This window comes from Sebastes umbrosus, chromosome 6, assembly GCF_015220745.1.
Source record: "Sebastes umbrosus isolate fSebUmb1 chromosome 6, fSebUmb1.pri, whole genome shotgun sequence".
NCBI lineage: Eukaryota > Metazoa > Chordata > Actinopteri > Perciformes > Sebastidae > Sebastes > Sebastes umbrosus.
In genome coordinates, this window is record NC_051274.1 from 12,348,592 (window position 1) to 12,466,189 (window position 117,598).

Genomic DNA, 117,598 nt, shown 5'->3' on the forward strand with positions numbered 1-117,598 from the left:
ATATTATTTCATTTTATTATATTTATTTATTTACCAGATCATCTAGGAACAAACATATGATTTATTTATATATTATTTATGTATTTATTTGAAGTAGACCGAGGCTATAAAAAGGACTAATAAAAAATAAGTTATCACAAAGATGATCTAATTAAAAGATTGACTAGTCGTTAATTATGTGCAAAAAAACATGAGAATGAAATTAAACCATTTGAAACGGCAGTGTTATGACAGTGGCCGGTCATTCTTTTACAACATGTTCTAGGTCCTATAAGTTGTTGATGATATGAGTGTGTACAAGTCGTCCACCGATGACAGGAGCCAGAGGGTTGTCATCCGTCTCCAGCACCACTTCTTGTTGCCTCAGAATGGGGGTTCTCTTTTTAACACAAATGTTGTGCAGCACCGCATTGGCAGCAATGATGACACAAACGCATTCAGGATACATTCACATTTCACTGTGGAGGACAAAATAGACTAGTCAATACCATTTCACAATATCGGTGTAGTTTAATTTGACTTATAAGTCAAGTTTATTTCAATTACCCTTTATCACAAGTATGTCTCAAAGGACTTTACCATATATATATACTTTATTTTTGTTAGAAGTGTTTATGCCCATAAACTAGTTACTACCTACGTTGGAGCACTCCAATGCAGCGCTCAACACTTTTCCTCGTTGTTGCATGCTTTTTGTTGTAGTTGACTTCTTGTGCAGTTCTCTCTGCGATGACAGGTGTCCTTACCCACTGCTTCAGTATCCACTGTTTCCAAGCAGAAGATCACTCCACTCTCCTTGCCTCAAATTCCCGATAAAGTGCACTCTCTCTGAGAATGCGAGCATCATGGGTCGACCCAGGCGGCCATCTTGCATCAAGGTCGACAATGGCCATGTCCGAGTTGCAGACAATTTATACATTAAAGACGCTTTTGATTGACATACAAGTATTAATAGCCAGAGGGGGCTTGGAGACAAACATGGGTACCGTCAATGCACCCGGCAATACCAGGTAGTCTTGATTTTAATAGAAGTCCTGCTTGGTCTTTACAGCTTCTTCTTGGAGAGCCAAGGACACTGTTCTAATAACCTAGCAAATGGTTGTCCAATGTACATTTATCATATCTCCCAGTGCTTTGAAATGCCCCATTTACATAAAATCTGAGCGTAATCAGCACCTGCAGGGCGGGGGACAGCACGGCGTTTCTGTCCGATACATGCTGTAGTTGAGGGGAGAGCTCTTCAATTAACTCAAACAGGGCTCGCCTGCCAAAGCAAAAACCTCTCAATCAGCTCACTGTCTGAATAGATGTCCAGTGGGTTTGCCCGATCACGGACGACCCTTTCCCGTGTTAATGCCCTTTTGTTATTCATTCTACATCATGACGTATTGCCATCGTTGTTTCTCTTTTCTGGTATGGTGATCATTATTTTTTCCGATATTATTACCATGAATATAGTCTGATTTTCCAACTTAATGCCTGCTCCATACTAGGCGTAAGAGTTACACCCAGGCATCTTATCATCAACTTAAAATATGAAAGTGTTTTGTACACAACTTGTTCCTGCTGTCAAATATTTATGGAACTGTGTCAGTGAGACAGAAGATACTAAAAGTGTGTCACTTTGTATCATTTGCCATCGAGACTTACTTACAAAGTTTCAACAGTTTGTTTCTATTCATGTTAAGTACCTTTTTATGTACCACTAATGTAAAACAGGAAATGGAAAAATGTATGTCTCAATACAACAAATTTATGTATATAAGGAACCATTTAGAAATGAAAAACGAATGCACCTCATTGACAATCCAATATCCAAACACTCCTGTTTATCTGATCACTCATCAGATATTTGCCTTTACAATACACACAACCATAGACTGTATATAAGAAGTGGATGTAGTCACCGTAATGTCACCCATTGGTTTGTAGACTGCTGTTTTGAAATCTTGGTTTCAGAATTTTGGCCGCTGCCATTTTGGCTATTTGCAACCAGAAGTGACACGAGAGAGTGGAGAAGAGTACAACCGAATGCTGAATAAGACGTTTTTAGGTGACCAAAATGTTACAATTAACTTAAATTAATAAACTTTCATGAACTGAAAATACATTGAAAGGATTGAAGACAAAAACACGGACAGCACCCCGACCGGACAACGCCGTGGAAGTGACCTGTCAATCACAAGGTAACCACATCCTAAAGCATCCCCTGCTTTATGGTCTATTTTATTCTAAATGGGACCATAATTTACTAAATGAACATCATGCTGTATTGAAGAAGACTTGAAACTAGCAATTGAGACCATAAACTCATGTTTACAATGTTTACTGAGGTAATAAATCAAATGAGAAGTAGGCTCATTTTCTCATAGACTTCTATACAATCAGACTTCTTCTTGCAACCAGAGAAGTCGCCCCCTGCTGGCTATTAGGAAGATTGCAAGTTTAAGGCACTTCAGCATTGGCTTCACTTTTCAGACCTGGAGGTTGCCCACTGCACGCAACACATCTTTTTGCACAAAACATCTTTTGGATCATTCAAAGATATTTGATAGATTTGACTGGTGTGTGAAAGCAACAAGAAATGCAAAAAATTAGCTATACATTTGAGAATCACGCACAGTGTTTTGAGAATCCTGATTTTCATCAGAATGGCAGGGGTTGTTTCCTGCGATATCTGACTGAAACAGGTGTTTGAATAGTAATCACACCGTACCAAGACAAACAAATCATATCACCACCTGTTCACTAAAAGCTCCACTGACATGTTGAAATACAATCTCCACCTGGCTGTGAATGATCCCATGTCATGTTTCCCCACAATGCCTACGTGGCGTGGCTCGGGCGAGCACCCCGCTACCCTTGGACTCAAACATCAACCAACAGGATCTCCCCTTGATCCCCTCTACTCTCCTCTTGCTTTAGTAAACACGATAATAGCAGGGCTGTGTTCGTGTGGGCTCCATGTTAACACTGTGGCTGTCAAAGGCCATCATGCCCCTTCAAAGGATGATGGCTCTCTAAAGTGGGCTCTCTCGGTAGCAGCCATTTTCCACTTGACTGGCCCCACACACGAGGGGGACTGGTAGCCCCTAGCAGCTGGGCGAGACTGGTCACTGGGGGTGGGGAGAAGGAGATGAATGGGTTGGATGTAAGGGGAGGGGGCTAATAGCAAGAAAGGAAGGGCGTCTATATGCATCAAGAGGTGTGTTTGCTATTAGGTCCTAAAATATACCCTTTATTTTACCCTCCAAAACACTCCTGCTAATGCACTTACTGCTCAGGTGTGTTTACACATTTAGGTCGACCTCCTCATCTTTACATTTCATCAAATACTTACATGTCCGCTCACTGGCATCAGGATAAAGCATCCTTTTGCACGTCAGCCGGAAATTTTGTTGCTCGGCGAAAACCTGGCAGATCTCTTGCACTCCTTGATGAGAAACAGACTGCCAACATCTCATCAGGAACTGGGAACAAAAGCCCATTGAGATGTTATGATATGAATGATAATTCGGCGAGCGCGCGTTTGCTCGGCCATATGGGCTTTGTGTCAACACTCCGGGTCCAGCCAGGTCCCGCTCGGGACTGGCGGAGCGGGATGCATTTTCATAAATCATTTCTTGACACCACATCAAGGTTATGTGGTTGGCAGCCTGTAGCCTGTAAATTGCCTTTGCATTGACAATGCAAAGGAGTTCCGCTGGGATTTAAGTAGTTCAGTAGCTATTTATGGCCTGAAAATTAGGATGACCTTTTCTCAAACGATGATAATGGTGCCTTTAATATAAACCAATTCACCGAAGTGAAATGTCTTATCATATACTGGGAAATGTGAACCATTTATGTAGAAGCTGTATGCATACAGACAAGCTGGCTTTTGTTCCCCATCCATGATGCACTGGCTGCATGCTACCCACAGTGTGGAGGTAATAATTAGCTCACTACAGCGGGGTAACAAGTTAGCACCCCCGTCCTGCTGTGCAGCTCTGTAATTGGTCCCCTCATGTGGCACAGTCGGGCCCCAGAACAAAGGGTTCCCAGAGGGGGAATCTATGCTGACCCATGCTGAACCCTCCACAACAATGACAGGCAGGAAGCATTTACATATGCTGACAGACTTGTCTCTTCCTAGGGTGGAGTGCTAGGCACTTCATTAAAGCAACATCAATACCTGCTGATAGAAAACGAGGAGTGGGCCCGCGCGCATCGCTGTCGGCTCCGAGACACTATAGTGAAATGACATAGGGCTGTCACATCCAATTTCAAATAAATGGACGGCGTTTATTAGATGTGGTGTGTGTGGAAATTGATGGGAGGGATGCTGTCTGAGCTGCGCCTGTCTGTGAATTGTCTGCATGCATCAGCAATTGGTTTACCCACAAGCTGTTCACCTGAACATCAGCTGCCAAAATCTGTCGGCCTGCGGGTTCACCCGAGCAGATTTCCACACTTTCCGAGCGTTGTTTTTGTCAACAACAACAACAAAAACGACCTTCCTTTTGTGTGGCCGGCATGCTACTCAGCTGCATTTGTGCGTCAGAACGAGAAGACCGCGCAAAGTCAGACACAGGTGACATATCTGTCGATTCAGCAGGAGTGCAGGTGGGTTCGCTCATTCATTGCATCACGGTGCTGTGAATTCATTCTCTTATCCCGTTAAAGGAAGGGTAAATCCTCCTTCCATTTGACACGCTGCTCATTTAGCTGAGAGGCACAGTGGCTGGCCAGAGGGAGGGGAGCTGTGGGGGAGCAGCGGTGATGGGGGTGGTGGTGGTGGTGTGGGGGGGGGGGGCTCTTTGGGAGGTGTCGTCCTGAGCAGATGGACCTCTCAGTGGCGTAGTAAGTGGAGTCTTCACATGGCGGAGGAGACTGCAGGATCTCACAGGACCGGGACACAGCATCCAGGTGGCCTCAGCCCCTCCTGACCAGCTGGAGGAGCGATGGGACCATCTGACACTCGCAGGGAAAACGATACACTTTTCTTTGCTGCTTTGTTTTGTCTCGACACAAAAGCCCAGAGCCAATCAAGGAATTTAGCTAATGAAGCTTAGAGAAAATCCTTTTGATTACATAAAAGCATTCATGGTAACAACAGGAGAACAGCGTTTACATGCAATCCTCAGGTGAACACTCTCCGTTGCATGACGAAAATCACCTTTTTTATTTCAAAAATAAGAAATCTAATGTATTGTTTGAGGTGATTTCATTCAAACCCATCTTTCAAATCTGCATCAACACCCGACTGCAGCGATGTCTCTGCAGCTTACACATGCTGCAATGTAGATTCAACAAATCCAAGTGAGAAAGTCCCATCTGTGCTTCTCCTCCACTGATCCTGGGCCCTGGAGGCTACACCGGGCTAATTGTGGCCCCATTTTCCTTTCCTTATCTTTTTTGTTTTTACTCAGTGTCGGGGTCAGGGAAGCTCCCAAGTGACCAGCGGCAGGAGCAACAGCCATCAGCCCCCGCTGAGCATCAGTAATTAGAGCCCTCCTCCTCCTCCCGACCAGGGAACCTCTCACTGTTCTTCTGAAGGGCAAGGGGGCAGAGAGGAGGAACAGCTGCTGATGGGAAACCACTCTGCGGTTCCCATGGATGACCAGCGTCCTTTCGTCCTCCTCAGAGGATGTGCAGCAGCATCTTTGATCCGGATGATGGGGGCTAGGACCAGACAGATTATAGGAGCTGTCTGGTTTGTCATGGCTGTTTATCTTTCCTCTTTCTTTTCTTTTTGTTATCACCATTTCCATGACTAATGAGTTGGTGATTTATTAATCTTTTGGTGGTTTAATACAGACAGCATTTCAGTCTGTTTTTGAACGGCATCATAGCAAGACTCACACATGCATCACATGAGCAATAAATTAAAATAAGTGGACAATAAGCTTATAACTTTGATTAAAAATGAAAGTGTCTACTGGTCTATAAAATGGTCCATTTTCAGAGGTGGTGACAAAATGTTAGGTACACCCAGAGATGGAAGAAGTACTCAGATCCTTTACTTAAAGCAGTTTTGGAGTTGGAGGAAGTAGGATTAAAAAAAGGTATTTTTATAAAACGGTCACTATGTCCTGACAGTAGTGCATGAGACAGGTAATCTGAAAAAAATCATGTCCCTCTGTGTCCTCCGGTGCTCCTAACGGCATCTGCAATATTTCACAGACCGGAGGAAAACAACCAATCAGAGCCGAGCTGGAGCCTGCCGTCTCTAAGCAGCTGTCAATCACTCGCAAACTCCGATCAAACGGTCAAACTAGGCAGCGCTGATCAAATATGAATCAATATTCTGTTACTGTAATGCCTATTGCTCACATGAAATGTTTTCAGAAACATCTTGTAGTGTACTGTTTAGCTGTAAAATGAGAGTTTATGACCCGACACCCATGTTGAGATCAGTTGAGGAAACACCAAGCACCACCCACCAGCCGGAGCAAACTTTTGCTCAATGATGCCAAAAATATTCTGCTTACTGCAGCTTTAAGTACCAATACAGCAATGTAAAAAATAATACATTACAAGAATAAGTCCTGCATTCAAAATCATCAAAGTATTAGTAGAAAAATATACTAAAAGTATCAAAAGTAAAAATACTCGCTCTTCAGAAAAATGTCACCTGTGACTGATATATTAATAGATTGCTTTTAAAACTGATGCAACAATGTGTGAGCAGCTTTTTATTGCTGTAGCTGGTCGTGGTGGAGTTTTTTTTATCATGTTTTTTATTTTTTTTAATGTAAAATCTTAATCTGTAGAAACCATTAACTATATTTGTCAGATAAATATAGTGGAGTTAAAAAAGTACAGTATTTACCACTGAAATGTCATGGAGTAGAAGTGAAAATGGAAAGTACAAGTACCTCAAAGTTGTACTTAAGTTCAGTTCTTGACAAAAATCTACTTAGGTGCGTTCCACCACTGGGTAAACCAATCCATACAATAACTACAGTCCAAAATAACAATTTAACATGAACTAAAGTATTTACACTGTTAATATTTACTGTAGGACTTACAGTATGTTGTGCTGTGTTATGTTGTCCAATCCTTGTATATTATATGCACAAATATATAGCTACAGTATACATCCCACTGATGGCTCCTGACCTGGAACTGGTAGTGTAATACTATATGTAGCTGACTATGTCCTGACAATCTCTCTGTCATATACACAGTAATAAAATGCATCAACAACCTGTTTTTATTAGCTGCATGCATGTTTAAATTTAAAGGGAATCCCCCCATTTAATAGGTGAATAAATGTCAGCATTAAATCTTTAGCTTACACGTGTAACATCAATTTTATCTCCTTTAATTTTTCATATGCAGAGTATAAATGTATTTCATGGGCAGTGATAGGTTTTGATATACAGTATATAGAAGTGTGCTTGCGCCATCTAGTGGGGAAACAAGTTGACAGTTTCATGATTGGTGCAATGCACTTATTGGCCTGAAACTGCTGTAGCAGAATAAATAAAAGAACTGCATCCCAGTGTTGAACTTATTATATGAAATATTTATACAAATTAATAACTTTTCCCATCATTAAATTACTTTAATATAAACATTGATAAAGTTAAGTGCAAACATGACGTAAAAATCACAAAGATGCAAAATAAAGAAAGTAAATGCAAAAACATCTTTAACAAACAGCGGAAAGATGGCAGACTAGAAGAATCTCAAATGAGTTTTTTGACATTACGCTTATTTGTTTTCTTGCGGAGAGTTAGATGAGACGATTGATGCTACTCTCATGTTTGTATGCTAAATATGAAGCTAGAGCCAGCATCTGGTTAGCTTAGCATAAAGTCTAGAAACAGAGGGAAACAGCTAACCTGGTTCTGTTCAAAGTTTAAGAAAAATCTGCTTACCAGCACCTCTAAAGTACAATAAACGATACTCCAACTGGGGTGGTCGCCAAGAAATAGTAAGAGACAGAGAACATTTTTACGTTTGATTGTGCATGAACAATATGAATGAATATATTAAGAGAACTGGATACAGCGTTGGAGGCAGGCTCCCGTTCATTCCTATGAGAGTTGCTCAGTGTTGCATGAAGCCAAAAAGGCTCGACTGCCGAGCGATAAAGTACCCGGATTTTCCGGCGATCTTCCACATCTATTGGGCCCTTTGAGCAAGCGCAGTAGTGTTTCCTTTAACTCCGCCGCCCAGCTCTCACTCCAACCTCGGTCTGGGTCTCATTTACATGAACGGAGGAAGGGAAATAACTCTGGATTCGGCTTTTAGTGCATTTTACAACTTTTAGGACCTAATGATTTAAATACGGGCTATTCAAGTGTTCATACTGGGAAGTTGATTCACCTAAAAAAAAAATGAGCCGCTGAGTTACAGATGTCTCTTTCCCAATGTAAGTGTATGGGAAAAAGTATGGCACCATGTGCCGGACACGGACATTGTAGTACCACCGTTTGGCCACTACGAAAATTTGCTTCACAGCCCGGCACTCTTCCTGGGGGCTTGACCATTAGCTGCGATCTACCAGCACAGACGTTGCAAAATTGAGAGCCGTGCAGAGGCAATAGAAATGCTCTCAATCTCGTATTTAGCACCTTTAATTAGTGATCTTTAAAAGGTGCTCGTAGGTAGATGTTGTACCTTTGAATAAAGCCAGACTAGCGGTTTCCCCTTGCTTCCAGTCTTTATGTTAAGTAAGGGATAATTTGCAGCGAGCTGGTCATTGTTGTGAAATAAAACCCCGACGGGGCAATGCAGGTGGACCCCGACGTGAAGCCCTGAAGGGGTTTATTTAACAACAACGACCCGCTAGCTGTACATTATTCCACTTATTACACGGCTACTTACTTCAATAATCGTACAGGAAAGGGGGAAAAAAATCAATAAATTGACACAAAAATGGTCCGCCACAGTCCGAGTTCACGCTGTAATTGACCAATCAGAATCGAGTATTCAACAAAGCCGTGTAATAAGCTAAGCTAAGTGACTCCCACCTCTAGCGGCGTACTTAACATACAGATACGAGAGTGGTTTTGATCTTTTCATCGAACTCTCTGCCAGAAATTGAATCAGCACAAACTGTTCCTTTAACTGAGAGCATCTCCAGCCTCCTCAGTACTGCCGTTCTCAGATTTACTGTCACAAAGGACATTTGGTGTTGCAGAAGTCTCCTGACTTAAACAGCCCGTAGACGTTAACCAGCGGGAACATGGTGACCGAGCCGACTAGTGAGCCGATCTGTACCGCGGCGCCGCACCACACCAGGGCGCTGTGGCTCCGGTCCCTCAGGATGACACCCACCATTACTTTGACATAAGACAGCGTTCCAGTGAAGAGGAGCCATGAGAGCACCTGGTGAGGGCGAAAGAACAAAGTGGATTCATCTGAATGATAATCTGGGAAATGTTTAACATCATTTGTGTCTGAAAAAACAAATCAGGATTTCACACTAACAGCCCAAATATGTTATACGTCATCAGTTATGAGAGAGTTGCTCAATGCTCTGGGCTTCTGTAAAGGAGGGGTTGAACTTTGCCACAGCTATTTCCCTGATAAAACCGCTGAGAAATATTTCCTGGGCCGATTGTTTCTACGTCATACGTCTCTCTCACAGCATGTTTGTGTTTCACTTACAATGATTATCTCTCCCCACACAGTCCCTTGAAGCAAAGGACACGGACTCATAGCTGCCATGGCCATGTTATAGCTGCCAAATCCTGTCCCGAGCACCGTCAGCATGCCGAGACACACCAGTGATCTGAAAACAGCAGAGGTTTGTTATCAGTTATATCAAAGATTCCCGTTAGAGATAAAAGATAAGTTATCTTTCAAAAGGATAGTTTGATTGACTTTTATTATCCCACATAAACAAGGTGCTCAAGACATTCCTTTGAGTTGCCTCTACTCTACTAGCTTCTGCTACTCAATACAATCTCTCATTCGCAATTTCTTTCATGCATTTCTGAAAAAAAATAAGCGTGTTCGTGGAGGTTGTAGCAGGCTCAGTTTTAGAGCTAGAGTGAAGAGAAGACATGCGGTCACATGAAACTAGAAACTCTATTGGTACTAACCATGTCATGTTAGCTTGTCAGGAAGGAGGCTAAACAACACTCCGAAGTTAGGCTAATTTTTGGCGAGGGAAGACTGGCAATTTTCAAAGGGGTCCCTTGACCTCAGACCTCGAGATATGTGATTGAAAATAGGTTCTATGGGTACCCACAAGTCTCCCCTTTACAGACATGTAACACTTTATGATAATCACATGCAGTTTGGGGCAAAAACAATGCCACATTTTGCATGGAGTATAAATGTTATTTTCACCTATTTTAAAAATGGTTTCTGCATACGGGGGTCCCTAAACAGTCTTGGAATTACATAAATTGGGTATCACTGTAAAGCTGAGACTCTTGCGGATCCAATGAACCCAACTGTATTCATGTGTGATGATGTTAGTCCCCAAAGTAGCCATTTCATTGTAGTGAGACTATTTTTTTAAACTTGACCTCACTGTATAAAATGACCTTTGGTGACCTCTAGGATAATCACAGCCTCATGAAACTTTAAAAACAAAAACTAGAGACATGGGGCATTCAGAGGATGGATGGCTTTCCTAGGTAGATTAAAATTAAGGGAGTTTCTGAGCAGTTTCGAGAACAGAAGTGATGATGTACACCACCTCTATGTCACATATACTGCTGCCCAGCGATCTCCTCTTAAAGACCTCCTGTCCCCCCCTAAGAAAGACAGAAATGGGTCTATGAAAAAGAGGGTTGGAGTGGAAGAGGTTAAGGCAGACAGTTGTGAACCTGTCCTTTTAATGAAAAGACTATATCTGTATAACAATAATTTGTACCTGTTTTGGAAGAACATTGCAATGGTGCAAGCCACTGGGTTAGCCACTGATGCCAGAGAAGCAGAGAGGTGATAGGCCAGGTTCCCGTAGGGCTTACAGGAGAACGTCTGCACCGAGGGCAGCAGCCCGTTGGCTGCACAATTAACCCACACCACCATAAAGTAGATGAAGGTCAGCTCGTACACAGAGTGTTTTGGGCCTGCCAGCAGAAGCGTGCTCTGGGCTGCCCCCTCATCCTGTCTTTTTACAGCCTCTCCATCAGTGTCTGCTCCGGGGTTCTCCAGGCCGGAGCCGACAGATGCCGCGGTGTCTGGCACCAGGTTTTCGGTGGACAGCTCGAATGTCCGAGGAAGCCTGTTCAGCGCAACAAAAGCAGCCAGGCTAAAGCACATCATGACAGCTAGGAGGACGAGAAACACCTCTATGGAAAAGTTGGGAGGAAGATATTCTGTATGCGATGACCAGCCTGTGAGGTTTCCTGCAGTCTGAGACGAGTTGACACATTTGGCGATGCCTACACTTTGTCCCAGAGCGACTACCCCAGGAAGGAAACCACTCAGCCCCTCTCCAATAAAGAATGTGGTGATGTATTTTGCTGGAAGCTGCATCATGAAAGGCAGGAAGGTAACTGAGGAGGTGCAGTCCACCAGAGAGAGGAAGAAGGTGAGGATGAAGAAGGCGGTGCTACGTGACGCCCCGGCCACTACCGTAGTCCTGTCCCAGAAGAAGACGAGCAGGATGCAGGAGAGGATGCCGATGGAGAGGATGGAGAAAATGACAACGTTTTCTTTGAGACGACCCGGGAACAGTTTGTGCATGATGGTGACCAGCAGAGGTCCCAGGTTGGCCAGCTGGATGATGACCGTCAGATAGGAGGGGAGCTCCCAGCCCTCTGGGAGAGTGTTGACGATGAGTGGCAGTTCCACCCACAGACCGTTCACCGCCACCCAAGAGCCCAGGCCGAAGGCACAGGCCAGTATGTGGACGAGCAGAGCCATGGTGCAGCCGGATCAGTGTGAGGAAAGTTTGAAGAAGAAGAGGCTGCCTCCTCTAAATGGTTCAACCTCTGTTGTGTGTCATACCTAGAACAAAAGGTCAGAAGCATTAGCTTTAGACATTATATGTTGTTCCAAAATAAGAACTGTTAGGCTTAAATGTTCAAGAAATATCTTGTAAAATAGTTTAAAGGGTTAATTCACCAAAACAACATGCAGAAAAGTTTGGTTTTGATTTTGGCAGCCAGATTTTTAACCACAATGCAATGTAATGAAATGTATTGGGCATGTCTGTAAAGGGGAGACTCGTGGGTACCCATAGAACCCATTTTCATTCACATATCTGGAGGTCAGAGGTCAAGGGACCCCTCTGAAAATGGCCATGACAGTTTTTTCTCACCTCCACACAGCACACATAGGGTGCTGTGTGGAGGTGTTGAAGTTTGAAGCAAAAGCAAAAGAAAGTGGTGCAATGTGGATGTCAGCTGTAGGAAGGGAGAGGCAGGAGGAACCGCATTGGCCACCTTATATAGCCCAAGGGCCCAGGAGAGCTTAATCACCTGATGGCCCGGCCTCTACTGTCAGCCAAATGTCTACTGAGGTTGGCCAGAACAACTACGAACAAATCAAATATCAACCAATGTTAAATGAGAGTAGTTACGTAGAAAAAGTATAAGGTAGCATTAAATGGAAATGTTCAAGTGTCGCAAAATCCCTGGCTGTTGACAGGCAGTAATATCCCTGATAATTCATGAGGACAAATGTCAGTTGAGGCCAGCTGAGTTACTATCAGTAAACTCTAACAACCTCATGTGCATAAATAAAACAAAGCAAGTTAAGGACAAGTGTCTTTCTTCATAGATAAAGCCGGTGGGAAATCAAGTGTCTCCTCACAGAAAGTAACAGCAATATCATTTTAGTTCACACCCACAGTACGCTCCTCGTGTCTCAAGCAGCTGATACTATTTTCACATCCCTTTTCACACGCTTCCTGTGGAGGAATCTGACAAACCATATGGGCCTCCACGCTCCGTCTCTTGGCACGCTTGTAGCTTTCACACTGATCTCATGATGATGTACAAAAACAAGTCAGAAAATGTGTAAATGATCCATGATGATGACGTGATATATTTTCCATTTTTGGTTCAAACTGTCTCAGAGGCTTCTGAGAAAAACAATAGACTATTATGCCTTTAAATAATGTAATCAGTAGATAGCATGAACAGAAACTACAGTGTTAAGAAGACACTCACTGTTGATCCCAAAAGCAAATAAGCTTCCCTTTAGACATGGAAATGTACTTACAAGTTTCTTCAGTCCCTGGAGGCGTTGAATACGACTTGCTGTCATCTTATATAGAGGTCTAGCGACAGACCTCCTTTGGCTGTTGTTACATGCACACACTGATGAGAATCACATGGGGCTTCTGGGTAGGTCAGAGTCCACTCTAGCCGTTGATCAGCTCCACTGGATAACAGAGGGCAGTGTCTATAAAAGCTGAGCTTTCCTTACTGCACTCACCTCTTAATTAGGTCAAGTCAGTGCTGAAACACTTTGAGGTGCCCTTGACATTTTAGCTGTATTCTTTGCCTGGCCCAGCAGGAAAATGAAATGTGCTGGAGTAGTTGTTTTTGACTGCCCAAGCCTGCAGCTCCCCCTACTGGCCTCAGGTGGAAGATACTAAAGATACTACTTTAGTTTCAAGGTCCTGGTAGAGTGCATGTTGGCTCACTGTCAAAGTGCTCCCTATTGCATAATACCTACCGAATCCAAGCAGGTTTTGAGTATTGTTTTCACACTGGAACGGGACAAAATAAAGTATAATATATAATCACACAAGACTAAGAGTATGCAGCCATGCTAGTGGCTATGTGAGGCTGTACTTAGGCACATTTCAATGTCAGCATGCTCACAGTGACAATGGCATCACGTTTATTTTTTACCAGGTAATGTTTATCATGTTAACCATATTACTTTAGCTTGTTAAAATGCAGCTGAGGCTGATAGGATTGTCATTAGTTTTGCATGTATTTGGTCATAAAACAAAGTGTTGGACAAATTACAATTTTGACCTGATGATGGCGCTAGATGGAAAGTTAAGAGCAGTGGGTAACCTCTGGGTCGGAAAAGTGAAGCCAATGCTGAAGTGCCTTAATCTTGCATTCTTTCTGATAGCCAGCAGGGGGCGACTCCTCTGGTTGCAAAAAGAAGTCTGATTGTACAGAAGTCTATGAGAAAATGAGCCTATTTCTCACTTGATTTATTACCTCAGTAAACATTGTAAACATGAGTTTATGGTCTCAATCTCTAGTTTCAAGTCTTCTTCAATACAGCATGATGTTCATTTAGTAAATTATGGTCCCATTTAGAGTCAAATAGACCATAAAGCAGGGTATGCTTTAGGGCGTGGCTGCCTTGTGATTGACAGATCGCTACCACTAGTTGTCCGGAGTTGTCCGTGTTTTCGTTTTACAACTTTAACCCTTTCACAGTGTGTTTTTAGTTCATGAAAGTTAATTATAACCTTTTTGGTCGGCCAAAAATGTCTTATTCAGCGTTCAGATGTATTTAGCTCCACCCTCTCGTGTCACTTCTGGTTGCAAAAAAACAACATGACGACGGCAAAAATGCCGAACGCAAGGCTTCAAAACAGCAGTCCCATAACCAATGATGTCACGGTGACTACGTCCACTTCTTACATACAGTCTATTGTTAAGAGATCACCAAAGTGAAAGTGTATACCAAATTCCACTGCAATCCATCTAATACTTGTGGAGACATTTCACTTAAAAACACAAATGTCAACGTCATGGTGGTGCAACAGGAAAAGTCAGGAGATCACCACAGTCAGTAGGATTCGCGTCCTCTGCTGAACACGGATGTCTGAAAAACAATTATGGCAATTCATCCAGTAGTTGTTGAGATTTTTCTGTCTGGGACAAGGAGCCATGTTAATGTTATTAGTAACACATGCTTTTCCAGAAAAATATCTAATTCTATATGTTTATATACAGTGCCTGAATTGGACCAAAAAAGGTGCCAGTACCCTAATTCAGCAGTTGCATGACATGATCATTGCATGTGTCTTGGATAGATTTATATGTATATCTTGGTAATATATCCGACTTCAAATGTATTTTTGTATGTATTTCATTACATATATTAGACCTACATACGACATACATTTCCACAGTTTGTATATACAGACATATATTTGGTTAAAGGTGCTCTACACAAGATTGGGAGCATTTCCATTGCCTCCGCGCAGCTTTCAACATGGCGACGGCTGAGCCGGCGGCACGCAGCTAACGGTGCTGAAAGAGCTAACATTGTTAACCTGGGCGGCACCGGAGGGTGGGTGCCACGCTTCAGCGATGACGCCGTCGTTAAGCTAGCTATATGTTTACATAGAGACACGCAGTTACGCAGATGTTTAAGGGTGTGCACCTAAACTCTCCAGGAGGTGGCAGTATGCAATAAGAAGTAAGGATACTCATGTGGACAAAATTCAGAAGTGCCAGTACTCAGCACTGGTGAGCCTTTGGCAGCGGCCCATTTCAGGCACTGTTTATATTATTTATATACCAATTATTTTGACTTGAGAACAGGTATAATTAATACCATTAACGATGCCTCTGTATCCCAGTAAGTGTCCCAGTAAACCAGCATGAACACGAGTCCATAACAGGCTCACCTAAATGGAACGCCATTATTCAATGGTCATTATTCATGTTAATAGTTACACCTGGGATGTGTGGAAATGTCATGAGATCAAACATTGGTGTCAACCGTTTGCATGACATGGTGTTTTCTTTGTGCTCATTATCTGGTCAGGCAGAACGGTGTTACAGTCTACCTGCTCTTTGCCTCACATGTTCGCAGCTCTGCTTTCCACTGTCATTTTGCTTCAGGCTTCTGCGTTTTATTTAAACACTTGCTGTATTTTCCTGACTCCACCTAACTAGTTTTCTTGCCTGTGGACTTTCACAACTTTAGCTAAACATCAAATAAGACTGAAGTTGGGTGTATCTACAAAAGTTATAATGTCAGCACAGCCTGACATTTAGCCCTGCAATAATATACTAATAAAGTTTATTTGGATAGCACTTATCAAAATCCAGATTCCAAAGTGCTTTTCAAAGGGCAGACATGAGGCAATAAAATTATTAAAAATGCCAAGTACACATATACATACTGTTTATGTACTGTATATGTTATATATACAGTATGCATATGGTATTGGAGATTTTATTTAGGCCCTTTTGATTATTTTATTGCCTGATGCCATCCAACATCTGTCACTGACTGGGGAAAACAACAGCTCATCCTCCACCGCAACCATTTAATCTCGGCTGACTAGAACAATCATGAGAAGCAGGACAACCTGTCTCTGTTAAAATCATACAATCTGTTTTTGTTTTTTGTAGATAATGAAATCATTCAAAATAATAGTCTTTGTTGTTGGAAAGACCCAATTTTGCTACAACACTCTGAGGAACAGTGGACTGATATGTGATAGTCTTAATGTAAATAAAGCCACTGACCTTTTGATTAATAGCAGAAAACAGGCTTTGAGTGGCATTTTCTCTGGGCTAGATTGTTTAAAGCATAAAAGTATAAAGTAGCATAAAAAAGGAAATACTCAAGTAAAGTACAAGTACCTCAGTTATATTCCACCACTGCTCTAAATAGCCACGCCAACGAAACGATCGATGAAATTTCACTTCTTCCTTGCCCTTCTTTTCATTGGCAGGTCTCTGTTGTGGTGGAGCAGGCAGAAGTGTAAAGCCAGGCTGTAGCAGGCAGCTGTTTTCAGCAAAAAAGCTCTTAAAAATCCACCTGCTCAGCACAAAACAGCAGAACACAGTGGAGCATTTAGCAGCTAAAGAGACAGATATTCCCCTCAGGAGTTGGTAGAGACCCAAATCACAGTAAGAAGAGGGTGAATATTGGACTTACATTCATCAGGTGGACACAAACACGACTCCAAATGAATGATCATGTTGCTCCTGTAACTGCTGGATGTGTAAATAAGCAGCTGTTTGCTAACAAGCAACAGCTTAGTTGTTTCAGCTGCCCCCAAGTGGCCCAAAACAAATCAATAATTCAATCAATTACTGTAGGTTAAAGCTTTTTCTGTTGGTTTATGTCAAAGTAATCCATAGATGTAAAATGAAACATAATAAAGACACTGTATACACGCAGCAGATAGTAAATGATTGAGTATTGAAAATTTAAGTTAATTATATTATATTTAGGTGATTAAAATGTATCTTGTTTCCACACAAACCTGCAGTGATGGAACATAACAAAGTACATTTACTGAAGTTTTGTACTTAAGTACAATTGTGAGGTACTTGTACTTAACTTGAGTGTTTCCATTTTATACTTAATAATTCTACTTCAATACATTTTTGAAGCCAATATGGTATTTATATGACTTTATTTACTAGTTACTTTGCAGATTCAGATAACTAATACAAAATAGTAGTAGTATAGTTTACACCGATCAGCCATAACATTAGGCCACTGACAGGTGAAGTTAATAACATTGACTATCTTGTTACAATGGTACCTGGCAGTGGGTGGGATATATTAGACAGCAAGTGAACATTTTGAACTTCGCACTTTGTGTTGGAAGCAGAAAAAATGGGCAAGCGTAAAGATGTGAGCAACTTTGACAAGGGCCAAATATGTAAATAATTGTGATGGCTAGACGACTGTGATCAGAGCATCTCCAGAACTGCAGCTCTTGTGGGATGTTCCCGGTCTGCAGTGGTCAGGACCTACCAAAAGTGGTCCAAGGAAGGAAAACCAGTGAATCGGCGACAAGGTCAGACCCGAGGCTCATTGATGCCCGTGGAAAGCGAAGGCTGGCCCGTGTTGTCCGATCCAATAGAAGAGCTACTGTAGCTCAAATTGCTGAAAAAGTGAATGCTGGTTCCGATAGAAAGGTGTCAGAGCACACAGTGTATCGCAGTTTGTTGCGTATGGGACTGCGTAGCCAGACCGGTCAGGGTGCCCATGCTGTCCTAATGTTATGGCTGATCGGTATATAGTAGTAGTAGTAGTAGTATTATATAATGAATATTAAAAATAAGCCTGACCTTTACCTGCTGCAACATTAGTGATGTACACATTAATGCATCACTAATTATACTCCAGTGATATAATATGTATTTTTCTGAAATGTGCCTTTCTGCATAAGAAGTACTTTCACTTTTAGAATTTTAAGTATATTTACATGTTAATATAAGAGTAACACTTTGACTAAAATAAGATTTTGAATGCAGGACTTAATGTATTTTTTACACAGTGGTATTGCCACTTTTACTTAAAGATCTGAGTACTTCTTTCACCACAGCAAACCTGACTAACATTTCACAAATGATGTTGTTTTACCAGCAAGCAGAAACCATGCTGTTGAGCCAGTAAGAACCTGAGACATCTATTTCTTGGCTGTGTACGATTAAACAAGATACAACAAGCTCATTATTGAGCTTTTGGGGGTGTTAGGTTGATTTTATTTACCTTTAGGCAGAGCAAGGCTAGCTGTTTCTCTTTATTTCCAGTATTTCTGCTATACTAAGCTAAGCTAAGCTTGCTTGATATCAATCTTCTCATTTAACTCCAGAGAAGAAAGTGAATAAACATAGTGGTTTCTAAGCACTTCTGTTGAATCTGTGAGAATAATTAAAGAGCAGAAGTTCTGTAAATAAACACTACATAAGTAATTATGTATGAATGCTCCATATAAACTTTCATGACTAACACGTATAGTGATCTACAACGACACAAATGCATGAAAAGCATGAATTAAGATTTATGAAAGAAGTGGAGAAAAAGTAAAACAAATTGTCACAGAAAGTAGCAAAGACAGTTTCACAAGTCAGATGAACTCCGACGTTACACAGGACCAAAAGAGGTAGCTGATTTCACTTCTAGTTTCAAGCATGGTTTAAAACTGGGACTTCTGCAGACCTACAGTAGATGTGCATACTATGCTACTATGCATACGATCAGATATAGTGGTATAGATACACAATGTTCACTTTGGACAATTCTTACATAGAAGAGAAGAAAAAAAAAGCCATGTGTGATGAAAGGTGATCACTTCCAGGCACCTTGCCGAGCTGCAGTCATGCTTTTTTTACAACAGGACTGCGTGATTATTCTGTGCAAGCCCATGTCAACACACATTGAGGAGAATATTTCATTAGACATCTGGCCACATCACAATATATCTTTAACATTATTTGCCAGGTTGAATGTGTTTGGGGGGGGGGGGCCTTCATTCATACACCTTGAAAGATTATCTCATAACTAACAGCACGTTTAATGTGCAATAATGTTAAGTGGCCGTTTTTTTTTTTTACTGTTACAAAAAGGCAACACACAAAAGAGGTACACTCAATAAGATTATTTATGTTATTGTACAATCTGCATTTTTTTTAACAAATAATAATAAAAAAAAAGATTAGTAACATGTACAGTATTTGAATGATCGTATATCTGGTGTGGACCGAGGTACTCCGCCTGCCTCGTCGCATCGAGTCCACCCAGAGCTCCAGTGATGGGAGAGGGAGGGCCTGGAATGACTTTCATGAACGCTCAATAAGTGTGTGTTTACACATATATATGTATGTATATTTGCATGTACCTGTTGCTGTGGATTGTATAGGTCTTCTGCTGTGTGTACGTGTGTGTATCCAGATAAATGTGCATGTGCAAAAATGTGTACGTATGTTTGCATGCATCTGTTACTGTGTACTTCAGTCTTCTGTGTATACAGATGTGTGTGTTTGTGTGTGTGTGTGTATGTTTGCATGTATCTGTTACAGTGTACTTAAGTCTTATACTGTGTACTTCAGTCTTCTGCTGTGTGAGCGTGTGTGTGATCAATCTTCTGCTATGTGTGTGTTCATTCTGCTGTGTGTGTGTGTGTGTGTGTGTGTGTTCAATCTTCTGCTATGTGTGTGTGAGCGTGTGTGTTTTCAATCTTCTGCTATGTGTGTGTTGAATCTTCTGCTGTGTCTGTGTGTGTGTGTTTGTGTGTGTGTGCTCAGTCAAGGTGTTGGCAGGAGGTGGAATGTCACATGGCGGAGAGGATGGGGATAAAGGGATGAAAGCAAAACAGACGAGTTGGGCAAGGGGAGGGAGGGAGAGGGAGAAAAAGATGGAGGCAAACGTAGCAGTGGGCTCAGTTGCTGTAGATCTGGCCCTCCGGTGGCTGAGGAAGCTTCATGTTCTCCTTGCAGGTCATGAGCCGTCGCAGCTCCAGCAGCACCATCCGGATACTGTAGGAGTTCTGCCACTTGGCCAGTGCAGTCACCGCGTGCATGTCCACCTGCAGGACAAGAGAACAAGTAAGGAATGGGTGGATGGATTCTACACATCACAAAACACAACATAAATAGTCTACTGTCTTAAATTTTGCATTTCCAAATTACCAAAATGTTAAGATATGTTATGTCATCACAGGTGACTTCCTGTATGTTCAGTTAAGTTTTGAAATTATCCTTTTTTTTTTTTTATTCCAAACCTATATATATGATTATCCTCGATCCGTAGTAAGCCCATTTTGACATACATTAGGAAAATGGAGAACAATGACTAGCCGGGCGTTGCCGCATTTGAAAAATTGAAGGGAGCACAACCACTCGCAAAGAAGTGAAAAAACAATTGCACATTGTCCACTGCCCTCCTGGGGAAAACAGAGCCGTGTCTAGAAAGTAACTATCAATTTCGGAAACTCTCGCAAGATGTCTATGGTTAGGCATTGACCTTGAATAGATAAGATTAGGCATTGACCTAGAATAGTTAAGGTTAGGATAGTTAAGGTTAGGCATTGACCTTGAATAGTTAAGATTAGGCTTTGACCTCGAATAGTTAAGATTAGGCACTGACCACGAATAGTTAAGGTTAGGCATTATCCTAAAATGGTTAAGGTTAGGATAGGTTGTCGGGCAGCGAGTCTCACAAGGATTTTTGCATTTTTTGTTCTCCTACATCGAGAATAATTGACATACTACAGTTTGAGTGAAATCAATCTAAGATCACCTCCTTCGGGTGGATCCTATACGGTTTCTTGGTCATGTCATATTAACAAGTTTTTAGGTGAACAGCAATCAGATTTGGACCAAACCGCTGGTGAGAAAGCACCCTGAAGCGTCTAAATGAAGACGTAGATGACTTACTGTACACCACATATCTTATTGTCTTGTGCCAGAATTAATGCAATGGTTGCATTAGCTGTCTGAGGATTCAAGCATGCACTTACAACAGGAACTAGCTTATCTGCACTGACCAGTCTGCAGAGCAGGCATGACAGTCTTCCTTTAATTGCGTGCAACTTTACTTTTTTTTATACATGCCACTTTATGTGTTAAGCATTTGTGCTGCATGCACATACTCTTTGATATTACAAAATATACATGATTACTAATCATTGTAGCAAGAACAAGACCATTATCTATTTCAAAAGAGACTGCTGACAGCTGAGGCATCCAAAGTTGAGTAATAAAGCCGGAATAAGAACTAGAAGATTTACATACCACACCGTTGGAGGTGTGCACGCCATTCAAGTTTATCTTCGTCACAAATCTGACAAACGGTGGTGACTCTGGGTATTCTGGCCCACATTCAACCTTCAGATTGTACATCCTGTTTTCATAGCTTGTCTGTTGACAGAGACGGGTAGAGAGAGGGAAGTGAACACAAGAACACAAGAACACAATGTTCAAATTTATTCAACCATTAATGTGAAATCTATGGGAGAAATCCTGGTTATGACAGTTAAAAATGTATCTATATTTTTGTACCCAGTTCCATAGCAACAGTAAATATGTTGGCTGAGCCAGATTAATGTCCACAGTCCTCTGATAAAGGTCCTTGAGGTACTGTGGTGTCTTCTAGTTTTATACTTTACAGATGCATATTGAGCTCCAAAGACAGTCAACCAAAACTAAAGAAAACTATAAACAGTTTCAATGAGAACCATACCAGCATGCATAAAAGCCATTCCTACATTTAGCATTTAAAGAATCAATGCTAAAATGCTGATTTTCACTCTGAGGGCCGTGCTTTACGGTGTGCTACTTGTCGCTTCCTGTCATTTTGTGATATTATTATTTGATACTACGGTGTTTTATTGCTCCACTGTCTCAAATTCACTTTCATTATTCATCACACTCAATCCCTTTAGACATAGATCCTGATATGTACACTATGTCAGTCATGCTTATTGCACAGTCCTCATTATAAGAGTTAAAAAAGTGTCACCCCACTCACCCTTGGAGGGCCAAGGATCACCCCTCTCCACCGTGTTAAGGTCATGTCCTCATCATCCTCCAGACCCCAGCTCACTGTCCCATCTCCCACACCTTTCTGGCCTTCCTCCAGCTCTTCCAGGAGCCGGAAATTGCGAGGAACTTTAACGCCTGTTTGTGGACAAAACACACCTTATTAGTATTAGTCAGACTGTTATGCACACGAAAGGGGATTTAGGTACCACCACACTAAAACTGTAAATTTCACAATAGCTTCTGCCGAGGAGAGCAATGACTTGCAGTTCTGAGCAGGTGACTCATGCAGTCACACACACACACAACGTGACAGGAAGATAAGAAACGCCTTAAAGCTGACCGGCTTTCATCTGCCTTTCTTTCCATAATGGTAGACTCAGGAGCTTCAAATGTAGCATGTGGCGATGCTGCTGCATCATCTGGCCTCTGCAGTGAGATCTGATGCTGCTGTAGCGTTAAACTGAGCCATGCAAACACACACAGTCACGCTAACCAGACGGTGCATCACTTCATCATCACATCACCTCAGCATCTCCAGACTCATCACTTCCTCTGAAGCTCAACATGCATCATGTTTTAGTGGTTAGCTGCAGAAAAACGTCCCGTCATTGTTGACGTGAAACATGCACGCAGGCTGAATGATGATGCACTCGCATCTATTAATAGCATTTAAATGTTTTGACACAGTGAAACATCCTTTTTGAGAGTAACTATAATGTTACATCGCATATAAGACAACATTAGCAGGACCGTTATGGTAGCATTAGCGCTGCACGAGCATCGACGCTACACTATTAATGCTACATTACGTCATTAAACGGAAGCCAACACGTCACACATCATTATACACGCATTTGACTGGTGTTAAATGGCTTTTAAACGACATAACAATGACATTATCTGCAGAAAGAGCGCAGCCCGTCGCGCTTTTCTCTAACTTCAGTTCCGTTAGCTTAGCTGTTAGCTACTAGCTTCCTATTCATTCAGCTCAGCAGCGCCGGCTCGGCGTTAGTTTGCTGCTTTTCAACACAACAGGCGCGATCTGTAGATATTCAGCCTCGTTACGACACTGCACAGCTACATCGTGACATTTGATTCAGCCGATGATTCAGCTTGGGATGGATTTCTTTTCGTACATTTACCTAATCCGGCGGCGACCGCCATCTTGTCGCTGCACACTGCGGGAGCGCGCACGTACATTTTGCCATTGTGGCCACAGCGCTGCGTGCGCGTGGACGAGAAACGCAGAGCGTCGCTTCCTTTGTTGTCCCCCTCTGGCGATGGTTAGTTAGAAGCAAGGCAATGTAATGCTGTACAAGGATTTAACTGTTCAGTAGTGTCATAAAACATCTCAAAGGGTGAGAAGAAAGGAGGGCAAGGCAGCTTTATTTGTATAGCACATTTCAGCAACAGGGCAATTCAAAGTGCTTCACATAAACATTCAAGAACATTGAGACAAAGTGCAAAAGAACATTAAGACATAATTAAAATAGTTATAAAAACATAAAAACATTAAGGATTAGAAAATAAAAACAAGCTAAAAATAAAAGCTAGGATAGAAGCTAAAATAGAATATAACACACAAGAGTTAAAGGGACTATTTGTAACTTTCAGAAATGCTTGTTAACAGCGACACCTGTGGCCGTGAAATCAACGAAAGTCAGCGTCGGGCTCGCGCTTGCTAAATATACCTGAACGAGCATCGCTCAAAACAGTGAGGCGACACACGTCAGCTAAAACCACAATATCACTCTATATTTCAGCTGCTTGGCAGTAATGTTAGCTGACCAGACGAAGGTCTCTCCATGAACATGATTTAGATCTGATCCTAGTGTTGGCTTTTACTGCCTCAGCGCAGGCTGATGCAGCGGGGCTCTGCAGCGTGTCTCCCTGCTCTCTCCGCCCGCAGCCGGAGAGAGCAGGGAGACACCGGCATCCGGTCGGTAACGAGACGATAATGTTACTAGCTGAGGAACTCCGTCACTTCACAAGACACGGGAAACCTCTGTTGGTCTGGAGGAGCTGCAGCATTTTTTTCTGCACAAACGTCCACTCTACATTCACTAGATATTCTCAGAGCTAAACTAACTCTTTCGCAGTGTGGAGTGAGCGCGCGTTCACGTCTAGAGGTGGAGCGAGCTGAGAATGCGCGCGCTCTCTGAGTGAAGGCAGGCAGGCAGAGGAGGAGAGGCAGCAGCCACACGCGAACGAGCATATGGAGCGCGCATGTGTGGCGACCCGCTACATTTATACACTTAAAAAGTTACAAATAGTCCCTTTAATGTTGTATTTGAAATACAAAAAACATAACTACTACTTAGATAAAGTAAAAACAAACCTGGCTGGCTATAATAGCCCTGAAAGATGAAGGCCTCCCAACAGGTGTCAGCACATTAATTCATAATTTATAGGCCTTTCCTGTAGCAGACAATTTGATTTGTCATAGAAGGAAAACGATACGATACGATAATACTTTGTCAGACAAGTCTGAAATTTGTTTTGCATCACAGCAGCTACATTTGCAACATCACAGAAAGGACAAAGACAAGAAACAAGGATATTTACATTTAAACATTACAATCACAGAAGACGATATTCAGGGCCCTTCAACGTACATTTGATCTGGGATTAGGCTCCATATTTAGTTTTAGGATTGACTGGTGTACAAAAGAGTGCTTCAGTCTAACCTTATTAAATCGTGGAACCCTGTATCTCTGATTTGATGGTAACAATTCATATTCACTGTTCAAAACATGGTTGGGGTGAGAGACCTTAAGATGTTATTATAATAGGCTGATTCATAGACTTTCTCAAGGGGGTTGACCTACAATCTTTGAGCAGATTTTCATTTGGTGGAGCAGTTTTGACTTTAAAGTAGTGGACAAGAGCATGTGTTACCAATAACATTTATGATCTTGTATTACTTACCTGTGCTTTTCTTACTGTGACGTGCCAAAATGTCTTGCTTGAAAAACACCTTTGACTCTGCTTTTACTGTAGGCTGTAAAACTAACACAGGGATTATAAAGGCAGAGAAAGAGGAAAGTAACAATATAAAGAACATTATATAAGATCAGATAAAACTGTATTTAACATCATTAAACATCTCAAAGTGTGCGAAGAAAGGAGGGAAATCCAAGTTCAAGTGTTAATGTTGTATTTGAAATACAAAAAAAGCTTAACTACTACTTAGATAAAGTAAAAACAAACCATACATAGGGCTATAATAGCCCTGAAAGATGACCTCCCAACAGGTGTCAGCACATTAATTCATAACTTATAGGCCTTTTCTGTAGCAGACTATTTGACTTGTCATAGAAGGAAAAGAGCATGTGTTACCAATAACATTTATGATCTTGTATTACTTACCTGTGCTTTTCTTACTGTGACGTGCCAAAATGTCTTGCTTGAAAAACACCTTTGACTCTGCTCTGACTGTAGGCTCCTAAACTAACACAGGGATTATACAGGCAGAGAAAGAGGAAAGCAACAATATAAAGAATGTTATATAAGATCAGATAAAACTGTATTTGTCTTGAGGGAAATTGCTGTGCAGCATTTGCAATACAAAGTGAGAAGAGTGCAAATATAGAGAGCATAAAATATAATCAGGTCAACAGTAAAGATCAGGTGCGTGTATGTAGTCTTTATTAAGGTAACTGTAAGAGTGCATGGTTAATAAAGAATGTTCATGCTTATGCCATGATATTGCACATTATGTCCAATAAATCAGTTGTAATAATAAAACTATTCAATGTAATCCAGAGAGAATATATAGCTACAACATATTTAATCTAAAGCCAGGAAAGAAATTAATCAGAGAAAACAGGTAGCAGTAATTATCAATTGTTTATTTAGCTTATTTATAAATACAGTTTAACATATACATTGTAAGTCTCCCAAATGGAAGACAACAAAAAGGCATCAAGGCATTATTCTGATATCTAAAACTCCATCACCACCAGCATACATAACCAACTACGACATCCAAATGGGGCTTGCCTCAGAAGAAGTGAGAAGCAAGTGAAGGGGAATTTAAAGTCAGTCAATAAACCGTTTTCCCATATCGCTGGCAAGATTTACAGTAAATCAGTCAGGGAGAGGATAAGGCAATTCAATAAAAAGTCACTTTGCTTTCACAATTTCCAGTATTGGAAAATATTTCTGTTAACCATACATTGTCACGAAATACCCCTCAAATCCACTGATGTCTGTCTCTAAAACGGAAAAACCAAACACAGCTTAATCACAAATTCTCCCTCAAGAACAAGAGGCCAAGTTAACTGTACCTATATATGGCTACAATAGAACCTATAATGCATTTAAAAATCATTAGGCTACTTTGGCCAACAGAATCTGATGGAAACGAGTGACTTACACAACTTTTATCTATTAAATAACGGCCTTAACTTAATAACCATAATAACCTACTTAACCACAATCCTGAGATCATCTGGAGAATAAGAATGTAGAATAAGTTAATGCATGTTAGATCTATACTCACAACCAGACTCCAAACTATGACAAATTATCTCCCAACTATGACAAAACTATGACAGCAAGTCTTTCTCAGAGTTAAGATTGAGTTCCTGCTGAGCTCGCCATATATTTTTATTGCAATGTTGTCAGTTTTGGCAATCTCAAAACTAATTATGGCATGTCTTGTATTTTAAAACCATTATCCTTTGATATTGTTACAAAACACGAAGCATCCTTAAAATTGTCATTACTTTTATATTATCACAAAAAGCAATTTGCTGAAGCGCCAAAACATCCAGTAGAGCCGAAACGCCGAAACTCCTATTTATAAAATAAGTTGTCTGCAAACGTTCAAATGAGTCTACTTTACTGCAGTGCCCAAACTATATTTTGCCTAGTACTGATCAAAAAGAGCTACAGAAGTAGAACTTCTACACCGGCCTTAAACTTTGATCCAGTGACATAAAGGCATTTACCAGCTTGTATTACACTCCTCAGCACACACAAAACTGCTTCTCACAATACTCTACAAGCACTATGCAATCTGCTGTGTACTTCTGCTGTTGACCTATGGTGAATAATTGTATATAATCAAGTATGAAGGATTCAAAAAGTGGAATATTACATCATATAATGCATCAATTTGGCTTAAAAAATAACTATTTACTATTATTAAATTGTCTACTTTGAGTACAACATCAGAAGCTCACTAATTCAGCCTTTAACCTGGTCAACCCAACTGAACAGAAAGGTTAGCTCCTCCAATTTCAACCTAAATTTATTAGATAACATTTTGATAGTTCAAACTTGGGACCATTTGGTCAAAATTTGGGGTCATCTTTTGAAAGCAGCACAATTAATTTCATCTGGAGCTACAGTATAGCACAATCCTCCCTAGTCAGTGTCTGCCTTACAGTAACTAAAAAGAAAGCTGGTGTATCGCTTGCACAAGCCCACATGTTGTATACATGCACGCATTTTCACGTCTGTGCAAGTGACATCTTAATCAGTACAAGTAATTTTGTCATGCTGTTTAAGTTGCTAATTTTCTAAGCTCCAGTTTTCCAACTTAAATAGCAAATATGTGTAAACTAGTAGAAAAAGAAAGGCATTTTTAACCTAATCAGATGAGTTAAGACGTATGGTTTAGGGCTTCTTATTACAATGCATAGTTATTCGCTGTACAATACATTTACATTTACTGGCTAAAGCATTAAAAAAAACTTTCAATCAATCAATTAACTATATAATCTCATCTAGAAGAGTGAAGAAATTCCTGGATCGTAAGCCGTCACCGAATCCCTTGTAACGTCACAGAGTCAGCTTGTCACAGTTACCAAGACGGTACGCGGTGGTGGCATTACTCACGGGGAATGTTACGCTCAGACTAGTTCCTTCCCACGATACAAAAGAAAAGCAAGAAGTGAGGAGCGAAAACAATGTTACACACTGTTGTTGGCACATAACTTTGGAGTATCTGTGTCTGATTGAGTGAGGCACAAATCCCAGAAAGACAGAATAACCGTTGCAACAACACAAAAAAGTGAAGCAAATGAAACAAAACAGAAAAAGACAAGTACTGCATCTGCGGTATGTAAGGCAGCTCGACAAAACTGAGTCTGCCTCTTTCCTGCCAACCTGTCTGTTTATCAGGAGTTAAATAAAAACTAAAAAAGGCTTTTCACGGAGAACACATGATCATCTGCAAAGACTAGTTAGTCGGGCCAGACTGACTCGGCAGAACAGCATGATATGTGTATTTGTCCAGATTTTCTAATGGCCAAGCATCAACACTGACTACAGTTACACATATTTCAATTTGACTTTTTCAGATCAAATTACTCATCTTCTGTTTCTACTACCATCAAAGATGCAAGTTAGAGCTGCAACTATTAATCGATTAGTCGTCAACTATTAAATTAATCGCCAACTATTTTCGATTTATCGATTTGAGTAATTCTTTAAGAAAAATAAGCCAGAATTCTCTGATTCCAGCTTCTTAAATGTGAATATTTTCTGGTTTCTTTACTCCTCTATGACAGTAAACTGAATATCTTTGAGTTGTGGACAAAACAAGACATTTGAGGACGTCATCTTGGGATTTTGGAAACACATATCGACCTTTTTCACCATTTTCTGACATTTTATAGACCAAACAACTAATCAATTATTCAAGAAAATAATCAATAATGAAAATAATCATTAGTTGCAGCCCTAATATTAATACAAACTGTTTCAATGGCCAGATAACAGATTCCAATCAATATGCCAGCTTAGGATCTGACAGCAATGTGAGGAATTTGGTTGTTTGTTTTTGGTTTGTTTAGATTAAAACCCGTTTTCTGAGCTGTCAGATCGGTCATTTAGCATCCTGGGGGATGATTTTGGCTTTAGAGTAGCATTGACTCTTCCACTGCAACTGTAGTCGCTATCTCAGTTTGACAAATCCATGACGAAACTCTTGAATATTGTCATCACCTCTCTTTAAAAATAGTTCCCAAACGTGTGCAGCTAGACCCAAATGTGCAAGAAATCCAGAAATGTAACAGTAATTTACCCCATTTGTTCTTTAGCTATCAACATTGGTAAAGCATTCTTCATCACCCCAGCCCTACTACTTGCCATGGCCTAAATCCAATTGTATTACTTGCACATTAAGTAGACCCTTGCTGAGGTGGAGATGCAAAGACTTATCCAGAGAAAATAAAAAGCTGTGCTAAATATAACGTGATTTATCCACTCTGTAAATGAACAGCTGTGTCTCTGGAGAAGAAAAACAGTGAGTGTTCACTCTTTCAAGTATTCTTTCTTGGGATTGTTTGAACTTTCTGACGTGAGGGAAATCTTTTAATCTCCTTGGAAAGCGATTTCAAATCGTCCGTGTCTGGCTATAAAGTATCTGAATATACCTTCTTAGCAAAAGCATTTGTAAATCGCCTGAAGAAAGCGATGAGTTGTTTTAGACGTACGAAGAGTTTAGGATATATTGCGATTTGAAATGATCTCCACGAGCGATGAAGAATTCCATCAACAGAGCCCTCCTCTTGAAAAACAGACAAAATGTGCAAGACTTAAAGCTATGGCATCAGAAAAAAAGTGTTTGTTAGTTTTTCTTCCTATGGATTATAGTTTGTGTGAGGCAAAAAAGGGGGATGAGAAGCCTGGACGGAGCCAGCGTCTTCTGAGGTAGGGGTGCCGTTAGCCTGCAGGCGTTACTTCACTTTTTGAGCCCATCTCAGGTCGTCCGACCTGGGCTTCTCTCCCGTCACTCTCTGGATGAGATCTTCCAGGTTCTTCCAGAAACCCAGCTTCTCCAGAGGGTAGTTCAGCCAACCTGGAGACAAAGCTCAATGACAGATCTGCCTCACTCTCATCCCATTAACTGAGAGATTTCATCTTCAAAACACTATTTACAGGCTGATTTCATTCTATAATCTCTATTAGGGCTGTGTACTGGCAAGAATCTGGCGATACGATACCTATCATGATTAGTGTTCTATGGTATACCGATACTAGAAAGGTATTGCAATACCCTGCCGTTAACAACGGTACAATACCCCATTTTATTACCTCCGCCAAGGCCAAAGGACTAGGAAGGAGGTTATGTTAACACCGGCGTTGGTTTGTTGGTTTGTTGGTTTGTCCAGTTGGAGGATTACTCCAAAAGTCTGCGATGGATTTGAATGGAATTGTTTGGAGGGGTATGGTGTGGCACAATGAACAATCCATTAGATTTTGGTGGCGATGCGGATCATGGTCCGGATTCAGGACTTTTTTTAAGAATTCCGATCAGCAAGAACATTAAGACCTCTGGATATAACACATGCGCAGTGTAACTGATGACGCGATGATGACGCGTGACCTTCAGAGAAAGAGACAGAGAGAGAGACAGAGAGAGAGCGGGGGGTGGGGAGGAACAGCTGTAGAATCAGCGTTTTTTCACATTAAACTCGGTGAAATACAGTTGAGTTCGACCAAAGCACACTTGGTGATTGTTGGAAAGAGTAACGACGGCGGTTTAGGTGAGCTTTATTTCGTTTTTGTCCAGTTTGAATGAAGTGTTTTACGATGCTCCGCTACGTACAGCTGATCTCAACAGAAACAAAAATACACGTGGATGATGGCGCAAGCTGAACGGAGAGGGGGGCGGAGATCTGCGCTCTCCGAGTGCCATTCTAGTTAGTACTGATATTGAGTTGTGTCAATGTGCGACAGCGGGCTGTGTGTGTGCAGCGCTCTACTTTAGAGGACGCCATTAGGATTGGGATCCCGGGGGAGCAGGCAGTTATAACTTTGCTGCTGGTGGGCAAAAGCGGTCAATAAATAAACTATAGTGATAACCAGAAGGATGGAGTCAATAAATGAAGTTAAAGCAGGTCATGAATCTCTCGCCGGCTGAACAGTCCTGCTCTGAGCTGGTGTCTTTATCAGCAGATCTCCCTTAAAAAAAATAAGGAAATAACAGCGCGGCTCTAATTACCGATCAAATGTACCGTAACATTAGCTTCACCATCTTATCTGAATCTGTCCAAGCATCTCCTGTAATTCAGTACACACTTAAATCCACCAAAGAGCACGTGTTAAAGTATTATTTTACCGTGTTTCTCTGTAACGCGAAATGGACAGAGAGGAAAAGCAGTGAGAGTGACTCTTCACACCACTTTGACACAACACAGCTCTTTCTACAGGTATTGTGGTGTCTTTCTAATTTTAGCAGCTTTTCTCTCATCAACTTCTCGCAGAACGTCTTGTGGGTTTTTGTTTTGGAAGCCTCTCGTCGTCTTTCGTGTTGCAGTACCACTCTCCGGTGATTTAATTTAATTTAACTTAATACATTTAAACATTTTTAATTAATAAAAAAACATTTTAAGTTCCATGTTCTGTCATCTATTATTCCATTACTTTTCCTAATATTTTTTGCTGTGGTATCGTTTCAGTGTCGATATCAAGATATTTAGGCAGGGTATCGTATCGAAGTCAGAACTTTGGTATTGTGACAACACTAATCATGATACAGTGGGTAAGACTCAATATATTGCGATATACAGTGGAAACCGCTTACAGTGATCAAAAAGCTTGGGACAGAATCATTCCTATACAAATGCTGTTTAAATAGTTTGCTTGTAGTAATCAAGAAGTCCACTTACAGTGTTCATTTAGGGTCTTTTCATACATGACAACATATGGAAATACATTTTAAAACTATGTTATACATTAATTGAATTTTGGCCAAAAATGGTAATGCCTCTCCCTCGGTGAGGGAAAAGGCAGTAAATAGCAAAGCGGTCCATTTTATTACTTTTTTATTTATGTCAGAAATATACAAATATCAATTGGATGGTAATGTGCATTAGAAATGATGCACCACAACAAAATTTGGTTATAATAATCATCCGCTTGTAGTGATCAATTTGACCCAGACAGATGTGATCACTATAAGCGGTTTCCACTGTATTGCGATACTGTAAGCAAGACGATATATTACAATTTTTGAAATCTAATTTTAGGAAAACTGTCATAGTATAAAGAACACATCACCGTATGCATAAAATCTGAGTAAAAAAGTGTACTTTTTATGCAATCAGAACAGTCGGATCTGCATTTGCATTTATCAGTCCCTGTAACATCCAGTATCATAGCACTACTTTGAGAGGGCACATACACTGAGATGGTACATCTAATTGCAAATGAAATAAAGTATTGACTGAGTTAATCTTTGCAAGTAAACTAATAATTAAAAATCAATGGGGTTTTTGAGAATTGATACAGTATCACAAACATAATATTGCGATACTCGATATTTTCAATATTTTCTTACACCCTTAATCCCTATAATAAAGACAAACCTGTAGTGATGCAGAAGTACGTCTCGTGAGGCGAGACGTGATGGACGCGGTGGTGCTTGCGGGGGAGGATGATGTGGCAGTCCTGTAGGAGCACGACCCAACGAGGCAGGCCGAAGTACGTGTGCGACCACTTGTGAATCTGGTTGGTTAGGGTCACAAAGATGGCTAGGGCGAACAAGTAGCAGTACCACGGGTAGATATGGTAAATCTCCGCTGTGAAAAGGAGACAGAAACTTGTTTGTTTGGAGTCTTTTTTCCTTTTGAAGTAATAGTTTAGAAAAGCAGACAGAAGAAAATGTCAGAGTCGGTTTGTTGATGCAAAACTCACCGGGGGAGAGGGTGAGGAAGCTGAAGGCCATGTTGGCTAGAGGGATTAGGGTCAGCATGCAGTTGTCACCATTGGTCTCAATGAAGTCGTGACGGGTAATGGCTGTGGGGTCGATGTGGTGCTCTCTAAATGGTCGTATAAAGGCCTGAAAAACACCAAATATGCACTGTGAATGCAGGAAAATGTCCTTTTTTAAAAACAGATTATTTAGAGTACAAAACAACGGATACCTTACCTTTCCAAAGATGGGTAGATCTACTGATCCCCATGTATCAGCCCCCCAGTGAACAAGTCCTGACGCAAAGTCCGCAGTGAGTATTCCTGCCACTGAAAAGGAAGTTTGAGGAGGAGAGAGGCACAGAAACAAAAAGGATGAGAGGACCACTCAAATAAAGAGAGAACAACCAACACTTTGTTTGGACTGCGGCTCTAAAAAACAAACACAGAACTCACCAATCAGCGACAATACGACATTATACTGTATAATGTTTCAGTCAGCACTTACCAATACTCAACAGGATGGGCCACAGATGTCCCGGGTTGAAATTGGCAAGAAGGTGAATGAAATTGAAGGCCATGAGAGAGAAGCAGAGGACGACACTGAACCATTCTTGACATCTTTTGCCTTAAAGGAAAAGCAGAGTAGGATTCAACACAAGGCACACTCCTGATAAGATTATCAGTCACATTATGTCTCAGCTGAACATGGTGTGATATGATGTACAGTGCAAAACGTCCTATTACGTAAACTATTAGCAACATGATTAACTATCAAATGCTTCTTTACATCAGTGAGACTACATTCCTCTGCAATTTGCTTGTTACATGACTGATGAGCAGCTGGGCCTGAAATACCTGTCCTCATCTCACAGTTCGAAGGAGGCTACAGTCTTAGTGGCTATAAAAAAGTCTGATCTCCTTATAGGCAAAGCTGTCGAAATCCAAGATATGAGGAGCCCAAAAGGCATGAAGTATTTGTACAATGGGCGTGAAGGCTTTTCAATGCTATCAATGATAGTGGGAGAACTGGCACAAGTGGAATGGCCAAGATCTCAAAACTGTCCAGACAAGTAGTTTTTGGTTACATATGCATTGCTCTGTGAGTTGGTCTATGGGCTGACTGTTATGAAAGGTCACAGCAGCTCCATGGACAAATGGGGCTTTCTGAGCCCAAAGTAGAGGCACTAGATTCTTCCAGCCTGCATGCTCGAAATGTCAGAGGAAAACAAGCTTATCAAACACAAATCCAACCTCATCCTCACATGATTCCTGTTGTGTAACAACAAAAGTGTGACTGTGACAAACAGCCAGCTGTCTCTCACTGCTCGGTGTCATTTCACTGCAGCAGCTGAAGATAAACTGCTTTGTGGTTTTACTAGTTTCTTTGGTTACTTGGTAACTACGCTATGTAACGCCTGTCGGTTATATCACACCACTCGTGGACACTTGAACGAGCCAATGAAAGACGGATCAGCTGAGAGGATCCACTCACCTGGTGAGTATAAATCAGCCAGTTCTCGGGCTCCGGCGTGTTGTGGACCCCATCTGGCCGAACCCCGGCCCGGTCCCTGCGGCTCCGGCTGCGGGCTCTGTGTTTCCACTCCACACCCGTTCTCGTTAACCATTCTCGCCATTTCTTTCCACACTGTATGGGCCCAGCCCCTTCAATCTCTCGCTCTACTCTACTCACACAGTCAGGAACCAACGGAATCATCAAGTTCTCAGCCCACAACACAACGGAGCGGTTTCAACCAATCAGATGCGAAGTCGTTGAGCGCTGCAGCCAATCACAGCACGGGAAAATGTTACTGAGACAGCCGAGTGACCAATGGGTGTTAGCGAGGGGAAAGACCGCATTTCCTGACCCCACCCGTCCTGTCTGGTGCCTCTCTGCTTCAGCCCTCTGCTGGATGGACTGGAGATGGAGCTCTCTCTCAATTACATTCAATATGCTTTATTGATCATGACTGTCAGGTGAACAATATTGCCAAAGCCTCAATTCAATAATAAATAAATAAAAAAAAGAACGAAACCAAAACATATAGATAGATAGATAGATAGATAGATAGATAGATAGATAGATAGATAGATAGATGGATAGTAACTTTCTTGATCCTGAGGGAAATTCAAGTTTCCAGCATCACAGTTCCATAGTGCGGAGCATGTTAGTAAAAAGGCAGTACAAAAGTTAGTAGTGCAAAGTACAAAAAAATATACCAGATATAAAAATACAAGGAGATGAAGGAAACTGTTAAAACTGAATATAGTGCATGGTAACAGATGTGATACACAACTATTAAAAAAATGAATATAGTGCAGGGTAAGTCCAGTAGATTAGTCTATGAAAGTGCACTGTATGCATTATTATCTGTCCAGCATATATACAGACGTAGGCAAAATTGTTGGTACTCTTCCGTTAAAGAAAGAAAAACCCACAAAGGTCACTGAAATAACTTGAAACTGAGAAAAGTAATAATAAATAAAAATGTATTGAAAATTAACTAATGAAAATGAGACATTGCTTTTGAATTTTGGTTCAACAGAATCATTTTAAAAAACAAACTAATGAAACTGGCCTAGACAAAAATGATGGTACTCTTAACTTAATATTTAGTTGCACAACCTTTTGAGGCAATCACTGCAAACAAGCGATTTCTGTAACTCTCAATGAGACTTCTGCACCTGTCGACAGGTATGTTGGCCCACTCCTCGTGAGCAAACTGCTCCAGCTGTCTCAGGTTTGAAGGGTGCCTTCTCCAGATTGCATGTTTCAGCTCCTTCCACAGATGTTCAATAGGATTTAGATCCGGGCTCATAGAAGGCCACTTCAGAATAGTCCAATGTTTTGTTCTTAGCCATTCTTGGGTGTTTTTAGCTGTGTTTTGGGTCATTATCCTGTTGGAGGACCCATGACCTGCAACTGAGACCAAGCTTTCTGACACTGGGCAGCACATTTCGCTCCAGAATGCCTTGATAGTCTTGAGATTTCATTGCACCCGGCACAGATTCAAGACACCCTGTGCCAGATGCAGCAAAGCAGCCCCAGAACATAACCGAGCCTCCTTCATGTTTCACATTAGGTACAGTGTTCTTTTCTTTGTATGCTTCATTTTTGCGTCTGTGAACATAGAGCTGATTTGACTTGCCAAAAAACTCCAGTTTTGTCTCATCTGTCCAAAGGACATTCTCCCAGAAGCTTTGTGGCTTGTCAATATGCATTTTGGCATATTCCAGTCTCGCTTTTTTATGATTTGCTTTCAACAGTGGTGTCCTCCTCGGTCGTCTTCCATTAAGTCCACTTTGGCTCAAACAGTGACGGATGGTGCGATCTGACACTGATGTACCTTGACCTTGGAGTTCACCTCTAATCTCTTTGGAAGTTGTTCTGGGCTCTTTGGTTACCATTCGTATTATCCGTCTCTTCAATTTGTCATCAATTTTCCTCTTGCGGCCACGTCCAGGGAGGTTGGCTACAGTCCCATGGACCTTAAACTTCTGAATAATATGTGCAACTGTAGTCACAGGAACGTCAAGCTGCTTGGAGATGGTCCTATAGCCTTTACCTTTAACATGCTTGTCAATAATTTTCTTTCTCATCTCCTGAGACAATTCTCTCCTTAGCTTTCTGTGGTCCATGTTCAGTGTGGTACACACCATGATACCAAACAGCACAGTGACTACTTTTCACCCTTTAAATAGGCAGACTGACTGATTACAAGTTTGAAGACACCTGTGATGCTAATTACAGGACACACCTTAGTTTAATATGTCCCTATGGTCAAATTATTTTCAATCTTTTCTAGGGCTACCATCATTTTTGTCTAGGCCAGTTTCATCAGTTTGTTTTTTAAAATGATTCTGTTGAACCACAATTCAAAAGCAACAGCTGATTTTCATTAGTTAATTTTCAGTAAATTTTTATTTATTATTACTTTTGTCAGTTTCAAGTTATTTCAGTGACCATTGTGGGGTTTTCTTTCTTTAACGGAAGAGTACCAACAATTTTGCCTACGTCTGTATATACATGTATACAATTCATTAAGCAAATTACAATATATAGATATTTAAAAAGAACATGCATGTAAATGGAAGAAAACAATAAATAAGTAATCAATGTTTGTTGTGTCAATAAAACAAACAAACAAATAAAAAACAATTAATAACAATATATTGCAATATCAAAGGATAAATGTAAAAAAATATATATATATATGAAGTAGAGGAGTAAATAAAAGGCAGAGTGTGAGTTACATCTATTATGTGTTGTTGTGGTTGTCTCTGTGACATGCACTGACATATCCTGCAGCTTCTATGGCAATGACACTATTTTATCCAAGTATATGTTGTATTTTATTTTGGACAAACAAAATCTTGGAGTTTACATTTCAAGATTCAAGATTCACTTTATTGTCATTTCACTGAGTATTTGTATACACAGAAGGAAACGAAATATTGTTTCTCCCAGCTCCCCGTCAGTGCATTAAAAATGATAGAATAAATAAGTGTTAAAAATAACAATAAAAGAATAAAATAAGTAAACGTTTCAGACACAATTTCACACACTTTGCAGTCGTGTTTAGCAGCAGAGAAAAGTGCATTTATGTCCATAGTAAAGTGCTGTTTGCATTACTGTTCCAAAAATTGTCTTTGACATGTGACTAGCTTTAAAAACTGTTTCTGTGTTAATGCTGGGGGGTTTCATCAAGAATGTTTTCCTAATTTCTTCATATCTCTCTCCCTCTGTCTGTGTACATGATGTCAAACAACCTAACAACCAGAGCAGGTGTTACAGCCACATCTGTCACCCGGCACATTCTGTGATGCTGCAACTTCAACCAACCGTCAACCGACTGACAGGTAGCAGTTAGCAACGTACCGTCAGGTGAGGCATTAACGGAATAATTATTCACACCTTTTACTTAATTATGTTGTTTTTAAAGTCAGTTCAAAGTAAATTCATCAGCAGGTTTTGCTGCTACAGCCTCACCTGGTGTTGAATGACCAGTTGCTTAAAGTGGTATAGCTGCTTCTTGTCACCTTGGTTGCCATTTGCTGCTGTTCAGCAATATTTGACTAGAATTGCAAATTAGCAATACATTTACTTAAAAGTACTTCATTACAAGTAGCTAGGCTTCTAATGTTACTTATAGTTTGTGTTATAGGTTAACCTAATTTCAAATGAACTCTAATGTTATCTGTTAAATAAATATCGTGGTGTTGAAATATAGTGGAGTAAGGTTAAGCTAAATACATCATCTTTCTCTCACTATATTACACTATCAAATAATGAGTGGAACATGTATATCTCTCTCTTAAACTTGTGGAGTAGAAATGTAATGTAGCATAAATAGGAAATACTCAAGTAAAGTGCAAGAGTCTCAAAACTATGCTTAGATACAGTACTTAAGTAGCCTATAAGTCAGGAACTTGAGGCCCACTTCTGATTAATAAACAATTTCCGAGGACCACTTTCCCAAATAAATGACAAACTGGGCTATAAATATGTGTTATGCCACTGTCAGGTGTAAAGACCCACATACATATTCAGCTTACCCTCTCCCATCACTCCCTGCCATTATGAATCCAAACTATTCAGGGTCATGTTTCCTCACCACACGCTGTGGAGCTTACTGGAGCAGGGTTGTCCCCAACATCACTTTTTCACTTTAAAAACAGCTCCGTTTTGTGTCACTGCATCCGAGAACATTATGTCTGTAAAGGGGAGACTCGTGGGTACCCATAGAACCCATTTTCATTCACATAACTTGAGGTCAGAGGTCAAGGGACCCCTTTGAAAATGGCTTTGCCAGTGTTACTTCGACAAAATTTAGCGTAACTTTGGAGCGTTATTTAGCGCTTTTCCCGACAAGCTAGCATGACATGGTTACCAATGGATTCCTTAGGTTTTTATAGTTTCATATGATACCAGTATCTAAACTCTAGCTTTAAAACCCGCCCGCTACAACCTCTGAAAGACAGAATAGGGTCTGTCGGATTTTGAGGAGGTTAATCTGACCATTTGAAGTACCTCCGCGGCCCACTAGATGGCGCTCTGAGACCCACCAATGGGCCCCGACCCAGTGGTTGAGAATAGCTGCTATAATATATGCCGGTAGCTAACCTTACTCAGTTACTTTCCGTCACCCTCATTCACTCCTCTGTCTTTAAACAATGTATTTTATTGTATAAGCGTATGCTTTTTATGCAAGATATGACTGCAAAGTAACCAGCAACTATAGATGTCAAATAAATGCAGTGAAGAAAAGTGTAATATTTCCCTCTGAAATGTAGTGGAGTAGACCCATTGGAAATACACAAGTAAAGTAGGCTACAAGAGCCTCAAAATTGTACTTAAGTACAGGACTTGAGTAAACGTACTTGGTTAATTTGCACCACTGCTCAATAGACACTATACTAGCCAACTAACAAAAGTTGTGACCCTACAGTATTAAATACTATAAAAGTTCACTGTTTGCAGTGGTGGAATGTGTAACTACAGTAAGTACAGTTATCTTTAATATTGCGATACTTGTGCATTACTTGAGTATTTCCATTTTCTGATCCTTAATGATTCTACTCCACTACATTATTTTGGGGTAAATATTGTACTTGTAAATAGACATTACATTTATCTTACTTTTACATACAAAACATTGGATCAGCTTCTAAAATATGACCAGGCAAAACAGGGAACGGATCCCCGGGGGCCCTTAAAAGTCCTAGGTTCACTATGTGCCAATTGATTTAACTAATTTGATTAATATAAATATCAACTAAGGTAGGTTCTGCATTATTAGCTAATCTTGTGGCCCGGTTTTGTAGCGGTACTGTAGGTCAGAATCTAGTTTTATTACCTTTATTATTTAGAAAACCTAGGATCAGGTGGTGTTATACCAGTACATTAGTCCTGGTTACTTTCTAATAATGAAGCGGACATGCTGTATCAACTTGAAGGCGACGCGGCACGTATACAACGGATTGGGAGTGGTTGTCAGTTGGGGCCCAACAGCAAAGTAACAAGTATATTTATTCAAGAGCTGTATCTAAGTACAATTTTGAGGCTCTTGTACTTGAGTCTTTCCAATTTATGCTGCTTTATACTGTACGTTCTCCACAGAGGGAAATATTACATTTTTCACTCCACTACATTTATTTGACAGTTGGATTTACTGGTTACGTTGCAGATTCATATTTTGCATAAAAACATAAGCTTATGCAATCAAATGTATTGTTGGGTGAAAGTGAATGAGAGACAGCTTTCAGTATTGACTGGTGGAAAGTAACTGAGTACACATATACTACTTTATTCTCCAACAGCAAATTTTTGGCCCAAGGCTCCCTAACAGGCTATGGGGTCACCATTTTTAGTAACAGCAGATAGCAGTTATACCAAAAAAATACAGCAATAAAGTTACAAACTGTAATGATTCACAGAATAAACTGTAACACAGGTGCATGCATATGTTGGGGATCCACCTGGTAAAAAGAAGGGGTTTTATATTCCTGGGAAAGACATAAGTGTTTTTGGCTGCACATGAGTGAAACAGTTGTAGAGATACACATACAGTATGTTGCTGTAATGTCGCCTGTGCACATTCTTGCAGTTTACCACAAGATGGCAGTAAGACCTCACTTTTAATCGACATCACTCAGCTCTGATTACAAATTGTAGTGTATAAAGAAGAGCTGCGAGTCAAGTTATGAGCAGGCTGTGTGCATTGAGGCTCATTAGACCTATACTGAGTATGTGTATATATATATATATATATATATATGATACCAAGATCTGTTTTGTCACCTCAGCCACTGAGTCACTGTGTCTGGTTCTAACTACTTGTTTGTGAACTGTTTATTGTTAATGTAATGTTCTGAGAGGAATAAAATGATGACCCATGAGACATACATAGATCTTGGGGCATTATGAGAAATCATTTAAGTGTTTTTCACATAAACTAGGCTGACTAAATTCCTCACAACTCCCACCCTGACCCTCATACAGTGCTGAAGTGGATGTATCATCTTGTACAGTTTGACCACACAACAACAGACTGGTTTAAACTAGTCTCTCTGTGTGTGTGTGTTGTGGGGAAACAGCTGTCTGGAGATGTGCTGGGCTGCTTTCAGGAGCATCGTTGTTATGGGGTGATTACGCATGAACTTAGAAAATGGTTGCCACTGACTGAGTGGGATTTTTCCATTATTGTCAAGTTGATGAGATGTGACTGTAGAGGGCGTGAATGGACGTGTTGTCAACAAATGGTGGTTAGAAGTATTTTGTTGTGACAGTTGGGGTAAAGAGACATGGTGTTGTTTTTTTATTTTCACTTTTTAAATTTATGTTGTCTCAGTTTCGTTTCATGAAAACCACTAAAGTTGCATTTCCCTTCTTTTATTCTGCTGCTGCACTAAAAGTCTATGCCACAACTTAATGACACAAAAACCCAGATTAAGTTTTTTTTTTATCATGTCCAAACACAAATATAGTTGAATGCGGGAAAGATCTTCAGGCTATGTAGCTAGCTAACCTTACTCAGTTACCTTTCTGTCACCCTCATTCACTCCTCTGTCTTTAAACAATGTATTGTATTGTATAAGTCTATGCTTTTTATGCAAGATATGACTCTCACAAAAACCCAGATTAAAGGTCCAATATCATGCTCATTTTCAGGTTCATACTTGTATTTTGGGTTTCTACTAGAACATGTTTACATACTTTAATGTTTAAAAAAAAACTTATTTTCCTCATACTGTCAGCCTGAATATACCTGTATTTACCCTCTGTCTGAAACCCTCCGTTTTAGTGCATTTCAATGGAATTGCAACGGAATTGCGTTGCTGGGCAACAGTTTGGGTCCATGTGTACTTCCTGTCAGCTGATGTCATTAACATACACTGCAACAGGAAATAAACTTGGATACATTTAGAATGTTCACGTTTAAAACTGAGAAATGGTCTAAATATTGTAGATTTGTGACATCACAAATGGACAGAAAATTCCGAATACGGGCTGTGTGTGTTTCTCTGTGGATTAGGTGTTTCAATACATTCACAGTAATTATGTAGAACTTAAACCTGCTTTATAATATAAAAGCCATGAAAATGTCACTGTTTTACAATATGGGACCTTTAAGTTTTTTTTATCATGTCCAAACACAAATAGTTGAATGCGTGAAAGCTGTTCATAAAGCATGGCAGATAGTCCGGTTGGCTCCTCGCTGCAGCGTCACACACCTGCCCAGCTGACGCCCCGCCCAGCGCGTCTCATAAAACACCCTTGAGACAGGAAGACCTGTCAATTCCTCCCAATCCATGAACACAGCCTCTTCAAAAAAAAGTAGTTTCACTGCGTGTTTTTGTCACAGTCACAGTGACACAGGACATTTTTAAACAACTCATTACATTCCGACCACTTTCTGCCATTTCGCAACTGAAGCAACTGAACCAAAAAAAAACAAAAACCAACCAGCCTGGGCGTCTCATCTCAAAGCCCTCCATGCTCCTGCAATCCGGCGGGTGTTAAGATCCATGGAAGTGGCCGGCTTCTACGACGAGGGCGGCTTTGCTATCCACAGTAGAGACAGCATTATCAGTCCCATAAGCAACGGCAACGGCGGCTCATACTGGAGGCTCGGCGACTCGATGACGGAGCTGGGCATTGAAGAGCGGGAGAGAGCGATAGACTTCAGCGTTTACCTGGATTCAGCTTTGCACTGTCCGCAACAGCAGCACCAACAACACCAACAACAACAACAACAGCAGCAGCAGCAACAACAGGGGGACGTTTTCTCCGATTTCCTCGCGGAGAGCAACAAGATCAAGAGAGTTGCAGCTTTGCAGAACTACAAGAACTACTCGCTGCTGAACGAGCTGGAGACGAGCAGTCAGTGCGACAACTTGAGGGACCCCAGGGAGCCCTACGCGCTGCTGGGCTACACCGAGCTGCAGGAGACCCGGGTGGATAGTGTGCTCAGCAGCTCTGAACTCATCCAGAGCCGCTACAGAGCTGCTGCTGCTGCTGCTGCTGCTGCTGCTGCTGACAGAGACGACAGCCAGGAAGACGCAAAGATGGAGAACGGGTCGTCTGGGTTTGACATGAGGTCCTACATTCATTACCAGTCCAACAGCGGTAGTCTTGGAAACATCTCCTCCTCCGCGTCCTCCACTTGCTCCAGCCCGCCCGGCACACCTGGACCGTCAGGTAGTAAAAGAAGCAGGTCACCTTCTTCTTCGCACGGCGGTGGCAAAATGTCCAGCGGGAAAGCTGGAAAGAAGCGCTTGGACAAGGACAGTGACGAGTACAGGGTGAGGCGCGAGAGGAACAACCTCGCCGTGAGGAAGAGCAGAGACAAAGCCAAGATGCGCAACTTGGAGACTCAACATAAAGTGCTGGAGCTGGCTGCTGAGAATGATCGTTTACAAAAGCGAGTAGAGCAGCTGTCCAGAGAGCTGGCCACGCTGCGCAACCTGCTCTCTGCCACTGGACAATGTTAGAAAACCTGCTGTTCAGAGAGCTGGCCACTCTGCCACCGGACAATGTTAGAAAACCTGCTGCCCAGAGAGCTGGCCACTCTGCCACCAGACAATGTTAGAAAAAAAACCTCCAGCAGAGACTCCACTAGTGCTCCTCTAATCATTGATGGACTTTAAGAGCTTCTAGAGGTGATGCCACTGAACAAGTGTTGAGAGAAAAAGAAACGGTATGCTTTCACAGGTGAAGACAGCGACCACCAGTTTACAGGGACACTTTGAATGGGACTGAAGGAGAGCACAGGGTGCATGGATTGATTGCGCAATCATTCACGATTTCTTCAACATGTCACCCTTCGCTTTATTCTCAGATGTCATTTTATTTGTGTGTATGCAGTATTTCGGTGCATATTTTACATACGTGCGAGTGAATTTCTACATTTTTGTGTGTATCTGGAGCAATGGTTGTCAAGGGGAAGAGTTGTGCTGCAGTGAAATGATGCAACTCTTTGTAATAGTATTGGCAATGAATGAAATAAGTCTAATTATTTAATATTAAATGGGGGAAAATGCTTTAATTGTACTTGATATTTTATTGAATTAAACAGATTTCTACTTTGTCTAAACAATTCCATTTGCAATTTTCTTCTTTTTCTGTGCGTTTGAAGCAGGTGCAGACAGAGGGTGTTGGGCTTGTCTTACATATCCACAAGCCATGATAGTCAGAGTGTGTATTTCGATGTGTTTCAATGCAACATATTGCAGATAAAAAACTGGCTCGACCTTTAAGGCAAATTTGCAAACGTTTAATTCAGGCCATTATGTCAAATTTGAAAGAGACATCAACAAGCTGAAGGAATGTGTTTGTTTTTTTTGCACATTGAGTAATTTTTTATCAACAGTAAGGCTAAAAACATTTTATTAATGCCTCAAATCGCCATCATCACTATTCATTATTATTTAGTGTTTCCACAAAGCAGAAAATGGCGTTTGATCAGTGCCATTATACGGCTATAGAAACCTCCTCTGTTACTGAATATAACATGAGGATTGATATGTGAAACTGTGTTTTTCTATGAAGACTGATATGAATGGATTCCTCATAGTAACAGAATCTCCACACTTTTATTGGGTAATGTTTAATGCCATTTTCTTTCCTCTGTTTACACACTGGTTGACACAAAAATCCTCAGATCCTGAAATACATCCAATACTGAAATGATACTGCTGAGAACAGCAGAAAAAAAAACAGTCACACTGCACGTAGCAGAGAAATGTTAGCTTTATCTTTAGCACACGGCTCTGTCAATAGTCTGCTGGGTCCACTGGCCTAGTGAGGGGTTCAAGGTTGCATGAAAATTAATCAGCAACTAACCTCCTCACACCACCTCAGGTCACGCTTCAACAGCCAAAAGACCTGGCTGGGAGTCAGAATGGGCGAGATACGAAGAATCCTGAGCAAACCTTGTTCAACCCTCAGAAGGAAAACACTCAGCAAGAAAATGAAGAAGTTAAAAAATGGGAGTGACAGAGTAGGTTACACCAGACATGATAGATAAGTTGACTATTTGTTTGCAGTGGAATTTACCAAGCCCTTAGACTGCATTTCACTGTGTGCACAAACGTATCTGTCTCAAACAAGCAAACCACAGACAGATGGATAACGAAAGAGGCATGGTGGGATTTGTAGGTGATCCGTGACAATTCAGGGTGGGGAATGTTTTTCCAGCTCTCTCTTCAAACAGCAGAAAAGAGGAAAAACCACCTCTGCTAGTTTTTTAAGAGGAGGGCACTTTATTGGCATTAAAAGGTCACGTTATATTCTCTATAAAATCTGTTGCTGTTTTGTGCAGTGAGGGATGACATTTTAAACTCAGTGGATGTTTCAACACACTCAATGATGGAACAGTTTGGCTTTTAACTGTTGTGCAATATCCTCCCTTTCCAACACATCACCACTTGAAGAATGCTACACCCACATTAAGACATTGTTATACTCCATGAACGTGACAATAGCTGTAAGTAGTTGTGGTCTGGCTTTAGGCTGTACTGGGCACAAAAACTGTGCAAGTAAACATGATCATTCATACATACAGATTTCAAGAAAAGTGTTTTTAGAACATAATGAACAGAACCGCAGAAACAGAGTCATGTTTCATATATCGTGTTAATGATTTAACATTCAGCACTCCACTGTCGTGACTTTTACAGCACATTTCCTGCTCTTGCCACTCCCATCGTAGCTGTCAGTTTTGGCACGGATTCTTTTAGACATTCTAGGCATTTTTTTTCTTCGATGACCCCTTGTTTCCCATTGGAGCCCCACGCAGTCATTCCCTGCTCCTGGCACACACGCTGACAGGAGAGAGGGAAATTCCCACACAGGATGACCTCTTTTCTTGAAAGTTTAGCCCAGCCCCCTTTCCTCATTTTACCGTCAATGGGCAGTGTCTGTCCGTAAACTCCTCGTTGCATCACAGCCCCTTCACAGGCCAACTGGCCTCCTAAAAAAACTCCTCTGATAAGGCAATACAAACACACACACGCAACCACACTCACACACGCAAACACACACACACACACGCACACACACACACACACACACACACGCACACACACACACACACACACACCTGCCACTCTAATGTCCACTCTGTACCAGTTGTTGAGAAATTGAAGATTTTTCTTTACCTATGAGTCATGTTAGTATGTTCTTTTGACGCTGATTGGTAGTTTTTTTTGTTCCTCAAACCACTTTTCTACAATGTTGTATGAGATTGTACTAGAGTGTCAGTCCGTAAGATTTCAGTCTGATTGATTTAGAATTTCTATTTTAGTGAAAACAATGGAAATGTGCTCTGAGTTCAGCAGTCTGGAGTCTTTTTGTTGATACACGAGCATAGAAATAGAATAGAAATGTATATCTATGTACATGAGCTTCAAGTTTTGTGAACATTGTCCCTTTTTTTGTGTGTATACAATGGAGAAAAACTGTGATACAGCATTCTTTTACCAGGAATGTCACCACAGAGACCTGGTTTGTAATACTGCAAATATATAAATATTGCAATACTTTCATTGACGGGCCATAGGCTCAGTCACCATTGTGTTACCTCATTTGGCGATAGATAGTGAATTAACAGACATTTATTTAAATGAAAATCGAGATTGCAACCTTATATTAATCAAAAAAAGTTGAATGATGAAAACTCAACCTTCTGTTATTTAACACTTTTACTATTAATTTGGCTTTGGTGTAGTTTTTCTTGTTTAGTTTGTTTCTGTGTGAGCTGATGCACAACACATTTGTTGCTGTTTTACATCATAAATAGCTACAGAAGTGTGTTGAAGTGAAATTACACTACGAACATGGAGCAAAACAGATGGATTAGGGGTTTGTTGCTTCTCTACAGATAATTACAGTTATTTAGAAACAGTTATGACACAAATTTATACATCGTAAAGAGCTGCAACAATAAGTAGATACATTGATGAGTCGATCAACAGAAAATTAATCGACAAATTGAATCACTTTTTTAAACAAAAATCGCAAATATTTAGTTAAATATAGTTTTGAGCTTCTCAAATATGAGGACTTATTGCTTTTCTTTGTCAGTCATGACATTAAGCTGAATATCTTTGGACTGTTCAGATCAGACAAAAAAGCATTTTTACTATTTTCTGGTATTTTGGTGATGATTAATTGGAAAAAATAATCTACAGATTAATCGATAATGAAACAAATCCTTAGTTGCAGCCTTAATATAGTACTTGGTAATAGCAAAAATGCTGAACTAACATTTAACAAACACAACGTGGCTACAGCTGCTTCATAGCGTCTAAACAATCAACTTGTTCATCACAAAAATGCAAATCAGCACATAATGATAACACAGTAATTACTATTTTCTGCCAATTTGGTTAAAATTCACTTTTGACATAGTTTGCAATGCATCTAAAAGAAAAGGCTGGCAATATTCACAATTTTTATTACAGTCAAATCCCATGGAAAGACCAAACCAAAAGTGTGTTGGTCTAGTCCGTCCCTCTATACGTTTCTGACTTCCCTACCTTGTCTGTTAAACTCAGCCCCAAACTCATTGGTTCCTATTGAATACATTAATCTATAAAAAGAGGTCATAAATACACACTCTGTAATTTCTTAAAACAGCCGAGCACTGTATTTTTTTTCAGCAAACTTCACTCAAACAAAATAAATAGTGCATTTTTGGGAACTATTTTCAGCCACAGATAAATATATATTTGGTGCTCCAGTGAGTATTTACTGCAACAGGATGGTGTACAGCACGTGGAATAGAGTCAAAAGAAACTAACCATGTTCATCCTAATGAAGGAACATGTCACCCAGTGCAAAAGTGTGGCACATTGGTGTGTTTTTATGGCTTTTGGACAACAATGTAGCTCTATGGCACAGAGGAATTAAAAAAATCAGGCTTTAGCTACACAGATTAATTAATTTGAATTAATTTTATGGGATTTGTTGGCAATAAGAAAAATATAGAATATTAATAAAAGCCATTCTTTAAATGAAATCTGTTTCTGACAGACACCAGTCAGTTAGTTTATATTTAATGTCGTCTGCTGTTTGTTATCTTACATCCACCTAATCACAGTTATGCTGTGGAGTACCTCAAAGTTCTATCCTGGGTCCTGTTTTGTTTTCTCTTTATATTATTTTTTGCACATTTCTTCCTTTAATTACTCAAATTATAGTTATTTAGGACCCTCAGATACTGAAATGGTTTGTGTAGAAATATTTGACCAGTTTTTGTTTATATCTTTATGGTTGTAGTGACACATCATCCTAAAGAACTTTTTGTCTATATTATATAGAGATAGTTTGCTCAGTCAGAATTTTAAAGATGGTTGACCAATGTAAAGCCTCTTATGATTGTCAAGTCTAGACCAAAGGCAGAAGGTAGTCAAGATGTCTTGGCCCTCTGAAATTCTGAAATACTCTATCAAAAGTAGCCAAACCTGCGTCATCTTTTTAGTCACAATTAAAACAGATATTTATAAATGTCATGGTGATTTTAACACTGTGATTTTGCTGGTTTAATTACAGTTCCTCCTCTAAGTGAAAGGAGCGCCGGATATCCGGACCATGGGTTGTAACGGGAAGCCAGACCGCCTGAGCTACGGTAAACGGACCAGAACATTATATGTCTTGAACTGCACCAAGATTTCGACATCTTAGTTCACTTCTGCTATTTTCGCTGTGGATGACTGTGAAAACACCAAACTGACGTGCAGAAGTGACTTGCGGTCACTACACAGTATCAAGTATCACTGCCCAGATCTTGTGTAACACCAGCCCATCCTTACAAAATGAACGTTTAATTATTAGAGAAACATTTGTGCGTGAGAAGAGTTCATTTCAATATACTCGCAGTGTATGAAGGGTTAATTGAGGGTTTATGCAGAGTGGTCAACAAAATGCTGGAATCTGAGAGGAAAATTGTTAATTGAAGCTGTATGAAAATGTTTAGTACCATTTGGGAATAAATTGCGGTTTTGGTGGTTTAGCTGCCTGACATCTTAATATAATTTAAAAAATAAGGATTTCATCAGGATTTCCCCAAAAATTATAATAAATTGCTATCAAAGTGCAAAAAAGGCCTCTGAGAATGATCCCCCAGAATACATTTGAATATATTTGAAAATGTATTTAGCACACATCATTTCAAATGTGACACCTGCTCTTACAAAATGTTAAAATATGACCAAATTATGATTATTTCCTAATAGTAGTAAGCCATTTATTGATAAAAGAAAGCAGCGGTAGAGGACATGACATCGTTTACTTAATAGTAGCAATAGCACAATGCAAATTCATCCCATCATGACATCCCATCAGCATTTAAATTTAAGATTTCAGTCCTGATTGATTTAGAATTTCTTTAAGCAAAGTACATAAATATTATCAGAAGAATGTACTTAAGTAGATGCAAAAATGTACACTTTTTATATACAGTATTTTATATAATTGGATTAATATTACGGATGCATTAATACATATCATTGTAATGTTGTATTTGGTTGAGTTTGAGTTAAAAAATATAACTTAACATACTGTTAGGTAGTTTAATCTATAACGATGCATCAAATTTTAAAAACTGATTTTATGATTCATGTGTAAAATCTTAATATGTTAAGTAACAAGAAATTATAGCTGTCAAATTAATGTACAAAAGTATCATATTTCCATCTGAACTGTGGTGGAGTAGAAGTATAAAGTCACAAGAAATGGTAAATGATTTAAAAAAAAAAAAAAATACTCCAGTAAAATATAGTAAAAGTACCTCAAATTTGCACTAGTTCAGCAGTAAATGTACAACAAATGTACACAAACTGAACAAAGGATGGCGTTTGATGACACTAATTTCAGACATATTAAATAATGAGCCGGTAACATTTTCCCTTAGTCAGTATTTAATAGAATTGGAGGTCATTCAGGGTCACCTCACATGAATAAAATCATTCACAGCCAACAAGTCCCTTCTCAACAGATATGAGCCAATATTGATTTAACACTATTATTATACTGGCTCCTCCACACACACACACAAGTAGACCTCAGTAATTTCTTGTGTAGGTAATTATTGCAGAACTTTGTAAGAAGGAAGCTATCCAATTAGTATTTCACTGCAGTTTCTATCAATATTGAAAGTTGAACACATTACTCTATTCCTCAATGCTCTCCTCTAAAACTTTCCTAGATTACCAGACATTCTGACATGATGTTCACTTAAGCTTACATCCTGTTTTATTTTGACAACTGGGCGTTGGAAATTGTGAATATTATGGAAGTGAAAATGTATCATCTAACACAAGAAATACCACCAATAGTTGTGCAAACGTAGGGCCACGATAAGGCCACTTACTGTAAATTGTACATATTAATTGAATCGGGGGATGAAAGATGAACGTAGTTTAATCGAACCAGCTCTGCAAAAAGTTTAAAATTGAACTGGTATAACAGCTATTGACTGATTTGTCATTCTGTAAGTTTGTGTGAAATGTCATTTACAATTATACAGGGAAGAAGTTATATTCAGGTCTTTAATCACAATTTTTAAAAAAGGTAGCCCTACCTGAAAGGTGCAAAACAATATGACATGTATTGACCCATTTGTGCCCACAACTGACATTTTCAATTTCCTTTGGGGGAAGTGTTCTCTGGGCTTGCAGAAATGTGGAGAAATTTTTGGTCAAACTGTTTGGCTGAAAAGTGAGTTTTCTTATCATACTATATCTAGTCTTTTGGCAAATGGGACTACTGTTTTTTTCAATAGACTCCAGTATATTTGACTAAGTCTCATGTGCCGAAATACTAGATATAGTATGATAAGAAAATGTATGTGACTCAGAAACTACAAGGAGCAAAATCTCGATTTAAAGTTTATGAACTCATAAAAAGTTGAACATCAAAGATATGCACACATATGCAGTGTAAAAAAAATATTTCATATGGAAAACATTTAATAAACATAATGTTTGCGTTTTTCCTCATTTTTCAAAAGTTCTGTCTTTTCATCCTGATTTTTACTGAGTCGAAAGATTTCAAAGTTGTACTGTTAGATACTTTCCCAAACTATGTCCGTACCAAATTTCAAAACTTTTGACCAAACAGAACAAATGTTGTGGCATTTTTCCTTATCATACTAGATCATCTTTGGGCACAAATGGGTTAAGAGAGGATAGTATTTAGACCAACGATAGGAAGAAAAACCTGTGGGAAGATTGTTCCCCTCTGATCTTGTGACTTCATGCCTGGCAGAGATTATTTAAAAAATGAAACAACGCTGTTATGTTGATGAGCTGCTGCAAAGTAAAACATAAAATGTACAGAAAACTCTCAGCTGTACACTCGTGAAATCACAGATACCTTGAAGTAATATTAGTAGTCATGTGTGGGCTTTGACTCAACAGGAAGTAGGGTGTGTTGACGACGGTGGCAGCAATGAAAGCATTCCACCCACACTAGCTTAACTATGTGACCATCCTCACGTTCACGTCTTACCTTTCACCTCATTCCCAAAAGTTTTTGTCACAAACACACAATCATTGACATGCACTACGTTTGCTTCTGTCACAGACTCAGTAGTGCATCGAAAACAAACTCATATGCAACAATATGTCGTCTTTTTTTCCACAGTTGCTATGAAGAAAACATCAACAATAAGCCAAAAGAACACAGTGGTGACATCTGTGGTGAGACAGGCAGGTCAGCCAGCTTTGTTTACATGTGGACCATATGTTTTCGACGTCATCAGGAAGGATGCGGGACCGTAGGGGAAGCACCAGCTCCAACCTCTCAGTATTTACGATATGACCTACATGCATGAACTTAGCCTATGACAGTCGAGGTGCAATATGTCACATCTACGTCTAACGGTTGGTCCTCAACAGCAGCAGCCGGGGGGACAGGAACAGGAACAGGAACTGATCATGGGTGAGTGTCTCTACAGACGTAACCAAAGACAGCCTCTGACATAGAGGCTGCAGCGTGATAAGAACAACAACACAGAGGTGTTTTTTTACCGACTGATTAAAATCAATCTTGCTGCTTGGTTAGGAAAAGCAGTTATATTCTTATGATACAACACTATGCAATGTTTAATTAAGGAATAAAGCTGGGCTGATGCCAAAAGTTACTTAGATCCTTTACTGAAGTACAACAATGTAAAAATACTCCATTACAAGTAGAAGTCCAGCTTTCAAAATCATACTTAAGTACAGAGCTATTATCAGTAAAATGCACTTAAATTATCAAAAAGTTAAAGTACTTGTTTAGCAGAAAAATGGCCTCTGTGGCTGATAAATTACCACATTGTTATATTGTCAATACTGATGCATTAATACCTAAGTAGCATTTTAATATTAACTGGTTGAGATGGAGCTTCTTTTACATAAAAGTATGGTGTGTAGGATTTGGTGGCATCTAGTGGTGTTGTTGCAGATTGCAACCAACTGAGTACCCCTCCACTCACCCCTCCGTTTCCAAGACTGAGGTAACGTGAGCCACCGAGTGCAAAACCGTGGTAACGCCGTTCACCTGGCTAAGAGGGCAACCTCACCATAATAACACTACTTTAGGCTGGTGAGATAACAGATTTGCACTCTGCGGCTCACGTTACCACAGTTTCACAAGTGTGTCGGAGAACTACGGTGGCCTTCAGGTAACCTAAAAACGCGAAAGGTACTCTCTAGAGCCAGTGTTTGGTTAGTGTTAGTGTTAGTGTTAGTAGTAATATGGCGGACTCTGTGAAGAGGACCCGCTTCATATGTAGATATGAAGGGCTCATTCTAAGCTAACAAAAACACAACTATTCTTTGTTTCAGGTGATTATACACTAATGAAAACATAGTTATGAATATTATATTCCATTTCTGCTAATACTGTAGATCCCCCGAAATGCTACACACTGGCCCTTTAAATTATAGTGCCGCGAGCGAATCTGGCAAGAAAACACACTGATAATCTACTCTAAACAATATAAATTATATACTGTATGTTTATGATTCTGATAAGATGATAAAATATGCATCCCACGAACACATGGCACTTCCCTCCCCTCTCTCCCTGTTCTCCCCATACCATTCCCTGCCCCCAGTCAAATTTCGAAATCCATCCACTATTTGTCTTAGAAATAGCCTAGTGTCACTGCTGTTTGTGATTGTTGGTTTTAAATTACATACTTATTCCACATATTTGTTAGTTTTGTCTAAACAGAGAGCAAGACAGAGACGAGCAAACATACATACAGACACAGACACACACACACACACACACACACACACACACACACACAGAGAGACGTAGACATGCAGACAGAGAGAAAGATAACTAATGTAAACAGCAGAGGAGCAGAATCGCTTGTTGACTGGTGGGGAGAAATGTGTTTCAGGTGTGAACAGCCAGGCTTCAGCTCACGTGGCGATTAACATAGTGCTTGATATATAATTAATTTTTGGCATTGAAACAAATTTGCGTTAACGCAAATTTGACTCTGTCACAGGATACATCTGAGGGCTTGTGCGATGATTAATGGGAGAGGAAAGAAAATAAAAACAAAGTTTGGCCACACATTTGATACTTGAACCTCTTTTGGGCCTTGAACAGTTATTTTAATTTAGCCATCTTTTGGGAAAAATCAACACCGTTCTCATGTCTGAATGCTAAATATGAACCTACCACTAACAACCAGATCTCTTAGCTTAGCACAAAGACTGGAAACAGAGGGAACCAGCTGGCCTGGCTCTGTTCAAAGGAAATATACTGTGTTAATTAGTGAGCTATAGAGGTGCTAGTAGCTGGATTTTGTCACCTTTGAACGGAGCCAGGTTAGCTGTTTCCTCCTGTCTCTAGTCTTTATGCTAAGCTAAGATAACCGGCTGCTGGCTGTAACTTCATATTAAGCATATAGACATAAAAGTGGTATTGATTTTTGTTATCTAACTCTCAGCAAGAAAGCAAATAAGTATATTGCTGAATACGTCAAAACTATTACGTCAGCAATGTGTCGTATTTTATAAGCTTGTGTTTTATTATGCAAAGAATGAATCTGAAAAGTAACTAGTAACTATAGCTGTCAGATAAATGCAGTGGAATAAAAAAGTACAATATTTCACTCTGAAATGTAGTAGAGTAGTATAAAGTATAAAGTAGCATGAACTGGAAATACGGTACTCAAATGTAGTGCAAGTACTTGAGTAAATGTACTGTGACACATTCAACCACTGATCGATACTGGGAGCTCACTATGTCTCATTCACTCCCCTGTCTTTTGTTAGTTTTGAAATGATAAGGGCATGAAGAGACATGGTACACCTGATTGTGTTCTCACACTTCCTCATATCAAGCTTCCATTGTACGACGCTGTGAGTGGTGACTCAGACTTTGCAGAGTCACACTTGGAAGGATCTGACTCCCCTCACATTCAGGAATTTCCTGATGCCTGCTCGGCTCCCAGCGCAAATGATCAGCAGGTCTCTAAAAGAGACTTACAGTCAAAGATCGTCCCACCCACCCTGACAGCTGGCCAGCTATTGGGAAGTTCCAGGTTAATAACTAAACTGAGGACACATGCTGGAAGAGTCAGCAGGGCAGGGCAGATATCCCTTTTGGTCGATTGTGAATGTGTAGTCAGCATTATGCACAATTAAGCTGAGTAAGGAGAGACAACTCATAGTGCACTTTTGACATTTGTTCAAGTGACATTTCTCAGAGCTGTCATATTCTGATCTAGGAGCTTTAATTTTTCACCCAAATCATAAACATCGAAATATGTAGGCTTTGGTAGATTACATACATAAATATGGTATACAGTATATTCAAAGTAAGTAATAAAATGACCACAAACAGCATGGGTCATGACAACACTGTCAGATCAGACAGTCTATAGTTTCAATAGAAACAACTGTGCCTTTAAGAGGACTTCCGGTCCACCTTGATTGTAGTTTTCCTACTGAGTGCCGACGAGTGAAGCGTGTTCCATCATGTCTCCTCATTTGACGTCAGAAGAGAGCCGTGGCTGGGAGTGCTATTACTCACTCTGTTTAAGTTGCATTCCTGTACACCGCGTACAAGTGCCTGCCTCTTATTTCCCAAACAGGAAGTTCTAGCCAAGACTGTTGCCAAATCATCTGTACTACATCAGTGTGGTGAAGTTTGCTCAAGCACTGCGTGTCTCAAGACATGTCCTTCCTTCCTTTAGTGTTCACTGACCGTCGTTGTTGTGGTCTTATACACTAAAACAAACCTAAACTCATTCTTGGGCTTTGCTTAGTGGAACAGTTTGGACCTTAACCTCAAAGTTTTGTGTATTAAAAGGAACTGGTGTGTGTTTTCACAATAAACTGTTGAGAAACAATTTCATATCAGTAATTCCTGTGGTGAGAGTGGTCAGAATAGTTACTAGAATTCAGTTTTCCAGTAGTATTTTCATGAAAACATACTGTTTGCGTAGTTTAAAGCAATTAGAATTAGAATAAAACGAGGAGTATTTGTGGCATGCAGCATCACGATCCCCTTAAAAACAAGAGGCAGTGTATGGTCTGCCAATAGAGGAACACTCCCGATTCATCGTTTACTGTAAATAAAAGTAATTAGGATAATTAAATGTAATTGATGAGCAAACCCAGGTTCAATACAGAAAACAGGAAAGAGTGTGGGCTGCAATAAAAGCCAAAGCTTCTTATTCAGAGATAGAAGCAGTAAGTTTTACAGTCTAACAGCGCCACCTGGGGGTGGTTTTAAGACCCACTGGAAAAAGAACATTAGCAGTACTCACAGTGGTGGAAAAAGTACTCTGATCTTTTACGTAAGTAAAAGTAGCAATACAACATCGTAAAAATACTCATAATAAATGTCCTGCATTCAAAATCCTGATAAGTAAAAGCAGAAAAGTATTAGCATCAAAATATACTTAAAGTACCAAAAGTAAATGGCCTATTTCAGAAAAATATGTATATATAATATCATTGGATCATAGTTAGTGATGTATTAATGTGTACTTAAATGTTGCAGCTGGTAAAGGTGGGGCTAATTTCAGCAACTTCATATACTACCAGGTAGCTTAATACATAATAATACATCATAATTTATTATTTTATCTATATTTTTTATTAAAAATCTGAATCTGCAAAGTAACTACATCTGTCAAATGAATGCAGTGGAGTAAAATTATAAAGTAGCATAACATGGAAATACTCTAATACTAAATAAAGTGCAAGAACCTCAAAATTGTATTATATTATGTAATACTGTGCAGTACTTGAGTAAATGTACTTAGTAACTTTCCAAGACTGACACTCAGACTGGAAGATTTCCTGACATCACTAGAGATATTTTGGCAAACCTTTATAAAGGGTTTATAAGTTGTAACTAATATTGGCTTTATTAATTCTTAATCAATGATGTACTAATGTTTTACAGATCCGTTATAAACCATCAATAAGAATATACTTTTGGGCTATTAAAATGTTTAACTTATTTCTACAAAAGAGCTACAGACCATGGACCAAAATCTATTTATTAACAACTTATTAACACTTATACCTGCAGAGTTAATGAATAAGGCCCTTTAGTAATGACTTAATTGACAGATCTGTAAAACTGAGTTTCTCAATCACACGAAAGCACCACTTTAAACCATGTGTTTACCAGAGATGTGCTCATAAATTTTTTAGGAATAAGTCATTCAGCATGAAAAAGCGTAATAAAAAAAATGACTAATCTACTAAAGAAATCTTAGTTGACTAAGAACAAAACAACAGATGAGAAGAGGGTGCAGCCTTAGTTCTAACTAATGGCTTATAACTGAACTATAACGCATCAGTAAATACTTGTTAATATGAATAAAGACAATTTGTAAGCCATTTATAAAAGGTACATTATTAGAAAGAGGTACCAATATTTCTAAGCATTCAAATGTAGACATTTTGTTTCTACAGAGTGCAGCAGTGTTTCATTGATTGATGACTTGAAGGAGTAATGTCCCGGAGTAATGTCCCAGAGCACATTACTCCTGTTGTTAAATCTTTAATCTCGCTGCCACTCACTTAGAGAACTACTTAACAGCCTTGGGTCGAAATAAATCTCTGATACCGTTGAATATAAACCCAGCAGGTCACTTGGGTCTTTAAGAAGCAGTCAGCTGGTAGAACCTCAAGTCAGAACCAAACACAGAGATGGAACCAACTTCCTGGTGATCGCAATAACTGCACACAAACTTTAAATTAAATTTAAAACCCTGCTGTTTTCATGTGCATTTGTACGAAGCCCCTTAAGGGTAACGGCAAGAATTTTTTTGAGGACTACTTTTGCGTTCCCTCGCCATACTTTAAAATAAGTAAATAAAATCATATTTCGTATTTTAATCTGACCTGTTGCAGCTACCGTTGAATAATGCATAGTAGGTAGGCAAGGCAAGTGTAATTATAATAGGGCCTTTGAAACCCAGAGACAATTCAAAATGCTTTACTTAAGATGGAGAAAAGGAAAAATAAAATATGATTCATGTTTTTGATTCATGAAGTTTCATTAAATGCAATGTGTTCATTATAATATCTCTGATTAGAGGCAACTTGTAAAGAAGCAAAAGTGGAAAAGCCACTTTAAGGGGACCAAGCAGATTGTTCTCTGTATAATTAAGGTTATAAAGGGAAAAAAGGTGTTTTTGTGACACATTCAGTTTAACAATGAGATAAAAACAGTTATGCGTGACCTTTTATTACCATAGTCATTGTTCTAGGAGATTTAGAATGAGGTTAAAAAAACAGAACAAATCAACAGTAGACTTTGTTTTTTTTTATTTAAAAAGGAAAACAACAAATGTAAATAAAAAAATACATGTTTTTGAGCTCAGCATAAGTATAGAAAAACAGGAGAACCTGGTGCGATGGCTGCACAGGTGCTGAGATTTAATTCCTTGCTAAAGCTGAACAAAAAAAAAAAATAACTCAGCACACTGAAACCTGATTTGAAAAAAATATATATATCTAATAAGGGTGTGTCCTTGTCGAGGACGTTTATACATTCTAAAGAAAAGTACAGCTGTCGGACTTGTGTACTGAACTTTGTCGAGTCACAAAGGTAAACTGAATGCTAGCAGCTTAACTAATCTCTTCTTAGGACAAACCTGTTGATTCACAAATGCAGCATGCTAAAAAAAAAAAAATCATACAAAACAATATTGCCAGCTCAGGGCCACGCCATGATACAACGGATCATCACTACAGTGTATTGTTTTTATTCCCTGTGCTGGTGTTTGATTTTTGGTTTGTTCAAAATCCCTGGTTCCCTGTTCAAACTCAAGAGTCTGATAAAGTAAAGGGTGACACATTATTCAGTATTTGTATTGCTGGATAAAAGAGTTGGGTGTTAGCTACTTTGTGTCTCAAAAAGCTGGCATTCTTGTGTGTTACTGAACACACAATACTATACTAACTAATATAACTACTAATATAACAGTTGCATTCTCTTGGCATGAAAAGCCTCCACACATTTGTACCCACTGTGACTGAAAAGATGTTCTCCAAAACAGTTAAAGCAAAAGCCAGGTGTTATAACCTTATTAAAACAATCTCAAGATTGTTCCAATGTCAATTTGAGAATGCCAGGGAAATGGAGAATGAGACATGGCACCCTGTCCCTGAACCATTTTGTTTTTTTCTGTTTCACTGTTGAGCCACCAGGGAGTGAAAACGCAGAGGGAATCAATTACCAGGAGGCAACTCAGTCTACATCTCACATTTGACGTACTGTAAATGTTATATTAATATTTCTCACTGAGTAGATTTAACTCAAGCATCAGTAGAAAGCTCCACTAACTACCACTCGCGCAAACGTACAAATACACAAAAACACACACATACTGTCTGTATGTACTCAACTAGCATGCCCCCTGCAGACCTACACAGGCCCCCAGTGAGGACAGATAATTCAATGCCCACCCCAGCATGCATCTCTTATCTAGTAGGGACATGGTTGCTTCCCTCTTACTTTCACATACTTCACCTTACTGCTGGGTTTAATATTAACCCACAACAAAAGAACGGACATGTTAAAAAGTGTCTCGCTTACTGGCATATTTTCAGACAGGCTGGTCAAAAATCTGGCTCTATGATTTTCTGGTCATTTGTGAAAGCAAAAGAAAGATGAGGTGGGGAAAAAAAATGTGAAATCCAAAACGGACACCTCAGGATGAAATGGAAGAACACATACAAGTGTCATTTGGTAAATAAGAGAGGAGACACGTGTAAAATGGGCTGACAGGCCATTCATCCTGGTTCACAAAACAGGGGAGCTAAAGCAAAACCCTTCTCCTCAACAGACACGTATTATACGTCTGTTGAGTCTGTGTTTAAGTCGGCACACGCATTTGGGATGTGACACCGGAAAAACAGAGGCCCTGAGCATCCATGATGACATATTGAAAGAACGTTTGGGTGGGTAATGAGGACTGGCAGCCTGCTATTCCCAACCGGCCAACCCGTTCGCACTGCATTTGTGAAATAAATGAGTGAACCTGAATCTGCTGAAGTCCAAATAATCCACTTGCTCGCAGAGTAAACCCAAAGTCAAAGCAGGCTGATTGGCCAGCCTAGTCCACTTTGCAACATCAGTGGAGAGACAAGAAGGAACAAAAAAGGAGGAGGAAGGACAGACATCAGTGGAAACAGGCTCGATAACAGACATAAGCACCGAGAGCCAGCGCCGTGCACAGGCACACATTGGCTAGTAGAGGGGACCAAGTCCCCGACACAGGAGAGCTTTCCTTCGGCTGCGCCGCTCCCTCAAGCGACTCCTGCTCCTCCGTCTCCTGCTGCTGGGATTTCGTTGGAGCTTTGGAGGTATGATCTTCGAATCCCACGTGGCCATCGAGAGGCTCAGCACCGTCAGGAGGAGGCGGGGGGGCAGCGGTGTTCCTCTTTCGCAGCTCTTGTGAGGACCTGAGTAGAACCAATTTACACATAACTAAATTACTACATTTAAAATGGTGCAATCTGACTTATTAAATCACTAGTTTGAAACTAAACTAGTAATTGATGGGTGCCCTCCAAAACCCGACCAGTTCAGTGGCGCTTTAACTGGTCAGGCTGTTCTCATACACCGTTTGTAGCTAAACCTACAAAAATAAATGCACCGTAATTCCTACATATCCCACAAAATCAATTTGTATGTAATCCACGCAATTGTGAACCAGGAAGTATAAAGAGCGACAAACGGTGTGTAGGGAGGAGGTCGGGGTGGATGGGTGGGTCAAAAAACACCAGACTTTCGTCCAGGAGATTGGTGTTCGTATCTCGTGTGAGTCACGTAAATTCTGTACTTAAGTAACGCCACTTCCACTATATTTTCCTGAACCTAACCAAGTAGTTTTGTTCCATAAACCTAACCAGGTTGTCTCCAGTGAAGACAGAATTTTATTTTGATAAGACTGTATGCATGTAACAAGTGGAAATTGACACGTGTTGCTGGACATTCGCAGGAAAACACACATTTCCCCACCCTTGCCTCTATGTATGCCGGCTCATGGGATTACAAATAGCAGGAGCAACCTATTCCTGTTCTTTTATTTGGTAAAAAGGTTTACAGTAATGATGAAAGACAAACTGAAACTAAATCTTCCAAAGAATTTGGATGATTACCCCAGACTGCGGATGTTCATCTGTGGGATGATCTCATCATTTTCGGGGAAAAAGGTTGGCTCAACCCTGCCGTTGTGTGGGTCTCTGGGAGGAGGAAGAGGAGGTGGAGGGGTGAACTCTGGAGGATCATCTTCCTCGTTTGAGAGCTCTTTCCAGGACTCCTTGAGAAAAAACAAAATCCCTTTAATTGCAAAAATACTTAAAGAAAAACACCATGTCTTATAGCGCATTATAGCCAACCTGAAAAGAAGATAAACCGAATGAAATTTGATCAGAATAGAGAGGAAGGTCTTGCCTGCAGTGATGTATCCCCCTTGATGTACTTGGCACCTTCAATGACAGCAAGGTAGGAGAATCTAAGTTGATCTGCTGTCTGAATCAAGCCCATGCGGTAGCGTCGCATCTCCATCAGCACGTCACGAATACGCACTGAAGACGGGTCCTTACGGATGGACATCTGCATAACAGAAGAGCAAAACGATTCAGTACATTAGAGTCTTGAGAAGGTTTAGCTTATAAATATAATTGCACTAGAATCAGAACATTTACACTCTTCATTACTGGTTGCTTCTAACAGTGATCAAGGAATTTAGAGTTATTCTATTTTTGCAGACAGACCGACAGATACGACGTCATGATTTCTGTACAAACCAGTAAGAGGCAGGTGTCCACGAGACAAAAGGTCCCAGAGCGTCCGATGCCGGCGCTGCAGTGCACCACCACCGGTCCCTGGTCCGAATTCAGACAACCTGACTCCCGCACCTTGATCAGGAAGTTAAGGAAGGAGGCCGGAGACTCTGGTACCCCAAAGTCAGGCCAGGTGGTGTAGTGAAAATGTAAAATCTCACGAGTCTCTTGAGTCTGTAAAGGGAGACCAGTGTAAAGAAGAATTCAAAGACCAAAGAAGTGACCAGGACTCACATGCATGGGGATTATTAAAACAAACAACTTACAGACAGATTTTCCAATTCCAGCTGACGGACTGTGTAGTAAGATTTGATGTCTTCCGAGACGAGGGTGAGCTTGAAATTGGTATCTTCAAAGATGGCATCTCTCTCCTCTCTGTGTGGCCAATATTGGGCACATTTAATCTGAAACCAAATAAAAGGTGCACATTATACATAACAAAAAGAGAAGAGCAGTGAAGTTATGGGGCAAACAATTGGGTTACACTGTGAGGAAAGAAGCCTCTGCTTACAGATCCTTTCTCTATGACTCGGTTCAGCATCACTACACCGTGGGTCCTCTGCTCCCACACCATCTCCCAGAAGTTCCCACATGTATTTGGAAGGGGTCCCTGAGAAAAAAGATTTTATTCTTAGTACAGTACAGAATAACTAAATAAAAACAGTGCATCTATTTAAAGATCTCAGCGAGGCGTTTGATATTGTCGAGCATACTATTCTTAAAAAAGACTGCTTTAGAAGAGATGGATGTATTGAATGTTCAGTCTACCGTTTTCAAATTCAGTCTCAACACACATCAACCTCTAAACATCAGCTGTATACTTATGAGCAGGGGGCAACTCCCACTGGGGATCTCCCTAGTCTTACTGCCAAAATCTAAATGAAAGGCGAGAATAGCTGGTAAAAATGTTGATACACTCATCTGAGTCACTCACAGCAACAAGCTTGATGAGCAGCAGCATTTCACCTCTCATAAACAATCGACGTTTCCTTGAGAGAAATACTGCAGCTAACATCTGAGGATTTAAATAACTCATTTAAAAAAGCAGACATTTAATCTATGTTAATTTTTTCCTCGTAAAGATGGAAAAACAACATTGTTAACAATTTATCAGCAGTATAGAAAATATTTAATCAATGGTTTTTAATAATGTTGTGCGCAGCTATAATGACCTTTTAAGCGCTCATTAATTAATTAATTAATATATATAATTATACTGTTTATTTACATACAGTATCTGTCAGAAATTCTAGCTTCTCCTATGAAGATGATATTAATATTTTACTTTATTACACATGTATTTTACTATACTGTCATTCATTATCTTTTTTCACACCAGCCTCCACTTCTGGCTGTCCCCAGGAGGATTTAATCACTGACAAATACATTAATAATTATCCTATGTTGTAAACCATTTGCTAAATGTTTGCACACCTCAGTTGCCAGTTTATTAGGTACACCTGCAACAAATCTAACCTTCATGAAGGTTATGATGTTCACTTTTTGTTGAAATTGTTTTAGAGATGGCAACTTTATGATCATTTAGGAGGATGAAGTATTACCTTTTTTTCAACTGCAAATTATGCAGTTTGTCAATATCTGTTTTATCTAATGAGATACAGTCTTCACTCGCTTCATCTCAGAGTTTTCATTCACTTATGTTGAGGTCAGAGGTCAAAGTGACCCCTTTGAAAATGGACATGCAAGTTTTTCCTCACCTAAATTTAGCGTAATTTTGGAGGTTTATTTCGCATTCTTTTCGCAAGCTACCAGGACATGGTACTAATGGATTCCTCAGGTTTTCTAGTTTCACATGATACCAGTATCTTCACTCTAGCTTTAAAACAGAGCCTGCTACAACCTCTGACAGACAGAATAGAGGCTAAGCGGGCCAGCGGGAAGTCACATTGTTAAGAGGTTAAAAGTTTATATAATAAAAGTTAGTCATCAGTTTCCCATGAATATGTCACAGGTATTACTCCCACTTCCTTGCTAATGACACAACGCTTGCATCATAGCTGTGATAAATATCATCCAATATCATATAAATAGCTGGTGTGAATTCTTTGTGAGGGAGGATCATCGCTGTCCAGAAGAGTGTCGTGAATCTTGCTTACCTGAGTGAGGATATAGTTCCTCTGCGCCTCTTCTACTGTTATTAGGCTGGCATTAATGTAGTCATTCGTACCCAGCTGCAGACATATTCTGCTGTGGTCAACTGAGGAGAAGAAGAAAAAACAGAAACATGAAAATATGTCACAACACTCAGGGGACTAGAGATCAGACCGACACAGCTGCTGAGAACATATGACGAGTCTGTCTTCGACCAAAACGCAGGTGTCAGCTTTTTAATTCCGGGTGACGTCGACTTCTCTTGATACATCACTGAAAGGCGATGTCAGTTCAAAAGTAAACAACATGAACAAGTTTCAGGTTACTGATTTTCATATTTTCTCAAGCCTGGTGACACATATACAGTAACTATTTGCATAGCTTATGCAGTGTGAAAAAGAGGAAACCACATAGTTCAGCTGTTGGATTGTGACGTTACAGAAAGAAAAACATTTTGTTGAATGATGATTCATTTCGAACACTGAACTACACCGAATAGTTATTTTTTACATGAAAAGACACATCTGCAGTTAAAAGCAGGGTGTCTGCGAGGATGGCTGAGCGAACATAAAAGATATATTAGTTAATTTCCGTTGTTAATCATGATAACATCTGTTCAAAATGTACCTTAAAAGGGAGATTTGTCAAGTATTTAATACTCTTATCAACATGCGAGTGGGCAAATATGCTGCATATATTTGAATATATACCAAATATGGATGCATGTGTTGCCTTTCTCAGACCATGTTTACAAAGTGCTTTAAAATGATCAAATGTATGATTAGAAAGGGAGAAAATAAGTTCAAAATCATTTAGTATTTTTTTAAATCAAACCTAAAATGTGAATAAAATCTACTGAGATATGTACTCATGGATGATCTGATGTTTTATAGATCAAGTCTAACTTGTTTATAGTGCTTTATACTTGTCTGATTGTATTGTTGGTTTAAGATTGTTTGGACAAACTGGTGCGATTCACGTTCATTTCTCCACAGTTTTCATTGCAACTTTACTTCGTACTAATGTATTTTATCATTTGTGAGTGTCTCGTTGTGTCGGGAATATGGATGCAAATTAGCTGTTGAGCTAACCCCGACCCATTTACATTGAAGTTGTTAAATGTTGTTGAAGATTACATAAAAGCCAGCCAATACAAATGGGTTTTAAGTAAATATTATGTTGCCGGCCTCATGTAGCTTTACCTACATGTACTATCACCAGTGATGACCTTAATAAATTCACAGGAACAAATGTGCTGCTCTTGAAAAGAGAGCAAAAGTTATGTATTGGAAGTCACATCCTTTATGACGTCCGTCCACAGTGACGCAACACTCTGCCTATTGTGTAATACTGACATTGTGTTATTTCAAATGACTGAGGTCAAACAGCAATGAGCTGGCATGTTTGTATAGCATAGCAACTGTGGAAGACCCAGTTAAGCATGATGCTGTTGTTAAAGAATAAGTCACCACTGGTTGATGTTTGGACGTAACTGGCAGATTACAGAGCTGTCATCAATCTAAAGGAATAGTTTAAACATTTCAAACTATTCTGTTTGGTGCATTCAGTCAGACAAAAGAGAAACTTACATGGGCTAACATCTCTGTAACGATTCCGATTCTTGTTTTCAGGTAATTTGGCAACCTTGCAAGGGAGTTCACATGACTGCTGGCGAATTTCCTGTGACAGAGTGAAAAAAATATCATTACATTAACATGACATTAGAGATCTAATGTAACATGAATGGTGCAGGCTGTCTCTACAGCTGTCAGATGTTTCAAAACTGAATACAAGCAAGTGTTAAGGATCTTGAGGGAGGTTGTTCCTTTATTCAATTCTGCAGAAATTCTATTTCGTTCTGAAAAAAAGTCAAGTTCACTAAAAGTGTCATGGTGGTGTGTGTGTGGGTGTGAATGTGGGTGTTTGTGTGTGTGCGCAATAGGGTATTGAACATGTTAGTGCACCCATGAATAAACTGGAAATATAAAATATCACCTGATTCACACTGAGCTGTAATTAATTGATATTTTGAGCAAGAAACTATGAACAAACAAATTCCATACATTTAGTCACTTTTACTTAACTTGAGTACCATTTGGCAGCCAATATTATACTTTTTACTCCACTATGTATTTGATTACATTAGTCACTTTGCAGAGTCAGATTATTAATACAAAATATGAACCAACAAATAAATGATTAGGAAATATTTTTAGGTTAAGCTACCCAGCAGTATGTAAAGATAAGATAACATAAGATAAGATATTCCTTCCCACAGTGGGGAAATGTGCAGTGTACAGCAGCAAAGGGGATAGTGCAAAAAACAAGATGAATCAGCTAACACAGTAAAAAAAAGAGCTAAACAAAGTGTCACAAAATATGAACCATTTAAATAGAAGGAAGTATAAAAAACAGACTACTACTTTTAAAGTATTTGAAACTAGCTCCACCTTTACCTGCTGCAACATTAGGGATGCTTACACATTAATTCATCAATAATTATAATCCAGTGATATATTATTCTGAAATGGGTCTTTCTGCTTAATGAGTACTTTTACTTTTTGGTACTGTAAGTATATTTTGATGCCAATACTTTTGAATGCACAAATTTGCCTCAGGGGGCTTTACAATCTGTACAGCATAAGACACCCTCTGTCCTTTTTGACCCTTGATTCAGATAAGGGAAAACTCCCTAAAAAAGAACTTTAATGTGGGAAAAAAAAAGGAAGAAAGGGAAGAGCAACTGAGGAGGGGTTCAGATGTTGTGTGCACAGAATAGACCAACAAGTAAAATGACAGTAAAGACTCAGTGCATAAAGGCAGGAGGTGTTTGTGCCTTTGGGGCACATGGTGGGTATGGTAAGTAGGAGAGAAAGAACCAAACCAATAAACAATAACTAAACTTGACTGGTACTAGTACTGTAAGTATATTTGCATTCAGATTAATAATACAAAATATGAACCAACAAATAAATGACTAGGAATTATTTTAGGTTAAGCTACCCAGCAGTATGTAAAGATATTGAAACTAGCTCCACCTTTACCTGCTGCAACATTAAAGTGATGCTTACACATTAACTCATCAATGATTATAATCCAGTGATATATTATTCTGAAATAGGCCTTTGTGCTTAATGAGTACTTTTGGTACTGTACGTATATTTTGATGCCAATACTTTTGATGCAGGACTTTTACAGTGTTTTTACACTATGGTATTGCTGCTTTTACTCAAGTAAAATGTCTGAGTACTTCTTTCCATCACTGACTAAATGTATGTGTATATAACACATGATAATATATCAGTTTAGTGATGGGAGGTGCTGCTTTGCTTGACACCCAGGCAGACACATCAATCCTCGGATTGATCCGAGCAGAGCAGGCGGAACACGGACTAAACTAAAACACGTATAAAACTACATTAATGGTAGCTCCTGCTGCTGCAGACTCATTGTGCATTAGCACAGTAGCAGCTTCACCAACAACAGCCCGTTTCCACCTTGGTTTTTACCTGATAAATGGCGCTCCAACTCCCGTTTTCATCGATTTCCCGAAACTCGGCTTCCATTGCTGACAGTCCAGCTGCCACTCCTTCTTCTATGTCTTTTTCTTCTTCTTCTTCTCCCAGATATGGACAACCGCAGCTCCCCGGTGGTTAAACAACTTGTACTCTATCACAGTGTCCCGCAATAGCTGCCGACTGGTCCGCCGATATGCTGTAATTCTCGGTAGAGCTCGTAGATTACCGTGTTACCTCTCTCGGCCTGCTGCTAGCGGAAACACGCCGCTGACTCCTCCTACACACTGTAGCCGCCGTCCTCCGGTAGCTACAACAAAACAGTTTTTAAAAGAGATTATAATTCGCTCCGGGTGTCCATCTACATTTAAACGTCTTTATCAGAGCAGAATATGTAACTTTTATTGTAATAAATAGTCACTTTACCATTCTAACAGCTGCTGTAGAGAGAGACTCAGAGAGGACGCGCGGAATAGTGATGTGTAGGTCACGAACGAGCCGGTTTCTTTGAGCCGGCTCTTTTAAGTGAAAGATGATAGCCGGCTCTTTTAAGTGAAAGATGATAGCCGGCTCTTTTAAGTGAACGATGATAGCCGGCTCCCGTCCGAGAGCGTTTTTTTTGTTCTTTCTTTTTTTAATTAATTCAAGGCAGAATGATAGGATGATCTTCTCCGCGCCACGGGCACTCCATGCACTGACTCAGACTGAATGTTATGTTAATGACGTCCGTGCGACCAATCAGGTGATGACAGTAGTGATGGCGAGCTGAAGCTTCATGAAGCTTTCCATCAAATTGGTTTGGAAAAGGGTTCATTTCTCGAGACTTCATGTGCACACGAAACCACTTGGTGGTCAAAGAGTGTAAAACAGGCAGATATGATCTTAACCATGTGATCTGTGATCTACTGTATTTTGCGCCAGTAAAAGCTGTTGGGAATGACTATAAATAATGAAAAAAATATATATTACCATGTAATCCATTTATATCTATATAATATGTAATATAATGTCTATTTTCTAGTAAGTATATTATGAGTATATAACATACATGTATAATCAACTGTAATTGTTTTATGGGTAATGCATCTTATGTGTGTAAACCAATCCTTTGGTCAATAATTGTATTGTAGTGTAGTGTAATATAATATAATAATGGCAGGAGGGGCAATATTAGTTTTCTGTGTCACTTCTGGAAAGTGGCATTGGTTCAACCAGTGAAGATCTGAAACAGTCAGCGGTATGGCCGGGCAGCGAGGCTTCGGACGTCATCAATGACGTCATTGGTCTAAAACGATACAAGCCTCGATACGCGCATCGCGGAAAACTTCCTGGATTACTCGACACACGCTCCGAAGCCTCGCCACAGCACGTAACATCACTAATCATAGGTAAAACAGCGCTAAATTTGGCTGAATTATAAAAGGCAGAAGTGGTAAAACGAAGAGCCGTTTGGGAGCCGAAAGAGCCGGCTCTTTTCTTGGTGAGCTGAGCCAAATGATCTGGCTCACTAAAAAGAGCCGGACTTCCCATCACTAGCGCGGAAGGCATCTTGTTTCTGAGGACGTGACGTGACGTGACGCGTCCGGGCTGCGGGAGCGCGCACGTACACCTCACGTAATGGTCTGTTTACGTCCAATCTGAGAGGAGTCTCACTGCTGCTGCTGTGACCTGCTGCAGTAGTAGTCATATAGCTGGTTAAAAACTCGCACGGGGGACGATATGAAATGATTTCTGTCATTTTAGACACATATGTCTTCGAGGAGGAGGGGGATTAGTGCGACCTATCAGAGGTCGTCATGGATTAGCTGTAGTTTCAGTGTGTTTTCCTCCAGACAGTGTGACTGACAGCAGGAACTGGGACAAGGGGACTTTGGTGCTACTGACGTTAGCTAGCAGATCAACTTAGATACACGTTTTCAATCAGCTTTTACCGCTGCGACAGGTACTGCACATTCTTGACAAGTTCTTCTGTGTGTTGTCGCTTCTTTGTGTTGTCTTCTTCTGGCTAGCTGGCTCACTTTCTGTGCCTGTTGTTTTCCTAGTTGTTGTTGTCTAGCGTTGGCGTTAGCCCTCAGCTGTCGTTGGCTGCTGCTTGCTAATGTGTAGCTATAGTTATTGCCTCCCAGTGGTGGAAAAAGTATTCAAATCTTTTAACGGTAAGTTGCATTTAGCCATACCCACAATGCAAAAATTACTCCATTAAAAAATGAAAGTCCTGCATTCAAAATAACACTCAATTATTAGCACAAATTATATATATTTATGTATCCAAATTGAAAGTCCTGCTACTGAAGAAAGGGATATTTTTATTAGATTATTGTGATTTGCATGACAAATTCAGATAAACGACATAAATTAGTATAAAGTAAAAAATATTATCCTCTAAAAATTAAGTGGAAATCTCACAAATTGGACATACTCAAGTTAAGCACCAATACCTCAAAACAGTACTGAAGTACAGTATTTTAATATAAACTGGGGAAAAAAAGTCTGGAAACTTGTGTTTGGTTGATTATTTCTCTGTTGTCACAATGCTAATTGGCATGTATAAGCCTGTTTATTTACCTTCACAATGATGTCCAACTTGTAAGGATCATGCATTTGTGGGATGAGCAGCACAGCTGATTATGTGGGTAGCGCCCAAGAAAAATTTGCCAAAATGCTCTGCCAAACACAAGTTTCTGAACTTTTTTTCCCCAGTTAACTTTACATCTTTGTTTCCCAGGCTTTCTAACACATCAGATGCATTATTTCTGTCACTATGCAACACAAGTTCACACACACTCATTTAATGCACACAAACACAATCACCAAAGGATAACACATATAGTAAGTGCTGCATGTACAAATTAGCGTGACTACTGTATAAAGAAGAGTATCCTGACAATTGTTCTCAACAAAGCTTGTCTCTCTATTTTAGATTCCTGGAGTAGTTTGAGATCCTTGAGAGATTCTCAAGGCAGCATGGCTCCCAAAGACATCATGACCAACTCCCATGCCAAATCCATCCTAAATGCCATGAACGCACTTCGCAAGAGCAACACACTCTGTGATATCACTCTGAGGGTGGAGAACACAGATTTCCCAGCTCACCGGATTGTCTTGGCGGCCTGCAGCGACTACTTTTGTGCCATGTTCACCAGTGAGGTAATGCTACAAATGTTTGGAACGCTCAGAAACACACTGAATTGTTACTATTATTTACCTCTATAAAAGCATGTTACATATGGTTTGATATGGTATCTATTTTCAAGAAAGAGGATGAAGATAGATAAATACGATCTGTTTATTCTTCACTCCTCGCTCCAGAGTCTTTAAGTCAAGTCAGTTATTTGTATTGCCCAATATCACAAATCACATATTTGCCTCAGGGGGCTTTACAACACCCTCTTTCCTTTTTGACCCTTGATACCGATCAAGGGAAAACTCCCTAAAAAAGAACTTTAATGTGGAAAAAAATGGAAGAAGAAGAGCAACTGAGGAGGGTTTCAGATGTTGTGTGCACAGAATAGACCAACAAGTAAAATTACAGTAGAGACTCAGTGCATAAAGGCAGGAGGTGTTTGTGCCTTTGGGGCACATGGTGGGTATGGTAAGTAGGAGAGAAAGAACAATTATTAACTTATAAAATGCAGAACCAAACCAATAAAGAATAACTAAACTTAACAATGCTGGTCTGTGTTTTGAACCACATAATACAAAACACAAACAAACCCGGAATAGAATGTGTCTGCAAGTTACAGATGATGGAATTATGGCTAAATGAGAGAATAAACAATCATGGTTAAATTATTTTGAAATGTTGAAAATGGGGACAAACGGTGTGTTCTCATCCACTTTGTCACAGACGTTTCTAAAAAGACAAGCCAGCCAATTTTTGATAATATCCCGTGCTTATAATGAATCCCTTGATGACATGTTTCTTGTCATTGCACCTGATGGTCTCTGTTTTTGTGGCTCTGCAGCTTGCAGAGAAGGGGAAGTCTTTTGTCGACATTCAGGGGCTCACTGCAGCAACTATGGAGATCTTGTTGGACTTTGTGTACACAGAGACGGTGCTAGTCACAGTGGAGAACGTACAAGAACTGCTTCCCGCAGCGTGCTTACTGCAGCTCAAAGGTACATTTTGGAGTGCATGATTTGAAACCTTGATTTGAAAAGTGCATGCTGAAGGTAACTGATATCGTATTGACACATGTGAGTATAGGCAGAGGGCATCTGCAGATCTTGAAACACATTTAATTCAGTTTCCTCAAATAAAAAGGTCTTAGAAGGTGTTAAAAAATTGATAATTTTAATTTACAACAATCTTAAATATTTTGTCTTGCCAGCTGCAGACAGTAATGTTAGTTATGAAATGTTTTTGTTTCTGATTGTGGGCTGTTGAGAGACATTCTACACCTGCAAACTAAAAGCGGGATTGTTGCGACAGATTGTGTTTGTAGGAGGTTGTTCAAGAGTTTCAGTCAGCAAACATTTTCACAGCAGCTAGGAAGCTTATTGTCAAATATACATTTTGGCAAAAACTTAAATGAATGAATCATTTATAACTGGTTGATCCATCCATTTTATGCCGCTTACCCGAGTCACATTAATTTAATTTATCATATCATCAGGAATTCTTGTTATATACTGCCGGGAAGTATAAAAAGGTGATATTATGATACATAATTCTCGGCCATATTGCCCTGACTGGTTTTCCATTATACTTTAATACTTCGGCTGGTTTGATCATAACATAGTTATGAAATTGCATTCTATGTGATATTTAAAAAGGTCTTTAAAGGTCTTAATTTTAGCTCAATGAACCCTCAGAAACTGTTGAGGCATGGCACCACTTTTGAAACGGCATCGGCATTTCCAAAATGAAGAGTTGTTGAACGACATGAGAGTCATGTCTGTCAAGATTTGGCTGAATTTGAATGTGTGTGTGTATTAACAAATGTATCCTTGTTTTCCTCAGGGGTGAAAAGAGCATGTTGTGATTTTTTGGAGAGTCAGCTCGATCCCACCAACTGCCTGGGTATCCGTGACTTCGCCGACACTCACAATTGCGTCGACCTGATGCAGGCCGCCGAGCTCTTTTCCCAGAAGCATTTCTCCGAGGTGGTTCAACATGAGGAGTTCATGCTGCTCAGCCAGACAGAAGTCGAAAAGCTCATAAAATGTGACGAAATCCAGGTAAGAAAGCTGGATGTTGTGAGGTTTTGTTCGTTATTGTCAGCTGTACTGTGGAGGCTGCTTGATCTGTTGTCACTGAATACTATGGACCAGTGGTTCTCAAACTTTTTTCACCAAGTACCACCTCAGAAAATATTTGTCTCTCCAAGTATCACCATTATGACAGATGTTAAAGCACACTAGGACCTAGTGTCTTTTATTCACTGTTGAAATTCAGAATGTGTCTCTATATAATATGTAGGAGCATCCTTACTGGGACACTGCTTCTAAAACCTGAATGAATAGCTCAAACACCTCAGCTCTGCATTTCTACCTGTCTGGTTGGCTGCTGTTGATTCCAGGCTGTAGACATCATATAATATATTATAGAGCGATACTACGAATAACACAGGAACGCACTTTAAGTATTAACACTATATACACACCACCTTAAACATATAATGTTTCAGTTGGAACACTATAGGTTCTATAGGCCTACTTGGAAGATGCATAGCCCAAGTATAATAATAGCAATTAAATCACAACTGATTATGACGACACAGTATAACATGCTTAAAGAAATAAAGAATACTAGGAATAAGTGGCAAGAGATTGCTGATACCGGCCGATACACACGCCAACATGTGAATAAAGGGAGTACTGGCACTTTTTTTTTTCCACTTCAAGCACTGACTATAGATAACTCAATATGTGAAATACCTGAAACCATAATGACATATCTGCTCCCCAGCATGTCTATGTACAGTATATACCTGCAGTAACTGTAATGGTTAGAATTGATGCCTGAAAAGCATCTTGACTAAAATAGTATAGTGTCAACTGACTTTCACAGCTTTCTTGTCATCTTTCAAACACCTGAATGCGAAAAGAGACGAGCATGTAGCAACCTGCTGTAATCTCAGTCAGTCTGTGGGGCCCCCCATTAATTCCACTCACTTTTGCGGATTGAGTTGACAAAGAAATTGCAGAGAAGAAAACCTGATTTAAGTTTGCCTTTGTGCTCAGGAAATTCCTGTTCCCAACCGCACACCTTGCTTTGAGAAAAAACAGTTATTATAGCACAATGATTTATAGATCATCACATCTCTCAAATGGTTCTTTCTGTCATTTGTGTTGTTTTTAGAATAAAACTAGACCATACATGTAAATCACAGTCACGCATAATTTGCCCTCAGTAAAACTTTGTGTCATCTTTCTCATGTGAGGAATTTACGGCTTGTTTCACCTCCAGCCGAATGCGTTTCTGCACATTGCGTCTTTGCAGTTACACAAATAATTTTACTTGCTGAACAATTAACGATAATACAGTATTTGCATCACTAATGAATGTTGTGCAACATGTTTAACTGCAGCTTATTAGTTTAATTAATATGTGGATTAACGGTCTTAAATGTGGCTGTAATTCTTCTGATTGTACATGCTGTCTGTATGCAGGTGGACTCAGAGGAGCCTGTATTTGAAGCCGTGTTAAACTGGGTCAAACACAACCGAAAAGAGCGAGAGCCCTACCTGCCAGACATGCTCGAGTTTGTTCGTATGCCGCTCCTGACCCCCCGCTACATTACAGATGTCATTGATGCCGAGGTGAGCCAGCCTACACGCGGCAGGTTGTCCTGTAATCACACGCCAAGCATGGATTATGTGTTGAAATACTTATCACAGTTACCACCATAATTAACGCACGTTTTGACATGTTTTAGCCTCTCATTCGGTGTAGCCTGCCATGTCGAGACCTTGTTGATGAAGCCAAGAAATTCCACTTAAGACCGGAGCTGAGGAGTGAGATGCAGGGCCCACGCACACAAGCAAGATTAGGTGGGAATCTAGCTATAAGTATGTCTCTTATATACCTATTTTGTAACCCACACTGATAGTTAAAGTGATGTGTTGGTCTTTTCAGGTGCCAAAGAAGTCCTGTTGGTTATAGGCGGGTTTGGCAGCCAACAATCACCAATAGACATAGTTGAGAAATATGATCCGAAAACACAAGAATGGAGCTCCCTTCCTGTAAGTGTTAAATAGTTAAAAGAGATTCTTGTACATTTTTTTTTTATCCCAGTGTATTTGGCTAATGCAGACAGGTGTGTCTTGAACAGAACATTGCACGGAAAAGGCGTTATGTCGCCACGGTGTCCCTCCACGATCGAGTCTATGTGATCGGAGGCTACGACGGTCGGTCGAGGCTCAGCTCCGTCGAGTGCCTGGACTACACAGCGGACGAGGACGGCGTTTGGTACACCGTCGCCACCATGAATGTACGTCGTGGCCTCGCTGGAGCCACGACACTCGGAGGTACTGTTGTTTCTTTTCTGTGAAATCCACATGTGAATGTTTTTTCCTCTCTCAGAAAGGTATGCAATATATTGTTCCGTCTTATTTGGCTCTCCACAGACATGATCTATGTTGCCGGCGGCTTCGATGGCAGCCGGCGTCACACCAGCATGGAGCGATACGATCCAAACATTGACCAGTGGAGCATGCTGGGAGATATGCAGACGGCTAGAGAAGGAGCTGGTCTGGTGGTGGCCAGTGGACTCATATACTGTCTAGGTAGGGATTGATAATCTCTGATAATCTTGACACATAAAATCATATTATGGCTGCAAGTTGATATTTTCATAATCAATTAATTACCGATCATTTTCTCAACTAATCTATCTATCATTCTGTCTATAAAATGCCCGATGTGGTGCATTCTCATTGCTTGTTTTATTCGACCATCAGTCCTGCTATACCCAAAGACATTCAAAGCAAATCAAAACATTTAAGAAGCTGAAACCAGCAAATGTTTGTCATGTTCCTTGAAAAATTACTGAAATTGGCAATTCATTTTCTTACCATCGACGAATTGATTACTGTATTAACCCAAATATACACCCAACACCTGTTATGGAAAAAGATACAACGCTCTCTCACATCAGTTTTGTTGTGGAAAGTTTCCCTGAGAAAATATTAATCCAAAGGGAAACGTGAAATAATACAATTACAGCGCCCATAAATCACACATTTGTGTAGCTTGCCTATCAGTCACATATTCTCACACTCTCTCCTATCTGAATCTTGGAAGCGGTGAAAGTGAATTCCTACAGAATTGAACATTTTTCAGACATGTCAGCGATAATTCTTGATAAATGATTCAGTCCACGGTTCATTTCTGAACTAAAGGCGTCGGGACACAGGTTAACAAAATATTTTGAGGCTTTGATGGTTGACTAAAAACACACTATAAACAGACTGGAAGACGCTCTCTAACCTAGAAACAACCTGGAACCTTATTTCCCATGTTTTTATGTCTAACTGACTTATGGGGACAACAGTTTGTGAAATTGGTCCAGTATTGAGGGAGAGCGCTGTAGACGGCAGCTGCTAAACGGGCTGTAATAAAGTGCTACTGGGTCAAGCTGGCACCGTCATTTACGTCCACTAAAAGTGCTTGTTTTTGCCTCTTGTTTTTCTGATTGTTATTATAAGTGTCTGACATTATGGAAAGAGTCTCGCTCAAGGAGAAGTCTCGTTGTGAAATCCGGCGATATGTCATGTTGCCGGAAGACAACAGAATAGTGGAATACATCCATGGTGGAAACGTTAGTGCCAGCCGGGTAGAGTTTGTTGTGTTGGAGTACAGAAAGCGTAGCTTCGTGATATCTAAAAGATTTTCAATGTAATGCTGAATATTTAGATGATTTCCACAATGTGGTTGAGGTCTTTGAGTTTGATGGCCGCCCCTTATTTATTTGAGCCAGAGTATACGGATATTCAGATTTCATAGCGAGACTTCTCCTTGAGCGGGACTTGGACACAATAATAAACAGACCGGATCAAGAGAAAGGTAAGAAAAATGTTTTATTCCTCTGTAGGGTCCTTTTCCATAATGTAGTCAGACACTTATAATAACAATCTGAGCCTGTCAGTGGCAAAAACAAACACTTTTAGTGGACCTAAAGTTACACTGACGCTGCTCACTTGCCCTCGCAGCTTGTTGGAAAATACCGACGTTATCCTTTAAGGCTCCAGACAACCCATAATGCAACACTCTCCGTAAGACCTGGTATTAACACCGATGCGCTCTAAATTCAAAAAGAATATCTGGTGTTGTGATTACATAATTGTCTCGTCCTAGAATATAATACAATCACACTGTTTCAAACGCAGTTTCCAGGAAAAGATATTGTCTTATATTCCAGCCAATATGGTAATTGATTAACCATTTCAGTTCTAGCTCATATTGAGAAAATGTAGTAAACAATAATTTTCTTGATTAATCATTTGTTTTATAAAATGTCAGAAAAAAGTGAGAAATGCCCAACACGATTTCCTAATGCTTATGATGAATCGATTATCAAAATATCAAATACTATAGTTATGCTACAGTATATATACTATAGTTGCAGATTATTTTTATCTCAATAGAATTATTGATTACACTTGTCATTTTTCCAATGTTTCCTCTTAGGTGGATACGATGGCCTAAATATCCTGAATTCAGTGGAGCGGTATGACCCACACACAGGCCACTGGACGAGTGTTACGCCTATGGCCACCAAGCGGTCAGGTAGGTAAGAAAACAGAATGCAGTCAAATGTTGCAGTTAACTGTGTGTGTTTTACTGTTTATCTGAGACTGTTCTGCTGTTTTCAGGCGCTGGTGTGGCTTTACTCAACGACCACATCTACGTAGTGGGAGGCTTTGATGGTGTTTCACACCTCGACTCTGTAGAGGTCTACAACATCAGAACAGACTATTGGACAACTGTAGCCAGTATGACGACGCCCCGATGTTACGTAGGAGCCACCGTCCTCAGAGGACGTCTCTACGCCATCGCCGGGTAAGAAAGAGTGTCCTAATGTCCTTCTTTCTGTGACGGTGGGTTTAAAGCATAGATTCAAATTTCGTAGCTCGACAACACCAAAAAGAAATCAGCAACAAAATCCACAGTTTTTGTTCCGTGCAAAAATGCATCCTGAATTTTAGCCAAAGCTATTATGAAGCTTCAGCCGTCGCAATTAGCCAAATCAATTGCAGGTTTTTTGCCGGTGTTTTGTTTCGGCAATTCAACTAACAGGACGTATCCCTCCACCGTGGCTGAGCAACACTGTCCGGGGAATTTTGTACTAAAAAAGTCTTACACTCACTCAGGAATACACTCACTTGGTACAGTATGGCTGAAATTAGCTTTGGCTGAACTTCAGGATGCAGAAACAAGGACTGTGGATTTTGTTGCCGAAGGCTCTGACCAAAGATTTGAACCAGGCTCAGCTCGCGACATCATCCAACAAGGCGCTGCATTGGCCAAACAAATACATGCAAGATGTACTTTGTAAAGTGAATGCCTTATTTCACTTTCCAGAGCAGTAAATCCTTCCTCAAAGTATAATTAACCTCTGTGCAGTGTTTTTGCGTCTGATAAGCCTTGAAACTTGTGGATCTATTACTCAAACTGGACTTCCTGGATCATATTTAACAGTCTTACCTGACTTTGTTTCCCCGGACAGCTCTGTAGGAGCAGATCTCCTAATGGTCAGTATTAACAGGAGGAACGATTACAGAAAGCAAAACCTGTATCAGTGTTCAAATGAGCACCTGACTGTTATTATAAGACAGACTTAAAAAAGTTGTGAACCTATAAGTAGTCTAAGAGTTACATTAGCTGCAAATATATTCTAACACTTTCATCTTTTTTATATTGTTATCAGACAAGTTATCAAATTGATCTAGTTAATTAATATGCCCGCCAGGAAATTATGTGTGCATGTGTGTCTGTCCACGGCTAATCTCGCATACTACTGGACCCATCAGCCTAATATTTTTTTGTGCTCATTTACGACTATATGCTCAAGGACCTCTTGTTGGACCTCTTGTTGCAGTGATTCATACTTTTTGAAAACATAGTTTGTTGACCATTTTATACTGTCGTTGACTGCTGACTCCTCACTACTCTTAACCGGCTGGTAGGGGCCGCAACAACTGCTTCAGTTTGGACTCTTGTTTTCACTACGGATTACGAATTGTTCCTCTCTTGAGTTGCATGCTTAGGAGCGCAGCGCTAGTTAGCTGTTAGCAGCCGGTGGGCAGCAGAGTCCTGCAGTGTGTTTGGCTAACAGAGAAACACACAGCAGGACTTACAGTTTCTGTTCAGAGGAAGCGTTAAACAGTCAGCATAAAGCATAACACTGTGAACTGCGGTTTAGCTGGACAGAGCCGTTGCAGACAGCTGCATAGATTAAAATGAGAGCGCATCTGTTGCGTAAGATGTGCGAGTGAAAAACACACACAGACGGGGGGGCAATTGTGGTTTGTATTCATTCAATTAATCATTACAGCAGTGGACGTTGCAGACACACCTGTTGGAGATCTGCACTCTACTGAGCACACTTATCGAGTTATTATTATGCCACATCATTCTCTACTGAGCAGTGGTGATTGTTGTGGTTCAAACTCTCAGTTCCTCTGTGTTTGTGTCACTTCTCTCTCTCTCTCTAGATATGATGGGAACTCTCTCCTCAGCAGTATTGAATGTTACGACCCGGTCATCGACTCCTGGGAAGTCGTCACTTCGATGGCGACGCAGCGGTGCGACGCCGGCGTCTGTGTTCTACGCGAAAAGTGATCTTTGCCAAGAAACAAGAAACCACAAGAGGAAAATCAGAAGGGAGGACAGGCAGCTAGACTTTGCTAAAAAATGCCACTAAAACAGAGCCACACAAAGGGAGATGTTTGTTCGCCAGTATGCAAATAGGTTCTCTCAGTCAGTCGGACTGCGCAACAGAGATTGGTGGCAGACTTCACCTCAAAAGAGGCCTCCGACGAGCCCATCACCACTTGCATGACTCTCTTCGGTGGTACTTGTTGCTGTCGTTACCTGTGAGATTATTTTTTCAGTTTGTCTTCAAAGTGCAATATATTTCTACTCATCATAAACAGAAAAAGATGGAGTCGACATAGACTCCGGTTGCTGCTATATGCCTTATGACTTTGGCCTACATCAAACAGTGAACATCCGTGTTGCCTCCCATTTGACTTTGATGATAGTTACAGTACATTGGCTTATTGTCGAGTGTACTCATTTGGCATTTGCGAAGTCATTAATGGGTCAGTAATTCAACCCTTTTTGTAATTCTTTCAGTAAACAGTGCTTTTAGATTCAAATCACTTTAATACAGAAGGTTTAATACGTATTGTCGCTCTCAGAATATATATTTAGAGATCAATATCGTTTTAGAAAATGACTGAATTGTACCAGTTGATTATTTTGTCCCTGAAGAATCACAAAGTAATAACTATGAGGTGCATGTGATTTATTTAATTTTTTTTCTCAGCTTATAGATCTGGACATGTACATGTAGGACTCAAAGTCCTAACATCACTGTTGCCTGGGAAGTGAATAAACACACTGAGAACTGACGCGTTTTATCCTCTCGGTCTGTAAGCACCTGATAAGTGATGCAGGGAGACAAAACGCTGTATATTCGCTTCACACGTCGTCAGCTGAGTCAGTGGCATCATCATCATTCACATCCGCAGAGCGAATGTGAGGAATCATCCAGCCACTCGAAGCAGTTTGATGTCTCATTCAACAAACGATACAAGGTAGACTCATACATTTTATCCTTGTACAACTTATTTACACGAGGAAACGGTAAAAACTGTCCACATGCCACCTGATTACTAATAATAGCTCTATGCCACCATGGGGTTGATATTTGTGATTTTGAATGAAATATCTCAACAAACCATTTAATTGAATTACTATTAAATTTGGTACAAACGTTCATGTTCCCCTCAGAATAAATTGGAATAAATTTTGTGATCATCTGACTTTTCATCCAGCGCCATCGTCAGGTCGAAATTGTAATTTGTCCAATACTTTTTAACTTTATTACTAAAAACCTGCAGAAAGAATATAGTATGAAGTAAATAGTTCCATCAGCCTCAGGTGTACTTTGTGTACACAAATGTAATTTTTACTTGTGTAAAACTACCAGTACATAGGGTCAAAATATATTACGTAAAAGTCTGTCATTCAAAATTCCACTTAGTGTACATGTTATCTGCAAAAAGTAATTAAAGTATTAAACAGTGGTGGAGTGTAACTAAGTACATTTACGCAAGAACTGTAAGTACAATTTTGTGGTACTTTACTTGAGTATTTTCATTTTATGCTACTTTATACTTCTGCTTCACTACAATTTAGAGGCAAATATTATACATTTATTTGACAGCATTACTTTGCAAATTAAGATTTTACGAACAAAACGTGATCAATATATAAATATGATGCTATGTCAGAGATTTAAATACCCAAACATATATAAAGCAGTTATTAATAGTCCATTAATATAATGATTAAAAAAAGACTTACAAGGCTCATTCTGACAAATGACTTTTCATACTTTTTTACTTTTACTTAAGTGAAATTTTGAATACAGGACTTTTACTTGTAATTGAGTATTTCTATATTGTGGCATCACTACTTTTACTTAAGTTAAGCTTTGTCTGATTTTCTGAACTGGGCAATCAGATACTGTTACATCACTGTTTCCTAAGGAAGGCACCAACCCGTGATAAATGATGAAACATCTTACCACAGCCTACAGGATAAGTTGTCTCTTTTAATAAAAGGAAACATTAAGATTGAACAGAAGGTAAGTTTGCAGGATCATCACATAATAAAAACATCTGAGAATTAACCACATTTCACCATCTTCTGTACTTTCATATACAATTTTAAAGATTACAGGATGTGCATATAAGCTCTTTGACTTGTTATTAACCTTATAACTTTAAACCTCTATGATATCAGTGATGGAAAGTAACTAATCACATCTACTTGAGTACCGTACTTAAGTGTAATTTGAGGTATGTGTACTTTACTTGAGTATGTCCACGTTATGCTACTTATAAGGCATTATAAACTTTACACTAGCCCCACTTGCTGCAACATTAAAATACATCAGTAATAACAATGCAGTGACACACAATTAAGTTTTTATTACACATTTTCAAATACTACCACAAAAAAGTAAAAAAAATAGAAGAAAACCTATTCAGTTCATTTTCACAAGTAGATTTTCAAACTTTTAATACAATGTTAGTTAACTTTAACACATCAAATTTAACAACTACTCCTATTTTGAATCACCTGTACACTAAATTATTGCAGGGTTTTGTCATTTCATGGAATATTGACATTCTTAAAGCATCATATGTGTACAGTACAAAAGCAGATAGGACTGACTTTCCACCTCACACCGCTCACTTAACCATTTACCTCATTTAAGTAATCTGAATTCTTCTTCTACCACTGCATGATGTTATCAAAAGAGTAAGTCCTCTGTGAAATAACCAGTGACACGGCACTGAATTGAGTCAGATGGATAAATATGAATTAAAATGAGAAAGATGACCAATCTGATTTTTCTCTCCAGCTGTTCTTGTGCCAGTGTAACAAGACCACCAAAATAGTGACTAAAACAACATTTTGTAGGGAGAGGTAGCTCCATGTGGGAGGAAAGTCATCATCCCTCCCTCCCTTCCTCCTAAAGCCTGAATAAGCAGTCAGACAGACACACCAGGTGAGTCTGTGCAGGTACAAAGAGCAACTAGCAGCTCAGCCAACAGAGCAGCTCTGTGTTACTCGTCCTGGATCAGTAAAGAGGAACTACTCGGTCTGTCTGAAACCTTAAAGACAGACGATAAACTCACAGTATCCTGCAGCAAAACCAACTGTTCATACCATCTGGAGCGACATGGTAAGTTAATTACAATTTATTAGAAATGTGGAAACTTATACTGTTGAAAGTTTGAAATTTGGTGATATGTTTGCCTCAATTATGCCATATACCTTAGTTTTTCTGAAATCTGCAACGGTTTTTGACTTTTATCTGCAAGGAAATCTAAGATATTCATCCAAAACCTTCCTAAAACTCTGGCTGCATGGACTGTACACATGTATTTTAAATACAAATGAAGTTGTTTGTGTTAACATACATGTAGCTACAAAAGTTTTAAGGCTCAAATTATGTTCTATCTGCACTTTGAGTGTTTTATGAGTTTATAATCCCTGATAGCGAGAGGAGCTCAAAGCTTCATCTTCAGCCTCAGACCCTCAGAAACCTCTTTTTGTGTGAATATTTAAGTTTTGGGATGTATTTTATCAATGTTCATATTCCAAACTTTAGTCTATACTTGTTTCTTAATAAATATTACTCAATAGCAAACAAGAAAATCATCTTGGGGGATTTTCTCCCTGTAGGGAAAACAAAATTCTCAACATGTTGAAACATGACTGCTGAAGTACTTAGGAAATGAAAAACAGTTAAGAGTTGGATCCGGTTTTTTACTATGTTTACTCTTAACAAAATGGAACAGCAGAGCGCACATACAATGAACAATACAGTGTGTCATCAGAGATTTTTGCATTTATGCAAACTGATCTGATGTGTATGGAAGCTCAGAAAGGCCATCATCATTTCAATTCCATAAACAACTGGAAAAAAATAGGTTCCCAAGTTCATATAGAAAATGTAAGTGTCTGGGGGTTTGGTGTCTGAATTTAACCAATCTAATTTAATCTGATCTGCTTTTCATCAGTATGTTAGCATTTAGCTCGAAGCACCAGTGTGCTTAAGAACAGCCTCACAGAGCTGCAGGCATCACTGCAGACTCAAGTTCGAGTTCCACTATGTTCAACAGCTAGTCTCTAACTGTGTCTGTCTGCTGTCAGGTGCTGAGCAGGTAGTGTACTGTGGATTTTTAGAGCTTTTTAGCTGCTGCCTGCTGAGACTGAAAACAACGCTATAGCAGCAAAAGTGAACCAAAACAGTAAAGTTGTGGGCCAGACAGATAAACAATGAGCTGAAACTCACTATAAAGCTCCGTAATGCAGAGGGAAGCTGCAGATTCAGGTGATAATTCTCTGTTGGCTTATCACTACAAGTGACACCTTTCACATTGCCATTTGCTACGTTGTTATTATAAAGAATATTGATTGTAGCCGCTTCAGTGGTATTTAAATTTCAATAGTAAGTATTCAGTACTAATTAAAGGTACAGCGTGTAGGATTCAGCATCATCTAGTGGTGTGGTTGCAAATTGCAACCAACTGAGTACCCTTCCGCTCACTCCTCCCTTTCCAAGACTGCGGTAACGTGAGCCTCCAAGTGCAAAACCGTGGTGACAGCGTTCGCCTAACTCAGAGGCCATCCTTACTATGATAACTCTACATAAGAAGCAATGGGAGTCAGACGGCGGCTGGCGGCACCACGGTTTTGTACTCTGCGGCTCACGTTACCGTAGTTTCACAAGCGTGTCGGAGAGCCTTCAGGTAACGTAAAAACGTGAAAGGCTCTCTCTAGAGCCAGTGTTTAGTTTGTCCGTTCTGGGCTACTGTAGAAACATGGTGGCGCTACATGGCGGACTCCATGAAGAGGACCCACTCCCTATGTAGATATAAATGGCTCATTCGAAGCTAACGAACACATGATGATTCTTAGTTTCAGGTGATTATACACTAATGAAAACATAGTTATGAATATTGTATTCCATTTCTGTCAATAGATCCCCGAAATGTTACACATTGTGCCTTTAAATTAAAAATTAAATTAGGTATTCAGGTGCTTTTTAGAATCACATCCTTATGGCCTTTTTTTACTTCCACAGATGTGCACCTTTTTCTGGTTAGAATACATTTTGACTGCACAAAATCCACACATCCACCTTTATTTTCAACAGCAGTTTTACATTTCAGTAGCGATTTAAAGAGATCTGATTATTTATGGATGGCAAAACATGTTTCTAGCTGTAAAAGTACGAGACATTTCCTTAATTCATCCTTCTTATTCATTCAAGTTTATGTTTGCAATAGATGGCTGTGCTTACAAACCATTCATGTTTTTGGGAATCATAAATGTTAAGGAAAAAGTACCACAAGGATTGTTTGACTTTGTGTTTTGTGTTAAAAACTGTGTGACAGACATCTTAACTTCCACCTGTCTTGTTTCTTTCTGTCCAGAGAGAGTGCATCTCTATCCATGTGGGCCAGGCTGGTGTCCAGACAGGAAACGCCTGCTGGGAGCTCTTCTGCCTGGAGCATGGCGTCGGTCCCGATGGCGTCTTCCTGGACAACCCTGCAGAACCCAACACTCGTGAAGACCCATTCAACACTTTCTTCAATACTGGGAGCTCTGGGCGCCATGTTCCTAGAGCGATCTATGTGGACCTGGAGCCCACAGTGGTTGGTGAGTAGTCCTGTCTATGGTTTTATTTTTATCCTCCTTATCTCTATTTTTTATTACTGCTGCCGTCGTCCTTTTATGTGTGGTCGTATGCGTCTAGTGTGAATGCATCTCCATCTACACGGGTTATGCAGGTAACTGCTGATGGGAACACTGGTATCCAAGCAACAAGTGCAGTGGTGACTCCTTTGCCTTTTATTCAATGCTGGCTAACATTTACAGAAGTGTATTGTGTGAATAGCAACTAGCAGAGTGCAGTATTGGATTGATTTTAGACAGGACAATATGTCCTTTTAATTTATGCCGAAAACGCTTCAAGATATTTTTCCCACATTTTTCAATCTAAAGCTGCTCAAATACAAGTGGTCTTGCATTTAACATTTCTGCGCTTTAGTTTCAGTGAAGCACTTCATCTGTGGAGCCCCATAGCTGTAATAAAGAAAAAGATTATATAACTGACTACATCAATAAATAACACTTTTAGTGAGAAAATGGAGTATAAAAAGGAAATATAAAGATTTATACTTTACCTTTAAACTCAGTTAACATCATTTTGTTAAAGGTCTTCTTGATAACATTTTTATGTAGACGAATATTTTACATACATTTAAAGGATAGGTTTACAATTTTTCGATGTCTGCTGGTCGAAGGTTAAAGATAATGTGACAGTAACGATGATAAACTTGTGGAAAACATCCAGTTAAACCACATTGCAGTTGATTTTTATTGACCTTAATGGATAAAAACTTTCTTTTCAGATCAAGTAAGAGTTGGAAAGTACAAAGAGCTTTTCCACCCTGATCAACTGATCTCTGGAAAGGAGGACGCAGCCAACAACTACGCTCGAGGCCATTACACCGTCGGGAAAGACATCATTGATGGAGTCATGGAGCGTGTTCGTATAATGGTCAGTAATAATAGGAAAAACCTGTTGATAAATTACTGTTAATGAAAGATAAGAAAAGTATTGTTTTGACATCATTTCTAATCCAAGTCTAATAGTGGGAATAATGATGCTCTTATAATAATCACAGTTTAATTGCACAAATGTAAAGCTTATACATCAACTAACACATTAACTTTCTGCACTACATTAGTATTAAGCAATAGTTCATCATTTTGGGAAATACACTTATTCCTTTCTTGCAGAGAGTTAGATGAGAAGATCCACACCACTGTCATATCGGTCCGTATAATATATCTAATAATTGAAGGTGCTGATAGGCAGATTTTGTTACCTTTGGACAAAAGCAGGCTAACAGTTTCCCAGTTTTAAGTCCTTGTGCTAAGCTAAGCTCATTGCGTGCTTGCTGTAGCTTCATACATAGACTGTATATAAGAAGTGGATGAGGTCACCGTGACGTCACCCATTGGTCTGTGGACTGCCGTTTTTAACGTTTTGAAGCCTCGAGTTCAGCATATTGGGCGTGGCCATCTTTGTTTTTTGCAACCAGAAGTGACTCGAGAGGGTGGAGCTAAGTACAACCGAACGCTGAATAAGACACTTTTAGTCGACAAAATGTTACAATTAAACTGAAAACCCACTGTGAAAGAGTTTAAGTTGTTAGACGAAAACACGGACAACTCCCAGACCGGACAACGCCGTGGTGTTAGCGACCTGTCAATCACAAGATAACCACGTCCTACAGCATACTCTGCTTTATCATAATTCACTATAATAATAATCTAAATGAACATCATGCTGTATTGAAGAAGACTTGAAACTAGCGATTGAGACCATACACACATGTTTACAATGTTTACTGAGATAATAAATCAAGTGAGAAGTAGGCTCATTTTCTCACTTCCATACAATCAGACTTCTTTTTGCAACCAGAGGAGTCGCCCCCTGCTGGCTATTAGAAAGAATGCAAGTTTAAGGCACTTCAGCATTGACTTCACTTTTCAGACTCGGAGGAAGCCCACTGGCTTCATATTGAATGGACAGATACAAGAGTGGTATCAATCTTCTTATTTATAGACTGTGCATTTCACAAAACTATTCCTTTAACAGAGTCTGTCCTGACCTTCTGTCCTTCTCATCAGACGGACCAGTGCACCGGCCTGCAGGGGTTCCTCGTCTTTCACAGCTTTGGAGGTGGAACCGGCTCTGGCTTCACCTCCCTGCTGATGGAGCGTCTGTCTGTCGACTACGGCAAAAAGTCCAAGCTAGAGTTTGCTATTTACCCAGCTCCCCACGTGTCCACCGCTGTGGTGGAGCCCTACAACGCCATCCTGACCACCCACACCACCCTGGAGCACTCTGACTGTGCCTTCATGGTAGATAATGAGGCCATCTACGATATCTGCCGTCGCAACATGGGCATTGAGAGTCCTAGTTACATCAACCTCAACAGATTGATCGGTCAGATTGTTTCCTCAATCACGGCCTCTCTTCGTTTCGATGGCGCCCTCAACGTCGACCTGATGGAGTTCCAGACCAACCTGGTCCCATTTCCACGCATCCACTTCCCCCTGGTTACCTACTCGCCCATCATCTCTGCTGAGAAGGCTTACCACGAGCAGCTAACTGTGACCGAGATCACGAGCGCCTGCTTCGAGCCGGCCAATCAGATGGTGAAATGTGACCCTCGTCACGGCAAGTACATGGCGTGCTGCATGCTGTACCGAGGCGATGTCGTTCCTAAGGATGTAAACGCTGCCATCGCAAATATAAAGACCAGAAGTTCCATTCAGTTTGTCGACTGGTGCCCCACTGGCTTCAAAGTGAGTAACATCATGAAGGTCGGACGGGAAGTTTGAGATACTTCATGTTTCTGATTATTCTCTTTGTCTCAACAGGTGGGAATTAACTACCGAGCTCCAACTGTAGTTCCTGGTGGTGACCTGGCCAAAGTCCAGAGGGCTGTGTGCATGCTGAGCAACACCACTGCTATCGCTGAGGCCTGGGCTCGTCTCGACCACAAGTTCGACCTCATGTACGCCAAGCGTGCATTCGTCCACTGGTACGTGGGTGAGGGCATGGAGGAGGGAGAGTTTGCAGAGGCCAGAGAGGACCTGGCCTGTCTTGAAAAGGATTACGAGGAGTTTGGTCGACCGACCTCCGATTTTGACGATGACGACGAAGGCCAAGAATACTGAACCTTGTGAGGCTGTGACGGCTGCACAGCAGTGATTTTATCCTGTACTGAATAATGATTTCATATCTGTACTGTATATCTTCTAAGCTAAAGTTAAAGGTGCTAATGATAACACTGATAACATTCAGCCACTAGATGTCGCATTCTCCCTCCCCGGTTCCATTGCATTTACTTCACAACAAGTCGTTGCCAGGCACTTACCGTCAGTCTCAGACATATATCCTCTTTTCCGCACTAACTGACGACCCAGAGATAGATACCACGTGATACCAACGTCGTTTAACTATTGGCTCACAAGCCTTGTTAGAAGTGGGAACCAAACGTCAGATTGCTTCCACAGAGATAAACAAAACATTCATTTTGGACCCGCCAACATTTTTTAAATGATTAATTCACAATCATAGTATTTTTTTCAGGAAAAGCCATACTTTTATTCGACACCTTTCTAAAGGCTCTGTAGATGTTTGTTTTTTTAAATATTCATCTACATAAAAATGTTATCAATAAGACCTTTAACCAAATTAAGGATCTTTCTTACTGCCATGTTTTTATAATGTCGGCTTTAGAAGACAAACTACTAAAGTTGTATTTGAATTGTGCTGTGAAATAAATTTTGTCTGGGAATATTCTGTGTGAAACTTGTTAGAGATGTGCAAGCAGGGTGTTGCAGTGGTCTAACACGACAACATGTACCTACTACGTTCCCATTACAATTCCCCCCGGAGAACGCTGTTGCAAGCCTGAAAGATGGAGATGAAGATGGAAGAAATACAAAGGACATGCTTGACGGAGTGAGATGGAGGGCCTCTGGTCACACATATCTCCAAAATGTCAAGGACAACAGCTGTCTTTACATCAAGGTCTTTGATGTAAAGACAGCACTGATGGAGGAGATACCAAGGCATCATCATACCACCATCAAAGTACTGCACTTATGTACAAATTTGAGATACTTGTTCTTTACTTGAGTATATACATTTTATGCTACTTTATTTTTCTACCTCACTACATTTCAGAGGGGAAATATTGTACTTTTTTTTTTACTTTTAAATTTATTTTACAGCTATACTACTTAGTTACTTTTCAGATTAAGATTTTTACATAAAATTATATGATCAATTCTAAAATATGATAAAGTATTATAGATTAAACTATCCAACAGTATATGAAGTAGTCACAAAATTAGCTCCACATTGAACAAATAAGTTGCAACATTAAAGTACCGCGTACATTTTAATTCAACAATAATGATCCAATAACACAATATAACACTACTAAGGCTACATATAGGCAATATATTATTCTGATTAATGAGTAGCCTACTTTTACTTTTGGTACTTTAAGTGGGCCTATATGTTGATTATATTTGTACTTTTACTTTAGTATAACACTATAACACAGGGGCCATTCTGTATAATGAGTACTTTTAATTCAATACTTCAAGTACATTTTGTTGCTAAGAATTCTGTACTTTTACTTAAGTAAAAATTGGCACAGAGGATTTTTGCTTGTAATTCATATTTTTTATAGTGTGATATTACTACTTGCATCAAAATATCTAAGTTTGACTACGTTTTTGCATTAACTGAGCTGCCAGTGAGCCTGTGGTTGTGCAGCAGCAGATGTTATAAAACGATGAGCAGAAGCAGCCAATCAGACTGCACAGACTGGCTATTTAAACAATGAGTCCCGGCCGCCCTGAAGGTGTCACCTGAAGAGATTCATCCGCGTGTAAAGTGTAAACATAAGGCAGTCTACAAAGAAGAGAATTGTTACATAGATTGAAATGTAACTAATATTTAATAATAACACGATGAAATAAATTATTTGTAATGATTTGTACACTAGATGCAATGTATTGTTCTGATGTGATGAAGTGGAAAATATCAAGCATGGTTAATCTTGATGCAGATTTTAGGCTGCAGCCATGAGCAGACAAGCTAGTTCCTACTTTAAACATGGACATGTTTGTGTGCTTATTAAACATAGAACATTTCAATTTGGTGGTGGAAAGTAATTAAATACATTTACTCAAGTATTGTACTTAAGTACAATTTTGAGGTACTTGAGTATTTCTATTTTAAGCTACTTTATACTTCTACTCTACTACATTTCTGAGGGATATATTGCATACTTTGTACTCCACTACATTTATTTTATAGCTAAAGGGCCTAGTTATGTTGCAGATTAACATTATTAGTTCAAAATCTAAATCAACATTTAATTATGATGTATTATTATAGATCAAGCAATCCTGCAGTATATACATTTCTTAAAAGTAGCCCAACCTTTGCCAGCTGCAACATTAAAGTGATTCTTACACATAAAAGCATCCGTAGTTATAATCCGATTACATAATAGGCTATATATTATTCCGATTAATGAGTAGCCTACTTTTACTTTTGGTACTTTAAGTGGGCCAAATATATGTTGATTATATTTGTACTTTTACTTTTGTAAGATTTGAATGCAGTTGCTTTTACATGTAACAGAGTATTTCTACACTGTGGTGGGCCTATTACTACTTTTACTTAATTAAGTATAAGAGTATTACTACCACTGATTAATAGTGTGGTTTAGGGTCAGAAAATCCCAATTCAGATTTCTAATATAGTCTTAGGTCGAACTATTATTATTATTATTATTATTATTATTATTATTATTATTATTAGTTTCAGATCTTGAATTTGGCTGTAGCATACTGTTCGCACATTTAGACACAAGGGAGGCTCCATCTCTCATCAGTTCAACCATAAATGTGTTAAATCCAAGTCTAGATTGTCAGGTTGCTAAAGTTTGAGGGTATATGATAAGATCATAAATTAAAATGTATAACAATTTCATGTCTTTTAATAAAATGAGGTGTTTGTTTCTTTGTTTCTTTGTTTATTAAGATCCCCATTAGCTTTTGCATAGCAGCAGCTATTCTTCCTGTGGTCCACATAGTTTACATGGTGACGATACAAAAATACACATTCACACTACTCATCATACACTAACATAACACATCGTAATACACGACAACTGTATATAAAACAATAACAACCGACACAGTTTAAACAACAAAACACAAAGAAAATAGAGCGGCTCCGACTGAATCTATCATGATCTAACAGATAAATATCATCATTTAACATGGAATGCCCATAATACCCTTACACACCCAAGAATACTTATTAATTACTAAAGCTTCTTCTTAAGTAATGCTCTTTAAGTGTTTTTTTTAAAAAACATATATATCATTTTGTTGCGTAATATGATTTAGGAGTAAATTCCATTCTTGCATTGCTCTGTATATTGCTGTACTTTGACCTGATTTGGTTTTGGATCTTGGTAAAGTAAAACAACCTGCAGCAGCATGCCTTGTGGATTAATTGGTGTAATAAAATAACTATTTATTGCACCACATAACTGAAAATATTTAAAACCAGCTCTAGTTACTAACTAAGAACAGTTTATTTCCCTGGACCATACCGACACTGAACAAACAATAAATCTGTGCAATATTAATACACTGAATGTGAAATACATTTGTCCGTGCAATATATCCTCGATGCAATATACACCTCAAGTGCAACTACCTTTGTTTACATTTTATTTATTACATCTACCCTACCTATTTTAGAAGTGCAATTACCTCTGTTTACATTACATCTATTTTTATATGTTATACTTCTAGTGTAACACTTCTGTTTATATTTATTTATTACATCTACTTTACCTGTTTTATTTGCTTCATAACTTTGCGTGTGTGTTTTACCTGTTATATGTTTTATCTGCCTCGTTTAGTCTTGTCAAGTATTTGTTTTAAAGCACTGACCAGAAGTGGCAACTGTGAATCTCATTGTATTTAATACAATGACAATAAAGCTTTCTATTCTATTCTATTCTATTCTAGAAGTAGATTTAACATGAAGCACTGTGCAAACACAGATAAACCACTCCCTGCATCAATAAGAGCTGTGTGGTGTCTAGTTTTTATTATTATTAGTTTCAGATCTTGACTTCAGAATCAGAATCAGAATCAGAATGGTGTTTATTGCCAGGTGTAAGAGGTATACACTAGGAATTTGCTTTGGTTTTGTTGGTGCAAGTAAGCAGCATAATAACAAAAGAATAGATAAAAACGTTAGAATAAAATAAAAAAAAAATGAAATTCTACCAATATGCAATGTAAACAAAAATAAACATGATATAAACAGATAGACTTTGGCTGTAGCATACTGTTCGCACACATTTAGACACAAGGGAGGCTCCATCTCTCATCAGTTCAACAATAAATGTGTTAAATCCAAGTCTAGATTGTGTGGTTGCTAAAGTTTGATAAGTATATGATAAGATCAGAAATTAAAATGTAACAATTTGATGTCTCATATAAAATGAGGTGTAATATTATAACTACTATATTGCACCACAACACTTAAAATATGAAAAACACACATGTAGCTCTATAGTTACTCATTAAGAAGTAGATTTAACATGAAGCACTGATGCACACAGATAAATCCCTCCTGCATCAATAAGAGCTGTGTGGTGTCTAGTTTTTCCAGCGGACGTGCTCACTGCCTTGGAACCTTCTCCTCACTGTGCATGGATGTGTGTGTGAACGTGTGTATGTTGATGTGTGTGTGTACTAGGCTCTATGTGTGTAAGCTGCCTCCTCTGGTAGCTGGTGACGACTGGCTGGCTGGCTGACTGACTGACTGACTGACTAACACCGAGGCTCACGGTGACCAAACGGGGATAAAAACACTCCAGGAGACCCGTAGCACGGCGGTACTTTGACCCGTCCAGTCGGAGCTCCGGAGCAGCACCAACACCGGGTCGAGTCCAGTCCGCCTCACGATGAGCCAGCCTCGGCAGCAGACTCGGCAGCAGCCCCGGCCGGACGAGTTCCAGCCTCCTCCGGAGTGCCCGGTCTTCGAGCCGAGCTGGGAGGAATTCAGAGACCCGTTCGCCTTCATCAACAAGATCCGTCCCATCGCGGAGAAAACGGGCATCTGTAAAGTCCGCCCGCCGCCGGTGAGTGTCGTTAAAACCCCCCGTTAAACCGGGAGATGTAACCGTAGAGATGAACCGAGAGGAGCTGCTGCTGGTTTAAAGGGACTGTTCAACATGGCGGATGTTACCATGTTAACCAGGTTCAGTCTTTGTGCTGCTCTCAGCTACCTACCTCTCACTTATCACCTCTTTACACCACAACCGCGCTGCTTTTTAATACATTTTAAAGCCTCATTAGCAGCAATAAAGACGTGTGAATGCATTAAAAGTGGATTATGGGTGAATGTGTGTCAACAAAGCCTCCGTTCATTGAGCCACTTAAGCTAAGCTAGGCTAGGATAACACTAGCTCCTAGCTCAACAGCCAACCTGTCATCATTCAGCTCTCAGCTTTGACATTAGGTGGCTATGCGGAAGCTATTCATCCTCCTCCTCCTCCTCCTAAGTAGAGAGGAAGATGATGAAAAGATATAAACATGGATGTAAACACTTGTTATTCCCTTTTGTCCTTTAATGTCCTCAAAGTGGAGGTTAATTATGGGTTATTGGTTGGAGAGCATCCTGATGCTGTTGGGTCACTTCCATCCATCATCAGCTGCTAGTTTCTAATGAGTACATGAAGCAGTGTGTGTTTAATGTTAATTAATGAGCCCTTTAATGATCACAGAAATTGCCTCATGATGGGACAAGAAGTCCACTGGGTTATTTAAAATATAAAGACTATTATTGTTCAATAATAAGTTGTGAGTTGTGAAGTTGTGGTTCATGTTGCACAACAATGCAGTGCAATGTTATTATAATGTAAGTTTCTTGGAAGAAGATGAGCCACTGTTCATGCATGAGCCTGTGTTGTAAGGGTGTTGTCCTCCATGTTGGCTTTGTGGTAAGCTGGGCTGGTGAGTCTTCCATCTGGCCATTTTGTGTGTGCCAGTGGGGGATGTTGGCTACTGACTTAAAACAAGAAACTTGGGTTCCCTTTGCTTATGTGATGGGACATTTGTTGTCATTTCTGCAAGGCTGTGTTTTGAGTATTGACACAGATATTAATCAGTATTGTGATGTGCTATAAAGAATCACCGTGTTCGTCCAGAATCAGCAGGGCCTTGCTTTTTCTGCCAAACTTGATTCAAACATCAGTTTTTAAAACCTGCAACCGTGTAGTAATGTGCCTCTTTTTATCTGCTTAATTTAAGTTTATTTAAGTCACCACAAGTAAAGATTATGTAAATTTCTGAAATTTGGGTCCATGCTTTTGAAAAACAATTGCCACAAGGGCACCGTCTTCAAAGGAAAAATAAATACACTTAACAATATAACTTATAAATGCAAGAATGATAATCAGAAAAACTGCCAACTACATAAATATCCAGGCTGCGTGTTATTATGACCTTCACGTGCCATTTTTGTGTATTTTTGTTGCTGTTTAGGGTTGGCAACCTCCGTTTGCTTGTGATGTCGACAGACTTCACTTTGTTCCTCGGATCCAGAGGCTCAATGAGCTGGAGGTGAGTTTTGTTAGTCAAATTATATTCCAGTAATTTATTTAACCACATCTGTGTTTGTGTGTCAGTGTTCTATAAAATTAAACATTTACTTATCATGTTTTTACCTCAGTTATGTATTTACTTGGCCTGTGTGTGCTACACTGACAATAACAAAGAACACTAATGTTATTAATGCCTTGTAATGACATTATTTTACATTAAATTAATTTCAAATTTAGACTGGAAATTACAATGCGTAATTGTTACGTAAAATTTAAAAAAATAAACTGAAAGTGCATTTATTTATTTACTTTAAACAATAGGGCACACTATCCCAAAAATGCAGCCTGTTCCGATCATTTTTAGCCCCTGTGTTATTTCCCCCAGTGATTGCTTTGGTTTTCCTTGAAAGACTTGAATTCCTTGTCTTGGTTGATTTCCTTATAATTTAATTAATTCGTGGCTGACTGTTATCGTTCCTTGTATTTTTTCCCAGGCACAGACCAGAGTCAAGCTCAACTTCTTGGACCAGATTGCTAAATTCTGGGATTTGCAGGGATGTGCCCTGAAGATTCCTCATGTGGAGAGGAAGATTTTGGATTTGTATAAGCTAAATAAGGTTGGTAATTGACAACACTGCACATTATTTTTATATGTAAAATGCAATTTAAAAGAACTCTCACCATTAACGTGACTCACTGTCGTTTCAGCTGGTAGCAGATGAGGGTGGATTTGACACCGTCTGTCAGGACAGGCGATGGACCAAGATTGCACTACAAATGGGTTTTGCCCCTGGCAAAGCTATCGGCTCACACCTGCGAGGGCATTATGAGAGAACGCTCTATCCATACAATCTGTTTCAGAGCGGAGCGAACCTGCTGGTGAGTTGGACACATGCATCATTATGACAGCATATCTTGTCCCTGGTGATACTCACAAAGACAAGCTGGTGTCCCTTTTGTAAACAAAACCCTAATAATGCTTATCCATACCTTTTTATTAATACCAGTTATTTAATGTTACAGTCAAAGGGAAATTACATATTTATTATGCTTAAACATTTGTGTTTCACTTTGAACAAGAAGAAACTATTCCTATCAAAAATTTGAAGGAATATGGATTACATTAAGACCATAAAGATAAATGGGAACAAAATGCATTATTAGGATATGCATGCTCTATTTATGTTGTATTTTATTTAGAGATGAACATTTGTTCTTTACAGTATTTTTTCATTGGAGAAGTTAACTCTGTCGTCCGACTAATATACTGAGTGTGAATTTACAATCTGGTGTCTAATCATTTAATAGCATTTGCATCCAAATATTCCATAACATGTTGCAAGAGAGCTTATCCAAAGTCATTGGATTGGTACTGTGTGACCTCCTGGAGAGGTCACTCTAAATTTTGTAATTACCCGGCACTCTCTCTTGCCTCAGGCACCAGAGGCAGCTTCCAAACTGATGCGTTTGGAGGCTGATCCTGGACTTGAAAAGGTATGTTTGTGTCATGGTTAAAAGCCACTTGGCCTCACAATTAACAAGAATGCATGTTTATTTGTGGCTGGACTGTATATACTGTGTGTCCAGCTTATTGTTTTCATATTTGCAGGCATGATACTGCGAATTTAACCCTTCTTAAAACAGTCATTCGCTGGTTTTACAGCAATAGCATCACCTCAAACAAGTGACCTTCCCCTCTACGAGCTAATCTACACTTAACATGCATCTTGGGACAAATTTCAAATACAATTCTTTTGTTTTTTCTGAGACAGGCTGCAGTCGGCAATTAGGTGCTAATTATTTATCAGTTCAAACACTGTAGTAGATTTTCTCTTCTCTATAATTACTTAAACTGCCAACTCGACAGGCAGCCCTTGGAAGTCTGATATTCTTTATCTGTTCACCCTTGCCTCAGCTCAAATCTATTATTTCTTCTTCTGATTTGGCATGTTCCTCCTTAGTTTCTATGCTCCCTGTTTTGGGTGACAAGCTGTAACTAACCACATCCTTCTTATGGCCTCTTTTGCCCTCTAGCTGTTTAATTTGAAACTGTTAATACCAAATACTCTCTTTGATAGAGTATATCTCAGTCTTTCAACTACGTTTGGTAGCTGCTGATACTTCCTAATTTTTATTTTATTACCTGGTAAACAGAAGTGATAATCAAATAAGGAGATCCCTTTTTAAATGCAGGCTGTAGTACGCTCACACTTCCTATTTTACAGGAGACACTTAAATCTATCCTGTCAGTGTTTGCAATGTCATATTAAACGTTGCATCTAGTATTCCATTCGTTTCCTACTGTCTATTTGAACATACAGGTATTTCCAGTTAGGCACACACACATGTTTTTTTTTTTTTTTTTAAAAGCCACTTAGCTGTGGGTTTAACTATCATACTATTCCTTCAGTGTGTTCAGAAGCCAATCCAGCCAGCGGAGAGCACAGGAATCACGGAGAGCGTAGACACTAAGGAGCACAAGCTGCAGGACCAGGCTCAGAGGCAGACCGCCCAGACGCCCGACACCGGCCCCACTGCTCGCAGGGCCAAGCGCATGAAGTGTGAGGTAGGTGTTGTTGAAGAGAGCCACAAAACACCTGACTAAAACTCCTGAAACAAGCAGCACAAACTCCATTCTTAACTTTTCTCCACATATTTCCACATCACGATTTTAGTAGTTTTAAGTTGCCTGCAGTTTATCTTCTCACTCTCTCTGTAGGTCGTCTGTGTGAAGACTGAACCAGGTGAGCCCGGTGAGAACAGGCCCAACCTGAGGAGGAGGATGGGTTCTTTTGTCGCCAAGCAAGAACCAGGTCAGGCTCCACATCACAGAGTGAAGCAATATTTACACTAATGACATTTACATTATTTCAGATGACACATTTGTTTAATGCCTCTGCATACTGCATTCGTTATAAGCAAGGATAAGTTTCATTAGTGTATTTTTCAACAACTATAACTCTTCCTATAAACAGATAATAAACAGTTATAACAATATAATATATATAGGGCTGTCAAAGGAAACGCGTTGACGCATATTCATTTTAACACCACTAATTTCTTTAATGCATTAACGCAACTTGCGATTTTTAGTTTGTAGTAGGCTCACTTTTAAAGCTAGAGTGAAGATAGTGACATCATATGAAACTAGAAAAACCTAATGAATCCATCGGTACCAACCATGTCATACTAGCTTGGAAGCGAGGAAGAAAGAAGAAAAAAACACCCCCAACCTAGACAACCAAAACAAAACCCAAAGATCCTAAATTATGTTGTTAACAAAAATCTGTACATAACATTAGACTCTGTTTGTTATCTTCTCCAAATATTGAATGAGTAGTTACCAGATGGCATCAAATATGTTCACCTGAGCACTTCTAATATATCTGTACATAGAAAAACTCTTAAATATATCTTTACAGTCACGCACAGCTACATTATAGTGTATTATAAACCATTTATTAAATGTTTAGATACAGCTTATAAATGCTGAAGAGGGGACGTTAATGTCAAGTGTATTTACTGTAGAAGTTCTTATTAAAACAAAAGTGCTGCGCTTTGTAAAGGTGCTAGTAATGTTTCCTGTTGTCTTGCAGAAAAAGAGATTCCAATTCCAGTGAAACAGGAACCGGTGGAAATTAAGGAACCAATAATTGAAGCTGACAAATCAAAGTCACGGTACAAGAAAATCATCCCTCCTGTTCTTACAAGTCCAGTAAGTACAAATGTCCTTTATCTCCTCTTTTGGATGAGATGTACCTTCATGTAATATCAAATTTCGTGATCAAAAATGAATAGGCTTGTCGGTTTAATTCATCATCAAACGTCCAAGCTCAGATTTAATCACTTAACATTAAACCTGTGATGTAAAATTGTCTTTGTCTATTGTTTGTTTATAGAAACCACATTAGATTCTGCTAATGCAGCTACTAATGAAGCTATTTTTTCAGTTGTCATGGCTCTGAAACAGATTCATTACAAACTCCTCCTCTTGTTCTCCAGGTGGATCTGGTCGTGTGTCTTGTGTGTAGCAGCGGGGGAGATGAAGAACGTCTGTTGCTGTGTGATGGCTGTGACGACAGCTACCACACCTTCTGCCTGATCCCTCCTCTACCCGACATCCCCAAAGGAGACTGGAGGTGTCCCAAGTGTCTCGCTCAGGTGAGGATAAAGTCTGATTAAAGTGATGCAAATTGACTCTTTATTAATGAGCTGTGCAAGTTATCGAAACTAGTCCATCCTCTCCTAAAAGGGAGTTTATACAAACATTTATAACATAAAAAAAGAGAATATAGGAATGGCTCAAAAACACATTCAACATTTGTTCAATGATGTTTTTTTTTTTTTTACCCACAGGAATGCAACAAACCTCACGAGGCATTTGGCTTTGAACAAGCATACAGAGACTATTCCCTGCGTGCATTTGGACAAATGGCTGATGCGTTCAAATCCGATTACTTCAACATGCCAGTTCATGTAAGTAAAAACAGGTTCAAAATAAATCTGTCAGTCTCTCTTGCTGTGAGTATTTTTTTAAATTTGAATGTCTCCTTCATGTATTCATTACAGATGGTCCCCACAGAGCTGGTGGAGAAAGAGTTCTGGCGTTTGGTGGGAGCCATCGAAGAGGACGTTACTGTAGAATATGGAGCAGATATCGCCTCAAAGGAGTTTGGGAGCGGATTCCCCATTCCCAACGGAAAATTTAAGGTTTCCCCAGCTGATGAGGTAAACCCTTAGAGATGCTGTATGACTTATCAAGTCATAAAAAGCTTTGAATTCTGTTTCCTCATGAAATGGCCTTAGAAGGTACTAAAAAGTCTTAAATTTGATTTACAAACGTCTCTTGTCTGTTCTTGGCAGTAATGTTAGTTATAATATGTTTATTTATACAATAGTGGGCTATTGGGTAATTTCATACTTCGTCAACCTCATCCTGTTTTTTTTTGGTCACATTTTAGTTGACTAAAAGTCTGAGCATTTTAATCTCATCTTAGTTAAAGAAAACCGTTAACTATTTTAGTATAGTTTTAGTCAATGAAAACATTTTAGTGTTTTTTAATCATCAGATTATATTGAACATAGTCAAGCCACAATATCACATGGCTTCTTTCTCCAAAGCCCTGTTGTTGTTATTAAACCTAGTTAACAAGTTACTCAGTGTCCTGACTGCTCATTGTGTGCTGCTGCCGGTGTCGACCTGATATGGTGCGCATGGCACAGGACACCAAACTACTGCATTGAGAAAAACAAAAAAAACAATAATGTTTTTGTCTCCTCTTTTTTCGTCAACAACATTGCATGTTTATATAGTCCCGGTTTTTATTTATTTTTTATTTTTTTAGCCTTTATTTATACAGGTAATCTTATTGAGACACCGGTTCTCATTGTCAAGAGAGACCTTTAATATGTGTTTAATGACATTGGTGCCATCTCGTCACGTCTAGTCTAGAAAAAAAAGTTTGTTGGCAAACTTATTTAGTCAGAGTTTTCGTTAACAAAATTAACACTGCTGTCGGAAGACCTTTACACACCTATACACTGAAAGTAGGATTGTTGCGACAGTAGATTGAGTCTGTCGACGTCTGTTTAATCCTTGGTGGAGTTTCAGTCGGCACCATCAGACCTGCAGCAAACGCTGTCACTACTGCTAGCTACAGTAGCTCATCAACACATAATGGGCAAGTGTCTATTTAAGCAAAAGCTTAAATGGGCTTAAAAGAATTGATCATTTTAAACACTTATATATTCTTGTGCTATTAAACTGTATGTTGCAGAAATACCTCAAGTGTGGCTGGAACCTCAACAACCTGGCGATGATGAACCCGTCTGTACTGACTCATGTGACAGCTGACATCTGTGGGATGACGCTGCCGTGGCTTTATGTTGGCATGTGCTTCTCCTCCTTCTGCTGGCACATCGAGGATCATTGGAGCTACTCCATCAACTACCTGCACTGGTACTTAAGACTTAAGGGCTTATCTTGATGAGAGCAAATTAATTATTCATGGTGGCTTGTGATGGTAAATATCAGGTCTAGACGTTGTTATTTTTGTTTCATTTCAAGCTAAATCTTATGTTTTTCTTTTTCACCACCAGGGGGGAACCCAAAACCTGGTACGGAGCTCCTGGTTTCGCTGCAGAACAGCTGGAGGCGGTGATGAGGAAACTGGCCCCAGAGCTGTTTGAGTCTCAGCCTGACCTGCTGCACCAGCTGGTCACCATCATGAACCCCAACACCCTGATGGCCCACGGAGTTCCAGTACGTATTAATGTAGTTCGTTTGACATGTACTTGACGCCTCCTATCTATAATCCGCAGTAATGCACTGCTGACATTTTCACGAACGAGAAGCTGTTCTTTCTAACAGGAACATAAATCCTCTTCTTTTGTTTCTGCTGACCTTCAGATTTACAGAACAAACCAGTGTGCTGGTGAGTTTGTCATCACGTTTCCCAGAGCCTACCACAGCGGCTTCAATCAGGGCTTCAACTTCGCCGAGGCAGTCAACTTCTGCACTGTGGACTGGGTACGCATCACTTTATACCTTGTTGGTGTAGAAGTAATTCTATTATGCTTGAGGAAGTATTTTGAAAACAATGGCTAACCTAAGTGTTTGTCGACCAACAAACAAGTACAGGTGTGAGTTTTTGTTATAAATGAATGCATCAGTGTTTAGATTAGCTTCAGTATTTAGAGTGTTTTCATTTTCCTCTGGGTTCTCCGGTTTGTTCCTACCACCAAAGAATGTGCGGATCAATGATCAGCTATGTGACCCCTAACGGAAGGAGCGGAAAGATGATCAACAACAACAACATTTAGAGGGTTTTCATATGACTTCTTGCAAAGGCTATTATATAAACTGGAGGGAAGAAAAGGACATTTGTGTAAGATTTAATTTCATGTAGGGCTGCAACTAACGATTCATGGTAAGGTGCTCCAGTCAGGATTTTCTGGGCCGATCACCAATTTGGCATCATCGGCTCATACTGATCACACGGTCTATTTGAAGCCTTCTATTTGCTGTGTAGCAGCATTTATTTATTTAACTATTCTTAACAAAATTGTATATTAATTATTGAAATTAAGAGATGAGAAAGTATCATGAATTGACAACTGTTTATTTATTGCAGGCAACATGTGCAACATATTCCACTCTCTCTCATAAGCCCCTTTTTATACAGAGATCCTGCAGTACTGCTGTAAAAAAAAAAAAGACCCCTCATTACACTGGCTTTGCTTTTTTTCCACTGAACTAAACAAATCCACCATGATGTTGCCCCAGTTGTGATTTTTGGATGCCGGTGTGACGTGTAACACAACAGCGTCAGTGTCTAGTGTGTGTGCATGCAGTCCCACCATGCCAGCTGTCCCTTATACACAGACGTCGATTCGACTCTGTGACTACCTCAGCTGCCGTCTTAGTGGTGGAGCAACAATGCTCCCCATTCTGTGTCTGTACCTTTTATACAGAACAACGAGGCAGAATAACGGCCTTTGAACAGGCTGTGTGAAAGGGGCTTTAGAGACACAACTCGCACATCAGAGAAATTGTCTGTGTGTTTTGCGTCAATCAGTTGTCATTGTTTATCAATCAAACTATTTTGAACGAATATCTTCCAACAACGATCGGTGGCTGAACGATCGGAGCACCATTCATTCATTTCATTGTCCATTGATCTACAGATTATTTTCTGGATTTAATGTTTGGTCTGTAATATGTCAGTTCCCACACCCCTTATGACTTCTCAAATATCTTGATTTGTCTGACCCACAGATCAAACAGAACCCAAAGATATTCAGTTCACTATCACAGAAGAAAACCAGAAAATATTCACAGTTAACAAGCTGGAACCAGTGAAATTTAGCCATTAAATTATACATAATACAAAATTATTTCAAGGAACAATCAATTATCAAAATTGTTGCAGATTAATTTTCACTCTTGCGACTTTGTATTTTTTGTGGATTCTACACAACATTAATGAACTGTCCTTACTTACCCTTTCTTTCCCCTCTCTATCCCCAGATGCCTCTTGGCAGGCAGTGTGTTGACCACTATCGTGTGCTGCACCGGTACAATGTGTTCTCCCATGACGAGATGGTGTGTAACATGGCCTCGAAAGCCCGCACACTCGATATGGTCCTGGCCTCAGCTGTTCACAAGGACATGGTCTCCATGATCCGAGAAGAGCAGAAACAGAGAGAGAAAGTGAAGAAGCTGGTAGGATAGTCTCCTTTTTAATATATCAATACACCATTATACTGACTACATTGTTTCTTCATGAGCAGATACTCTTGTCTGTTAAAGATGGGATGTGAAAACAACTAACTTTCTGCAGAATTAAATTTCTTCTCATTGTGTAAAAACATAACATAACATAATATAAACACAAAAAAAAGTATGTAATTGCTTTTACTGTGTACGTTTTGTTGATAGCTGCAGGGTTCCAGGCTTTCTTTACAACAATTACACATTAAATACAGTGTTAAGAGATATCATGTTCACTCGTGCAAACCAGCTCACTGTGTCGATTTGCTCTTAACACCTTTGTTGTCTCACACCTTCAGGGGGTGTTGCATCTCAAGGAGGCAAATTACGATCACCTCCAGGACGACGAGCGGCAGTGTGCCAGGTGCAGGACCACCTGCTACCTGTCTGCCGTCACCTGTCCATGCAGCCCGGGAGTCCTGGTCTGTCTGCACCACATCAACGACCTGTGCTCCTGCCCCGTCTCCAACTACACACTGAAGTAAGTCCCTCTAGGGCTGATTCAGAGGCAGTTAACAGGCTTTGTACACAGAGTTCAGAGTACACTTCACCTGTAAGCTGTATAAATATAATGAATACTGTACGCCAAGTTGGAAGGGTTTCTTGTATGTATTATATACTTGAAAATGTATTCCGATACAATTACTAATTACATGTAAACATTATTTTGTATGTAAAGAAGAAAAGGGAAACAGCATCGCAGTACAGTGCAAGTTATGCCTTCATCATCCAAGGACTGAATTCATTTGGCACATTAGTGATACCGGATTTTAACTTGGCACAGCAGCAGTGCCTGTATAAATTAAAATAAATGAAATTAACCTACATGCCAATTTACTGGTTTGTCCTGTATTATTTGCTGAACTAAAATTTGAAGCAGTTTGCTCATTTCTCACGAACCGTCTTTTCATGCTGCGATGGGTCTCGGCAAAAAGCATAATCTCGATGAACTGTAAAGTACGCGAACCATCCTGCTTTGTGATAACTTGCACAGTACTGTGGTGTTGTTCCCCCTTTCTGCTGCGCATACAAAATAATGGTGAAATAATCCACCCAGTGGAAGCATTTTCTTTTACGTTAGAAGCTATTGTGTGAGAATCGTGTCGTGGAGTGCTTTAAAGTGTGCGCATGTACAGTATATTGTTATTGGTTTTTCATTTTAAAATTGTAATCCTACTAATAAGCCCCATTTCTACTAAAAAAATCAGTAATCTATCTGATTGTGTCTTTGTTTCTGTAATTATAACCAAATACAGTTAGCTTTTGTTTGTATCCTAATAACATAACGCTGTTCCATGTATTCCGTTACTCCATAAGCCTTACGATACGTCAGTAAATATATATTTCATCACTTATATCACTCATATTCTGGGCCTCCTGGAGTAGATGTTGGTGTCTTATTATTACCTCTACCACTTGTATTCAGTGTTCTATTTGCTTCTGCAGTTTCAGATACACACTGGACGAGCTCTATCCCATGATGACCGAAGTGAAGCAGCGAGCTGAACTGTATGATGAATGGGCCTCCCTCGTAACGGAGACTCTCGAGGCTAAACTGGAAAAGAAGAAAGGTAAGCACTAAGAGTAAATGAGTAAACAAAAGCATCAAAGGACCATACCAGTGATTTAGCATGTTAAAGCCAAATAAATGCACCCTGTGTTCTTCATTTCTCAAAGCATGCAGCTTTAATTTAGCTTTTTTAATATTGCAGAATTGTTAAAATGTTCAAACTAAAAAAGGTTCAGACGATACACCCGACTTAAAACATATAGCGATGGTTCTGATTGGACAGGCTCTGCTCCGTGAAGCACAACACATTTCTCACCAAAACATTGTCGCTTGGTGGGATGAACAACTTTGTCACTGCATCGCTGCCTCGCTCTAACTCCTCCAGCAGCAGTTCTAAAATGTCCCAGTCATGGCAGCAAAAACACTTGTTGTAAATTGCATAATTTGACATCTGTTGGTTCCAGAGGCTGGTGTTCTGTCTCACTCCGCTCGCCTCACCACCATTCCCTCTACACAGTATGCTCAAACTGATTCGGTACAACAGTCGTTCTCTAGAAAGTGTAATCGTGTTCTCGTCGGAGGTCCTCATCATGATATTCACTGTCTGACATTTACTCAGAGAGAGAGAAATCTTTTACTTCTTTGTTATGTTACGTCATCTATTGATAGCGCACGTCTGACTTCCACGTACAGGAATGGTGCGTTTGTGTGCCGTTGAGTAGCCTAAACTGTTTTCCACTCTGAAATCAGCAAAATCATTTTCATGGACTATTTAATACAACTATCTGTCAAATTTATGACAAGATTTTACAACTTTCATGTCTGGTAATCATTTGTCTTCCCTGTTGAGTTTCCGAACATCATAGCATGAATGAAAAGCTGTATGACAGCTGAATGGCGAAGTTCTGTCGTCAGCATGTGAATGCACCACCAGGAAGGATTCATAGATCACTCCGCTGTTTTACCACAATAACATCTCAAAAATTAAAATCCGTTTTAACAAAAATCAGTGCAGACTAGTGTTTCATAATGACGTCTTAGCTGTGTTGAGCAAGTTTCAAGGGTCTGCGAGGTGATTCTGATATCTACGGAAGCCCTGAGAGGCAGGTGAGGAAAAATTAATTCCTGTGATCCATTTTCTATGTCTCATCTAAATTGTTTTCTTTCCTGTGTTTATGACTTAATACCAGGTGAAAAAAAAGTTGCACTTGCACTTACAAAACGTATCCTCGCAAAAGAAGTTGTCATCTGTTTTCACAGATAAAAAAAGAGTAACTTAGAAAAATTACCCTGGGGTCACTTTTTTTCACATGTTCTTAAGTCATAAACACAGGAGAGAACAATTTAGATCCGAGTTAGAAAATGAATCACCATAAAAAAAGTATCCTTACTTGCCTTGCAGGGTTTCCGTAGATAGAATAATACGAAAATGAACTGACAATCGACCCCTGGAAGCTAGGAAAATTCTTTTAAAAATGACAGCGTCACTTGCGTGAATTGGGAAATAGTTGTCAGTAATGTAAATTATAAGACCATGTATTTACTGTGCTGAAACCACTGGTATGGTCCTTTTTAAGGAACACAATCACAGTGGCTAAAATGATGAAAAAGAGGTAGAGGCACTGTGTTTTATGTTATTTATACAGTGAATGTTATCTTATGTGTCAGACTGTGATTAATCAGTTGTTCTCTCCTCAGGCCTGCCGGTCTTTCGCTCCCTTCTTGCTCAATCAGAGTCCAAGCTGTTCCCTGACAACGACCTGCTGCGTCGGCTACGTCTGGTCACACAGGACGCAGAGAAGTGTGCCTCGGTGGCACAGCAGCTATTGAATGGCAAGAGGCAGACCAGGTAGCGTTAATACACTCTACTGCATCAGATGGGGAAGGGGTATGACTGCCTTAATGAGGCTCATTTCTTTAATTGATTGGACGCTCTCTCCTAGGTATCGGTGTGGGAGTGGGAAATCATGCAGCCAGCTGAGCGTGGAAGAGCTGAGTTCATTTGTGAGGCAGCTGTATAACCTCTCCTGCAGTCTCCCTCAAGCCCCCATGTTGAAGGTAGGCTGCAGAGGACCAATGCATCCCTGTGATTTTACCACAGGAAAAATTCAAAATTCAGGAAACATTCATTTAAATTCAGGCTAGGCAGACGCTGTGCGTTTTGATTAATCAGAGGTCAAGGGACCCCTTTGAAAATGGCCATGCCAGTTATTCATCGCCAAAATTTAGCGTAAGTTTGGAGCATTATTTAGCATTATGACATGTTTGATACCCATGGATTACTTAGGTTTTCTAGTTTCATATGATGCCAGACTCATCATGCTAGCTTTAAAATTGAGCCCGCTACAACCTCCAAAAGAATGATTACATTAATGCGTTAAAGAATTAGTGGCGTTAGGAAATAATTTGCATTAATGTGTTATTATCGCGTTAACTTTGACAGCCCTGACACAGAACTGTGGATTTTTTCCCACATCCCATTGGAAGCACATTAGGAATTAATCTCTTGATGGCCAGTATGAACAGGAGGAATGATTACAGCAAACAAAATCTGTTTGAATGTTCATATGGACACCTGACTATTGCTTAAGACAGACTTGAACAATTGTGAACCTATCCGTAAAGTGTCTGTACTACGTCATTTGCTGTAGGATATAATACATGTGACTTTTATTAACACTGAAATCAGGTATGCATGAGAATTGATTTTGACTTCCTGTAAGCTTGAATACAATGTCTTTCTTCAGGAACTCTTGAATCGCATCGAAGACTTCCAGCAGCACAGCGAGAAGGTCCTGGCAGACGAAGTCCCCAGTGTCGCCGAGATCCACAGCCTGTTGGACGTCAGCTTCGACTTCGATGTGGAGCTGCCCGAGCTGCCCCGCCTGAGGGTGAGGCTGGAGCAGGCCCGCTGGCTGGAGGGGGTGCAGCAGGGCAGCGCTCAGCCCGCCACCCTGACTCTGGAGACCATGCGGAGGCTCATCGACCAGGGAGTTGGCCTGGCACCTCACCCGTCTGTGGAGAAAGCCATGGCACGCCTGCAGGAGCTGCTCACTGTGTCCGAGCACTGGGAGGACAAGTCCAGCAGTCTCCTTAAAGCCAGGTGAGGGCCGCGCCGACGGTTCCATGATGGAGTTAGCGTCTAAGCCACAGGGTGGAAAAACATCACCAAGCTGTGATAGGTTGTCATGCCCTGTTAATACCTGTACCTTTCTGTCCAGGTATTTGCACTGATTGTACGTGAATAATGTAATATTAAGTCAGTGCTCCTGATTTTGCTTCATTTTAATTCCAGCTAGTGCAAAATGCTGCCGCTAGAATATTCAACAAGACCTACAAAAAGTGAGCATCATGTTTAGTTCTGCTCTCATTCCATTGGTACTCAGTGCTGTCCAGTATTAACTGTCACAAGTGCTTTTCAAAGGCTTTAATGGCATGGCTGTCAGGAATGTGCATCTTTTCCTCTCCATTATCAGAAAAACTAATTTCAAGTCGGGGCTTAAATTTCTACATTTACAAGTGTTATGCTCCCTCACCGTGCTTAGTTTACTGCAGCTTTAAATTTTGGGTTTCACGGTATGAAAAATATTGTTTATAATCATATTTTCTAGTGTTTTGGCAAAGACGTTCTCATAATTTATATTCCATCTAGAGAGTCTTGGTTTTAAAAGTCCTATAAGAAGTGTGCATACGGGATGTTTTGAAAGTGTTGGTCGGAAAAATAATTTCAGAAAGCCTGTGAAGACGTCGGAAGAAAATGCCATGACAGTACTTGTTATAGTGAGCTATTAACTTGGAGGTGATGCAGATATTTTACCTACAGTATGTCATTTGTGTTTTACTGCCCATCAGACCACCACACTCCATAGAGACTCTTAGTGCTGCTGCTGAGAAGGCATCTGGCATCACTGCTTACCTCCCAAACTGTCTCCTCCTGAAAGACACCATCAGAAAAGCCCGAGAGTGGCTGCAAGAAGCCGACGAGCTTCAGGTTAGTTGGGGGGGTTATTGATGGATATTATTCTCTGTGTGGGTTGATTTGAGTCTGATTGTAACACAATAACCTGCTTCTTTCAGGCCAGTGGTAGCACACCGATGATGGACAGTCTCTCTGACATGGTGCTGCGAGGACAAGCCATTCAAGTCCACCTGGAGCCTTTAGACCGGCTGGAGTCTTTAATGGTAGACGTACAAGAATGGAAAGAATCTGCAGCTACAACTTTCCTCCAGAGAGACTCAACCCTCACCTTACTGGAGGTAAAATCCCACACATTTAAAATGAATAAAAAGCCCATCATCTCACTTATTCCTAATGTCCACTGGACCCGATTTCATCACAGCTCTTTTTTTACCGTCCACTGAAAATGTTCTTCAGCTGCTTCATTTCTAATGTAGTTTTGTGTTGAATACGTTATTGACTTAACATTTGCAGCTCATTTAGATGTGGTAACAGATGCTCTGGGGCTGAACTTGAAGAAGACAACCTAACTTTCTCTGCGATTACTTATTTTAAGTGTCAATATAGCCAATCAGCAGCGCAGCAACTTGAGAATGACTGACAATGGAAGAAATAGAGATTTGATTGTGGCTCATAAATACTACGTTTTAACCAAGTCATGAGTTTGGCTGTATCAAAACAACGTGTTTATCATCACAGAGAGCACGATAGGACATAATGTAGGTGTAAAGAGACTGTCTCCCTCCTTCATTCTCTCGCTTTTGTCCTTCTTTCTCTCCCTCTCTCCCACTAATTTTTACTGTATATGTATTTAGACAAAGTCAGTAACAAATTGAAGGTATCATCAAATATTATAATTGCCAATAAATACAGGCCTTTATATTAGAGCTGTCCTCGACCAAAGACATTTTTAGTCGACTAATAGATTAGTTGATTTAATTGACAGATCTGTACAACTGAGTTTCTCCACAAAGAATCACACAAAACTACCACTTTAAATGTTGTGTTTACCAGAGACGTGCTTATAAGTTTCTTCAAAATAAGTCACTCAGCGTGAAAAAAGCTTAAAAAGTAGCTAAAGATCTTAGATAGACTAAGATCAAAACGACCGTTTAGTCAACTAATCGACTTAGAAGGGGCAACCCTAATTCGTATACATTTACAAGTGAATTTCACACTCCAGAGATGTGAGCTTCTCTGGAGCTGAAAAGAAAAATAGCCCGTGGATGTTGGCCTCTACTCCTCTGAGCCTGTTGGTGCACAACACCTGACGGTTATTTTGTTCATCACAGGTCCTGTGTCCAAGATGTGAAGTTGGAAATGTAGGTTCTCCAAAGAGGAAGGCCAAGAAAGGGAAAGAATCACCGAAAAGTAACAAAAAGAAAACATCAAGGCTCAACACTCTCCGCGACGTGGAAAAAGCTCTTTCAGAGACCAGGGATTCTACCTCTGCAGTAAGTGCAGTAATTCTAAGATAAATGTATATTATTAGTTGATGGGGTTAATGAACTCTCACTATCAGGACATGTTCTGACTCAGTCTGTGTTTTATTCACCAGATGGCAACTCTGGAGGAGCTGCGGGCGAGGGAGATGGAGGCTTTCTCTAATCTCAGGGCAGCTAATGAGTCAAAGCTCCTTCCCACAGCAGACTGCATGGACCTGAAGGTGTGCGTCTGTCAGAAGGCGCCCATGGGTGCGATGTTACAGTGCGAACTCTGCAGAAATGCTTTCCACAGTGTGTGTGTCAGAGACCCGTCAAACTGCTGCGAAACACAGCCGTGGCTCTGTCCGCAGTGCCAGCGATCAGAAAAGCCCCCCTTGAACAAAGCCGTCTCTCTCCTGGCGTCTCTGCGGCGCACCGGGGTTCGCCTGCCGGAGGGCGACGCACTGCACTATCTGGTGGAGAGGACGGTTAACTGGCAGCACCAAGCACAGGAGATCTCACAGTCGTGTAAACTACCAGAACTGGAAGAGAGGCCAGGAACTCCGCCCACCTTAACCCGCTGGGCTTCAGGCAGCCATGACACTCAGAACAACACTCAGGTCACTCTTCATTTCCTTGTGATGCATTTTCTCACAGTTAATTGAAAAAGTATCGTGTCCAAATGTTAAGTTTTGGGTTTGATGTGTTTGATACAGGCTCCTTGTTTGACTCCAGAGTGGAATAGGACAAGCCATAATCAGACCGTCTTCTACACAGAGCAGAGATGCATCCCGCTGCAGGGTCAGTGCCATCTCTTTCTAAACCGCAGAGTCATGGTTCATTATAGATTATTATTATTGTTTATGTTGTGGGTGTTTTTCTGTGTGACAGGCCTGAGTCAGGATCTGGAGGAGCTAATGGTGGAGGGGCTCCTGCTGCAGGTGTCTCTGCCAGAGGTCCAGAGCCTCTTCCACGTTTTATTGGACCGAGCCAGCAGCCAGCACATAAACCAATGCATGTCGCCACCACAGGACGAGTCCACAGACTGTGATAAACACAAGCAGTTCAACTCTCAGGGAAATAATCTGCCACTGGACCAGGTATAAACTCTTAACCACCAAATTAATTGATTAAAACACTCCTAAAAACTGCCCCTAATATCAGTTTTAATTTGTCTTTTATTTTCAGGATTGTGTCGATGATGTGAGGGAAACTATGATTGGCTCAGAAAAGAAAGCAAAGCGGCATCTGGAGAGGGAAGGATTAGACGCAGAGCGCAGGGTGAAGGACAAAAAGCGCTCTCACAAAAGACAGAAGATGAATAAAAAGAGGCCGGCCTCGACCTCGTCCTCTCCGCGCTCTGATTTCTCCCAGTCCGACTCTGATGTGGAAATGGCGGCTTGTCCTGCAGATAGGTGTCAGCTGCCAGAGGGAGATGAGGTGAGAACAACTTCTGTCTATAGATTCTTTTCTCTGCAGAGGTCGGTTTACCTTCCACTTTAGGGAGCCGTTATGTAAATATTGAACATACATGACATATATCAAGAACAAAATTAATTGAGTATAGCAGCAGAGAAAGACTTTTGCAGTTGGACTCCGTCAGTGTGAAGCATCTATATCGGATGTAGGCCACAAACATAAAAGATAGCAGGTGAAGGAAAACTGCAGATGCACCGATTGCAGTTTTCTTGGCAGATTCAAACATTTTTGTAACTTTTCTTACATGGAAAATTGAAATTCAATTGTATGTTCATAATGAAACATTAAGGGCCCTATTTAAACGATCTATAGCACATGGTCTAAAGTTCATGGCGTAATTGCATTTAAGGCCTGTCCAACTCCTCATTTGGTAGTTAAAAGGCACAAAGTAAAGTGCAAGGGGCAAAGGAGTTGCATTTAGTCTCTTAATCATTAATCATAGGTGTGTTTTGCATGACATGAATTAAATCAATCAGAGTGTCATCTCCCATTCCCTTTTGCTATTTAAATGGCAGATTTGTAAAACTGGAGAAGCAAGCGGTTTTCCGCAGTGTAAATGTTGTTTTTGAAAGGCTAAATGCCAACAAATAAATAAAAACAAATAAGTTGTGACTTTTGGACTTAACAACGCTCCGGGGTTATGGGAAATATTTGGATCACACAAGTCGGAAACAATCCTACGCAGCCACCACTGGAATCTAATTCTACAAACAGTATAATACTAATTATATGGTATGGTGGGTAAGCATGGTAGGCAGGTATCATTTTAATGGCCAGAATGAACAGGACGAATAATTACAGCAATCTCAATGTTGCATTGGGCATGTTATTAATGTTTTAAGACAGACTTGAGAATGTGAACCTCTCTGTTAAGATCAAAGAAACTGAGAAACTTGGTGCTTAATCCTAATAAAGAAGTGGAGCACACTGAATTTATTATTTAAAGCGGATAAAATCAATGCTTTTATATTAACGATGAAAGGTGTTGCTCACACTGAAGGACCCACTCACCCCTCAGCCCTGTAGAGCGTTTCAGTGTGTTCCACCGCTTCATTGTTTTCATTATTTCCATTGTTTCCTGGCTGCTGTTTTCAGACAAAAAGCTCTAAAAACTCACTGTACTCTACCTGCTCAGCACCAAACGGACATACAGACACAGTTAGAAACTAACTGGTGAACATAGTGAATCATTTAGCTGCTAAAAATCCAGATATTTCCTTCAACAGAGCTAAAAGAGAGTGAATATTGGAGTTACATTCATCAGGTGGACAGAAACATACCTCTGAATTCCTGATAATGTTCCTCTGCAGCTGCTGGACGTGTAAATAAGCAACTGTTTGCTAACTTGTTATACTTAAAAAGTGATGATATGTCAATGCGTTTAAGTGGACAATCGGTTAATGCAGTGTTAATGTTGAATCATTTCCTGCAGGTGGATTGGGTCCAGTGTGACGGCAGCTGTAACAAGTGGTTCCACCAAGTCTGCGTCGGCGTTACGGCCGAGATGGCGGAGAAGGAGGACTACGTTTGTGTCAGGTGTACACTGAACGATGGACACACGAGAAAATGAAGAGCTTTTTACTGAAGGACGGCTGAAGAGGTCTGTCTGTCATCAGTCCGTTTATTCGAGCCACCAGTCTGGATGTGTCACTGATCCGCCCCCCCCACCCTCACCTACGTCACCTCCGTCACGTGTCCGACCCTTTTGTAACAACGGTGCTATCTCCTCTTTGACTTGTTGTCCAGAACTATAATGTTTAGTTATTTTTTTGTATTTTTACATATATATATTATATATATATATATATATATTTCTTTCTTCTTATGAATTGTTTGTGGTTGTCTAAATGAAAAAAAAAAAAAAAACACAGGATGTGAAGTGTGCTGCATGGGATTCCATTACATCGGTGCAAAAGGAGTCTTAGAACAGTAAAGAGGGTTAATCAAGGGTTAATGTTAACTTCTCTGGAACCTCCTTGCATGTTAATCCAGAGCTGAGGGGACTGAAGTCACGCTTTTCATCCCCTATTCCCCCAAAAAATGACTATTCTTTTCTTTGAAATCCAGTGTTTAGTACATGCATCTTAATATAATTACCGGTATTCCCATTTTTTTTTTTGTAGAATAGGTTTATTTATCTGAGCAATAATTTTTGTCTGAATCGACTTAAATGGCTTGATCTCCGCTGAGTTGTGTTGGTGCTTTAGCGACGGTATGATGTACAGAGAGCTACACAGATGGATGGATGACATCTGTGGAGTGGCGACGTGGCGCCGCTGACATGTTGACCGCCACAGCGTGTAACCCGGCATAGGATACTGTGGGGGAGGTAGCTGAAGATGTTACAAGTTTATATTGTGGAATAAAGCCCTTTTGTTCTATGGAGAAGTCTCGTCATTTCACTTGGAAGAAAGAAACCACTAGATGTCCTCGTAAACATGATTAATGAGGGAACGCCATTCACAGTTCAGCTCGGTTATTGCTCTTTTTATCTAGTGTACATTTAACCCAATTATATTTAGTGTCTTTGTTGGTCACCAAGTGTTGAATACACCCACATAAAAATGAGAGCATAAAGGGAGGGAGGGATTATATCCAAGCAAAGACTTTGAATTCTTCCTGTGGGTGTCAACAGATTGACAGTATCCAGACACAAATGTATTGACATTAAAAAACAGTCAACCATCTGACAAACCAAGTTTTAGGCTTCAAGTTCAGTGTGATGGATAATCCTCCTCAGGTTTTCACAGCTTAATTAACAACAATTAATGAGTTTAGAGGCGTCTTTTGCAGACTGGGCTCACAAACTTCTTTATTTTTTCATTTAAAATTAATAGAAAAATCAATCTATATTTTAGCAGCTAAAGCTCAACATGTTTTTTAAGACCTCAGCCATCGTCCTGCTCTTTCAAATTGAGCGTGAGAACAAAGAAGAAGCTAATGACGGCAGGTGCAACCAGGAGGAGATCCACTAGTGTGTGACCATAAAGCATCTGTGGCAGGCGTTAAAAATACATCCCATAATGAACTGGGACCTTCAGGCCACCTGTTATCGAGCTGCAGACTAAAATCATCAGCTGTAGTCAAGTGATTAGATTTAGAAGACTTATTTTCCTGATGTGTCAATAACTCTTATCAGTCTATAAATAATGCTTTGTCAGGGTAAAAATCTGTTTTGGAGGCTACAGAATTGAGACAAATGGATCATACAGATCAGATGTCTTCAACAGAAGAGTGTTCGGATCTCATAACAATCAGACAAATACTGAGCAACTCCAGCTGGAGCTGAAAAAAAAAACACTGAGCAAAGAAAGTGACGTTAAAGTAAGTCAAATACATCCTTACAACAGATGATGGGTTTTCCATTCAATCAAAGCAGCCACCAATCATAAACAATGACATGTACATCATGTAATGAGAATTATTTCAGAGCACAGCAGTGATTATTCAAATACGTTTTCATCGTAATTGAAAGTGATCAATCATCCCCGTGTTGAAAACGGACAAAGCCACATAACATTTTGTTTCTTCGTCTAACAGCAGCCAAGTAAAGCTCAGAGAATGAAGCAGCTCATGTGAAAACAAATTAAATTCCTTTACAGGAGACTGCTGCCAATAGAGCCTTTCAAGGACTACATATACAAAGACTATTCCACACTCTTGTATCTCCTCCAGTAAACTGAATCACTCTGCAGCAGCTTCTCTTCAGTGCACTGACCCTCACAAGATATCCACCCACCATTCAACTTTCAACTAAACAGATAAACATAGGATTTTTTTCCACCTGCAGTAGGCCTTTGGTGCAGTTAATTTGTCTTTATTTTTGGATACTTTTGACAGTGTGAAAGCCTTTAAGACACTCAGCTCTTAATCTACTACTCACTGTTTTAACAAGTCAAAAATGTCTGCTATAATGTTTCAGAAAGAGAAAGAAAAATTGATCCTCTAAACTTCTCAGATGGTTTCATTTAAATAACTCTTTTTGGGGCCCAAAATGTAAAAAAAAATACCCAATATTTCAAATTATTATAAAAGAACAAAGTTCAGAGAAAAGTAAAAAATATATATAATATTGATAAAATAATAAATAAATCAAAATACACATTTGTGAAGCAGAACTCAGATTTATATTGTGACCCTCTGGAGGCAAATTGCAGCCTAAACATTGATTCAACATTACGAACAATCGAATAATGCCATATATAATAATAATAAATCAGTCACGGGGCATTTTACTGCAGAACAAGTACTTTTGCTTGAGTAGGATTTTGATAGCATTACTCTTACTTGTAATAATGGAGCATTTTTACATCGTTGTTTCAGTACTTTTACTTCAGTAAAGTACTCTGAATATTTTTTCCACCACTGACAACAAATTTCTGATGAAAGAGGTCGAGTGAACCCATAAGGTTCAGTGTTGCCTTAAATTCACATCACAAAACAGCTGCTGAAATGTGCAGGATGTCAACCAAGGCCTATGGAAGGAGGCTGGGTCACGCGTCATCAACGCGTCATATCTTTGGGGGTATAACACATGCGCAGTAAAATCTGGCCTGCACTCGCATGTGTTATACCCCATACCCCAAGACTCATGTCCGCCTGTGACCCAGCCTCCTTTCCATAGGCCTTGATGTTAACAAGGAAAAGAAAAGTCAGGCATCAATGAGACACTTGCTCTCTCCTTGACTTACCCTCACCTTGATCAAGGTCACATAAAAGGCTAAAGGTGGACAATCTGCTCCTCCAACATCACACCCGTCCTCACAGGCCTCTCTTGTTCCCATTTATTTGCCAGATAAAGTAGCTTAGCTGGCAGACATCAAGACAGAGTGGAGGGAGAATCTACAGGGAGCCTTTGTTCATTTCAAACAGCATAATGAAAGCATAGATCAGATGAAATTATTTCATTATGGGATATACAGTATAATGAGGAGTAGGAGGCGATAACGTCACGTTGAATCACATGAATTGGATGGATTTTCATGATTATACACTGTGAATACAAATGAATGGAGAAAAACTCAGTCAGAAATATCCTGTTACTGATTTATGTGTAATTGTTCGACTCTTGGAGCCGGAAGTGACTCCAGCTGTAAGGGTAGTAAAACAGTATTTTTAGAGCAAAAGGCCTTGTGGATTCTCCTCATATCATGTACTGCATAGTACTTCTGTTGGCGTCTCTTTTATTTTACAGGTTTGGCCCAAAGCTCGGTCGCCAGTGTTGCACTGAACTGACAAATAGGCATTTGTGTGTGTCTCTTTTTAAGTTAATCTGTAGTTTGTATGAATAGGTCAAAGGTCAACATGCCAGTGTGCAAACAGATGTTGTGTACATTTCTATCTACTTTACTTAAGGCTGCTATTTATAACTTCCATATCTACAGTTTATGATGATGACTGTGGTAATAGCTCTTTAATTTGTTTGTTTTCAATGAGGGCAAGAACCTTTTGTTAGAGTAACATGGCAACACTGTCTCCAACAATAAATGATATGTCCAGTCATAAGTCATCTGACGTGTGTCACAAACTCCATATTTAGCCAGTGTAATGAGGAAGATATGCAGTGAGAGTAACTCATTTAATCCATGCAGTCACCAGCTGGGTGTCTTGTTCTTTCATGTGGGCCTCTGTCATGCCAGCAGACAAAGATGGCATGACGAAGGAATACGGAAGTATTAAGTGGATGATCAGCTGAAGGAAATATTTAGATACAACCAATAATGTGACACACCCACCTTAATTAAATGTGTCTCAGCGACAAAAGTAATGTCAGCCAAGTTCAGCGTGTTAGAATGCAAACATTTCTTAATTAGCACTTAACACAAAGTTTTGTTGCAGTCAGGTATTTTATCATAAATTGAAGTATTTGACAAATACAAAAAAATTATTTGATGATGGTGAAGGATGAAAAGTTGAGGGATCAACTTATTACAATTCATCCTGTGGGAAACGTGAATGTCTGAACCAAGTTTCATGGCGATCCATCCAATACATGTTGAGATATTGTGTTGCACAGGACAAATGAAAGCTATGACCTGCTAGTGGCGCTATAGAGGAAAAGTCAGGGGAAAACCAAAATCAGAAGGATTCCTCCTCTGAAGACCACAAATGTCTGTACAAAACGTCATGTCAATAGATTCAATAGTTCAATATAGATGTTCTTGTCTGGACCGACAGACGGACGTTGGCTAAAAAAGTCATAAAATACTCTGGACACTGTTTAGTTTCATCAATAAACTGACCACTTGCATCTGCAATTTAACTGTGCTTAAAGGAACAGTATGTAACATTTAGCAGAAATGGAATACAATATTCATATCTATGTTTTCATTACTATATAAATCACCTGAAACTAAGAATCGTTGTGTTTTTGTTAGCCTAGAATGACATAGGGAGGGGGTCGTCTTCACGTCCGCCATGTCAGCCCATTCTCATTCCCAGGGCGTTAAATACCAAGGCTCTGTCACTTAGTTTGGCATTCAGTACCGCCGCAAACAGCACCCTTTAGCGCCAGTATGAAATGCACCGGGCGTTCCATTAACTACAATGTAAAACCATCCGCAGCAACAATAAACGCTCCAAGAAAGTGTGCCGGAGCGTCCCCTCCGTGGGTCCGACAAACACAAGGCTTTCATTCAGGAGACCGCTGTTTGTGTCCCGTGCCTTCCTGTGTGTTTAGTTTAAGTTAAGTTAACAATCAGCTGTTCTTTTGTGTGCCGTGTTCACAACGTTCAGTGTCATTTTCAATGTACAAACGTAGTAGTTCTAAGTTCAACCATGTATTTCTATCCTAAACCTACCAATAGTCGTTTCGTTGCCTAATCCTAAAGTGGCGCCAAGGGTAAGTATAGTGTCATGGATGCAAAAAAATAAAGTGATGCCAAGAGGCGGTATGTGACTACAGTACAGTTCTACAGTAGCCCAGAAAAGACAAACCAAACACTGACTCTAGCAAGAGCCTTTCACATTTTTACGTTATCTGAAGGCCACGGTAGTTATCTGACATGCTTGTGAAACTGCGGTAACGTGAGCCGCAGAGTGTAAAACCGTGGTATTGCCAGCCACCATCTAACTTCCGTTGCTCCTAAAGTAGCGTTATTATGGTAAGGATGGCCTCTGAGTGAGGTGAACGGTGTTACCGCAGTTTTGCACTCAGCAGCTCACGTTACTGCAGTCTTGGAAACAGAGGAGTGAGCAGAAGGGTACTCAGTTGGTTGCA

At 39.9% G+C, this 117,598-nt stretch overlaps 8 protein-coding genes across 14 annotated transcripts; 4 read left to right on the forward strand and 4 right to left on the reverse strand.

Moving 5' to 3' along the window:
- Nucleotides 1-8,805: 8,805 nt before the first annotated feature.
- slc52a3 (solute carrier family 52 member 3) lies at nucleotides 8,806-13,465 on the reverse strand. The gene is made up of 4 exons (XM_037774148.1): nucleotides 13,126-13,465; nucleotides 10,826-11,907; nucleotides 9,607-9,730; nucleotides 8,806-9,324 (listed from the first exon to the last, which is right to left on the reverse strand). Exons 2-4 carry the CDS (start codon nucleotides 11,821-11,823, stop codon nucleotides 9,112-9,114), a joined length of 1,335 nt encoding a protein of 444 aa, XP_037630076.1. The 5' UTR covers nucleotides 11,824-11,907; nucleotides 13,126-13,465; the 3' UTR covers nucleotides 8,806-9,111.
- Nucleotides 13,466-19,135: 5,670 nt separating this feature from the next.
- LOC119489546 (ubiquitin-conjugating enzyme E2 variant 1-like) lies at nucleotides 19,136-23,375 on the reverse strand. Of its 3 annotated transcripts, none has more exons than XM_037772113.1 (4): nucleotides 23,267-23,375; nucleotides 22,111-22,259; nucleotides 21,375-21,500; nucleotides 19,136-20,167 (listed from the first exon to the last, which is right to left on the reverse strand). In XM_037772113.1, the coding sequence occupies exons 1-4, from the start codon at nucleotides 23,322-23,324 to the stop codon at nucleotides 20,021-20,023; spliced, it is 480 nt and encodes a 159-aa protein (XP_037628041.1). In that variant the 5' UTR covers nucleotides 23,325-23,375; the 3' UTR covers nucleotides 19,136-20,020. The 3 variants fall into 3 exon arrangements, with proteins under 3 accessions (XP_037628041.1, XP_037628040.1, XP_037628039.1); XM_037772112.1 differs by having other exon boundaries at nucleotides 23,261-23,339; XM_037772111.1 differs by lacking the exon at nucleotides 23,267-23,375 and adding an exon at nucleotides 22,465-22,581.
- A 2,579-nt stretch (nucleotides 23,376-25,954) lies between these two features.
- On the reverse strand, nucleotides 25,955-34,631 carry peds1 (plasmanylethanolamine desaturase 1). Its single transcript, XM_037772110.1, has 6 exons — nucleotides 34,270-34,631; nucleotides 33,283-33,402; nucleotides 33,013-33,104; nucleotides 32,778-32,922; nucleotides 32,450-32,662; nucleotides 25,955-29,937 (listed from the first exon to the last, which is right to left on the reverse strand). The coding sequence occupies exons 1-6, from the start codon at nucleotides 34,409-34,411 to the stop codon at nucleotides 29,816-29,818; spliced, it is 834 nt and encodes a 277-aa protein (XP_037628038.1). The 5' UTR covers nucleotides 34,412-34,631; the 3' UTR covers nucleotides 25,955-29,815.
- Nucleotides 34,632-37,592: 2,961 nt separating this feature from the next.
- LOC119489667 (kelch-like protein 12) lies at nucleotides 37,593-79,725 on the forward strand. Of its 4 annotated transcripts, XM_037772403.1 has the most exons (15): nucleotides 37,596-37,659; nucleotides 48,331-48,406; nucleotides 51,424-51,585; nucleotides 51,678-51,720; nucleotides 69,657-69,883; nucleotides 70,702-70,855; nucleotides 71,700-71,917; nucleotides 73,352-73,501; nucleotides 73,618-73,732; nucleotides 73,818-73,924; nucleotides 74,014-74,209; nucleotides 74,309-74,467; nucleotides 76,371-76,469; nucleotides 76,556-76,742; nucleotides 78,398-79,725. In XM_037772403.1, the coding sequence occupies exons 3-15, from the start codon at nucleotides 51,523-51,525 to the stop codon at nucleotides 78,522-78,524; spliced, it is 1,845 nt and encodes a 614-aa protein (XP_037628331.1). In that variant the 5' UTR covers nucleotides 37,596-37,659; nucleotides 48,331-48,406; nucleotides 51,424-51,522; the 3' UTR covers nucleotides 78,525-79,725. The 4 variants fall into 4 exon arrangements, with proteins under 4 accessions (XP_037628334.1, XP_037628331.1, XP_037628332.1 ...); XM_037772406.1 differs by lacking the exon at nucleotides 78,398-79,725 and having other exon boundaries at nucleotides 37,593-37,659; nucleotides 76,371-76,473; nucleotides 76,556-76,736; XM_037772404.1 differs by lacking the exons at nucleotides 37,596-37,659; nucleotides 48,331-48,406; nucleotides 51,424-51,585; nucleotides 51,678-51,720 and adding exons at nucleotides 68,319-68,678; nucleotides 68,779-68,892.
- On the forward strand, nucleotides 42,061-43,873 carry cebpb (CCAAT enhancer binding protein beta). Its single transcript, XM_037772410.1, has one exon. It carries the CDS (start codon nucleotides 42,303-42,305, stop codon nucleotides 43,266-43,268), a length of 966 nt encoding a protein of 321 aa, XP_037628338.1. The 5' UTR covers nucleotides 42,061-42,302; the 3' UTR covers nucleotides 43,269-43,873.
- On the reverse strand, nucleotides 57,560-67,281 carry LOC119489671 (tyrosine-protein phosphatase non-receptor type 1-like). Its single transcript, XM_037772409.1, has 10 exons — nucleotides 67,163-67,281; nucleotides 66,731-67,046; nucleotides 64,811-64,901; nucleotides 63,227-63,327; nucleotides 61,621-61,719; nucleotides 61,376-61,513; nucleotides 61,074-61,283; nucleotides 60,718-60,879; nucleotides 60,423-60,583; nucleotides 57,560-59,723 (listed from the first exon to the last, which is right to left on the reverse strand). The coding sequence occupies exons 2-10, from the start codon at nucleotides 66,785-66,787 to the stop codon at nucleotides 59,441-59,443; spliced, it is 1,302 nt and encodes a 433-aa protein (XP_037628337.1). The 5' UTR covers nucleotides 66,788-67,046; nucleotides 67,163-67,281; the 3' UTR covers nucleotides 57,560-59,440.
- Nucleotides 79,726-81,475: 1,750 nt separating the features above from the next.
- Nucleotides 81,476-87,461, forward strand: tuba5 (tubulin alpha 5). The gene is made up of 5 exons (XM_037772408.1): nucleotides 81,476-81,666; nucleotides 83,927-84,152; nucleotides 84,908-85,056; nucleotides 86,196-86,876; nucleotides 86,952-87,461. The coding sequence occupies exons 1-5, from the start codon at nucleotides 81,664-81,666 to the stop codon at nucleotides 87,249-87,251; spliced, it is 1,359 nt and encodes a 452-aa protein (XP_037628336.1). The 5' UTR covers nucleotides 81,476-81,663; the 3' UTR covers nucleotides 87,252-87,461.
- Nucleotides 87,462-91,823: 4,362 nt separating this feature from the next.
- Nucleotides 91,824-112,762, forward strand: kdm5bb (lysine (K)-specific demethylase 5Bb). 2 transcript variants are annotated; one of them, XM_037772401.1, is made up of 28 exons: nucleotides 91,824-92,272; nucleotides 93,678-93,755; nucleotides 94,231-94,353; nucleotides 94,445-94,615; nucleotides 95,174-95,230; nucleotides 96,147-96,302; nucleotides 96,456-96,549; nucleotides 97,333-97,451; nucleotides 97,739-97,897; nucleotides 98,093-98,212; nucleotides 98,306-98,464; nucleotides 99,514-99,695; nucleotides 99,836-99,998; nucleotides 100,146-100,265; nucleotides 101,766-101,960; nucleotides 102,308-102,489; nucleotides 103,455-103,579; nucleotides 105,217-105,367; nucleotides 105,462-105,576; nucleotides 106,266-106,621; nucleotides 107,371-107,509; nucleotides 107,596-107,775; nucleotides 108,769-108,930; nucleotides 109,035-109,520; nucleotides 109,617-109,701; nucleotides 109,792-110,000; nucleotides 110,089-110,340; nucleotides 111,812-112,762. In XM_037772401.1, the coding sequence occupies exons 1-28, from the start codon at nucleotides 92,096-92,098 to the stop codon at nucleotides 111,947-111,949; spliced, it is 4,653 nt and encodes a 1,550-aa protein (XP_037628329.1). In that variant the 5' UTR covers nucleotides 91,824-92,095; the 3' UTR covers nucleotides 111,950-112,762. The 2 variants fall into 2 exon arrangements, with proteins under 2 accessions (XP_037628329.1, XP_037628330.1); XM_037772402.1 differs by lacking the exon at nucleotides 95,174-95,230 and having other exon boundaries at nucleotides 111,812-111,949.
- The last annotated feature ends 4,836 nt before the right edge of the window (nucleotides 112,763-117,598 follow it).

Excerpts from the sequence above, each read along its gene's own strand:
- peds1 (XM_037772110.1), bottom strand. The coding sequence starts at position 34,411 with ATGGCGAGAATGGTTAACGAGAACGGGTGTGGAGTGGAAACACAGAGC. Across the intron at positions 32,923-33,012 it reads ATCTACCCATCTTTGGAAAG|GCCTTTATACGACCATTTAG; the intron begins GTAAGGTATCCG and ends GGTGTTTTTCAG. Across the intron at positions 32,663-32,777 it reads CTTCCTCACCCTCTCCCCCG|CGGAGATTTACCATATCTAC; the intron begins GTGAGTTTTGCA and ends TCCTTTTCACAG.
- LOC119489671 (XM_037772409.1), bottom strand. The coding sequence starts at position 66,787 with ATGGAAGCCGAGTTTCGGGAAATCGATGAAAACGGGAGTTGGAGCGCC. Across the intron at positions 61,284-61,375 it reads TGGAATTGGAAAATCTGTCT|ACTCAAGAGACTCGTGAGAT; the intron begins GTAAGTTGTTTG and ends CTCCCTTTACAG. Across the intron at positions 60,584-60,717 it reads AGGGGGATACATCACTGCAG|GAGTCCTGGAAAGAGCTCTC; the intron begins GCAAGACCTTCC and ends TTTTTTCTCAAG.
- slc52a3 (XM_037774148.1), bottom strand. The coding sequence starts at position 11,823 with ATGGCTCTGCTCGTCCACATACTGGCCTGTGCCTTCGGCCTGGGCTCT. Across the intron at positions 9,731-10,825 it reads GCAATGTTCTTCCAAAACAG|ATCACTGGTGTGTCTCGGCA; the intron begins GTACAAATTATT and ends TGCTGTTTTCAG. Across the intron at positions 9,325-9,606 it reads TGTGGGGAGAGATAATCATT|GTGCTCTCATGGCTCCTCTT; the intron begins GTAAGTGAAACA and ends CGCCCTCACCAG.
- kdm5bb (XM_037772401.1), top strand. The coding sequence starts at position 92,096 with ATGAGCCAGCCTCGGCAGCAGACTCGGCAGCAGCCCCGGCCGGACGAG. Across the intron at positions 95,231-96,146 it reads CTGATCCTGGACTTGAAAAG|TGTGTTCAGAAGCCAATCCA; the intron begins GTATGTTTGTGT and ends CTATTCCTTCAG. Across the intron at positions 107,510-107,595 it reads AAGAAGCCGACGAGCTTCAG|GCCAGTGGTAGCACACCGAT; the intron begins GTTAGTTGGGGG and ends TGCTTCTTTCAG.
- tuba5 (XM_037772408.1), top strand. Across the intron at positions 85,057-86,195 it reads TGGAGCGTGTTCGTATAATG|ACGGACCAGTGCACCGGCCT; the intron begins GTCAGTAATAAT and ends CCTTCTCATCAG. Across the intron at positions 86,877-86,951 it reads GGTGCCCCACTGGCTTCAAA|GTGGGAATTAACTACCGAGC; the intron begins GTGAGTAACATC and ends TTGTCTCAACAG.
- cebpb (XM_037772410.1), top strand. The coding sequence starts at position 42,303 with ATGGAAGTGGCCGGCTTCTACGACGAGGGCGGCTTTGCTATCCACAGT.
- LOC119489667 (XM_037772403.1), top strand. The coding sequence starts at position 51,523 with ATGTTTTCGACGTCATCAGGAAGGATGCGGGACCGTAGGGGAAGCACC. Across the intron at positions 73,733-73,817 it reads ACGCACACAAGCAAGATTAG|GTGCCAAAGAAGTCCTGTTG; the intron begins GTGGGAATCTAG and ends TGGTCTTTTCAG. Across the intron at positions 74,210-74,308 it reads TGGAGCCACGACACTCGGAG|ACATGATCTATGTTGCCGGC; the intron begins GTACTGTTGTTT and ends GGCTCTCCACAG.
- LOC119489546 (XM_037772111.1), bottom strand. The coding sequence starts at position 22,543 with ATGATGCAGCAGCATCGCCACATGCTACATTTGAAGCTCCTGAGTCTA. Across the intron at positions 22,260-22,464 it reads AGAAAGGCAGATGAAAGCCG|GCGTTAAAGTTCCTCGCAAT; the intron begins GTCAGCTTTAAG and ends GTCCACAAACAG. Across the intron at positions 20,168-21,374 it reads TGCACACCTCCAACGGTGTG|GTGGACATGCACGCGGTGAC; the intron begins GTATGTAAATCT and ends CTTGTCCTGCAG.